Source organism: Hippopotamus amphibius, chromosome 8 (assembly GCF_030028045.1).
Source record: "Hippopotamus amphibius kiboko isolate mHipAmp2 chromosome 8, mHipAmp2.hap2, whole genome shotgun sequence".
Lineage (NCBI taxonomy): Eukaryota > Metazoa > Chordata > Mammalia > Artiodactyla > Hippopotamidae > Hippopotamus > Hippopotamus amphibius.
Genome location: NC_080193.1, coordinates 129,059,903 through 129,204,081, shown reverse-complemented (window position 1 = coordinate 129,204,081; position 144,179 = coordinate 129,059,903). Strand labels below are relative to the sequence as shown.

The window sequence follows — 144,179 nt, the reverse complement described above, 5'->3', positions numbered from 1 at the left end:
TTCCACCCTGCCCGCCCCCTTCTTCTTCTTCTTGCCACACAGCTTGTGGGATCTCATTTCCCTGACCAGGGATTGAACCTGGGCCACGGCAGTGAAGGCCCAGAATCCTAACCTCTAGGCAACTAGGGAACTCCCAGCTTTCCTCTACTTCTTGAGCGTTTCATCTTACCTCTGATTTTTGAAAATTCTGAGTAAACAGCTTATTGGCACGTGCAATAAATAGTAAAGATCCACCTGCACATATAGAGTTTGCTGCTTTAATTAAATAAATTTACAACCCAATTAATCCTATACATGTTCCATGATAAAAAATGATTTTGTGTTCCACTGGAGACAATGAACACTTCCCATAAATGAAGATATTTTTAAATAGCCAGGTCAATGTTTTAGATGTTATTTTCTCCTTCTGTTTATCTAGGACGTATAATATCTCTACTGCCTATCTTCTCTGTGATACTTTGTATGTTTTAATGAAAACCTGCTCACATTCTTTCTCATACACCTTCATACAGAGGCCCCAGGTCTCTTATTCAAAGCTAAAAGCTCCAGTGTCCTGCCCAAGTCCCACTCCCCAGAATCGGTGTGCCTTGGGACTCCCACCTGTATTTCTAGTACAACTTCTCAAACTTGAAGGTCCAGCAGTTGCTTCTAACCCCCCGTACCAAACAGAGTCCTTCCATTGTTGTTGTTGGTTGTTTGTTTGTTTGTTTTTTAAATGTGTCCCTGGGATGGTTCCCATTTGTTTGACAAAGAGGGATAAATAGCTCTTGCCTTAAATAAGTTCAAAGATGAGTGAGAGTGAGAGAGAGAGAGGAACCCTTATAATACAGGGTTATGAGTGTATGATGGGGAAGCTCACAGGGTGTGGTGGAGCACAAGGGGGGCCACTAACAGACCCCAGGGAGGTGAGGAGAGTCTCCCACAGGAGGTGATGTCTCAGCTGAGTCTTGGAGAATAAATGAGAATAAGCCTAACAAAGAAGGATGGGAAAGGTATTCCAGATGCAAAGGCACATGCAAAGGCAGGAGCTGATGGAGAGCATGGCAGGTTCAAGGGACCACAAGTGGTACAGTGTAGATGACTGGCACAGGGTTAAGGAGAGAATGGACGGAAATGAGGCTGAGGCCTCGTTCTGGGGGACGTCTATGTCATTGTGAGGAGTCAGGACTTTGTACCATGGAAAGCCACTGAAGAAGTTTAGGCAGGGGAGTGACATGGTCAGATTTGGTTTTAGAGAGATCATTGTGGACAAGCTAGAGAATGGCTAGGATGCAGTCAATGTCTGAAGCAAGATAATAGCAGAGGAAACAGAGAAGGGGAAGGGTTCTGGAGATATTCTGCAGATAGAATTAACAGGACAGTGCATCTTGTTGGATACAGGCCATGAGGGCAAGAGAAGAGGTAAGTTTCCAGCTTGGATGATAGGGTGGACTTCTGAATTTAGGAGGAGAAGGAAAGGTTTTTGGGGAAGATGCTAAGGTCCATTTGGGATATGTGGACATGAAATGCTTGTGGGAACGTATCTGGAGACGTCCAGCAGGAAGTGGGACCTTTGAGTAGGGACCACGGGGAGGTCTGGGCTGGAGGGGTGGATGGGCTCGCTCAGGGAGGAAGTGGGCGTGAAAAGGGAAGGAGGCAAAACCTCTGGAACTGCTAGGTCCCTCTCTCATTATCACCGCGAAGGCCTCAAGGGCACTCTGGGGCCTCTCTTGCTAATACTGGCCTGCTCTGGACTCCCTGCCTCTGGTTCCTCCTGGCCTTTGATATGCTCATAGGGGTGAAATTCCAGAATGTGGGAAAGGGAAATCCACTTGTGATTCCTTAGCCTGGCCGTTCCCTTTGTCTGGAAAGCTCCTTACCCAGATACCCCTGTAGCTCAGTCCCTCAAGTCAAGCTTTAGCTCAGAAGTGAAGTTTTCAATGAGGCTGAGGTTAAATGGGGTTAGAAAGCCATGCAGTTGTCAGGAGTTGTAAGTGACTTTGTTTATACAGTAGCTTGCAAGTCACTTGGCTCTTCCGGCCCCAGTTAATGTACTTTGTTGGCATGTGAAGTGTTTTTGCAGATAGAGTTGTCTGAGAGGGCTTGGTGAGGGAATTCTGTGAGGTCTATGCATCTGTTTCATCATAACTCAAGAGATAGAAGTCTAGACCACCATGTAATAACCAGGTGCTCAGCTGGCAGCTGCTTGGGTCATCATAACACCCCCTCCCTGAGCTTCCCACCTTGATAAACATGTGCCAGGGGCTTGGGGCGTGGAGGTTAATGGATGAGGGCAGGGTAGACGTGTAACCCTACCCTGAAAGTAAGGTCTGGTCCATTTTTACAGTGAAGTATTTCTGCTCCAGAAGAGAAGATGGTTGTCTGCTGTCTCCCTTTCCACACCAGCAGGAAGGGTTTAGATGGTTGAAGACAGGTTGGAATCCTGACTCATAGCCAGATGTGCTCATCCACTCCTGACCCTCTCCCTGTTCCCTAATTGGGAGCTTCATGGGGGGTTGTCTTTGTAGTTTTATGTACCAGGTGACATCTTGGTGGGAGTGGATTAGTAAAGAGGGAGAAATTGTATCTTTCACAGTATTCACTGCAGGAATGCCTCCTTAAGATATAGCCACGTGGACATATTCAGGGGCCCCCTTTCATTGTTATTTCCTTATCTAATTCTTTTTCCAGGGGTGACACTCGCCTGCCTTATTTACAGATATCAGGGGCATCTCTGTTTACAGCTCTCTCCCACACTACCTTACAGAGGCAAGGATGGGCTCATCTACTGTCTGTTTTCTCCAGCAGATACATAGGAGAGGGACTGTGAGTTATCATGGCACTTTCCCTTCTGTGAAGCTCATGAAGGGGTTGGCAGACTGATCCTAGACCACCAGGAGGGATTTTGGTTAGAAGGAGGGATACATTCTCAGTCAGGGTTGATAATCCTGAGGCAGCCGTGGACTGCTTTTTCTCTAGGCCTTGATAGATAAAGTATCTTCTTCTTAGTTAGGAGTGTGTACTCCTGTCTGAAAGCTGGAAGAAGGCTTGAAGGACCTCCCTGTGGAGTCTGCTCCCCTGTGTCTCTTTTTCGTTTTTGTTTTTTAACTTGAGGGAGCCAATGTTGAAAAAAGGCTGAGGGAGCAGAAGAATCTATTTATAGAGCTTATGTTGTGAAAAACAGAGTCAGGAAAAGAGCAGATTTTCTCTTCTGGGATGGCAGTTTTCAAGGCTATACGTTGTGAAATAGCCTAAAGAGGGAAGTGGGTTTGGTCTGATTCACATCTGACCCCTCTTTCCATGTTCATGAAAGATGGTGAGGGTCAGGGCCAAGGATGACTTTTGACTTGATGGCTCAATTGTCAAATATTTTATGCAGGTTGCAGGGTGTGCCTGGTGCAGCTCTCAAAGTTTCCTGACCCTCCCAATTCCATTCCTCACTCTTGCTAAACAGTCTCAGAGAAAACACTGGCGTATGAAAATGATAAACCACAGGAAGGCACACACTGCCCAGGAGTGAAGCACTGATATGGATTGAGTCATCAACTAATATTATTTAGAGAGTTTTTTTAAGTATCCCCAGAGTAAACTATTTTTCTTTATGAAACTTTGGAGATTATTCTAGCTCTTATCAATTTTTCTCATGAATTTCTATTAGCTCTTGCTTAAAAATTTAAATCTGTGTTTATGTTAGAAAACTAAACGTTTGCCGTGAAGCGTTAAACCAAGAGAATAAGGAGCAAAAGCCTGCACTTTGTCATTCATTCTCTCTCCTGGGGCCATGCTGTTCCATGGACTGTTACCCAATGCATTGCCCCACAGGAAGGGCCAGATCAGTGGTGTGCGATGAGTTAGCAGAGAGGTTTGAAATCATCTGAGCCTGGGGTAGTCTGATCAGGGACAGGAGGGATTCGAGCAGGGCCTTAATGGGGCAAGATTTAGTTGGGAAGACGTAAATGGGGGAGGGCCTTGCAGAGAATGTCATAAGCAAAAACGTGGAGGTGGAAGATCACGGGGTTGGTTGAAGCAGTGATGAGTGGCTGACAGTGGTGAAAGATGAGCCTGGAAAATTGGTTCAGGCAGAGGGTCTCAAAGGCCAGGAATCTGGTGTTCAGCACTCCTGCCATGACAGCTAATTAGAGGTTTCTGAGTAGGACTGCCTCTGAGGTGCCCAGACATTCCTGTGGTGGATAGTCTTCCCTGCCTGGACACACGTGTTCTTCTTCTTCCTCAAGAGGTGGAGTCTACCCCTTTCCCCTTAAATCTGGGTTGGCCTTAGTGACTTGGTTAACCAAGAATGTTGTAGAAATGACACTCTGGGACTTCTAAGCCTAGGTCATAAGAAGCCTTGCAGCTTCCTCCTAGGTCCCTTTGAATATTCAATGTTGGGATGCTCCCTATATCTGGAGAAAAGTGATTTGGAAAGATACATGCACCCCAGTGTTCACAACCGTGCTATTTATGATAGCCAAGACAAGGAAGCAACCTAAATGTCCATTGACAGATGAATGGATGAGGAAGATGTGGTACATACATACATATGTACACAATGGAATACTACTCAGCTATAAAAAAGAATGAAGTAATGCCATTTGCAACAACATGGGTGGACCTAGAGATTATCATACTAAGTGAAATAAGTCAGACACAGAAAGACAGATACCATATGATACCGCTTATATGTGGAATCTAAAATATGATACAAATGAAGTTATTTACAAAACAGAAACAGACTCACAGACAGAAAAGAAACTTATGGTTACCCAAGGGGAAAGGTGGGAAGGGACATATTAGGAGTTTGGGATCAGCAGATATAAACTACTATATATAAAATAGATAAACAATAAGGTCTTACTGTATAGTACAGTGAACTGTATTCAATATCTTGTAATAAACCATAATGGAAAAGACTATGAAAAATAATGTATATATGTATAACTGAATCACTTTGCTATACACCAGAAACTAACACAACATTGTAAATCAACTATACTTCAATAAAAAAAATCTTGGGATTCTCCCTCTTGGGACCCAGCTACCGTGTGAAAAGTCCAAGGCACATGGAGAGGCCACGTGTTTGGGCTTTGACTGTCAGCCCCAGCTGACTCCTCCACAGGATCAGAGCAGAAAGAAGGACAGAACCTGGATCCCTGATGATGCAGTTACGTCACTGAATCTGATCCAACCCTGACTTCAGTTACAGGAACCAATAAATCAGTTTTATTGTTTTTAGCCAGTTTTCTTATTTTTCTGTTTCTTACCATGAAATGCATTCTAAATGATTCAGAGGAGTGCTGGATACGTACTAGTTACAGTTCTCTTAACTCTGTGATCAGGTGCAGTGTCTCATTTCTGCATCTTTAAGGGATGCTTTATGTGGCTGGTCTTCCTAAAGTATCCCATATTTTTGCTTCAGATAAAAGCATAGCTCTCTCCTGGACCTTGTTCCATGCACATTGAGAAATTCCTCTCCCGTCAATTACTTTTACATTTTAGAACCACCTCCTGTTTGCTCCATGCATTAAAGCCACTCCACCCTTAATTTCACATATAACCCTTGTCATAACATTCTTAAATGTCTGCCTTTTTTCAATAATGCCATTCTCACTAAAGAACCCCTATATAGAGGAGGGGTGTCCTGGTTGGAACATGCAAGTGTTGAATCCTAGGAAAGGTTTTACTCAGTTTAATTCAATAAATTAGCTCTTAATTAAAAATCAGTGCTGACAGAGTTTGGATAAAATGAATAGTTTCCCCTTGGGTCTAATTACCTATGGTTAAGCTGACTTTTGAGGTTTGAACTTGCAGCTCTGGAACAACCCCCCAGTCTGTGAAACCCAGCCCAGATGGTACCCAAAGAGACCTTAGTCTTATTCAGGCTAACCTTCCTCCTTAACTTACTGGACTCCCTGTCTCCAGGGATTTTGAAGGAAATATCCTTCTGTTCTTAACTCTGTTCTCAACCATAACTCAAATTGTGTGGTGGTCTGGGTCTTCTGAAATAAAACAAATCTCATGTCCAAAAAAGTTGAAATTACTAACCTAGAATAAATATTGTCTTAAGGCTCTGAGAAGTACTGCAGTTGTCACCCTTTTTAGTCCTAGCTGGAGGGATAGAAACCTTCATTTTCTCCTTCTCACTGGCTTTGTGAAGGTGAGGGTGGGGATGTCAAAGCCGTGGTTAGGAAGCTCTAGTTTAGAGACATAAGCCTTACAAATACAGATGTCAACCTCAGGCACACACGTGCATTCCCGTCCTGCTGCATCCATGCCCATTCTTCTGTATTCTACCCTCATGTTAAGGGAATCAGAATTATACCCTTTTTGGCATTTGACTCCTGGAAATACATTCCAGCCCAGTCTCAGAGCACTCAGGAGCAGGAGACCTGAGTTCCAGGGTATCTTTGAATTTATTAGACCTTTGACCTTGGGAAGGTCATTAGAAGACATAGTCTGTATGCATATGTTGGGTTGGCCAAAAAGTTTGTTCATGGTTTTCTGTTAGCATTGTACGAAAACCCCCAATGAACTTTTTAGCCAACCCAATAAAATAAGTGTCACCTCAGGGCTATGAGATGAGACTAACAAGGCTATGAAATATCACTTTGAAAACTGTGAAGTGCTAGGTCTGTGCACCTTGCCCGCTTTGTTCTCTGTTCTCTCTCACAGGTGAGCATTTCTGGTCTAATGCTTGAAACTGTTAGAAGTGAATACCACTTACAACAAAAGCCAGGTTTAGAACATTGCAAACAAATCCTCTGTAAATCATAGGCCTGGGGGCCTAACTTCTTTCATTAGCCCAAGTAACTTGGGAAGGGAAAAGAACAGAAGGGTAAGTGGTGAGATATGGAAGAGAGAGAAGGAGCAAAAGGAGAAGCCCTAGTGGATGCTTTGCAGCTTGTCTGCACATCATGTTGGAGACTCGGCTATTATTTGGTTAATTTGATGGTTGTAGACAGACATGAGATAATTACAGGCGAAACATTAGCTTTGGGACATGATTTGCCCAGATTGACTGTCTTGAGTGATCTAATTATCGAGCTCACCAGCAAATCTTCATTTCACTTGAGGCTATAGAGAGTTATAGCTAGTTTTATATCATTGAGAACAATGCTTAGAAATATATATTTCTGGTTTACATCAATGCTTCTTAATATCTTCCCCTAATTAAAAAAAATCAGTGGATGGAACTATATGCTTTCTAAGGCTGAAAGTACTATAATTATCTTAACTTCACCTTTTCCATCTGAATATTTCAGCTGTGAAACATCTTTCATTGCTAACCATATGGAATCATTTTATTATTGAATTGTTAATTTGTCATTAGGGATATTTAGGTAGTAGGCACACTGTTTCCACAATCATCTCTGATCTACTGGAATAAAATAGACATAGGTATTATTACATATTGTATTTTTAGAATTTTCCTTGTCCAAAATCTCATTTTATTTGCAAAAAATATTCTTCTCTGTCTCCCTCTCTCTCTTTCTCCCTCCCCCTCCCTTTATATATATACGGGCAGTTCCAAATCACCGCAATAAGGTAAATATTGCAATAAAGCCAGTCGCACACACACAAAAGAAATATATATTTTTGGTTTAGTGCTAGAGGAGATTTTTTTTTTTTCTAGGAGATTTTTAAAAAGAGTTTTCCTTAGGGAGGTTGTATTTAGAAAAAACCCTTACATCAAATTTCTAGGCCGTCATTTTATTTCCATCTGAGATGTATATTTTTGATGTTGCCCATGCATTTAGTTATGGGTTATTTAACACTACCACTTATTTTAAACTCCCCCTTCCCTTTATTTCATTAATGACGAGAAGATTACAGCCTACAATCATAGCCTTCATAAAAAGGAAAAAGGAAATTGGTTGGTTCTTCTCTTATTTATTCATCTCCAACTTCCTAAATTCCCCAAATTACCTTCTGGGTTGTGTGCCGCCAGGGTGGTTAGCATTCTATTGATGTGGGAGTCCATTTCCTGCTCACTGGCCTTCTAACTGGAGTGCCACATTGCTTTTTAAAAATTAAACCCCTTAGAGCAGTCCAGCACAGAGTTGGACTAACAGTACTCACGAGCCTGACTTGTATTTCACTTAGATTCACTGCAGCCGCAGGGTCTCTGATGTTAAAATGGTGGCCTGTTATCCTAAGGACTGGAGAAAGCACAGTGGAGAGCAGCGACGGAAAGTAACTCTGCAGTGCATTGTTCTCAGGGCAAAAGGGTTTCAAATCTAACAGCACAACAAAAGAGTGAAGAGAAAGTGCTTTTTGTCACCCTGGAGAATTCTTTGCCAAAACTCCCCTCTACTTGGGAAGGATGAAGAGCTTTAAAAGAGCAAGGAAATATGGCTCCATTCCCATGTCGGGACCTGCTATTTCTTGGTGGGTACAGAAGGGCACTTGTGCAGGTTCACTCAATTATAGGAGAGAAGCATTTACCAGCAAAAGCATGGCATGCTTGGCAAAGGCATATAGCTTTCCTTTCCCCCCAAAACATACAATGACAGTCTGGTGGAGGGGAATTTGTTCATTTTGACGGGACAATAGCAGCGGTGTTCTAATTTCCATTGTCTTCTTGCTTGAAATTACCCTCCCTTAACAATAAAGCCTTCCCAGTACAGTGAGCACTGAATAAAATAGGTGTTAGGAAGACTGTAGCTTTCAGGTTGTGAGGAGACCTGGGATTTAAATTCAGATTCAGGTCGTTAGAAAAATGACCAATAAGATGCGATATGTTTCACTGAATCAGTCTGGGATTTGTTTTTTTGTGTGTTTTTCTAGCACAGTGGTTCTCAGGCCTTACCTACATCAGAATCACCTGGAGGGCTTGTTAAAACACAGCTTGCTGAGCCCCACCCTCCATGGTTTCTGTTGTAGGAGGGCTGGGTGAGGCCTGAAATTTTGCATTTCTCACAAGTTAGATGATGCTGACACCGCTCATTTGGGAACCACACTTGGAGAACCACCGGTAGAGCAGGGCTGGTTGAATGTCTAACATCGTGCTCTGAGTTGGATCAAATCTGGTACGAAGCAAAAAGTTGAGCTTTTGGCCAACTGCTTTCTAGTTGGACTTAACAAGAAGCCTGGTATGGGCTGGTCAAGCTGATGGAGTCAGTTCACATCTGGGTTTCAAATGTTAAAAGACAATCTCAGGACTTCCTAGGTGGCACCGTGGTTGAGAATCCACCCGCCAACCCGTGCAGGGGACACGGGTTCGAGCCCTGCTCTGGGAAGATTCCCACACGCCAAGGAGCAGCTAAGCCTGTGCTCCACAACTGTTGAGCCTGTGCTCTAGAGTCTGTGAGCCACAACTGTTGAGCCCATGTGCCACAACTATTGAAGCCCACACACCTTGTGCTCTGCAACAAGAGAAGCCACGGCAATGAGGAGCCTGCGCACCACAATGAAGAGTAGCTCCTGCTCACATCAACTAGAGAAAGCCTGTGTGCAGCAATGAAGACCCAACACGGCCAATAAATTAAACAAATAAATAAATAAAATTTATTTAAAAAAAAGGACAATGTCAGAAGAATGGTTCTTTTATACATCCCAGGGAAGAAATATGAAGGGAAAAAGTACAAGGGTTTTGAGGATGGTAAAAGATATAAATTGGCACAAAAGTTCATTGTAGGCCTTGTGCAATGGAATAATTTTTCTTGCCCTCATTTTCTCTTCATAATGCTGAATTATTTTAATTTACAAATCTACAGGTTATTTATAAGGAGGGTTGATTTGAGAATATTATGCTCTGTGCTGCTCCTAGGATAAGCCTTGGGGTCCTTTGTTCTTTTTTTCATTAATTTATTTATTTACTTATTTATTTTGGCTGTACCTGGTCTTAGATGTGGCATGTGAGATCTTTGTTACAGCACACAGGATCTTGAGTTGTGGCACTCGGGATCTTTTTTTTTAGTTGTGGCATGCGTGCAGGATCTAGTTCTCTAACCAGGGATAGAACCCAGGCCCCCTGCATTGGGAGCATGGAGTCTCACCCACTGGACCACCAGAGAAGTCCCAGGGTCCTTTGTTCTGAAATGCCTGTCCTATAACAGAAAACCACTCTTGGCACCAGGTCTCAGGAATTACCTCTGGCTAAATGTAACAAAGGCAGGCAGGGAATATGCCACGATCTAGCCTTACACAAATGAAAACCGTGGTAGTGCCAAATGACTACAACAATGTAGTAGTGAGTTTTCTGTCCTTTACTCAAGGGAAACCAATCCATAGGTTGGGGGAGTACAGTGTCTCACAAGCAGTGGAGCACTCTTCCGGAGGGATTTTGGGCAAGAGCGAGTTTTATAGTACATTAGAAGAGGCAACACGGAAACAGCACATGATTGGCTAGGAGGTTAGTCCTTTCTTATAAGGCCAGCGGGTCCTGTTTTCTAGGGTAAGGGGAGCTAGCTAAAGCTGAGTTGGAGGATTGTGATTGGTGTTACACAAGGTTCCTTGACAGGTGCTTCCTTTAAGTGCAGGTCGGCTTTGGTTTATATTTGTGATGTGGGCGGGGCTGCGGGGGTGGCCTCCATTCTGTGGGTCCCCGTGTAGGAATTAACTTTATCAGTAGTGTTGTAGGATGATGGGGTGGAAGGGGACTTTGAGGTCATCTGTTTCAGTCTCCTTCTGATCAGCAGACCTAGCCAGGGCGTCTGGAGGGGACGCCCCTGCGGCGCGCTGCACAAGCTCACGTGGCTACTGCTGTTGGGGCTGGGCGAGGGAGAGCTTCAGGATAAGGGGCAGCACGTTCTGTTGTCTTGCTTGTGTTGACGCCACACATGATGTGTGGCCATGCCCCTGTGCTCTGGAGTGTGGATGCAGGACGTCATTGGATCTGGCAGCTAAAGACACCACCATCCATCCGGTTTCACAGAGTCTATAGTTTCATTGGGAGGCCAGCCAACTTGCTGTCTGCTGTTGAGTGTGGGCGAGGAAGTGGGAGGAAAGAACCGGGTGATGAGAGAGCAGGAGGACAAAGAAGCCGTGAGGAGTGGAAAATTTGTTGAAGGGGGTGAGGAAAAGGCGAGTAGGACACAACAGCCCCAATTTAAAATACACAACGTAAAGGACTTTGCCACATGTAGCGGACCAGGGACTTTCCATGTGTTGTCACGTAACCCTTGCAGTCCTGTGTGCTGGCTCCGGGACTGCTGGCCCTCAGACGGAGCCCCTGATCTGTGCCACAGGACAGCCAGCTCCAGGGTGTGTTTCCTAGGCTGCATCTGGATGGTGTGTCCAGCGGAAGGCGTTGGTAGGACTGAAAGGTGAGGGGGTGGGGGAAGCCAGGGAGGCCTCCTCCCTGCCCCAGCTCTGCCTCAGGGGGCTGCCCCGCAGCTGCTGCAGACAAGCCCTCAGAGAACCAGCTTCCTCAGCCGACCCTGGACTTCCATAACTTCATCTCCTCTCTTTGTCCTCCACCCCAGGGTCAGTAGCGGCTTCCTCCCTATGTCAGCTCCCCCTTTGTCTGTGGAAATAATTCCCTGCATTGAGCTCTTTCTATTGTTAAAATTTTAAAGTAGTTTCTGATTTATTGGTTAGATCCTGAGACAGGTTCGATTATTATTCCTAGTGAACAGATAAGTAAACGGAGGCCTATATAGGTTGAATAACTGTCCGAGCTCATCACCACTAGCAAATGATGAAATTGGTATTCAAAATGTAAGATTGCAGAGCTCACACTCTTAATACACTACTGTGTGGACTCTCAGAATGAGTTCAAAGAAATTAAGAAAAAGGAAGAAGAATCTTTTCATGTATGACATGGTAATGGCGTGAAAACGTTGCTTTTACGGTAAGAAGTTAGGTAATCTCTGTGGTAGAGTAAGTGTGTGTGCCCAGTGTTTCATAGTCCTAAATCTTGGTAAATTAATTCAACTCAGGCACTGGTGCTAGTCTTTTATTATTCCTCGTTTTCTTGGTTGATCACAAGGGGTTACTTATTTCCACTCATCTATTCCATTTCAGTTTGTGAAAATGTGGCCTGAGCCTCGCTTTGGAACTCAGGTTGCTATAGAAACCTTTGACTGGAGGTGGATGGATCATGAAGGTTTATTAATGAGAATTTCCTCCTTCTACCTCTGGGCTCAGTTTGTGTGAAAATCCAAGAACAGCTCATTCGTTTTTTGTATTAGTCAGGGTTCTCCAGAGAAACAGGCCCAATAGGATGTATACAGATAGAGAAAGAGATTTATTTTAAGAAACTGGGTCACACGGTGACAGAGGCTGACATGTCAGCAAGCTGGAGACCCAGGAGAGAGATGATGTAGTTCCAGTCCAAATGCTGGCAGGCTTGAGACCTAGAAAGAGTGAATGTTTCTGTTTGAGTCCAAAGGCAGAAAAAAAAAAGGATGTCCCAGCGGAAGGCAGTCAGGCAGTTCTTTACTAATGGGAGGGTCAGCCTTTTTGTTCTTTTCAGGCCTTCAGCCGATTGGGTGAGGCCCACCCATGTTAGGAAGAGCAGCGTGTTTTTTTTTTTCCAATCAAGAGCTTTTAATTATTTTTTATTTTTTATTTTTTAAGAACTTTTATTGAGATACACTTAACAGACAATAAACAGCATATATTTAGAGTGTACAATTTGGTATCCCAATCTCCCAATTCACCCCCACCCCAACCCTCCCCGCTTTCCCCACTTGGTGTCCATGTGTTTGTTCTCTACATCTGTGTCTCTATTTCTGCCTTGCATTTCCTCTTTCATAGTTGTTAGCATTTGCCTTATGTATTGAGGGGCGCCTATATTTGGTGCATATATATTTATAACTGTTATCTCCTCTTCTTGGATGGATCCCTTGATCTTTATGTAATATCCTTTCTTATCTCTTGTAACATTTTTTATTTTAAAGTCTATTTTATCTGATATGACTATTGCTACTCCAGCTTTCTTTTGATTTTCATTTGCATGGATTATCTTTTTCCATCCCCTCACTTTCCGTCTGTATGTGTCCCTAGGTCTGAAGTGGGTCTCTTGTAGACAGCATATATACGGGTCTTGTTTGTGTATCCATTCAGCCAGTCTGGGTCTTTTGGTTGGTGCATTTAGTCCATTTACATTCAAGGTAATTATTGATATGTATGTTCCTATTAGCATTTTCTTAATTGTTTTGTTTTTGTTTTTGTAGTCCTTTTCTTCTCTTATGTTTCCCACTTAGAGAAGTTCCTTTAGCATTTGTTGTAGGGCTGGTTTTGTGGTGCTGAATTCTCTTAGCTGTTGCTTGTCTGTCAAGCTTTCGATTTCTATGTCGAATCTGAATGAGATCCTTGCTGGGCAGATTATTCTTGGTTGTAGGTTCTTCCCTTTCATCACTTTAAATATATCATGCCACTCCCTTCTGGCTTGCAGAGTTTCTGCTGAGAAATCAGCTGTTACCCTTATGGGAATTCCCTTGTATGTTATTTGTCGTTTTTCCCTTGTTACTTTTAATGACATTTCTCTGTCGTTAATTTTTGTCAATTTGACTACTATATGTCTTGGCATGTTTCTCCTTGGGTTTATCCTGCCTGGGACTCTTTGTGCTTCCTGGACTTGGGTAGCTATTTCCTTTCCCGTGTTAGGGAAGTTTTCAACTATAATCTCTTCCAGTATTTTCTCGGGTCCTTTCTCTTTCTCGTCTCCTTCTGGGACCCCTATAACGCAAATGTTGGTGCGTTTAACATAGTCCCAGAGGTCTCTTAGGCTGTCTTCAGCTCTTTTCATTCTTTTTTCCTTATTCTTTTCCACATCGGTGATTTTCACCATTCTGTCTTCCAGGTCACTTATTTGCCCTTCTGCCTCAGTTAATATGTTATCGGTTCCTTCTAGTGTATGTTCATTTCAGTTATTGTGTTGCAGATCTCTGTTTGTTTGCTCTGTAATTCTTCTAGGTCTTTGGTAAACTTTTCGATCTTTGCATCCAGTCTTTTTTCAAAGTCCTGGATCATCTTCACCATCATTATTCTGAATTCTTTTTCTGTAAGGGTGCCTATCTCCTCTTCATTTAGTTGTTTTTCTGGGTTTTTATCCTGTCCCTTCACCTGGTACAAAGTCCTCTGCTTTTTCATTTTCTCTATCTTTCTGTGGCTGTGGTTTTCAGTTCCACAAGACGAAATACTGCTGATACTGCTTGATACTGCTGTCCGCCCTCTTGTGGAGGAAGCTCGAGCAACATGTTTTAATTGGTCTACTGATTTAAATGTTAATGTCATCCAAAAACACCCTCACAGACACACCGGGAATAATGCTCAACCAAATGTCTGGGCACCCTGTGGCCCAGTCAAGTTGCTCATAAAATTAACTATCACAGTTCTCATTACTGAAGGCTAACTTTTCAGCCTGTTTGGGGATCAAAGCTGATGGTTCTGTCTCCAGTCAGCCCTAAAGAATGTTGATTTCAGGTATCAGAGGAGAGTGTATGCTTGAATTGACTGCTGTCTGGCTCCTTCCATAGAAACCTGTCTTGAATTGATGGCTACCAGAGAGTCACCTAATATTTGAAGGATAGAGGGCAGTGGTCCCCGGAGCATCAGTATCACATAGGTAAGTTTTAGAAATGCAGATTCTCGGGCCTCACCTCAGACGTAACTGAGTTAGAAACTCTGAAGGCAGGGCCCAGCAATCAGCTCTTTCAGGTGACTCTGATGCGTGCTCAAATTTGAAAACCAGTGGTCTAGGCTACAACAGTGTTTCTCAGACTGAGAGCAACGGAACTTCTATTGGTCAGCAAATGCATTCTTGGGGATGTTGACTGAAAAAAGTGTACAATGTGAAAGTTGTGAGTTAAGTTTTATTTAGGGACCTTATGAGGACGATAGCCTGGGAAACAGCCTCTCAATAGCTCTGAGGGGACTGCTTGGAAACGGTAGGGGAGGAGCCAGTACATATGTGAATTTTTTGACTGGGCAATACATGTAGTCAAGCATAAAAAGATTACACTCAACACAAAGAATAGATATCTCAAGTTAACGATTTTAGTACTTTTCTACATATGGGAAGATGCAACAAACTGGGGCCAGTGAAATTCTTCCTTAGATACAAATTGTGACTATCTAGAGGCCTTATATCTTAGAGCTTTATGAGATTTTGCTAAGAGAATAAAAAATGTGTTTTATTTTGAAAAAAAATCCAAAAAACACAATATAAATATATTCTAAGTAGCCTAAACGATCAGTTTGTAAACAAATACTACTGTAGTATTTCTTTGTCCATAATTTGTGTCTGTGTTAGTTTTTGAGTTGGTGTAGAGTAGAATTCCTTTGCCACAGGTTAATGAGATGCATTTGTGCTAAGTGTAGACTGGGTGAATAGTTTAGGAGTTTGAACCTAGAAAAGTGATGGAGAATTGAAGTGTGATGAGGCGTGACACTGCATGCCTGCATGTCAGACTTGAGGCCCTTGCAGTCAGTGCCTGTTCAGTTGTGATTTTTGTTTCAGCAAACAGTGTCCTCTCCCACCTGATTTAGTGCTGGTAACTTGAATTTTATTGATTTTGTAGTTTGGTACGTGTTTAACTTATAAGCTTGTTTTGGCTTTATCGTTGTGTGTGTGTATAAGCCCAAGGACCTTAAACTGAAATTTATATTTGCATATATCTAAGTAACATAATAATGAAAATAATTTATATTAACTTTGGGTCTATATAAATTTGTTCCTTTTCAAAAGAATTTGTGTTTTTGTGTCAACAAGGATAGCTGAACCTGTACAACATTATTTTAAAAAATTAAGTTAGTCATTAACTCAACAGAAATTTAGGGGGTTTTGCTAATTGAGGTCACTCAGGGACCCAGGCTGACTGAGGCTTTGAGGCTAAGTGACTAAGGTCACTTATTCTTTTAAATGTTTTTTAAATTGAGATACAATTCACACTTTTAAAAGAATACAATCTTGTGGCTTTTAGTATATTCATGAGCTGTGCAACCATCACCACTACCTAATTCCAGAACATTTTCATCCCCTGTAAAAGAAACTGTACCCATTAGCAGTCACTTCCCATTTTCCCTGCCCATCAGTCCCTGGCAGCCACTAATCTGCTTTCTGTGTCTATGGATTTACCTAATTTGGACATTTCCTATAAATGGAATCACACAGTATATGGCCTCTGTGTTTGACTTCTTTCACTTGGTATAATGTTTCCTTTCATATTGTAGCATGTATCAGAACTTCATTTCTTTTTATTGCTGAATAATATTCCATTGGATGAATAAACGACATTTTGTTTACCTATTCATCAATTGATGGACATTGGATTATTTCCACCTTTTAGCTATTGTGAATAATGCTGTGAACACTGATGTATAAATTTTGGATTAACACATGTCATTACTTTTCTTGGGTATATACCTAGGAGTGAAATTGCTGGGTCATAAGATAGGTAACTCTATTTTAATCTTTTGAGGAACTGCCAAACTGTTTGCCACAGTGGCTCCACTGCATTACATTCCTACCAGCTAGTGTACAAAGATTCCAATTTCTCCAAATCCTCCTTAATACTTGTTATTGTCTATCTTTTTGATTATAGCCATCCTACCAGGTATGAAGCAGTTTTGATTTGCATTTCCCTGATGACTAATGATGTTGAGCATCTTTTCATGTACTTATTGGCCATTTATGTATGTCTTTTGGAGAAATGTCTATTCAAATCCTCTATTTTTCTTAAAATGCTCTCTTGGTTTCTTCTTTTTAAAATAAATAAATAAATAAATTTATGGTGTTTATTTATTGGCTGAGTTGGGTCTTGTTGTGTGAAGGCTTTCTCTGGTCATGGCGAGTGGGGGCTACTCTTCGTTACAGTGCGTGGGCTTCTCATTGTGGTGGCTTCTCTTGTTGTGGAGCACAAGCTCTAGGCGTGCGGGCTGCAGTAGTTGCAGCACATAGGCTCAGCAGTTGTGGTGCACAGGCTTAGTTGTTTTGCAGCGTGTGGGATCTTCCCGAACCAGGGCTCAAACCCATGTCCCCTGCATTGGCAGGCAGATTCTTAACCACTGCGCCACCAGGGAAATCCAAATCCTTTATTTTTGACTGGGTTATTTGTCTTTTTATTGTTGAGTTGTAAGAGTTCTTTATATATATAGACCTTTGTCAAGATATATGTTTTGCAAACATTTCTTCTCATTTTGTCAGTTGTCTTATCACTTTGATAGTATTCTTTGATGAACAAAAGTTTTAAATTTTTATGAAGTTCAATTTATCTGTTTTTACTTTGGTTGCTTATACTTTGGGTATCATATCTAAGAATCTGTTGTTGAATATCCTAATGACCAAAACAGTATAAATGTTGTGGCAAAATGTGCCCTGGCATTTAAAGCTTCTGGGAGTTCCATATATTACTGATGCCCACATTTCATGGCCACAGAGTGTCACATGGTTTTACTTAACTTAAGGGGGCAGAGATATGCAGTCTTACCATGTGTCTGAAAATGGAAAAACTAGAAATATTTGGTAAACAGCACTAAGGACCACCACAGTTTAACTCATACTTGAGAGACACCAAACAACAACGTATGTGGTATAAGTTAGAACCAAAAGATCTGTCTTCACTGAAATACAACCAGGCTTTATGTTCTTGCCTTTTTTCAAGGATCTATATGAGAAATGGTCACATGAAAAAGTTTTAACATCTTCAGCAAATTTGGGCCAAACTGTATTGTTTGTTATGTTACTTGGTAGCTTTTACATAAGGAAATGCATGGTAATTCTTTTTAGAATTTAGCAACAGGAAGACATTTATTTCTAGATAAACTTAATGTGCTTCCCTTTTATTTTGGAGTGGAAAATATGTTTCTATTTTTACTTTTGTTGCTAGGAAGCTCAGAGCTGAAATTCATGACCATCTCATATCTTTCCCTTTATTTTTCAAATAGTAAGATTTTTTCCCCCTATATTTTAGCTATCTTGTATCATGCTTTTTTCCCTGAACTGCCTCATTTTTTTGCCAGGCAGTTAGGATATAAATAATAAATAAGTTATAGATATTATTATCTTTTTCAAATGCAGTTCTTAGGCAATGTTATGCTTAATTTTCAAATTTTGCAGATCACTCTACCATTCTCATGCCTTATAACTGCAATCATGAACTTAAGACATAAAATTGGTGCAACGTGAGTAAGGGGTGGAGAAAATGGGTGGAGGCACCTTTTAAGAGTAGATACTTTGGTAATTGCATGATACTCTCAATTTACACTTTTGTGGGAGGGTAGTATGGTAATCATATCACAAGCCTCAAAATTATGATACTGTTAAACTCAAAATTGAATTTCTAGGTATTTATCCTAAGAAAATAACTTAGGAAATGGGCAAAAGTTGATCGTGATATAGTACCTAATGCTTTTAAAGCTCATAGTTAGTGCCTCATGTTATTTAAAAGATAGGTACCACTATTACCCCCATTTAACAGATGGGGAATCTGAGGCCCAGAGAGTTTAAGTGGCTTTCCTGAGGTCTCTCGCTGCTAATGAGACCAGTGTCTGGGACTCAAACCAAAGCAGTCTAACTCCAGAGTCCAGAATTTTAATTATTATTCCCAGTGCAGATATGAGAGCAAAATCTGGAAACAATAAAAATATTCAACAATAGGAATTTATTAAAAGAATTAAGCCATGCACTGGGATACCATGCTACCACTTAAAGTGCTGCAAAATGATTTATTGAGATGGGAATCTGTTCACTATATACTGCTGAGTGAAAAAAGCAGGAAATAAAAAGGCATGCTAGGTGTGATATAAACATGTGTGTGTTTGCATGTATAGGTCTGTGTTTGTGAGGGGACTGACAGTTTGAAGAGGGCCTAGAGCTGTGAGTTCCCAGCTTTCCCGGAGTCTTAGAATCCCTGGAGGAAACTTTAAAAAATACTAATGCCAGACCAATAAGATCATACCAGACCAATGAAATAAATCAAACTTCTCCAGACCAGTGAAATCAGAATCTCTGGGGGGTGTGTCCCAGGCTTCACTATTTTAAAATAGCTTTCCAGGTTATTCTAATATGTTGCCAAGGTTGAAGACCATGGGTAGAGTGGGAAGTCCATCTAGGTATTGAGTGGTTGTCCCCGAATAGAATGGGAGTTGGCTCTTTTCTTTTTTTCCCCTCCTTTCTGTGTACTTTTTTCTATAATGAGGATATTACTTGTAATTAGAAAATTTTTAAATCAAAATAAATATGATTCAGAGCATAGGAAATGAAATGCTTTGTTCCTTTTACTTTCCCTTACTTTTATAAACCTTATAACTTACTCTTATTTTCTAGCATGTAAATCTATTTATAGCAAAGATATATAGTGTGTATGTGTATGTCTGTATGTCTCTGTCTGTGTGTTCGTGTGCCTTGAGTTCTTCATGGTACCTGCCAGAGAAGGAAGGGGGAGAGTTGAGTGTACTCCCTCAGGGAGCCAAACCATGGTGCACGGGCCTGGGGGACCAAGCCAGGTGCAACAGTCCTGGTTCTTGGACTGCCTGGGGTGGTGCAGCCTTGACCTGCTCAGTTCCCTCCAGGAACCACTCCCGCAGTTTCCTCTGTGTCTGCTAGGGTGACCAGTCATCCCAGTTTGCGTGGGATTCTTCTGCTTTTAACATTGAGTGTCTCGAGTATTGAGAAACATTTCAGTCTTGGGCAAACAGGACAGTTGGTCACCCTGTCCTTGCTCCTCTGGGCACTGTCATCCTTTGATCTTGACTCCATCTCTCGCTGAGCCTCAGCCCTGACATCCCTCCAGGTGGCAACTCTTCGTAACTCCCTAACCCAACATAGGGAGGCAGGGATGAAGCAAACTACATTGGTATTTGCTCCAAGACTTTAGTACAAATAAAAAATGTATTTTTCTTTTTTTTTAATCTGTCTTTTTTTTTTTTTTTTTGAAGGAGGATATCTCTAAGTACCAGGATTTACTCTTTTTTTATTTTGCTCTGGGCTGTCCTCAATGGCCTTGGACATGCTTAATTTTCTAATCTATAGGAGAGGTACCGTATTCTTGCTGAGTAGTACCTTTTAAAAATATTCCTGAATCATAATACATTTCTCTAGGGTATGTTAGAGGTTTGCCAGCCAGCCCTTCATTGTGACTTATCTTAGGTAGGTTTTTGTAAAACGCTGGCCTGGATTTTGCTTGGGTAACTGTAGGAATGGAATCAAAACAATGCGTTTCTCCCTCTCTCTTTTCCTAAATTGCTATTTGATCTTGTCATTTTCTGCTAAATCTTGGCACCTGTTTCAAATTGCACATCACTCTTTTTACATGGTTTGACTGATACAACAAACCTTTTTTGAAATGCACACAGTATGTCAAACCCTTTTGGTTACTTATAATATTTGCAATATAACAGCACTGCATATATATCACTTCTTTCCTTAAACTTGGTGCATCAAAAATTTCCCCATTCATTTGCACATATATCATCTTTACCATCAATTCCCACTGAATAATGGCTCACAGCTGACCCAAATCAGTTAAATGGAAGTGTTTTTGATGTATTAAAAAATATAAGAACCAAAGCTCTAGTCTCAAACTGTAGTAAGATCTAACTTAGAGCTGAAGATTTGAGGCCGAGGTCGTATTAGGGATGGTAAGGTTGTATGATCTCTTTACAAAAATGGAGACTGGACTCATTATTGACCAGAAGTGGGTGAAGCATTTACTCTCCTTCTGCTGTAGCTGCTCACTTAGGAAAAACTTATTTTACTAGGCAAAATTTCCCCCAGACCCCTTACTCAATTCACATAGCTTTGGTACATTACAAAATTATTCTTTTTACAAGAGACTAAATAGCTAGTTGTCTAACAGTTGTAACATCTTCAAAATGTGAATAAAAGATAACACCCTCCGCCCGTACCCCGCTTATTGAGCTAGCATATTGGTAAATATAGGGGCAATGGCTTTTCTCTCTTTCTGTAAACATCTGGCTGGTTATAGACAAATAGGAAGAAAACTAGGTAAACAGAACTTTTTCCCATCCATCAGATCATGGCAGGGGCCATTCCCTACCCCCTCCAACTGTGAAGACACGTTTTCCTTCCAGAAAGGTTTGTGGGGTAGAGGAGCTGGTATCCAATGTCTCTCTTTTAGAAACCTCTGGACTTTGGCTACCTTGCATATTTTTCTCCTGTGCCCTTAAGAAACCCTTCTGTTCTATTTCCATTTCTTTTTTGGTGAAATGTCATGTTTTAATACTAGTAACTCAGCAAATGTTAGCTCCCTTCCTTAGTTATGGATGCTTTTATTCCTTTTAATTTCTAACATGGTTTCCCAAAGCCTTCCTCCCCTAACCCCCATGGCAGGGGTAGCTACATTTAGGGGAAACATCGAGCACTTTCTAAAAAAAAGTGCCCAGTACTGTACTTCTAAAACCCTCACTGGCAGAGGACTTGTCTTCCACTTACTGAGACGGATACCACCTGACCTAATTCCCCTCTTCCTACCCACTTCAACATCTCTGTGTTTTCACCCATCCTTTCTTCCTTCTTCATATCACAGAAGCAGAAGTGTCCATAGTTGATACTTTCCCATTGCATCTTATATCCCCTCCCCTCCTGCCTTTTCTGGAACCTTGTAGGGTCCCTTTTCTATTGTATCATTAGTCTGGTGTTCATTCTGTTCTTTTCCACTGAATCTTTCTCAGCCTCCAAACGTACTTTAGCTTCTTCCTTCTAAAGAAGTGACCTACTCTATTTCACTGCCCTTTCACTGCCCTACTCTCCTCCTTTTCATTGCTGAGCTTCTCCCTGCCTTATCTCAAAAATGCAAAGCTTACCCTCCTTCAAGACCCTGCTCAGATGCTTGATAACCTCCAGGTGGGAAGGACCTTTCTGCCCTGCCCTCTGCTCCCCAAATTTCTATCCTTCCACAGGAAAGACCCTCATTCTCAGGATAACCTTCCTCTGTCCCCTGGTTTCCACAACAGGGTGCTAAACCAGAGGCATGAAACTCAAGATCAAGCTTTCCCTGAATATAGCCACCATTGAGAACAGTAGTCAGCTTGGTCCCTGCATTGGTTGACCTGTTAAATTTAAGCGTCTTCCAAGGACAGACATTAAATGGGAAAGAGCTGGTGAATGATTAAGTTGGAAATTGTATTAAGAAAAGAAAATATTTCCTCCTTTAGCAAGGAGCCTAGCTCTGTTTTGGGAAGTTACTGGGTTTCTATTATTATGTGGCTTAGCATTTAGTTTCTATCCATTTAGTTTCTATCTTTGCCTGGTTAAGGGGAATCTACCAGTATCAAAGAGGAGCCATATCAATCTTTAATGGATCTTTTTTTACTCAGAGAAGGGCTCTGGCATTCCATCAAACCTTAAGGCTCTTTCTGTTTCATTTAGTTTAGTGTTTCTCATGGAGCATCCTTTAGGTATTTCATCCAGGACATTTATTCTTTGACTACTATATGGTATTAAGCATCTTTGCTTCCCTCTATGTTCTAATGACCCCGTGGGTTGAGTGCACTGTCAACAATGGTTGAAAACACAGTATTTTTACATAAATGCATGCATATTGTGGCAGGCAGAATTCTAAGATGACCTCCCAATGACCCACACAATTAATCTTCTCTTCGTGAATGTGGGCAGAACCTGTGAATATGATGAGATACCATGGTTACGCTACATGATATGACAAAAGGGAGATTAGCCTATTGGACTTGACCTAATCCAGTGGGCCATTTAAAAGCAGAGCATTTTCTCCGGCTGGTTCCAGAGGAGAAAGTCAGAGATTCAAAGCAAAAGGATTCTACGTGCCATTGCTGGCTTGAAGGTGGAGGCCACGTGGCAAGGAAGGGAGGCAGCCTTTAGGAACTGGGAGCAACCTGGCGGACAGTCATGGAGGAGATGGGGATCTCAGTCTCATAACTGCAAGGAAGAGAATTTTTCTGCCCACAGCTTGAATGAGCTTGGAAGAGGACCCTCAGCCCCAGAAGAGAAGCTCAGCCCACATCGATTTCAGCCCAGTGAGATCCCAACATAGAACCCAGCCACTCTGTGCCTGGACTTCTAACATACAAAACTGTGAGAGAATCAGCTTGTGGTAATTTGTGAACACAGCAATATAAAATTAATACACATGTATTTATCTTTGAAAAGTATATAGCTTTCCCAGATTAATTATAGTGCTCTTAATTACAAGAATGGCACCTGCTTCATCCTGGATCTATCACCATGCCTCATTATGGCAGAACTCAATTAATGCCAGTCTCGTGAATGAATGACATTTTATGTTTAAGGTGGTGGGTAGGGAGAGAGAAGTACTCATTCCCTATAAAGTTGTCCCAGTTTCAACAGAATGACATTGCTGTAGTATCTGCTGTGTTCAAGGCACTAACAAATGCTGTGACATACTGATTTCTTTCAGTGGCTGATGATGTTTAGCCAAGCTTGGTTTTTCCCTGGACTTTCCTGAAGATTTTCTTCCTTGGCAAGGAAAGAGCAGCCAGGGCTACATATGATTTTATTAGTTTTGTCCTACTGACACTCTGAAGCATATGTACAGTCTACCAGGTTGCTGGAAATGGCAAGGTAATAACTAATTTTATAGTTGTTTTTCCTAATCTTCAGTGTAGTCTCAGGTCCCTGAAGCAGGGCAGAAAGCCAGTGGTGTCTGAGGTGATGGCTAAACATGAGCTGGTCCTTGGATATGGTGTGGAGTGATGGTGAGGGTTTACTTCGGTGAGGCATTGGGATTCAAGCTGCAGCCCTGCCCCTTACTGGGATGTGCCTCTGTCTCCCTACTTGGCTGAGGGGCTGATGATAGGTAGTACTGTCTCATGGAATGGCTGGGGAGTAAACCAAATAATGCATGTAAAATGCTCAGCATAATGTCTGGTGTTAGGCTGCTCTCAAATATTAGCTGTTGTTACTACAAAATGTGAAAGACTGATTCTTGTAAATGTTTGCACTTTCTGTAGTTTGTGTTGCAAAAATAATACAGAGTTTTCCAATATAAAATGGCAAACTATTAATTTTGCTTTTTTGGAATAAAACATTTTCCTGGATAGTCTCATGTACGCTTCTCTTGAGGGGTAAGTTCCCCGTCCCCCAGGAATCATGGGTCCTAGACCCAGAGAAGCGTAACTGAAACCGCCCCAAGGTTAGCCAAGGTCACAAGTCACCCTGATCTACCCCCAGGCCTGGAGCTCACACACACTGAACCAGGCTGTTAGGAAACTGGAAGGCACTGCCTGTCACAGATGTGGGTAGCCTGGGGGAGGGGGAGGGGATTGGGCTTGTCCAGAGGAAGCCGCATTCAGGCTGTTGGTCCTTAGTTCTTGCAAAACCAGGTGTCACCTTTTGTGGGTGTGTGGTGCAGACGACTTAGGGATAAGAGCCAGGTAGGAAAGGCCATACGGAAAAAATCATTTCAGAACCACAACAGGAACTTGGGGAGGCCACTCTCCTGGTCGGCTGAGCCCTGGATTTCTCGGGGAGAACAGACTAGGCTTTCCATAGGAGGTGATGTGGAAACACTGAGGTTTATTTCGCTTTAGAGCAGGAAAGAAGGGAAAGAATTCGATGCCAGCGAAACCCCCTTGCTGCTCTTTAAGAATTTCGTTTTGAAATGGCATCTAGATTTCAACAACATGCTTGCACTTGAGAAATGAAAACGTTGGACAGAACTGGTGGTTACAAGTGTGAACTCGCTCTGGCATCCAGTGTAATTTTTTTTGGCTACGTAATTGCCATTCTTTCCATCTGTTCTTCCAAGCAAATCTTTGTGAAAGAGAAGTTTCAGCTGGAGAGATCTTAGCTGCTTTGTTAAAAATGTGCTGGCGTGGGAGAGGGAAGGGGTTTCCCTGTCTCTAGCAGAGGAGACTGTTACATGGACATTTAACCCTGAAGAGGAATTGAGGAAAAAGGAGCTGTGTATTTGCACCCAAAGAGATCAATGTACTATTAACTCATCTACCTTTTGGGGGGTATTTAGGGATCCAACCGCTTAGCTTAGGCCTTTCCTGGCAGGAAGATACTCTCATCAAGCCCCAAGGGAGGGCTCTGGGGGTGGGTGCAGTAAGGATTCCCTGGGTCTTAATTCAGGGTCTAGCTGGCTTGGTTAAGTCCCAATTACTCTCTGTGTGATAGTTTCTGACTTTATTGGCACGCTTATTTTTTCAGAGAGAGTAGTGCTATATTGGGAGCCCATGTGAAATACAGGTAAAATACAAGACCCTGGTTAAATCTGAATTTCAGGTAAGCAACAAATAATTTTTTAGAATAAGTATGCACAAATGTTACATGTGACATACACTAAAAAATACCTGAGCTGGAGTGAGGTAGCAAATGCCAGGAAGGTAGTGGGGTTCATTTCCTAGAGATTTTTTTGTGGTGGCTTGTGATGACAAAGTGACACCAAGGAGTTCCCTCCCCAAGAGGTCTGCTAAGTAGTAGAAAGCTGTTTGGAACCAGAAAGGAGCGGATCTCCTGATTAAGAGTACTTCTGCATTCTTTCCTTATTGGGCAATGAAAATATCCCCTTCTCCAACCGGCCTTTCCTTTTCAGAACACAGCCTCCACTGGCTTTGACCAGTTCTCTGACAGCCTGGTACCAGGTCATCTCTTGGTGCAGTGAGCTGTTTATCCTACATTCCTAACCTGGGAAACGTCTCTCATACTTCTTGCTGAGGGCTGGCACCCACATATCTTGTTGTTGTGAGGGCTGATAACAGGGAGTGAAGTCAGAAATCCCGTGTGAAGAGAATGTAATTGGGAGATACGGCAGGCTGCAGCAACAGGGGAAATCTATAGTCAGAACTGGGTTCAAAGTCTGGGATCCCTGCTGGCTCACTGTTGCATCTTGGGACTGGGACTCAGTTTCCTCATCTCTAAAATGGGGTGAATAGTGATATTTACCTCCCAGGGTTGTGGTAAGGGTTAAATGAGATAGTGCCGTCAAGGCTTTCTTGATAGTGTGTATGATTTGGTAAATGCTAAATTCATGGCAGTGCGTATTGCCACAACCATACAGCAGTTCAGTCTACCCCGTGCCAACATATTTGTCAGAATGATCTCACTTAAATCTTGCCACGTGCCAGGGAAATGGGCTGTCTTACCTGCCTCCATTTTGACAGCAGAAAGATGGTCGGCTGGCCTCTGGAGCTCCTTCTGGAAAGGCCATGGGGTATCTTGGCACCATAATCAATGGCTACACTTGGGCGGTCAAGCTGCAGCTCCAGGGGGGCAGGGGTGGGTTTTCGGGCTCCTCATGATTTCACGAGCTCCAGCTCTAAACATGCACATCCACGTCAAATCTAAGTGAACAGAGTGCTTGGGCCACAGAGCCGGCTTCAGACGGGTCCCCGTTCCCCCGGTCAGACTGCAGCCCCAAGCCCCAGTGTAAAGACCTCAGGGGCCACTAACTGGCCCCAGACAATGAGATGTGCCCCACCGAGTGTGAGCAGCCTCTTCCTGCAGAGAGGCCTCCTAAGTTCTTGGAGCACTGACTCTGTAAGAACACACAGAACACACTGCAGAAGACATTCTAAAGTTTCAGCATTTGGAGGACAGCTTCTCTGTTGATAGCCTGTAGATAGCTATGTGCCTGCTGGAAGGTGTGGTTGTATGTGTTCTGTAGAGGAAACATGGGTAGATTAAAGGGAGGCTTTAGTGGGACAGATAGGCTTTTAGAAAGGGCATTAAGACAAAGTTCCAGTGACATTTTAATGTAGCTGATTACACATGACGATGGGAGAGGCTTTTTTTGGAACCTGGAGCATAGACCATGGGCCATGGAGGCTGAGGCTGACTGGGGATTTGGGCTCCAGGAGTGGGCAGAACCAATGCAGTGGCTTATTCTCCTGGAACTGGCAGCTGGGGCCAGCCTTGCTGCTCGGCCCTCCGTGGCCCCCAGAGAGTCAGCCTGCTGGTGGGTTGGCTGACAGGGCTGGTGTGTGCTGAATCCCTTTCCGAGGAGGAGGAGGAGATGCCAGCTATTCCATACATCATCCTTTCCACCTGCCAAGGAGGCGAGATACTGCTGAGGAGAAAACAGCTTTTACTCATTCCTTCATATTTGGGGCTGAATAAGAGCCAGAAGCAGTGGGGTTTGTTTCATAAATCAGTTGCATATCATGCTGATGGGAGTTCTATAGTCTGGAACATCAGGGTTGGGGACTGTGTGATTGAGTGTTGAGAATCTTAGGGTGTTATCCTCCCTAATGTTCCACTTTTGGAGCTGCAATCATGTCGTCATGGCTGGTTTGAGCAGTTGTGATAGGGAGGGACAGGCAAGGGTCAGGGTGGCAAACATCTGTGATGTGATCGTTGTGGGGTTAGCAGAGAGCAAGCCGTTGCCCTGATCTATGAGTAGTGAAGATGGAGGGCAGAGGCATTTTGCTTTATGCACAAAGGGAAAAGAGCAGACCCAGGTGCCACCCCCAAACACAATCGGATGTGTCTAGGTTGGGTTTCCTTTGGTGTTAGCTCTCAAGATTTCCAAATTAGATATCATACTCAGAGAAAGGATCCACCATGTTTAGCGAAAATTCTTTTAGTCCTGAAGACGCTGTGGTTTGGCACTGTTTCTCCTCCATCTAAACTGTGGTGTGTCCTGGTACTCAGTTCTCACTTTGGCTCAGGTCTGAGTTTTATACTATTGCTCTCAACTGTCCCTTCTAGAGATCCTGTTATACTCCGCAATGCTGTTCACATCTTCCTCCAGTTGGTAATATGCGGTACTAATGGGATTTGGTTTCATCAGTGATGTCGGGGGCTTTGCTGAACTCAGAAGAACTCCCCACAGCAGAACGGCTCATGGAGAAGTGTGCACAGGTTATCAGAATGTTATTTGCTGGTTTAAATGAGCCATCTTCACAAAAATAGGGGCTACCACTTTTCCACTAACTATTGTCCAAATGCCTTTCATCTCCCACCTTGCCCCAAACACATACCTGTACCCCTCATTGGCCGTCTTCTTCCCTCTTCAGATGACTAGTAAGTTTATGAGTTAATTATACTTGAAAAGGCCTTAGTATTTTCTTAAGCAATCGTGGTGAACTAGCTTCTCCATACCGCCTGCCTTCCTGAGTCATTGCCCAGCCCAGCTGCCAGTGAGAGTTGGGAAGAGGAGGGAAGGGTGACTAATAACATGGGAGAATCTGTAGCCTGGAGAGCAATTTCCCTACTTTATTTACACCAAGCCATTCTGTGGAAGGAGTGAGTGAGTGTGTCTGTGTGTGTACTTGCTGGTGCCTTGTCCAAAAGCAAGTGCTTTCTCAGCATCACTTGGGGCCTTGCTGTGGGAGGGTACTCTGAGGTCATGAGTCCAACATTAGCTTTGTTGTTTCACCCAGATGAGGAAACAGACCCTGTGGAAGTCATTTTATTTATTTATTTTTTGGGGGGCACACGGGCTTAGTTGCTTCGCGGCATGTGGGATCTTCCTGGAGCAGGGATTGAACTCATGTCCTCTGCATTGAGCAGGCGGATTCCCAACCACTGCGCCACCTAGGAAGCCCCTTGGAAGTCATTTAAAAAATGTTCATTGAATGTTCTTGAGTTTACGGATCCTACCACTTTCCTTGGATAGATCAAGGGTGAGCACCTTCACACTGGTTTTTTTCTCTTCTTTCAAGTTTCTGTTTTTCCAAAACTGTGAAAATGAGCATATACTCCTTCAAATGGAAATCCCTCCATAAACGATTCTACTGAAAAAGAAAATTAAATCCTTCAGTAAACTTGCTTCCTGGGCCCCCAGAGAAGGGATTGGTTTGGGAGACGGGGATCATGTACTCAAACATTACAGCTCCATCCACCCTGAAAAGAGGATCTGTGCCTTCATTTATAATGTATTTACCCAGGTCGTGGCCATTGAAGAAGTCTGTTTAATGAAATGCAGGACTTGTATTTACATGGGCCTGTTGGAAATCATGAGTAAACATGTGTAGAGATTTATTTTCCTCCCCCTAGAGGTCTCTCGGAGGTCCCTCGAAGATAAATATTTGCCCAGAGTCCAGTTCGTATTTCCCGACTCTAATGTGGTGCTGATCCAAGTGGATTGCCTTCTTCCACAGAGCTTGTTAACGTGCACAGAACTGCTCTCCTCCCCGGGGGGCTGTGACATCTAACCCTGCCCTGGAGACAGTGTCTGGGCGCCAGCCACTTACCCAGCCTAGAACATTGGTGCAGGCACAGGCTTGTTGCTGTTTGAGGCCACCCCGCGCCACCTGCCGAGGACTGGACCACTTTGAATCAGATGAGTTCTGCCTTGTGTCCAGGAAGCCCCGTTCCCTCTGCTGTGTGAGTCTGCCTTGCTGCCTCGGTGGTATGGAATTCAAGGGCGGTGGACATAACTCCACAGTCCATCGAAATGGAAATCTCTTGAATCTTAGTGTTCTCTCTGGGAAGCTGATTTCAGCTTTCTTTCAGAAAATTTCTTTTTCCTTTAGACCCTTGATAATATTCCCCCCCCAAACCAGGTATATTATCTAAGATCAGAATTTAAAAAAAATTCTTTGTGATTGGTCTTTGTCTCTTGGGTAAAAGTGAAGGGAGAAGGAATTAAAGAGTATTTTATGCTTTTAACATACATTTAAAAAATTTAACTACAAATTAGGAAAGTCGGCTTGAGGTTACTCTGTAAAGGACATGACTGGTCATTTTAGAGTGCATTATCATTAGCATAAAATGGGGTTAAGAAGAGGTCTGGGACTACTCAATCCATTTTATAGCTCCATACTTGAGAATGGCAGAGGTCTTAGAAATTGGTGTCCGAAGAAATTTAGGAAATATTTTCAGTTCAGACTCAAAATATTCTTTACCGTAAGGTACTATAGTACCATAACCTAAGAAATACTACATGCTCATGTCTGTAATCTTGCAATGGGTACATAAGTGCATGGACAGGCTTGAGGAAGACTGAAGTCACCTGTCAGGGACTTGGAAAAGGCTAGACGGTTTGAATTTCGCCTGTAAAATATGTCAGTCTCAGCATAGATTGCCCAGCAAGTGTGGCTGCTGCATCCTACAAGATTCAGCCATCGATGTGTTTAAGATCATTGTTGGAAGTTCAGGGTCGAAAGCTATTATGAAATCCTGCTCCTTGAGTAGCTAGCCATCCACTCGATGTGAATTGTCCAGACATGAGAAAACGGAGTGCTGGAGGCCAGTGAACTTTCTGAGAAACTGGCAGCCCAGCAGACATGCTGACGCCAGCAGGACACCAGCGGGAACTGAAGGTCTTTGTGGCAGGAAGAAAACAGTGCTTCTTCCCCGAAGGAGAGGAAGCCCTGGCACTGGAAGGCCATTGGCACTACCCCCTGGGTAGTGAAGCTTGGGGGAAGGGCCCAAGGATAGGATAGTTGCTGTGTGTATAATACGGGGAAAGGAATTTGGAGCTCTCGGGGTTGAAACATAAGGGATGTCGCCATGGGAAGGGGGTGGGGAGAGTGGCTGAGAGTGTCCTTCAAGAAGTGTCCCTCCTCTTGTGGAAACCCCCTCCTTGTTTTCAGCGAAACCTCTCGGGAATTGCTTCCTGCCAGCAGATTTCTTTTGGGAACCAGTGGAAGGGCTGCACTTCGCTTTAGGGTACATGGAGGAACTAAGGAATAGCGCGCAGATTCAGGCGGCAGGAGGACATCAGACCCCATGGGAATTAGCAGGACTCTGAGGGAGGTCTTTGGACCTCCCTCAACTGTAGAATCCGTGGGTTCAGGACACTTTCGTACAGATGTTACAGGGCAGGGAGATCTGCACCCGACTTGTGGGTCACACATTTAAAATAAACGCCGGCATGAATATGTATTAAATTCATGTCCTATCAGGCTGGCTGAACAACTCCTTTCGTGGATTCTGTTTTCATGCCCTGATGAGGCCGGAGTGGGAAGGGAGGATCCGGAGGAGCGAGCTCTGGAGCCCGGGCCAGCCCACCCCGAGGAGGGCCGAGACCGCGGCCAGGCGGCCGGGCGTGCTTGCGGGTGGAGCCGGGCCTCCGGGCACCTCGCGCCGGGCGGCGGCGGGCGGCGGCGCGGGGAGGGCCGGGGGCGCCGTCGGCGGGGGGCGGCGCCGGGCGCAGCGCGCTCCGGGACAGCTGGCGGCTCCGCGGCAGCGCGGCGCGCGGTGACAGGTTCCGCAAATAACAGCTGTGGAGTCATCCGCGTGTTTGGACCACGTGGGAAGGGCCATTGTTCACAAATTGGTCTCTTCAGCAACACCTGCATGCACAGATAATAATCCGCTGTCGCTCCCAGGCTTTCAGAGACAAAAGACAGCCGTGGAGGGAGGAGCGAGCAGTTACTGGAGATAGTGGGACAACTTTTGAACCGAGGAGAGTGCAAACGAGGACTCCGGGTTCTGTTCCCGCATCCGGCAGGACTGTAATTCACCACGGGGCTCTCTTTCATTTGCTGGTAGGGAGCGCCACCTCTTTTATCCCTGCAGGCCGCCGCGGCAATCATCATTTCCTATGCAGAGCGCGCTCCCCTGCAAGCAGCGATCAATATGGTAGAGCGGCCCTCGGATAGGAAAGGTCACACGCGTATATAAACCTCGAAAGGTTTACGAGGCGCAGGTGGTTTACGCTCCTCGGAGATTGCAGTATTAGCATGTCAAAGCTAGACTGCAACCAAGGTATACATGCAGAGTCTCTTCCTGCGGCTCTGGGAAGGCCTGAGCGTGACCCTCTTGATCCTGCAGTTTAAAATCCCTTGGTGGTGCCAGATGCGCCCACCACATTGCTAATGCATCCGGTACCTTCCATTTGCACACTGCTCTTCAGTTTAAGGTTAGTCTTCCTACTTGCATTTCTCATTTGAGCCTCACGAGACAGTGTGAAGTCTGTAGTGAGTCAAAGTCCCATTTTAACAGAAGAGGAACCAAAGGACCAAGTCTGGTGTTCTGTCCACTCTACCACTTGGCACAGCTACAGTGTACATTGGGTTATTTGGATTCTTTTTTAATTTCATTTTTTTTCCCTTTATTGAACAGCTACTACCAGGTCCAAGATGAGGTAATAGGCACACAGAGACATAGGAAGTACACTTCCTACCCTGGATGCTCTGTCCACTGTGGTGCCCCTAGCCACAGGTGGCTATTAAAATTTAAATCTTAGTTAATTAAAATTAAATAAAATGTAAAATTCAGTTCCTCATTTGTACCAGCCCTATTTAAAGAGCTCAATAGACATATATGACTCGTGGCTACTGTATTGAACAGGGCAGAAAGTTCTACGGGTCAGCTCTGTGTGTAGAGGCTAACAACCTAGTGAAGTTTAGGAAAATCTCCCTCTTTTCTGTCCCATTTGCTAGGTTCTGGAAGTTCCGTTGTTTCTCAGTGCATACATGCTTCTTGCTTTCTAAAAGCCCGAGCAGTTTCAGTTTCTCAATAAAGAGGTAAAATGTACACACAGTAGATGCATTCGTTTTCATGCTTAATTTAGTGACTTTGACTAATGTAAACAGCATTGTAGTCACCACCATTATCAAGGCACAGAACTTTTTATATCTTTCCAGAATGTTCCCTTGTGCCCCTTCACAGTTATTCTTCTGTCTTGGTGTAGGCAAACATTGATCTGCTTTCTATCATTATATATTAAATTTGTAGTTCCTAGAGTTTTATATAAATGGAATCATATAATATTCATTCTTTCATCTGCCTTCTTTTGCTCCATTTGAAACTCATCCATGAGAGTCATCCATGTTGCTGCATGTATTACTAGTTAGTTCCTTTCAATCGCTGAGTAGTGTTTTAGGGATATATCACAATTTGTTTATCTACACACCTGTTGGTGGACATTTGGGTTGTTTCCAGTTTTGTCTGTAATGAACATTTGCATACCTATCTTTGTGAGGACATGTTTCCATTTCCTAAAAGTGGAACATCTAGGTCATATGGTAAGTGTATGTTTAACTCTGTAAGAAACTGCCAGACTGTTTCCAAAGTGACTATATCATTTTGCATCCTGTTTAGCAAGGTTGCAGGATACAAGCTCAATGTATAAAAATCAACTGTATTTCTGTATGATAGCTATATACAATTAGAACTGAAAGTTTAAAAGCACCATAAATAATAGCATAAAGTATGAAATATTTAGGGTCAAATTTAGCAAACTATGTGTATGACCTAAGCACTGAAAATAACAGAGTACTGCTGAGAGAAATTTAAAAAGACCTAAGTAAATGGAGAGAAATATACTGTGTGTGTGGATTGGAAACATGACCTTAACATATCATTTCTCCCCAGATTTTTTTTCTTGGTAGAAAGTGACAAACTGAAAATGGAAATCTAAGGGATCTAGAATAGTCAAAACAATATTGAAAAGAATAACAAAGTTAGAAGATTTACATGACAATTTCAAGACATTTTAAAGTTACAGTAATCAGGATGGCATGGTTCCGGTATAAAGAGAGTCTAGATAGAAGGTACTGAAGTACTGGAGCAGGAAAAGATATAGGAAAAGCTTTATGGGAAAGGGTCAAAATAAATTTGCAGTTTTGAGTTTATAAAGAGAGGCTTATAAAGAGGAATTTGTGGGGAGAGCAGAAAAAATCGGATGGGGATTTTATTAATTTGTAATATGCCTTCTGGCATATGATGTAATTCTTCCTCAGTGACAACCTTAAATCTCAAGTAAAGTTCTTAAGAAAATTTTCATAGAGATCCACAGAGGGTAGAACCAAGATGGCAGACTCAGATGAAGGAGAGTATTTGGGGGGCATAAAATATCAAGAGGACGTAGTAAGGAGGATTCGGCGTTCCAACCCAGCGGGAAAATGCGGCCTCTGACTGAAGAGGAGACCTGCGTAATGTTTGAGAAGATAGCAAAATACATCGGGGAGAATCTTCAGCTGCTGGTCGACAGGCCCGACGGCACCTACTGTTTCAGGCTGCACAACGACCGGGTGTACTACGTGAGCGAGAAGATTTTGAAGTTGGCCGCCAATATCTCCAGTGACAAGCTGGTGTCGCTGGGGACGTGCTTCAGAAAATTCACTAAGACCCACAAGTTTCGGTTGCACATCACCGCTCTGGATTACTTAGCACCCTATGCCAAGTATAAAGTGTGGATAAAACCAGGAGCAGAGCAATCCTTTCTGTATGGGAACCATGTGCTGAAATCTGGACTTGGTCGAATCACTGAAAATACTTCTCAGTACCAGGGAGTTGTGGTGTACTCCATGGCAGACATCCCTTTGGGTTTTGGGGTGGCAGCAAAGTCTACACAAGACTGCAGGAAAGTAGACCCCATGGCGATTGTGGTATTTCATCAAGCAGACATTGGGGAATATGTGCGGCATGAAGAGACATTGACTTAAAACGAAATCATCACGAGGACTTGTGGCTGTGTGGAAGGGCCTAGCTTTGTTTCCTGTGTCTGTGTAGGCTCCACCATCATGTTGAATTTTGTCAACACTGTGACCTCTTCAGGGACGTCTTAGTTTAATATTCTCTCTACTATGGACAAATGCAGGCTGGATTCTTATTATGCAGAAATGGCTCAAAAATGGGGTTTCGGATCTTTGATTGTGACTAAATAGAATATTGTGTTTTATATTTGAATCAGAGGGCTTCTTGTTTTGAGTAACAGGTTCTAAATTGTTGGAACTGAGGATAAGAGTAGCTTATTGTTATCTGTGATAACACTTTTCCAAGCACATGATAAGAAGGTAATGAATTTTCTTATTTATTAATACTATGAAAGATAGATATTGCGATATCAGAATAGTAGGTCATGTCTGGGATTTTACAAATGAAATTTGGATAAAATAGAGCAGTTTATTCTGCTGATTTTCTATACGGTAGGTGCTGTGTGGTGTGGAAGAAAAACTTGGATTCAAACACCAGTTCTAACATCTATCAGCTGTATGGCCTTAGATGAGTCATTAAACTTTAATCTTCATTTCCTTCTTCTGTTTCAAAAAACAGCTTAGCTGTCTTCTTAAGAATAGTTTTTAGAATTAGAAATCATAATTGTAAAGCACCTAGCACAGTGCCTGGCAAATGATAAGTGTTGAATAAATGGTAAGAATTACTTTTGTAATGCTTATACTGAGTATTTCTGTTACTAAGAGTAGGATCTTATGAATATCATTTGATTATATTATCTTGGCTTTTACAAGCGGTTTTCTCGATCTTTTTCTTGAATGGTATGATCCCAGGCTGGATATTATTTTTATCACCTTGATTTCTAAAACAATTTCTTTTATAAGTATTTTTTTAATTAAAAAATTTTTTTTATTGAAGTATATAGTTGATGTACAATATTGTGTTAGTTTCAGGTGTACAGCAGAGTGATTCATTTATATATATATTCTTATAAATCTTTAATTACCTGACTGGACTGGACAAAAAGCACTAATCAGAGATCCTGAAGTAATAATTCAGCTCCTCCATCTTTCCCCAATGCCTTCCAAAGTTATTTTTAGAATTAAAATTTTTTTAGTAAAAAACATATCACAGACAAAAAAATTTTTAACTACCTGTATTGTAAAGCAATTTTTATGGTGCATATACTGCATATTTTAAATTCCAAAAGTGACATCTCTAAAAATAAAGCATTTTTCAAGTACAGGAAAAAAAAAAAAAGAGGACGTAGTAAGATCCAGAAGTAAGTAAGTAGAATATAGTCCATAAATGTTTGAAGTAAGAGCAAGTATTTTACAAAAGTATGGGGAAGGCTTTAGAATGTTCCAAGCTGTGGAAGTAGGGTTCAGACCATAGTCAGTCAGATTGTTTATGTCCAGGTAAAGACTTGTCTTATGTAAAGAGAATTCCTGAATCCAGCGCTGGTATATTGTACAACTCTAGGGGGCACTGTTTTCCTGTTATCTGAATTCTCATTGAAAGCTAGTTCTGGAGTTGTACAACCCAACTAGAAGCCCTCATCAGCTGAGTTTAAAAATCAGCATTTTTAAAAAGGCTAGGGGAGTGTGAGGTTTGCAATAATTATATATCAATAATTATATATCAATAGTCTCTCTTTTGTGTTCTTCACTTGTGTCCCTAAAGTATGTTCCTTACATCCCAAACTTCTCAGATAAACACTCAGTAGAAAAGACAGGCAAGGGAAACAGGGAAACCACAATATCAAATGGGACCCCCAAAAGGAATTCTTTGTTTTCTTCCTTCAGTCTTCTCTGATTTAGGGAGTCAGAAAAAGGGAGGAAATCTCTTACGCAGCCTAGATTAAACTTTCAATTTCATATTTCAGACCATTTATAAAGTCCTTTCTTTTTGGATATTCCAAATAATTAGGCATGTCTGAAACAGAAAGTAAAGCACTTTTACTGCTTTTTAATATCAGACATCCATTTCCCCTTCTGTAGTAGTGGTACCCTGCTTTACCTCTGGGGAGTCACCCTCACCCCTGATCTGGGTAGAGCTGACAGTTCTCCCAGTACAGAGCAGCTCTGTTCAAGACAACCAGGGCTTTTATGATTGGTTCTCAGGTGGGGCATGTGACTTAAGTTGGGTCAATCAAAGTGAAGCTTATAACTTTGTGGAAAAGGCTTCCTTCTAAGCTATACTGAAAGTTGGAAGTGTTGTCAATAACTCCTCTATCCCCCTTTAAATTAGTTTAGGTCAGGTTTTATATTACCTCAAAGCAAAACATCCCTAAATGAAACATTGAATTTATTATCTCATCCTCTAAGCCCATCTCAACCTCTCTTGGTTGTTAAAACTGCAGGAGTATTGTTTCAGTCTCAGGATAAGTTAATTGCAATAACAAATGGCTCCAGAGTGTCAGTGGCTTACCACAGTGAGCCATGTGAAGCCCAAGTGGTGTTCCTATCTGGCAGGCAGACTTTCACGTAGGCCTCCTTCAGTCTTGTGGATCTGACATCCTCTTCAGCCTCAGATCCCTCTTCATTCATGGGGAGGATGGGAAGGAGAGTGGAGAAACACATGTGGGAGGTTTTTGTGGACCAGACCTGGATGGGGAACACATCACTTCTGTTCACATTCTTTCCTCAGAGCTCGATTACATGGTACACCCAACTGCAAGGGAGGCTGCGAAAGGCGGTCTACCTGTGGCCCCAAGAGGAAGAGGAAGAGACACTCAAGCTCCAGGATTAGCAAGTGGGGTTGTTTGTTATTTACTCCTCTCCTTGAGTTACTTTATTTAGCTAGCCACCAAGTCCTGTTAATTTTTACTTTGCAATGTCTTGCATTTCTTCCTTCTTCCCCCTTTTCCCTGCCCCCATTTTTCTTTCTTAATCCAGCCCCAACTCTTGCTCTCGTGTGTTTCAACCCATTCTGCATTCCCCTCTGCCAGGCTCCTCACGGGCAGCTGCTGCCTTCCCAGCGTTGTATTCTCAGTGCCTGCAGACATCTTATAAACATCAAGAAATGTCTGCTTTGTGAAAACCTGACAGACTAATCTTCCTCATGCACCAATTTCCGCATGTCATTCCCTTGCTCAGAAATCTTCAGGAGAACTTGTAGCTTACTTTGTCAACCTTGTATGTATCTGCTTGCCTTCAAGCACTCATACCCTTCTTTTTATCCTACTCCACAGCCCTCTCCTCTGCTCCAGCCCAAGTGCCTCCTGTCTTCTGGGCACTATGCCTTCCCTGAAATGCTCTCTTCGTTTACCTCTTCCCTCTGTCTTTCCAAGTACAGATCTTCCTTGACTTTTGATGGGGTTCCATCCTGATAAACCCATTGTATGTTGAAAATATTGTTAGTTGAAAATGCATTTAATACACCTAACCTACCAAGCATCATAGCCTAGCCTATCCTACCGTAAATGTGCTCAGAAAACTTACATGAGCCTACAGTTGGGCAAAATCATCTAACAGAAAGCCTATTTTATAAAGGTGTTGAATACCTCATGTAACTTATTGAACACTGCAGTGAAGGTGAAAAATAGGATGGTTGTCTGGGTACAGAATGGCCATAAGTGTATTGGTTGTTTGCCCTGTGATCGCATGGCTGACTGGGAGCTGCAGCTTGCTGCCGCTGTCCAGCATTGGGAGAGGGTATCGTACTGCCTATTGCTTGCCCAGGAAAGGATCAAAATTCAACATTTGAAGTACGGTTTCTACTGAATGTGTATCACTTTCATACCATTGTAAAGTCAAAAAATTGTGAGTTGAACTGTTGTAGGTCGGGGACCTTCTGTACCATCTTCCCTCAAGGTCCATCCAAGCCCTGGCTCCTGCGTGAACCTTTCCCACTCTCTCCTGCCTTCCTTGACCTCCCCCTTCTTTGAACCATGGCTGCCTGTATTGTTGATAACCAGGGTGACCCTACGTCCTTGCTTTTCTGAGAGAGCCCTGAATGCACATGATCTGTTGTTGTCAGACACATCGGCATAAAAATTAGACAAAGCTGGAGCTGCTCTGATTGCAGGGAAGTGGGCAGAGGTCAGTGCTATAGCACCATACCTCCTGCCCCAGCATCTTCTTGCAGCCTTTTGAGGAGTAGAGTTTAAAAGCCATGGATCATTGGGATTGCCATACATACATTACTAATGAGAAAAAAAATATCAAATTGTACGCTTTAAATATATGCAGTGTATTGTATGTCAACTGTATCTCAATAAAAGTTCTTAAAGAAAAAAAATGTAAAACACTATTACAAAAACAAAAAACCATTGATCAAGTTCCATCCCTTCATTTTACAAATGAGAAAATGGAGGCAACCAGAGAGGTAGACTTGTCTAAGGTCATAGCTGATTGAAATAATCGGAGGCCACAACGCCTGGTTCCTAATGCTGGCGTTCCTGCCTAGCAGCTGCCTCCTGCATAGTCTGTCCTGCTTTTGTCTCTGGAAAATACACCCATGTAGGAGATTCTGAACTCTACAGGGCAACACCTGCCTGGTAGCCTTTCCCATGGTTGCGATTTAAATAATAGTAAATGCTCAATTCATACTTACTGATTTGAATTCCATTTCATATCAGAGGTTTTGAAATATAGTAAACTTAGCCAGGATCTGCGACTAAAACTATGAACCCATATTATGTATGTGTGGCAGAGATTAGAGGGGAACACAGAAAAATAAGAGTAATTTAATTTGATGGCTGGTAGGATTATGGGTGAGTTTCTTTTATTTGTGCCAGGTGTGAGGATGACAATCTAATAAAATTAACTGGGGTCCAGATAACTTCAATGCTACTTTCAATGAAGTTGAAAAGTCTTATTTTTTCCTCTCTTTTTTTTTTTCTAATTTTCTCTTTTTTCTAATTTCAGAGTTTGCTAATTATCTTCTTTGAAGTTCCCTCTAATCTCTTTTTCATTCAAAAACACCCCAGGCATTTGAGAGTGTAATTCACAGAAATTTATTATGAATAATATCAGTGAAATGAATCCTGTAATTATTTACACCATAATTTTAAACATGGTGGAGCACTTGCAGAAGCACGGACCTTGCCTGCACACTACACGTCGATATGCAGCATGAATGAATCCGTTTAGATAAGATGACTATTGGATCTCAAGGATAGAGAAGTCTCAATTATGTTCAATAATAATATACATCAGTTTTTCATAAAGAGACTATCCGCAAAGGACAGAGAACAAAGGCAGGAAAGAAGCTGCTTTGAAGAAAGGCTTGAACGAGATATGGGGTGGGCATGGCATGTGGCTGGGAGCAGGCCAGGCTAAAGCCAGAGTATGAAGTTGCTGGCATCTCAGACCTGCAGTCCTTTGAAAGGGAGGATTCTGTGGCCTTTCTTCGCTAGAATCAGGGACAAGGACCAAGAGCTGCATGTGTGTGAGAGAGATTGGTCGAATGTTTTTATTTCTCAACTCTTAAGATCTGGGGGCCAGTTTTGAAGAGCTGTCTTTAGCAAAATTTGTCATATCACAATCTGGTACAAAGAGAGGAAATGAAATGCTGTTTTAAAATATTTTAAATCACAAGGAAATTGAAGAGTCATCTACAAGTACCTCTTATGGGCCTTGTTAGGAATCTTGTGTAGATCTTGTTGGATTGGGGCCAGAGCTGCCCCATAAAGTTGAGCAGTTTGTGTATTGCACAAAGCCCAGGCTGAGGTGGTGAATCAATCTTGGCTCTACTTATTGAGCTCTGTACTGGCATAAGGCTGCCTTAGCCCAAAGGAATGGTACTTTTTTTCTAATTTACCCAAAGCTGGCTTGCCACACGAAGTGCCCAGAGGGTGTGCACTTTTCTAACTTGCACAAAGACACTGAATAGGTTCATAGTGGCCTGGGAAAGGGAGTAGGGGAGGCTGGAAAGAGAGGGTAACAGTAGAGGAAGAAGATAACAGGGAGAATTTAATTAAGTTGGGAAGAGAAATATTCGGAAAATGTTATAAGATGCCGTGTAATCTATTGTACCATTACTGCCGGGATTCCATTCTCCTGTGTCTTCTACTCGGCTTCCTACCTTCCATCCTCTTTGATTTTCTCCAAGCCCATGGCTTTTCCCTCCATGTAGATGCACAAGACTCCTAAATTTCTATCTCTAGCTCTGGCCTCTTTCCTTAACTTCAGAACTGTCTGTCCAAAAACATATTGGAAATAACTACCTGGGTGGCCCTGATGCATCTTAAATGCCACATGTACCAAACCATATTCATTATCTCCCCTTACCCTAAACTTGTTCTACGTTCTTGACCTTGCAAATCCACATTCACCTCTTTATATTTCCTCTGCCAATGCCTGGGTTCAAGTCTAACAGCATCATAACTGATCGGCCTGCCTCTAACCTCTCCTCAATATACTATGTCTTCCACATTTCTGCCACAGTGATTTTCCTAAAAGGAAAATCTTTCATACTTCTCTCCTCCTTAAAACTCTACTGGTTCTTTTTTGAGTTATAAGATTTCCATGATCGGATCCCTGTATACCTCTCTCCAGCCTTAATTCCTACTTCTGCTCCCTTTGTATTTTATAGCAGCTCTGACCTGGAGCATCCTACCCTTCACCTCTTCGTATCTTTCTCCCTGGTGATCCCTCTGCCTGGGGTCCCTTGCCCTCCTTGTCTACCAGTTAAACTTGTAGACAGCTTTGCTTCCACGAGGAAGCTTTCCCTTAGAGAATTATCCATTTTTCCTTTTGTGCTACCCAATACCTTGTACTGTTTTGGAACATATTTTTTAACATGTCAATCTTTCCTGCTAGATGGAGCTCTGTGATGGTGAATTTTATGTGTCAGCTTGACTGGGCTAAGGGATGCTCACATAGCTTGTAAAACATCATTTTTTGGATGTGTCTGTGAGGATATTTCCAGAAGATATTAGCATTAGCATTTGAATCAGTAAACTGGTAAAGATGATTGCTGTCACCAATGTGGGTGGACATCATCCACTCCATTGAAGGCTTGGATAGAACAGAAAAGCAGAGAAAGGGCAAATCTGCTTTTTTGCTTAAGCTGAGGCATTGATCTTCTCCTGCTCTTAGATACTGGCATTTCTGCTTCTTGGGCCTTCAGACTCAGATTAAGACTTATTTCATTGGCTTCCCTAGTTCTTAGGCTTTTGTGGTAGGACTGAATTACACCACAGGCTTTCCTGGTTGTCCAGTTTGCAGACGGCAGGTGGTGGGACTTCTTGGCCTCCGTAATCATGTGAGCCAATTCCTATTATAAATCTCCTCTTATCTCTGTCTCTCTCTATATCCTACTCATTCTATCTTCCTGGAGAACCCTGAATAATACAGGCTCCATGACATCCAGGGTGAAGTCTTGGTCATTTATGTGTAATCCATGTGTGTAATTTTCTGGCCTTGTCAGCCTGTGCCTACTCCAAACAGTCATGTAATGTGTGTTATATCTTACACCCAAATGGTAATGGAACAAGTCTTCTCCTGTCCACGTGCCAGAAATCGGCTTTCTTTCCAATGAGGCTTCTGGGTAAATTTCCACTCTTACTCCAACTGTGGTTTTAGACTGAAGAAGACCCATGCAAGCACTAGCCTACAGTTGCTACCAAAAATAACCGTCTTTGGAAGTGAAAGGTCACACATAGTCTCAGAGTCCCCATCAAATCTCTGCTGGGCCTCTCCGTGAAGAATCTCTCAGCATCTCCAAGCTGGTGATGGGCCACTTAACCTAAGATCAGCCAAGACGTTGCCTGGCTGTGACCTGCATAGTCTAGCCCCCAGAGTTGAACTGGGCAGATCAGGTGTTCTTACTTGGAAATTTGAAATTCAAAACGCTGAAACACATTGTCAGTTGGTAGGAGGGTAAAGAGATGAAAGGTTGCTGAGCGGTAGTTCTGGGACCCTAGCCAGCCAAATCTTGGATAAATTGCTGCAGCGTGAAGCCAGCAAAACTGTGAGTGAGCAGGGGGAAGCCAGCTGGTGGAGACGGAGAAAGGAGCAAACACATGAGGGTACCAGCTTTGTTACTGATGAGGCACCAGCACAAGTAGCTTGAGATTTTCTGCTGCTAATGTCTATAAAGATACCGCAAATCCAGAACACCCTGAAGCTTTAGTTCCCATGAGAACTGGCTGTACCATGGCTCAGTATCCTGACATCCCTGTGTCTTCCCTTACCTCTTACTTATTCTTAGAGTCATCTGCCCCCGCCCCCGCCACCACCCACCACCACCCCACCAGTGAATTAGGTCTCATAGTTCTCTGTTCCTTCCACCTTGACAGCAGGGATGTGATGAACACTTGTTGAGTTATACCATATGAATTTAAGAAAGAACAAGAGGATGTAAGTTGCTGTGGTCAAGCAAGGCTTTCTGGAAGAACTAGGACTCTCGTGGGAGAATGGTAGAGGGAGAGATATCCCAGGCCTGAGACAGAGCACAGTACATGATCCCAGGTCATGCCAAGGAAAAGGCTAGTTAGAGAGCAGTAATTTGTAATTATGTGGGGACAGTGAAGGCGTGAGCGTCCTCGCGTGGTTTTTCAGACTGCCAGCAGCCCTCAGTTCCATTTCCCCAAGTCATCATTTGGATTTGTCTGACCCCAAAAACTTGGGAAAGACAAAGAATAACTATTAAAGAAATCATACTACGCCATGGAAGATGGAAAGGTAAAATTGTGCTGTAATAATCCCGCAGACAGAATAAATGTTGTAGTGGATTATTATGTTGTCTAAAGACAGTCTTTGTGAATGGTGAATGACACTTGTGAAATTTCCAGCTATTTACTTTGCAGTGCTTCCATTTCCATTCTATTTGGAGTGATGGTTTCTCCTCTCCGATGCCTCCCCCTTTCCTTCATCTTGGCAGTGGGAAATAACCTGACAAGGTGCTTTCAGGAACTCTCTCAAGGTTCAGCACTCAAAGTTCTCCAGAATTCAGGAAAGTTCCTCTTTTCAATCGTGTAACTGTATGTGTGTGTGTATGTGTGTGAGGGTGTGTGGGGCAGGGCGGGGCGGGGGGAGGGAGGGAGGGAGTGAGAGAGAAGAGAGAGAGAAAACTGCAAAAAAGAACAGGCAGCACTGGCCAGCTGCCATGGACACAGACATCCATGAAGAGGCATTTGGGCAGAAACAGCCCAAGGGTTGGGGAAATACTTCAGGATAAAGCAAAACTCTTCAACATGCTTGAGCTTTGTAGAACAAACCTAAATGTGGCTTATGCACCCTTCTAAATCTAAACTTTTCCAGCATTTTAAATTAATGTTTAATATTTCATGTACTTTAAAAAACTAGGTAATACATCTATGGCACAACATTTAATATTTGCATGAAAGTTTATAGTGAAAATCAAATCACTTTCCCACTCCTGTGCCCAAGTCTATCAGGATCTTTCTTTGGAGACACCTTTTTTTTTTTGTAACATGACTTTTCTTTTTATTTATTTATTTTAAAGTTTTATTTATTTATTTATTTATTGGCTGAGTTGGGTCTTCGTTGCTGTGCACAGGCTTTCTCAAGTTGCGAGGAGCGGGGGCTACTCTTTGTTGCGATGTGCGGACTTATTGCTGTGGCTTCTCTTGTTGGGGAGCACAGGCTCTAGGCACATGGGCTTCAGTAGTTGTGGCACATGGGCTCAACAGTTGTGGCTTGCGGGCTCTAGAGCACAGGCTCAGTAGTTGTGGTGCACAGGCTTAGTTGCCCCGCAGCATGTGGGATCTTCCCAGACCAGGGATCGAACCTGTGTCCCCTGCATTGGCAGGCAGATTCTCAACCACTGCACCACCAGGGAAGCCCTTAACATGACTTTTAAGACAGTCAAGGCATTAACCAGCGTATGTGTATATATCTTTTTTCTCCTCCTTTTAAATGCACATTACAGCATACTATGCACACTGTTTTATACTTAAATTTTTCATTACTTAGTATATATCTTGGAGATAATTCCAGAACATATAATGTCAGGACTTAGATGCTGCTGTAATTTTTAACGGCTACGTGGTATTCATTCTATTGTATAAATGTGCCATCACTTGTTTGACAAGCTTTTTCTTGGTAGTGTGGGCTGACTTGTGTCCTCCCAAAATTAATAAGCTGAAGTCCTAACTCCCAGTACAGACATTTTCATTTATTTTTTTAATTGAAGTATAGTTGATTTACAATGTCGTGTTAATTTCTGCTGTACAGCAAAGTGACTCAGTTATACATATATATACATTCTTCTTTATATTCTCTTCCATTATGGTTTATCCCAGAATATTGAATATAGTTCCCTGTGACAATTACTTTTCGAGGTCAGTAGTTTTCCTGTGCCCAGGTGAGGAAGCTAAAGCCCAGAGGGGTGAGGTAACTTGCTAAGGTTGCCCAGAAAGTTTGTGGCAGAACCAGGCTTTCTGATTCCTAGCCTAGTGCTTCTTCCTGAGATGAGTAGCTTTCCAGCTGTCTCTTTTTTTAAGCCCCAAATATCTTTCTTCTAATGAAATCATTCAAGATGTCCAACATGTGAAGCATGTATGGCTGGAACTGCTCCAGATGAAAATGGGGTAAATGTGGGGGTTTCTATAGCTCAGCTACCCCTTCCCCAAGCACAGCTGGGCCCTGAACTTTGTCTGAGGAGGGACGCCCAAAACACAGCTCCCAGAGCACCTAGTCTCACACAGAACACAGACAAGCTCCCTGTTCCATCAAAAAAGGACATTTCCCACTTAGAAGGGATGCAAATTCATTTTTATTTAATTTAAAATTTTCTTTATTTATTTGGCTGTGCTGGGTAGTTGCAGCATGCAGGATCTTTAGCTGCGGCATGCGAACTCTTAGTTGTGGCATGTGGATCTAGTTCCCTGGCCAGGGATGGAACCTGGGGCCCCCTGCATGGGGAGTGTGGAGTCTTAGCCACTGGACCAGCAGGGAAGTCCCCAGGTTCATTTTTATACAGGCCAGCCATAAGCACAATTTTATCTGGTGGTGATTTATTCTTTCTCTCCCACCCCCTGCCATTTCTCTTGAGTCACATCTCCAGCGCTCTGTGTGCTTAATCTCTCACTTATCCCTTCTGCCCTGCTAGCTCCTTGAGCTGAGATGCTTTCATCCTGGCAGGTGAACGCCACAAGCCTTTAAGGAGGGGTAAAATGAGATGGAGAAGTAATCAGAGGCCCCAAGGCTGCTTTAGGTGATGTTTGTTCAATTTCACCCCCTCTCCTGCTGAGCTTCAGGTTTTCCATTCAGGCTCATGAATGCCACGCCTGGGGCGTTCCAGCTGAGCTGTCTGTAGCTGAGCCAGAGTTTGTAGATGGCTGGAAAAACAATGTGCTGAAGAAGCAAGACCTCCATGCTGTCCTCCTGTTGGGACTCACCCCAGTAGCCTCAGCCAGGCCTCACACAACCAGGTGCTGAGATGGTCTGCCCTGCGCGGTGTGGGGAGAGAGCAGCACCCAAAGCCCTCTCTCCCTCCCTCCCTGGGCTGGGAATGACTGAAGGGTGAGCCGGCGTCAAGGATGCAGGGTAGACTTGCCAAAGTGAGAGGGGTGTGTATGAGCCATTGAGAATGACTCATGAGCGTTCCACCTGATGCAGGAATGTCGGCCCTTCCAGGATATGCTGTAGGAGATGCTCAGTGCTAGAAAACCCTCCCCAGTGCCACACCTGTACACTCCACACTGTTCCTGTTTTCCAGATGGGGAAAAACAAGACTATAAAAGGGAAGCTGGATTCCAAAATGACACTCAGAGACACTTCCATTTTTCAGGTGAGGATTTTGGTTTAAAGTGGCTATTGACACTGGGGAGACTGTTCCAAGAGTGTGAGTCTTCCTGAAACTGCACATTCCATGACGGATGGCTGTTCCCATGGCCCCTGTCCAGATGGCAGCTCTGCGTCTGATGCGTAACCATAACTTACATTTCCATAGCAGTTTGTAGTACCAGGAGCTCTTTCCCATATACATCAAACAGCGTTCAGTGCAGGTAACAGAAACCGCTTTAGTAGTTTAAGCAGAAGGGGGTTTAATATAGAGAATCAGGTGCTTGAACAGGCTTCAGGCTGTGCTTCCGTGAATGATTCCTAGAGCTGGATCCCAGAGCTGGCCTAACCAGAGAGCATCTACTTCTGCCACAATCAGGAAGCCAGTCCCAGAAATGCTGGCTCTAAGAGTATAATTCTTTGTAATTTGGAGATCAGAACTATTATTGGTTCCAGCTCCAATGTTGATCTGTGCTAGCAGAATGCATACCTCATGCCTTAACTTTCTAAATTCAAGTCCTTTGCAAAGACATCGCCGCAAGGGAGTCTGGAAACTAGGTTTTAGCCCTGCAGCCTCTGCAGTATAGGAAGGCACACTAGAAAATTGGATAGATACATCTGTTCTGTATCTGCCATCTCATATTACTTCTCACTTAGTATTCACAGGAAATCTGAAAGGGACAAGAAAAGTGGTGGTCTCATTTAGCACATGAGGAAAGGGGGTGTGATGGCGGGGCTGGAGAGAGAATAACAGGGAGATGCAAGGGTCAGGGACTGTCGCTCTGAGCGAGTAAGTTTGTGTTGAGGTCTAGAGAATGCTAGGGGTTTGACTAGATGAAGGGCTGAGCAGGAACAGTATTCTAGGCAGGAATAGCATGCATAAAAGTTCTGAGTCTAGAGGGAGCGTGATCCAGCTGCAGTACTGAAAGAGAGGAGGGTGTGCCTGTGGGCCAGGGAGAGAAGGACCTGGAATGAGGCTGCAGAGGTACCAGATGCTGACAGGCAAGCCCTGTACGCACCATTGAGGAGTTTTGCCTTTGTCCTAAGAACAATGGGAAGCCATTCAAGCATTTTATGGGAGGGGGTGTTGGAAGTGTGTGTGGGACATGATCATGTTTAATTTTGAAAAGGTGACTGGTGGTGGTGTGTGTCCTAATACCATGCCTGTATTCAGTTAACCTCGGTCTGCAATTTGCCACCAAATTCTCACTCTCCTGTATTACTAAGGGGGTTTATTTTTGCGTCATCCCCATTCTTTCATTCCAAGCAACAGGAGAAAAACAACAGCAAGAAGAGGTCTACAAATCTTGGAGGGTATTTGGAGGGGTTTTACGTTCGTATAGATAAAAAGCCTCTGGGAGAAACCATTAATTTCCTTTGTAGCTACTTTAGGATGTTGGGGGTGGGGGTGGCTTCAGTGTGAGCTGCTGAAATGTTTCTGCATATTGTTCTGCGGGTGGAGCTCAACAAGGTGTGGAAATGAATCAGCAGGCGAGGCCTCTGATGGTGCCTCTGAGCCTCTAGACATTGGCCGTGTTGGGCGGCCTTGGCCCCGCTCGGGGATAGGTTGGTGGAGGCTGGGTCTCCTCTCACTGACCAGCAACTCAGGGGCTTGGCAGCACATAGCCAAAGCCTGTTTCAAAGAGATCACAAAGGTCATCAATTTAAAAACCAGACATGACTGTACTCCAGAAAGACCACATGTTTTAAAAGAACTGACTCCTGAGAGTCATGGGACTCAACTTCCTCCAGAAACCTTTCTCCCCAGAGGAACCCAGCTTCTTAGCACCTTCCTCCAAGTAGGATTCGGCAACCGGTAGTCTCACCTGAGATGGAGTCTCACCTCCGAGTCTCTTAACCAGGTGTGAGCTTCTTAAAGGAAGGGATTACACCTTCCATACGTCTTTGTATACCTTACAACATTCATCGTGGTTGGTTTATGGTCTGAGTTGAAAATATTCACACATCCCAAGATTCTTGACTCTCTTTGAGTCATGGTGGCCGTGGGGTGGGGTGTTTTTGGACCCCATGTTAGCAATCTTTGTTTAAACTAAAACTTCCACAGGACTTTTTGGAAGTGAACCTCTTTCTGGTTCTCCCAAGCCTATACCCTGGGGGGTTGTCCACGCTGGCCCTGAGACCAGTGACCAGGCATAGGAAGTGTGCTTCGTGAGGTCCCCCTGGGACAGCGAGTGGAAGCAGCTGCAGTCCTTGTGGGCACGGCCTCCCCCTTCCTGCAGAGGTGTGCAGAGTCAGAGCTAGCCTGCAGATGCATTGTGAGACGAGTACTAACAACCATTTAACTGTGTGGGCCAGAGACATCTATGCTCACTGCTTGCTCTGCTTTTCTTTTATTGCTTTTCCCAGAAAAATTGCTAAGGTAGGGAGCCCTGTGTGGCTCACATGCGGATGTGGCTCACATTGCTGGCTGCTTTTCACAGCCACTGCTGCCCACCTGGGGCAAGCACCGGATCGAGGCATTTTGGCGTCTCTTTGTATGAGCAGTCAGAATGTGTTGGATTTGGTGCTCTGAAGCGCACTTCTTTGCTCAGTTGAAAACATCATCTCTGCTTTTCCATCCTCTGCTACCAGATTCGAATGGAAACTCAGGAGACTCATTTCTATTTATCTTTAGGGAATTCTTAAAGACATAGACACCAAGAAGCCAAAGCATTACCCATTTTTTTCTATTAAAAATGGTAACAATGAAGTTGATAAATGATTCATGAAGTAGAACATTTCGGGCAGATAGTGTAGTCAAATTCATAGAGGCTGAAGGTAAATCGGGGGCTGCTAGGGCTGGGGGAGGGGAGAATGGGGAGTTATTGCTCACTGGGTACAGAGGTTCACTTCGGGGAGATGAAAAAGTTCTGGAGATGGATGCTTGTCCAACAACGTGAATGCACTTAATGCCATTGAACTGTACACTTAGAAATGGTTAGAATGGTAAGTTTTATGTATATTTTGCCACATTTAAGAAAACTATCGTGGACAGAATTACCTCAGCAGAGAGACACTAAACGTGTTGAGTTTTAGCTTGGGGGCTGTGTGTGTGTATATTTATATTAAAAGTAACCAGTTTCCTGAAAACATATAACCTGCTCCCGGCCAAGAGGCTCTTTTCCTGTGCTTTTGTGCATCCTGAAGCTGTCTCCACAGTGTGTTGGTCAGGAAGTGGGTGACTCATGGGGCGTTTATGACAGATCCCTGAGTCACACACACACACACACACACACACACACACACACACGTCGCCTCCCCCACAGGCTCCTAAGACAGGCAGTGATTTGGATGCTGCCAGAGAAATGTGCCTGTGTGCTGTTGCCAGGCACGTTCCTGAGCAGCCTCTCCTGTGGTTTAGTAAGAAACGGAAGCTGTGGCCACAGCTCCCAACCCCAGGCCCAGCGTTATGTCTTTCTGGGTCTCTCTTTAAGGTCAGCCTGAATGGCGGTGGCAGTGAGAGCAGTTGGTACCGGAAGAGCCCGGTGCCCACTGGCCTCTGTGGGCCGCACCTGTTTCAGGGGCCTGTTCACACCTCGATGGGAATGGTGCTGGAGGTAGGCACACAAGACGGCAGGTGTAGTCCGGTCAATCACAGGGCTGGTCTGACATCTTCCTCGTGGTCATAAATTGGTTTGGGAGCTACTCAGTTACGTAAAGAAATGTAGGGCTGTGCTGGACATTAGGAGACCCGGCTTAGACTTGGCTCTGCCACTAGCTCCTTTGGTTACCATGGTAAATCACTTAAACGTTCTGGCCTCGGTTTCCTTCTAGATCAGAACTGGCTGGCACACAGCTCACATGCCACCTACCCCGCCTGAGTCCACAGCAGACACCACTCCCGCTCACAGTCCTTCCCATACAGCCCTCTTGTACCTCTTTCAAAGAATTTGAGTTAGCATTTCAGGTGACACCTCTTTGCCTCCTAAGGTTGGTTCTCAGTTCTAACTTAGAATCACTGAAGAGTGTTTACAAAATACAGATGTCTGAACCCTACCCATATGGGTTCTGATTTGATTGGTCTGGAATGTGCCCCAGGCATTGATATATTTGAAAAACTTTCCAGGTGATTCTATTGTGTAGTCAGGATTGAGGACCACTGGTTAGATGGTCACTAAGAGCTCATATCCAATCACTCTATGAACAGATGTTGGCAATAAGATGGCAGTTAGGCCATGCTCTGGTGGCAAGAACAAGAGGTTGGGAACCAGGAGACCTGGGTCTTATAGTGTTCCCTTATAATTCACTGTGATCTTGACTGAGTTATTTATTCTTTTTGAGCTTTAGACTCCACATGTATAAATTGGGAATAATAATCTCTTGAGCTGCCTCTTTCACCATATTTTAGGAGGATAAAATGGTAAAAGATAAACGAGAAAAGTGCTACATCGTGTTACATAAATTATTCCATTTCAATAACCCAGGTGCCCCCAAATACTTTTAAAAATTTTTAAATAAAAAATTGAATTCAATCCCTTAAGAGGATTTGATGAAGATCAAGTGAGATAAAATACACAGCAGCACCCAGCACGATGCCTGGCCAGTGTGCGATAAATGCTTGTTTGAACGTTTTGGTGGCAATTACTGCAACAGTTAATCACACATGGAGTTTTATGTGCCTTAAAGGAAGGATAAACTCATTTCTGTGGTTGCCTTGTTAGAACTGGTTCTTCATTTTATTTTTCTAAGGTAAAAAATTGTGACGTTAGTACTTAAAATAGCCTCCTTATAAAATATGCAAATGATAGAGAAGTAAAAAGAGCAAAATACGAGTCTTCCTTATCTTCCCCACCCGCTACTCCCTCTCCGGAAATAATCACCAACAGTGATTGAAGTGTATTCGTCTAGGCTGGCCTTTTTCTATGCATTTACATCACACATACACACACATGAAAGGTTTTTTTTCTCATAGAAATGGGATCTAGTATAATATTCTACAGCTTACTTAACAGTGTGTGTTAGGGGTCATTCTGTGACTTCTGGCAAGTTATTTAACTCTCCTTGCCTAGTTTCATCGTCTGCAAGGGGGTAATAATAAGACCATTATAAGGTTTGAATTAGTTAATATTTGCAAAGTGCTGACAGTAGTGTCTAGCACTTTTCTGTGGTTAAGCTCACAGTCAATCTTAGAGAAATAAAGATCTCCCTAAATGTTTATTATGTAATGGTCTAAAAATAAAAAAACACTATCTTCATTTGTGCTGAACTTAGAGATAATTGTAAAAAATACTGCTCCCCCCTGCCCCCGCAAACCCCACAAGAGGCTGTTTTGAAAGTATGTACCTCCCTTACCAACCTTTCATACTTCACACAATGAATGATGGGCACTGGGACCCAAGCTTGGGGACTTCAGTGATTTTATCCTAATGGATGTCCTGATCTCAGCCTTTTTAGTCCACTTGTGCACCTCGGTTTCTCTACTGGAAAGCTAGGTACAATATTATCCATGAGGCAAGGGACTCGAAGTGGTTACAGCTCATGGTAGTTCATGACGTCCCAAAGTGTTCACCAGCACGGCTGAGGAGCAGTGGGTCATGACCTTGTCTTTAATTTCTCTTTGGGTTTTGTTAGGGAAGGTACTGGAGAGGAGAAGATATTGGCATTTTGCCTCAGGAAGAATTTTGATCAAGGATAAACATATTCCAAGATGCCATGAAGCTGAAGTCACATGAATGCTAAGTGATTTCTTGGCATCAAAAATCAGTCTCTTTTATGTCAGTCCTAAAAAAAAAAAATAAACACTTTTACCTTCTTCAGTACCGGGAATAGCCAGGTTGGCTTCAGCTATTACAGCAAAAGCTTTTAAAATAATTACTTCTAGAATATGATAATATTAATGATTAGCTTTGTGTTAAAATTGAAGAGATAAGTAGTTAAATACTAGGAATAATAAACCTTGGAAGTGTCATTGTGTAATAAGTTTGCCCTTTACAAGTATCATTTTTCAAAGATTTTACTCATAGTAAATTGTTCAGGAAAAATTAAATCCCTCACTAAGTAACCCCTTTTCTACAATTTAGGTGACTTCTTAAAATGATCTTTGATTTTCATACATTAGAGTCAGACCCTTCAAAACAACAGATTTTTTAAGAAGTAATGACACTCATTTATGGAGTGCTTTCTATGTGCTGGGCACTTGCACGCGCAATCTTATTAACTCTGCAAACACCCCTATGGAGTCATAGTGATTATTATCACCCCGTTTTAGGGATGGAAAAACTGAGGCTTAGAGAGATTACGTAATTGATCAAATGAACACAGCGTGTAAATAGCATGTGCACTGCATTCATTGTCAGATCTCTTTAGCTTCCTTTCAACTGGAACAATTCCTCAGCATCCCCTCCAACCCCCTCACCCCCCGTTCTTTATGTCACTGACATTTTTAAAGTGTCCAAGTAAGTTGTTTTGCAGAATATCTCTCAATTTGGATTCAATTCACTGTTTTCTAACGGTTACATTTACAAGACCTGTTTTATAGAGTCAAGTGACTCAGCTGGTATTTTTAATATTATATTTATGTATTACCTATGTTTACATGCAAATATAAACATAGAAATATATATATTATGAAAGTCATATAATTACGTGACTGGAGAATTTAAATGGCTTTAGAAAACCCACAATAACAAATGAAGTTCTCCTGGTTTCCCTAAGGGAATACTGTTGACCACTTTCTGTTTCTATCCCGGAAAACATTTATATGTACGCTGCCAGGCCCATATCCATGCTTTCACGTGCCTTTTTATTTACGCCAAAGGAGTCGTGCAATCAAAGACTCAGATCCTTGAACCACCTTTGCGTTTCAGTGAAGGAAAATTCCCAGTGTGAAATGAATCTCTCGGTTGTTTCCTGGTTTGAAGAAAATCTCTGCGCGACTGAGTTCTATCTCCTGTGTGAGAAGCTGTTGGGGGGCTTGCACTGAGACAGCGGTGTTTGGGTGATTAAGACAGACCAAGGTCGGTGTGCATGTAGTTGTCTGGAGCTGGCCTACCTAATCAAATCGTTCCCTTTTGGGGCTGATTGGGAAAAATTGGTGGTTGATTAACTCAGGAAAGCTTTTTTTTTTTTTTTTTTTTTTTTTTATTTTTTTTATTTTTTTTGGGGGTACACCAGGTTCAATCAATTGTTTTTTTTACACATATCCCCATATTCCCTCCCTTCCTTGACGCCCCCCCCCTCGATTCCCCCCCACCCTCCCTGCCCCAGTCCTCTAAGGCATCTTCCATCCTCGAGTTGGACTCCCTTTGTTATACAACAACTTCCCACTGACTATTTTACAGGTGGTAGTATATATATGTCTGTACTACTCTCCCGCTTCTTCTCAGTTTCCCCTTCACCCCCCGCCCCCTCCCATACCTCGAGTTCTCCAGTCCATTCTCTGTATCTGCTTCCCTGTTCTTGTCACTGAGTTCATCAGTACCATTTTTATATTCCGTATATGTGAGTTAGCATACAATATTTGTCTTTCTCTTTCTGACTTACTTCACTCTGTATGACAGATTGTAGTTCTATCCACCTCATTACATATAGCTCCATCTCATCCCTTTTTATAGCTGAGTAATATTCCATTGTATATATATGTCACATCTTCTGTATCCATTCATTTGTTGATGGGCATTTAGGTTGCTTCCATGTCCTGGCTATTGTAAAGAGTGCTGCAATAAACATGATGGTACAAGTTTCTTTTGGGATTATGGTTTTCTTTGGGTATATGCCCAGGAGTGGGATGACTGGATCATATGGTAGTTCTATTTGTAGTTTTTTAAGGAACCTCCAAATTGTTTTCCATAGTGGCTGTACCAACTTACAGTCCCACCAACAGTGCAGGAGAGTTCCCTTTTCTCCACACCCTCTCCAACATTTGTTGTTTCCAGACTTTGTGATGATGGCCATTCTGATTGGTGTGAGGTGATACCTCATTGTGGCTTTGACTTGCATTTCTCTGATGATGAGTGATGTTGAGCATCTTTTCATGTGTTTGTTGGCCATCTGTATGTCTTCTTTGGAGAAATGTCTATTTAGGTCTTCTGCCCATTTGTGGATTGGGTTATTTGCTTTTTTGGTATGAAGCTGCATGAGCTGCTTGTATATTTTGGAGGTTAATCCTTTGTCCGTTGTTTCATAGGCAATTATTTTTTCCCATTCTGAGGGTTGCCTTTTAGTCTTGTTTATGGTTTCTTTTGCTGTGCAAAAGCTTTTAAGTTTCATGAGGTCCCATTCGTTTATTCTTGATTTTATTTCCATGATTCTAGGAGGTGGGTCAAAAAGGATGTTGCTTTGATGTATGTCAAAGAGTGTTCTGCCTATGTTTTCCTCTAGGAGTTTGATAGTGTCTGGCCTTACATGTAGGTCTTTAATCCATTTGGAGTTTATTTTTGTGTATGGTGTTAGGAAGTGTTCTAATTTCATTCTTTTACATGTTGCTGTCCAATTTTCCCAGCACCACTTATTGAAGAGGCTGTCTTTTTTCCATTGTATACTCGTGCCTCCTTTGTCAAAGATAAGGTGCCCATATGTGTTTGGGCTTACTTCTGAGTTCTCTATTCTGTTCCATTGATCTTCCTTTCTATTTTTGTGCCAGTACCATACTGTCTTGATCACTATGGCCTTGTAGTATAGTTTGAAGTCAGGAAGCCTGATTCCACCCACTCCATTTTTCCTTCTCAAGATTGCTTTGGCTATTCGGGGTCTTTTGCGTTTCCATACAAATCGTAAGATTTCTTGCTCTAGTTCTGTGAAAAATGCCATTGGTAATCTGATCGGGATTGCATTAAATCTGTAAATTGCTTTGGGTAGTACAGTCATTTTCACGATGTTGATTCTTCCAATCCAGGAACATGGTATATCCCTCCATCTGTTTATGTCATCTTTGATTTCTTTCATCAATGTCTTAAAGTTTTCTGCATACAGATCTTTTGCCTCCTTAGGCAGGTTTATTCCTAGGTATTTTATTCTTTTGGTTGCAATGGTGAATGGGAGAGTTTCCTTAATTTCTTTTTCTGCTCTTCCGTTGTTCGTGTATAGGAATGCAAGAGATTTCTGTGCATTAATTTTGTATCCTGCTACTTTACTAAACTCATCAATGAGTGCTAGCAGTTTTCTGGTAGAGTCTTTAGGGTTTTCTATATATAGTATCATGTCATCTGCAAAGAGTGATAATTTTACTTCTTCTTTTCCAATTTGGATTCCTTTAATTTCTTTTTCTTCTCTGATTGCTGTGGCTAACACTTCCAAAACTATGTTGAATAACAGTGGTGAGAGTGGACACCCTTGTCTTGTTCCTGTTCTTAGAGGGAATTCTTCCAGTTTTTCTCCATTGAGAACAATGTTGGCTTTTGGTTTGTCATATATGGCTTTTATGATGTTGAGGTAATTTCCTTCTATGCCCATTTTCTGGAGAGCTTTTATCATAAATGGATGTTGAACTTTGTCAAAAGCTTTTTCTGCATCTATTGAAATGATCATATGGTTTTTATCCTTCAATTTGTTGATATGATGTATCACGTTGATTGATTTGCGTATATTGAAGAATCCTTGCATCCCAGGGATAAACCCCACTTGATCGTGGTGTATGATTTTTTTAATGTGCTGTTGCAGTCTGTTAGCTAGTATTTTGTTGAGGATTTTTGCATCTATATTCATCAGTGATATTGGTCTGTAGTTTTCTTTTTTTGTGACATCTTTGCCTGGTTTTGGTATCAGGGTGATGGTAGCCTCATAGAATGAGTTTGGGAGTGCTCCGCCTTCTGCAATATTTTGGAAGAGTTTGAGAAGGATAGGTGTTAACTCTTCTCGAAATGTTTGATAGAATTCGCCTGTGAATCCATCTGGTCCTGGGCTTTTGTGTGTTGGGAGATTTTTAATCACTGCCTCAATTTCTGTACTTGTGATTGGTCTGTTCATGGTTTCTATTTCTTCCTGGTTCAGTCTTGGAAGATTGTATTTTTCTAAGAATGTATCCATTTCTTCCAGGTTATCCAATTGATTGGCATATAGTTGCTTGTAGTAGTCTCTCATGATGTTTTGTATTTCTGAGGTGTCCGTTGTGACTTCTCCTTTTTCATTTCTAATTCTGTTGATTTGCATCTTCTCCCTTTTTTTCTTGATGAGTCTGGCTAATGGTTTATCAATTTTGTTAATCTTCTCAAAGAACCAGCTTTTAGTTTTATTGATTTTTCTTATGGTTTCTTTCCTTTCTTTTTCATTTATTTCTGCTCTGATCTTTATGATTTCTTTCCTTCTGCTCATTTTGGGGTTTCTTTGTTCTTCTTTCTCTAGTTGTTTGAGGTGTAAGGTTAGGTTGTTTATTCGATCATTTTCTTGTTTCTTAAGGTAGGACTGTATTGCTATAAACTTCCCTCTTAGAACTGCTTTTGCTGCGTCCCATAGGTTTTGGGTTGTTGTGTTTTCGTTGTCATTTGTTTCTAGATACTTTTTGATTTCCTCTTTGATTTCTGTAGTGATTCCTTGGTTGTTTAATAGTGAATTGTTTAGCCTCCATGTGTTTGTATTTTTTGCAGTTTTTGTCCTGTAATTGATATCTAGTCTCATGGCATTGTGGTCTGAGAAGATGCTTGATATGATTTCAATTTTCTTGAATTTGCTGAGGTTTGATTTGTGACCCAGGATGTGATCTATCCTGGAAAATGTTCCGTGTGCACTTGAGAAGAAAGTGTAGTCTGTCGTTTTTGGATGGAATGTCCTATAAATATCAATTAAGTCGAGATGGTCTAATGTGTCATTTAAAGCTTGTGTGTCTTTATTTATTTTCTGTTTGGATGATCTGTCCATTGATGTAAGTGGGGTGTTCAAGTCTCCCACTATAATTGTGTTACTGTCGATGTCCCCTTTTATAGCTGTTAGCATTTGCCTTATGTATTGAGGTGCTCCTATATTGGGGGCATAGATATTTACCATTGTGATATGTTCTTCTTGGATGGATCCCTTGATCATTATGTAGTGCCCTTCCTTGTCTCTTTTAATAGTCTTTACTTTCAAGTCTAATTTGTCTGATATGAGTATTGCTACTCCAGCTTTCTTTTGACTTCCATTTGCATGGAATATCTTTTTCCATCCCTTCACTTTCAGTCTATATGTATCCCTTGGTCTGAAGTGGGTTTCTTGTAGGCAGCATATAGAAGGGTCTTGTTTTTGTATCCATTCAGCCAGTCTGTGTCTTTTGGTTGGAGCATTTAATCCATTTACATTTAAAGTGATTATTGACATGTGTGTTCCAATTACCATTTTCTTAATTGTTTTGGGTTTGTATTTGTAGGTGTTTTCCTTTTCTTGTGTTTCCTACTTAGAGAAGTTCCTTTAGCACTTGTTGTAAGGCTGGTTTGGTGGTGCTGAATTCTCTTAACTTTTGCTTGTCTGGAAAGCTTTTGATTTCTCCCTCAAATCTGAATGAGATTCTTGCTGGGTAAAGTATTCTTGGCTGTAGGTTTCTCTCTTTCAGGACTTTCAGTATATCCTGCCATTCCCTTCTGGCCTGCAGAGTTTCTGTAGAAAGGTCAGCTGTTATCCTGATGGGTTTTCCCTTATATGTTGTTTGTTGCTTTTCTCTTGCTGCTTTTAATATTTTTTCTTTGTGTTGAATTGTCGTTAGTTTGATTAATATGTGTCTTGGTGTATTTCTCCTTGGGTTTATTCTGTATGGGACTCTCTGTGCTTCTTGGACTTGGTGAATTATTTCCTTTCCCATGTTGGGGAAGTTTTCCACTAGAACCTCTTCAAATATTTTCACAGACCCTTTCTTGTTTTCTTCTTCTTCTGGGATGCCTATAATTCGAATGTTGGTACGTTTAAGGTTATCACTGAGGTCTCTGAGGCTGTCTTCTAGTCTTTTTATTTTTTTATCTTTTTCCTGCTCTGTGGCGTTTATTTCTTCCATTCTATCTTCCAACTCACTTATTCGTTCTTCTGCCTCAGTCATTCTGCTGGTTAGAGCATCTAGAGTATTTTTAATTTCAGTTATTTTGTTATCCATTGCTGTTTGTTTTTCTGAGTTCTTATGAACTGTTTCTTGTACTTTCTCTAATTTGTTATCGAGATTTTGTATCATTTTTACTATCATTACTCTAAATTCTTTTTCAGGCATTTTTCCTATTTCCTCCTCATTTATTTGGTCTTGTGGGTTTTTTTCCTGCTCCTTTGCCTGCATGGTGTTTCTTTGTTTCCTCATGGTTGTCCAAGCTTTTGGGGTTGCTTGTCCTGGTGATAGAGGTGTTTATAGAAGACTGTCCAAGCCTCAGACTAATGTCCAAGTATTGGATTAGACGAATATTCAGTCTAGGAAACACATACATGTATAAGACACACAATTATTGAATCCGTTAGGACATAATGCTCTAGAAAGACCTGACAGAACCCCAGTGTGCTATCAGATATTCAGAGAGAAACCCAGCAGAAATTGACAACTGCAACAGAACGAATCAGAGACAAAAGCAAAAGCAAACAAACAACAAATAACACCCTACACATACAGACATCAATCCAGGGAGATTTTGTAAGCTAGGATCAAATATAGAAAAGAGCTGGAGTACCACCAGAGAGAATGGAGATTCTCAGAATGTAATTAGACAACTGTACTAAGAACTAAGATAAAGACAAAAGCCTAATATTAATACCAAGGCAGTGCATCATCTGGAGAATAGAGCAAGGAGTTTGAGCAGACCGATAGTGTTGCTTATAAGTATGTTAAGATAAAATACACTTAAAATGGCTGGAAGAAAGGGGAACAGAAGAGCGTAATGTGGTTGGAAATATGCAAAGAAAAAGAAAGGAATAGAAGTGTATAAAAGAAAGGGATGAAAGGAAAGTATGAAAGATATTTTGTCCGTACTACCAAAAACTTAGCTAGATATAGAAGTATTTTAAAAGGCAAAAAAAAAAAAAAAAAAAAAAAAAAAAAAAAAAAAAAAATGAGTGAAAAATATCCTTATAAAATTATGTTGTAAAACTTGTAGATCCCTTAGGGCTAGGATCGTATTTAATAAATCAAAAAAAAAAAAAAAAAAAAAAAAAAAGAGAGAAAGGAAAAAAAAAAAAAAAGAAAAAAAAAATCCAGAACTGATCCCCGAATGGACCAGTTCAATAGGTATTGATACTACTATTTCTGTTTCCTTAGCGTCTCAGCTGTAAGTGTCCTTTTCCTTGCCTTGGGTTTTTTTTTTTTTTTTTTGCGTTATTCTGTGACCAGCAGAGGTTCCTTTATTGTTCGTCTGTAAGCCTCGGTGTGTGGGGAGGGAGAGGGTGCAATAGTGGCTCCTTCTCCTGGGAGTGAGTGAGCAGTGGCGCACTGTTGCTTCAGTCAGGCTTGGAGGTGCCTGTTGCAGAGGGCGCTGGTGGCTCAGGCGTACACAGAAAGTCTTAGAGTTGGGCCTCTCTCGGGGTTTTTTCTTTTTGATGCTGGTTTGTTTTTTTTTTTTTTCTCTCGGCAGCCTCCCTGCTGCTGGCGTTGCAAGGAGTTTTAATCTAGCCCCGCCCGAGCGCCTGAGGGTACTTGTTATCCCTGAGCGCCTTATGTGGCCCCGCAGGGCGTCTCTCCGCTGCCTGTTGCAGAGGCGCAGAAAGAGAGGGAGAGGCTATGCGCGCGGCTCCTCCCCGCCGCCCGGGAGCCTGCAGCCTCCAGCCGCCATCATGGCCGGGCAGCTCTCAGGGATCGGCACTCCTCTCCGCGGACCTCCTCCCTCCTGTCCTCTCGGTCCGTCACCCTACCGGCAACAATGTTTCTCCCCCTGAACCAGCTCTCCGGTTCCCACGCTCCCGCTCCTGGACCCTCCGTTCAGCCGCGGATCGATGTCTCGGTCCGGGAACGCTGAGCTGCGCTGCGGACCCTCCGTATGTTTCTCACTCCCTCCCGTCTGCCACAGCTCCGCCGCTTCACCCTCTTTGAGCCCTCGTAGATGCCTCCCTACCGGCTATGTCAGGTTCTCCGCAGCCCTTTCCGGTGTCCGAGGCCGTCTGCTGGTGTTCAGCTGGTTCTCTGTGGGAATGACTGCCTCCTTCCATGCATTCCCAATGCATCTGTGGAGAGGGATGCACTCCACGTCTCTCTACTTCGCCGCCATCTGGATGGAGCCCTCAGGAAAGCTTTTAACAAGGCTGAATGCAAGAGTAGTAAGGCCTTCACTAAAGATGGTGGGTAGTATGGCTTCTTTTCTTCCAAGGGTTCAGATATGCTCCCTGGAAGGGTGTTTGTTTGTATGTATGTATTTTCCAGTTTTATTGAGCTATAATTGAGGTACAGCACTGTTTAAGGTGTATAACACAATGATTCAACTTACATGCATCATGAAATAATCACCACAATAAATTTAGTGAGCATCTATCATTTCATATAGATACAAAATTAAAGAAATAGAAAAAAATTTTTTCCTTGTGGTGAGAACTCTTAGGATTTACTCGCAACAACTTTCATATATAGCATACAGTGATCATTATATTTACCATGTTGTACATTACATCCCTGGTGCTTATAACTAGAAGTTTATACCTTTGATCACCTTCATCCAATTCTCCCTCCCCCCGTCCCCTGCCTCCGGTAACCACAAATCAGATCTCTTTTTCTATGGGTTTATTTGTTTGTTTTGATATATAACTGACCTACAGCAGTTAGTTCCTGGTGCACAGCATAGTGATTTGATATTTCTATACGAAATGATCACCACAATAAGTCTAATTACCATCTGTCACCAATATGGCTTCTTTTTTGTTTGTTTAACTCAGGCTCTTTGTAAAAAAAAACAGGTGGTAAAATACACATAACATAAAATTTACCGTTAATAATATTTATTATATTCACGATGTAGTGCAACCATCAGTATCATCTAGTTCAAAAACATTTTCACCACCCCAAAGGAAACCCTGTATGCATTAGCATTCACTCATTTTCCTCTCTCCCTCATCCCTGGTAACCATGAATCTGCTCTCTGTCTCTGTGGATGTGCCTATTTTGGACATTTCATATAGATGGAATCAAACAATAGATGGCCTTTTGTGGCTTCTTTCACTTAGCATGATGTTTCCAAGCTTCATCCATGTTGTTGCATGTATCACTTCTTCATTCCTTTCTATGACTAACACATTGTATGGATGACCATATTTTAAAAATCCATTTATCAGTTGATGGCCCATTTTTATTTATTTTATTTTATATATTAAAAATGTTTTATTTTATTGAAGTGTAGTTGATTTACAATATTGTGTTAGTTTCTGCTGTACAGCAAAGGGATTCAGTTATACACATATATTTTCATATTTTTTCCTTTATTATTTATTACAGGATATTGAATATAGTTCCCTGTGCTATAGAGTAGGACCTTGTTGTTTATCCATTCTCTATATATAACAGTTTGTATCTGCTAATCCCAAACTCCCAATCCATCCCTTCCCACCCCCCCACCCCCAGTTGGGAACCACAGGTCTGTTCTGTATGTCTGTGAGTCTGTTTTTGTTTCATGGAAGTTCATTTATGCCATGTTTTAGATTCCACATATAAGTGATATCATATAACATTTGTCTTTCTGTGTGTGACTTACTTCACTTAGTATGTCACTCTCTAGTTCCGTCCATATTGTTGCAAATGGCATTATTTCATTCTTTGTTATGGCTGAGTAATATTCCATTGCATATATGTACCACATCTTCTGTATATGTTCATCTGTAGATGGACATTTATGTTGCTTCCAAGTCTGGGCTATTATCCATAGTGCTGCTGTGAACATAGGGGTGCATGTAGCTTTTTGAATTACAGTTTTGTTCTGATGTATTGATTACCTGTTTTTAAATGTCTCTGCAAACCTTGGATCGAAGAGGCCCTTCTTGCATGGGACTTTTAAAAACTGTAAAAACCATGAACTATGTCAGTGATCTTTTTAGGTCAAGAGTTTAATATGTGAAACAAATTGTTTTAAAATAATCAGGTCCCTGCCAACTAACAGCTGATAGTCTCTGAAAGGGAGAAGCTAGAGGGACTTCTTGACTAGAAATAGAGCCTCTAAGGTGTGTGATACAATATTTGCCTTTTCCCCTCACCAACCCTTTCATTGCAATCCCTCTTGGATGATGGGCCCCAGGACCTCCAAGCTGCTCACATAAATGCCCCAATCGTGAGTCAGATGGAACAGAACAGTCAGAACAGTCGTTCCTTGAAGGGTGGTTTACGGATGGGGCAGCCACAAGCGCCACAGTTGATGCCAGCTCCTTGGTCCCCATGGACAACCGCTTCCCTTGCTTCTTGTCTGCTCAACACATGAAAACCCCAGGAAACGTCCTCCTCTTTGAACAAAAGATTTCAGAATTTCTACTGTTAATAACATATTGCCTGCTGTTTGCTCAAACCAGAATCTATACTGTGATTGTGTGTGTGTGTGTGTGCGCACGCACACATGCGCGTCTAGTATCACCTAGACAGGAATTAGCAAGAAAAAACTCCTTAGGAATTCATTTGATGGCTAATGATGGAAAATCCCAGGATTTAAAAGGACCAGAAAAAAAAAAAATGCCTGACTTGCTTTTCAGGCAGTTGCAAAATCTCCACCTTCCCTATAATTAAAATCTTGAGACCCACAGAGGGCAGGGAGAGAAGGAAGCACAGGCCCTGAGAGCAGGAAGAAAACATCTAGTTGCTGACCTCTCGGTGGCACTGAGCATTGTTTAAGAGGTGAAATCTGATGAGGAATAGCCGATTTCCCCTCTCCCCCTCCCAGCTTCTCTTAGTCTTTTTCATACTTAACATTTTAAAGACTTTAACGAGAAAGGGCATCCTGCAGGGAGCAAACCCACATCCTGAAGGAAGGCTCCAAGGCCTGCTTTCCATATTTCCTATGGTGTAAATCCTGTCGCTCCACAGAGGTTGTTTCTCCTCACCCAGCCAACTGAGGCCTCCTCCCGTACTCCCATTTCTCTCTTTTTCATCTATCCTCCCCTTTTCTTTTCAAGTCCCTCTCAGAATCCTGACAGTCACATCCCTCCCTGGTTATGGTGTTGCACTAGAAGGTCGGGCTTGCCTTCTTCATGGACCATGGCTGCCCGTGACCAACTGAAACATCAAGCCTCACATCAGCTGTCCTTCCAAGGCCTCTAAGCCACAGTCAGCTAATGCAGCAGGAGGGAAATATTTTCTTGACCACATAACTTCAGCTTTGAAGGTGTTGGTACATTAAAAACAAACAGAACAGGCTTTCCTACAGCATGTTTTTGAGATCCACTTGGGAATTTGGGTGGGGTTGGAAGAAACCTAGTGTCTGGCATATCCCAGGGGATATTAGTCACCCAAATTATGTTTTAGGATTTTAAAAATATTAGACGAGTTCATACATGGTAGTAGCTGTCAGACTGGCCACTCCTTGTTGAAGCTTGAGGTTTTGGAATTCTGATTTGCCTTCTCAAAGAACTTGTTTTTCAAAAGTAAAAAGGCCAATGGAAAAGGACCTTGGGTACTTTCAGAATGTAATTTCCTTAGCAAGGTGTATTAACAGTTAAAAAAAAAAAAGAAGGGGGGACACGAAAAAGGTAGGCATGGTTGAAGCAGGTACAAACCCCAGATGTGCTCTCTGCACTGAACATGTGCCATCTGCAGTGGGACTGCTGAGTGCTGCCCTGGTCCCTGGACAGCAGGAGAGACTGAGGACAACTGCAGAGAAAGGCAGGTGCTGAGACCAAAGGGGCTTCGGGATGTACAAAAGCAACTGTATTATTACCATCTCGGGTTCTTGAAAGATTGGGCCTCCTCATGGAACAGCTCGAAGGCCTCATTGGAACAGCTCGAAGGCTGTGGAGCAAGTCAGAGACATTCCAAAGGCCCAGGAAAGGTTGACAGGCTCTTATTCACCAAATTCCAAAGACTCAAACAAGGAAGTCCTGATGGGATTAGCTTTAGCCAGTTTAAAAGAAGTTTCTGCATAAGAGACTCCTAAAATGTAAAGGAATTATCCCAAATAATTTTCAGGTTGAAAAAGGAAGAGATCCAAGCCAGGGATGATAGACGCCTATCCTCTAAGGATGAGAGTATAAGGAAAAAGTAGCTGCTATTTAAAAACCAAAAGAAAGCTTACATCCTCTGAAGTTAGCTCTGAGAGGTGACATCGACCCCTTCCCTAGAGCTAACCTGTACATTCCTCTGGAGATGTCTAGTATGGAAGCCACTGGCCACATGTGGCTGTTGAGCACTTGAAATTTATATTTGTCAATTATTCCTAATTATTCCTCAAGGAACTTAAAAAAATGTAGGTAGTTCAAATAGAAATATATATATATGTGTATATATATATACACACATATATATAAAATATACACTGGAATTCAAAGACAACATGAAAAAAAGAATGTAAAATATCTCATCAATAATTTTTTCATATGGATATATTAAGGTGATAACATTTTAGATGTATTGGGCTAAATGAAATACATTAAGATTAACTTCACGTTTTACTTATTTTAATGTGGCTACTAGAAAATGTAAACACTGTGTACGTGGCCTACATTTGTGGCTCACATTCTGTTTTCGTTGGAGAGCGTTGCTTTAGAGTCCGTTGCTAGTAATCGTGGCCACAGTCGTGCTTAATGGGGACGCTCCTCCTTTGTTCACACTGGCCAAAGCACGTACAGCACTGACCTGTGGTATGGCTGGAACGTCCAAAAGTCAACGTCAGGGGCACAGCACCAGGGCAGAAACACAGGGAATCTTATTGATGAAACAAGGTTTTAAAACCTGCTGTTCTGAAGCTGCTTTAATTGAGACCTGACCTGAGATCTTCTGGTAATGGTAGGTATCTAATAGTAGTGTTGGGTTTGTTTGTTTACGGCACTTAGAAGAGTTCCCACAGAAAATGCTTGAAAACGTTTGTTGTTATCCACCCTTTTCTTGTGTGAAAATGAACCTCTTTAAATAAACAGGTTTCCCTGACACTACTAACATTCCTTTGTGTTTGTGCCCTTTTTTTAGTGTGGGGAATGGTGGCCCCTGCTTTGCCCATCTACCAGCTATTAGGGGATGCCGTTAATCGGGTGCGTCCAACTGGGACTTGAACCAATGGTGGAATGTAGACCCTCTTTCTAGTTGGTAAGGTTTGGATATGGTCTGTGGTACCCTGTGCCACTCTCTTGGTGTCTGGGGTGGATTTTATTTCTGGGGCATTTACTTAAGTACTAGATGTAGTTTCCCTGCCTTCCTTCTCTAATGTCATACCTGGGCTCCTTGTCCGTTTTTGCTTGGGACATCTTAGTCCTGGTGTCTGTCATGCATGGGACCTGCCTTTAGCTGAAAGTGCCCCCACCCTGCCATATAGCCCCTGCTCATGAAATGTGGTCACAGTTAATGACCATTATTTACAAATGATAAAGAAATTTGGTTTTGAGCTTGCCACTGGTAACTAGGTAATGTGGATCTCAAGCTGTTCAGCTACTGTTAAGAACATCTAGGTTAGCGGCTCTGCACAAGGGGAAAACTTCAAAATTGCTTGAGAACATTTTCAAAGGATATATTCTTGGGGCCTATTCTCAGAAATTCTCACTTAGTGGGTTTGAGGTGTGGCCTTGGCATTTGTGCTTCTAAAAAGCTCCAAAGTGATTCAAGTGAATACACTTGATTGAGACCCACTAGCTAGGCGATGATAGGAACAGACATTTTCCTACTATCAGTTTCAGTGTTGACCAATTAATTTATTTGATGTCGAGATTAGATGGCTAATGTTTTAGTTCAGATTTCACAGGTGGACATGTGTGTGTGTGTGTGTGTGTGTGTGTGCTTTTTGCATAGAACATTCTCAGGGTAATTGCCTGGCACATAGCGAGCTCTGACTAAATGATTGCTGCATTGATGACTATGCACATTGAATACCTATTTGTAGAGAAAATATCTTTAAAATGTATTTCTTGAAATGTCTTTTTGAGGTATCTTTAAAATATCTTTTAAAACATGTTGAAGGTTTCCATCAAATTTTGTGTGTTTTTAAAAAAAAAGAGAAATGTGCTTCAAAAGATTCTGGCAGGTGGCCATGTGGAGAAGGCTGACTTCAGAGCTGTCTCTGCACAGAGGACTTGGAAAGAGTAACTCATTTGTTTTCAAACACACAGGAGGGGTGCAGCCTCAGGAGTGGCCACCCAGCTCCACTCTGCGCAGTTACTTGCTGCTTCCTCTCTAAAGGAGGCAGTACAATAGAGGAAGAGTGCCTGCTGTTTGTACCTCCATGGGCAGTGTTGAAGGTGGTGGAAATTCAAGAAGGAAAGTCAACACCTGGTTGGCCAGTGGGAGCCTGGTGTGTGGTTCATAGTTAGCTCCAGGAATGATGCTCACAGAGCCGCTGACCTCAAGGGGCTGCCCTGGGCAGGGCTGCACCTGCAACTGCAAATACAGCTGTTGACCTCTTCAGTGACACTTCCCCTGACCTGGGGACCTCCAACTCCGGATGTTCCTTGGTGGTTAGATCTGATGTTTCCGCAGGCCTCTCTGTGCTACCCCTGCACCCCACCCAGCCTCCTATTTCTTAGATTTTTAGAGAAGAAACAACCCACAAACCTATCTAAAAACAATTCAACTGGTGTGGAATTCTAACAATGACTGAAGAATAATATTTAGGGGGTCTGAGCCTGTGTCCATAGTAGTGCTTTCAAGGGCCCTGTGGGAAATCCACGCCCATGTGGTTGGCTAGTTGCATCTTTTCACCCACATTAGATGGTGATTTTAGTTTGTTTTTAATTTAGCAATACTTTTTCCAGTGACATTCCACTCTCACCAGCCCTTTGTCAGAGAAGGAAGAAGGGCCCCAGTCTCAAGTTGTCGGTCCCGCTCACCCTTTGATAAAATTCCTGTTGTCCTGTTCCCTTTCTTCCCTGCTCAGGCATGACCCCCCTCCACGCCCTAAGCCCCCAGGAGCCTTTGTAACTGCAGGGAAAGGAGGAGCTCAAATTAGTTTGAGTGAGAGGGCAGCAGAGACAGAAAGAGAGAGGACCTGGGGTGCTCAGACGTTCCACAGGCGACGTTGCATGGCCTGAGCTGCACCTCGCTCCACGCAGGCTTCACTGTCAGTGATGGCAGGTCAGTGCAAACAATCCCAGAAACCACAGGCTGCTCCAGGGGCTGCTGCCACCTCTGGCACAACCAAAAGTGAGTCTCCGCCGGGGATGGGCGATCCTCGAGGTTGGGTGAACACAGCTGGTCTCAGGGTCCGAATTTGAGGAGGAGCAGGGGAGGGAGTCTTCACAGATACAGGCACATCGGGAACCTGAACTTATGGATGGGACATGGGGGCTTTCTGCCTAGTTAGTGCTGAGGGCTGTCACGGTGCGAGGGACAACTGTTCAGTCAACACATATTTCTGGGTATCTGCTATGTGTCAGGCACTGTGCTGGCTGCGGGGGGTACACTGATGGGCAGGAGTCCTGTTTTCACAGAGCTGAGAGCAGTGGTCTCCAAAGTTCACTCATTGCAAGTCTCTCTAGGAAAAAAACTGAGCCTATCTTTGCTGTTTTTATTTATTTATACATTATGTAATGTATTGCTCATTATGTATATCATAAAATATATTATGTACACTGTACAATGGACATATAAGATAAAATAATTAGGGTGAGATAATTAAATATACACATATTTATAGAGATAGATACAGCCTCATAATTTTTCCTACCCTCCAATGGCTTATCTTGTACAACTTCTGCGGGGGCAGGCACCCACTTATGGAGATCACAGATGGGATTAAGAGTGTGATCTGGAGTCAGATTTCCTGGCCTCATATTCTCCATTTGTAAAATGGGTGTTATAATAACATGTTTCCCAGGGTTGCAGTAAGATTAAATGAAATAATCCATGTCAAGTGCTTCGAAGGCTTCCTAGTATTTAGAAAGAGCTCAATAAATGTTAGTTAATATAATTTATACAGTCTGTTTGGGAAGAAAAACACTAATTAACCAAATAAGTACTTAATTTCAATTGTGATAAGGACCATGAAGGCAACTGTGAGATGCTAAGAGGCTGTGTGTGAGGGGGACTTAACCTCATCAGTTTTGAGATGCTTTTTGAGTTTTGGAGGGAGCCAGAGTTAAAGCAAGGACAGAGCATTCCCAGCTGAGGGGACAGCTGGCATGGAGGCCTGAGGCAGGAAGGCACTTAACCCATTGGAGGAGGGGACAAAGGCCCCGTGAGAAGGGGGAATGCTGCCAGATGGAACGGGAGAAGCAGGTTGCCTGGAAACCAGGTAGGGCTCCATGGGCATTGTGTCTCAAGGATCTTTGTTGCTGACAACAGAACCCACTCACCATAGTTTAAGCAGAAAACGACTTTATTAAAGGATATTAAGACACTCTCAAAATCTCCAGGCGGGTCAGAGAGTCAGGCTTGGAGGTCAGGAAGCCAGAACAATGCTTAGACCAGCCATGCCTTGGGTTGAATCAGCAAAGGGCTTCTGCTGCTGCCTCCAGGTCTAGACTCCACAGCACAACTCATGCTGCTGTTGCCTATGAGAGCTAGACACCCACTACCACCTTTTCTAGGAAATGCATTCTGCACAGTTGGCCTCCTCCTGTGGCTCCTTTTCAAATGAAGACTTGTGTAAGAACATCTGACTAGCAGAGTTTGGATCACGTGGATGAGGCCTTAGCTGCAAGAGTAGCAGGGAAAGTGAGTTTTTTGGCATCTACTGAGAGGAGGTGAGCACTTCTAAGGTGGGACATTCACCAGGTGTAGGAATGATGTCAAGGATTTTGGATTTATCTGCTCTCACATCACCAGATGTTTGCTTTGCTGTGGTCAGTAGGATTGGAGAAGGGCAGAGAGATTCAGTGCTCTTCTTTGCAGAAATGGAGGAAAAAAACAAATAACCAAACTCCAAAGCCAACAATTTAAGAAGTGAAAAAACCTGCTACCTCCTTTATTTGTAGTAAGTTTAACAAACCCTTTTGAAGGGGTGGCATTGAAGGAGATAACATATGACTTTGGATGTACGTGTGACCAGTGCTGAACAACCATCCCTGTTTGAAGGGTATGTCATCCCAGTTTACAGTTTTTCTCAAGCCAATTGTAGGTCTTTTCTCTCAATTACAAATGGGAAAGGCCTGATTCAGAATCCAAAATTAGGGTGGGGTGATGGGACAAGGACTGGAAGGGTCTGCAGGGACAGCAGTACGAGATGAAAGCATTTTGTACGTCAGAGGAAGATGGATCAAGGAAGCAAGACAAAGGTCAAACAAGATAAGCTAGTTTCCTAAGAAAGCTGCTTTCTTCTTCTTAAGTAACCCTTAATGATATCACCATTTTTGTTGATTCAGGAAGCTGGCTGAGTTGGCAGAACTTTTTTATATTAACAGAAACAAGTTACTGCTTGAGTTCAAGTAATAAATAATGTATTTCTAAACACAATAAATATATTAAAAAATAGCTACAGAGAAGAAGGTCAAAATGAAACTGGGGTAGGGTGATTTCTATACCGCTCAATATTTTCTGTTTAGTAGTCTGACTTATGGCCAAAAATAGAATTCTTGCTAAGTTGTATTATGCAAAATAAAATGGTCCAGTACTTTAAAAGTGAAAGGTTGATAACTCTTCTAGTATTATAATACAAACCATTCTAAAGAAGTAAATCTTAAGTCATTATTTTAATGATTTAATAATAATCAGAAATTCTTAACTGATTATTTAACAAGTTAAAAACATTATAAACCAGTTAAATGTAATAACCTTTTCTGTATCATGTACATACACATGCATCTTCTTTTTTAAAAAAAGAATGCTCTTGTGGTCAAAAAAAAAAAAAGGTTGACTATGTTTTTCGTGTGAGCATCTCCCTGAGACCTGTACTAACTTTTGTCTCAGTGCTTGTCTCCTGAAATAGTGGTTCTTAATCGTTTGGCGAGTGGGATTATAGATCCCTGTAGCATCTGATGAAAGCTATGGACTCTTTCCCTGAAGAAATGCAGTCTCACCTTACGCCTGCAACGGCTTGGTGTGTAATTTCAAGGAAGCTCAAGGACCCTACACTAAACTCCTTCTGTAAACCTTGGCTTCCCATAAATCATGGAGAAGGGAGACAGGAAGCTCAGGCCAGTGGTCAGTGATGATGTCCTTGATGATGGACAGTCCCAAATGTGGCAATGGCAGCAGGCCTGCTTGTATGTCGTCCCTTGAAGCACTGGACTTGGTGGTGCTGGCTTAATGGCCAAGAGGAGCTTTGCACCAGGAACTAATCAATTGGTTTTATTAACTGCAACAGGCTAGGTAGAACGGAAGTGAAAAGGACCACAGCATTGCTGCCCCTGGCTATTCAGGACCTCACCTCCGTAAACAAAGTCTGCCAGGACCAACACTCTGCCTTCCTCCCAGGAATCCTTCGGTGTTAGTACTTTTGAATAATATGTTTTTGTTAACTTAATAAGGAAGAATAGCTTCCTTGTTGAGTTTCTACTTCCAGGTAGATGTGCAATTTGAAAGGAAAGGGACTTTAATGTCTTAACCCAAAGGGATGTCTTGTCTGGCTGTGGGGACAGGGGTTAGGAATGGAGTTTGTGGGGACAGATCCTTTGCTGAATTCCTAAAACTTCTGAACAGAAGACTTTTTTTTTTTTTTTTGAGAGAAGATAGCATTTATTATTTGCAGCAAGTAAGGAGAACACAGGGAAGACAAGACAATAATTGCATAATTACACATGAAAGTAAAATGAAATATGTCTTTGGAGGGGTAGCAGGAAATATAAATTTCTATAAGAGGAAGTGGTTGATAGCATTTCTTTTCCAAAGAGGCTGAGGTGCAGTGTGGTGGCAAGACTTTGGGATTCAGAGTAAAAAAATCTTGTTCTAATCCTGTCTCTGTGTCTTACTGACTCAGTGGGTATGGGGGGCTTTGAGGCTCCACAAAAAGTGATTCAACCCAAGCATTCACAAGCCTTGTTTTGTGGCTTCAAGGTCTGAAAGTTGCTGGTGAAACCATGACAACAGAATTAACCCTCTTTAGTTTTGGGCAAATTTCTCAGCTTCCTAAGCCCAGTTTCCTCATCTGTGAAATGAGTGTTTTTGTGATAATACCTACCTAACAGCATTGTTATGTGGACTTAAATGAAATAATACACCCTATATACTTCATCAATTCTAAGATACATATTCCTCCCCTCCCTCAAATAAAAAGTTTCCTGAAATTGAGATGGTATCTAGGAGTAGGTCCAAGTTTTATGGGCTGAAACTTATTTGGGGAACTTTAAAAAAAGAGATGTAAAACGATGAATGCAAAATTAGGTAAAATGTGAATATTTGTTTAGACAAGAAAGGAATCACAACCAATTATAAATTTTAAAATGCTGAAATAAATCACAAACACCATAAAATCCACAAAACACTGCAATATTTATTAATTAACTGCCTGGCACCCTTCTATAATACTTCTCTGTCCTCCATTTTTTGGCTGTGTAACAGTGATTTTGTTATGTCATTTTCTGTAGAGAGAGTAGGTGGGCAATTAGGTCTTCCTTCTCTGTGGTAGTGCAGCGTTGGTGGTATAGTGGTGAGCTGCTGCCTTCCTTCTCTGTGGTTGATGGAGAATTAATTTTTACTATAGATAATTAGAGAAGTGTTTTCCAGCTTCACCATTTATTTTAGGTAATGTCAAATAAATGTTTAGGATTGTTGTCAAATTTGGGAAAACCTCCTGAAGTTTATTTCTTTTTTTTTTTAAATTTATCTCACAGTCAATTTGAAGTTTCTTTTATATGGGCGCTATAACAGAAGAATTTTCCACAGGCTAATTTTTAGCTTTATATACGTCAAACCTTGTTTTTTTCCACTGCTCATGCCATATACCTCTGGTGAGCATGGTGGGACGTGCTGATATTCGGTACTACCTGGAGCTCTGTACCTGAGGGTCTCGCTGAAGGAGTGCTCGTGGGGTGGAGGATGGAAGAGGCGGACACCATTGCTGTCCCAGAATGAACAGCCATGACTTGACTGCACAAATGTGACTGCAATCACATATACACATCCCACTGAACCCAGACCAAATGTATCCCCAAATCAGCTCCCCCTTTACGGAGATCCCCAAATCGCCCCTAGCCACTCCAGGGCTACCCAACACAAGGGGAAGTGTGAAAGCAGGAAGTCTGAGTGCAAAAAGACAGTGGTCTGATCGCAGCTAAAATATCTTTTGCAAATTTTACAAAAGTTTGTGGCCATGTGAACACTGCTGGGGCCCCTCTGGGAACCTTGGCAGGTTCTGTGCAGGTGCGGGGCCTTGAGACTTATTAAGTTTCCTTAGTTTCACAATAAATACACCTTGGATGGCATCCTTCAATTAATTGGTAGTGATTTTGCTTTCCTGGTGGCACATAAAATAATGGGTATGTTAAAGTTGCTGGCGACTTAGATTCCACGTGATACATGTAAAGCATCCCACACAGTGCCTGGCGCACACCAGGAGCTCCGTAAGTGTTCCTTCCCCCTTTCCCTTAGTGAAAACCCAAAAAACAGGGCTCCATCAAGGGAGGAGGCTATGCCCTTCAAGTGCATTATTGAAGAATCAGCTTTGTATGAGCTGATATACCATTAGTTTGCCTATAAAATTTTAAGTTGCAGTTTTTGAATTCATGGATCTTAGTTCAGAGTCAATAAAAAGTGATTGATGGGTAACCAGCGAGTGCCCGGGAATAGAAGATGTCCTATTGCTCTGTCAGTGGTCAATAATAGTGTACTCACCTACAGCCAATCGCTAACAAGGCAAGCCCATTGCTAAGAAACAGGAAAAAAATGGCTACAATGTATTAAAGACACTTGACTTGTGCAGAGTAGAGGAGAATTTTCCCTGGTTTCAGCTCTGACTGCTGCCCCTCCATCTTCTTAAGGGCAGATGTGAGGCAATCTGAGCTCAAGCCCAGAGGCAGGACACAATGAAATCCTTTGTGGTTTATTATCCTTTCCACTCCCTTCTTCATCTTCTCTTTCACTTTTTCTTTTCCTCCATCTTGCCCACATTTTCTAGGTTGTTTTCTTGTTGTCACTTCCTGCAAAAAGAAAAAGATTCCACTTTTCATTGTGTGTCAGTGCCCTTGGGCATCCTATCTGACTTTCTACCCCGCAGAGTTATTTATATACAAAGGGTTAAGACGTGGAGCACTGACACAGAAGGGGCCTGGGAAGCCTGTTTCTGAGTCAGTTAAAAGGCATATGTATTTTCTTTCTCTGGCAGCAATTTAAATTTGCCATAATTCTGAGGCTGCCTACACATTTCATGTGCGACTGTGTGTTAATGCACCTCATTTGCCCCACACCGTGGGTCAAGCTGTATTTCAGGGTTGGTATAATTATAATGATGTTATTTCATGAACTGTAGGGATTGTGAATAATTAAGATTCATTCTAGAATGAGCAAGGAATGTACTGGAATAAAGGGTTGTAATAAAAAAGCAAGCCTCTTCCAATTTCTAACAAGGAGCTTGGTGTGTTTGTAATCTGATTTCATAACAATAGTTTTCCTTAAGATAATTTGGATGCTACATTAGTTCTAATTATTATGATTTCCTGTTTAGAACCCAGATACCTTCTTGATATGTCCCCCACAGTGTATTTCTGGAAATGACTTCAACCAATTACATTAGCTCTTATTCCCTTGGTTTCAATGTGGTTCACCAGACAGGAACCAGGCTGCTTGAGTGTGCAGCCCAGATAGCGAGAGGCAGTGGGTAGAAATTTAAAATCACCCGAAGATGCTGTGTGGTCTGAAGGGAGCCTAAGTGGAGGAATGTGACACAGCTGAGGGCTCTGATGGCCGGGGGTGGGGCCGTTTTGACGTCTGAAATGTCTGACCAACTGTTCTCTTAGGGGTGATGTTGATGGCTGTTTCATCTGGTACCAAGTCTACTTTCAGTGTTTGACGAAGGAAGGTGACATTGATGACAACAATAACGAAATTTACCCTCAAAAAATTTCCCCTTAAATTAGAACCTATTGATTCTGTTCTTTTTGATACTAACTTGAGAATTTCCGAGTTGAGGCTTTGAATCTTTAAAATACATGGCTGATAACATGGATGGACCTAGAGATTGTCATACTGAGTGAAGTAAGTCAGACAGAGAAACAGAAATATCGTATGATATCCCTTATATGCAGAATCTAAAAAGAAATGATACGAATGAACTTTACAAAACAGAAACAGACTCAGACTTAGAGAACAAACTTATGGTTACAGGGGCTGGGTGACGGGAAGGATGGGGGGAAGGGGTAGTTAGGGAGTCTGGGATTGACATGTGCACACTGCTATATTTTAAACAGGTACCAACAAGGACCTACTGTATAGCACAGGGAACTCTGTTCAATGTTATGTGGCAGCCTGGATGGGAGGGGGGTTTGGGGGAGAATGGATACCTGTCTACGTACAGCTGAGTCCCTTTGCTGTGCACCTGAAACTATCACAAACATTGTTAATCGGCTATACTCCAATATCAAATAAAAAGTTAAAAAACTTTCCCCTTAAATGTCGTAGATGTAGCACCTTAGGACAAATCAGAGACGAGTCCTTATGGTCTTCTTAATGTCACTACTTTTATGAATAATAATGCTTTATCATTTTCAAAGACCTTTCCACATTGGGTGGCAGATATCATTGCTCCCATTTTATAGATGTTTAAACTGAGGTACAGAAAAGTCCAGGCATGTATTCAGTGTTGCTTAGAGCAAGGAGGGGAGATGGGACTTGAACCCCAGTTGCCTATTCCCACTTCTCCCCTAGTGGTGTCATACCCCATGCAGCAGTGGTGGCAAGGGTTCACGGGAAGTTGACAGGGGTCTTCAGACCCCTCTGGGTACCTTCTGCACTCTGTGAATCTGCCGGGGGAGCCACACACTCCAAACCGTCCCTAAGGGGCATGTGCCCTCTCCGTGTACACACACGGGCTGTCAGAGGACTAAGGGATTCTGCATGAGAGGGATTTTTATAATATCTACATTGATCTGCTCAAAGATCCAGAAGCATAGTCCAGCTACACAGGACTAGCTGGGATTTAAGGCACTTAGCATGGAGAAAACACATTCTTGTCCAGAGTCATTTTCAGCTATTATCCATATGTCTAAGTTTAAAACAGAGAGAAAAAGAGGGCAAACCTACCGTGGGCCAAATAAAGGTGTTCGTGTGTGCATGTGTTTCTCCTTTCTGCTTCGGAAGTCAAATTTCATGGCGCATTTGGCAATTTACCGCTGGAAAGCTAAAGGCAATGACAGAAACTGAAGACAGGAGACGCTATTCTGTGCTGTCTTGTCCTGATATAGTGAAGAAATACACAGAAGAAAGGCGCCGTGGGACTCTTGCAAAAAGATTCAGCCTACCAGAGTGCAGAGCGACTGGGAACGAGACACTCAGAAAGCAGAGAACTTTTAAACCTCATCTGGTAAAACCAAAGCTTCAGCTACTCCTCCACCCCTTCTCAGTGGAGGGACACAAGACCTGGGCGAAATTTCACCAAGAAAGAAGTGGTTGTTCACAGCACAGACAATAGGCCAGCAGGTTTAATTTCCCCTGAGTTTTATAAGCGCATGTAACTTGAAGCCAGTTTAATGAAATAACTCCTGGATTTCAATGGCTGATGACTCTGGGCCAGAAAGCCCAGAACTGTGGAGTGTGGAGCCTTTGAGAAGCTCAGCGGGGGCTCCCACAGGTCACAGCTTTTGTGTTTGGGGCTGTGCTCGACTCTGGAGTCCCATCGACCTGCGCTGTGGATTGGTTGGCATGACCTGTTCGACAGTGCCTCCCTGGGGCAGGGCTGCTGGGGAGGCAGAAGGAATCCTTTGGGATTTGAAGTCCAATAGTGTTGGATGAGGCATGGCTATGAGGTCTCTGGATATAGTCATCAAGTTCGAGGTGTTCACATGTGGGCAAGAAGTTCTCACTCTAGGTGAGCAGAACCTGTGCTGTGCCTCTCCCCCGCCTTTCCAGTGGGCTGCAAAGGGTTGTTGACACAACACGCCGATGGTGGTGGCTGAGGTCAAGGAGTGTGGAGTCAGATCAGCCTACTTTCCTATCCTGCCAGCCCCCTCCCCCCTTCTTCTGTGACCTCAGCAGATTAACATTTTTTGAACTATAATTTCTTCAACTGGAAAATGGGAGTAATAATAACAAACTTTGTAGAATTGCTGGGAAAACTAAATGAAATAAGTATGCCAGATGCCCATCTCATACCTGGCCAAGGTAGCCACTTGACCATTTTGGCCGTGCTCAGCTGGCTGAAGTTTGTCAGAAGACACCTTGATAACATTAATCTTTTCGAGAGAAAATTAGCAGAGTGTCAATCTCAAATTTTCCATCAATTCAGTTCATCTGATAGATGAGTATATTTAAAGTGTTTTATATGCCAGGCACTGAGGACCCAGGAATGAATATGGTAGAGCTCTGCCCTTAGTAAAAGCACCTCTTTTTGTTTGTTTTTGTTTTTGGCCTCACTGCTTGTGGGATCTTAGTTCTCTGACCAGGGATTGAACCCACGTCCCCTGCAGTGGAAGCATGGAGTCCTAACCACTGGACCACCAGAGAATTCCCTAAAAGCACCTCCTGGTGCTGTGGGTTTGTTGGGTTTTTTTTTTTTTCAGATCTTTATTGGAATATATTTGCTTTACAATGTTGTGTTAGTTTCTGCTGTACAACAAAGTGAATCAGCTGTATGTATACATATATCCCATATCCCCTCCCTCCTGTGACTCCCTCCCACCCTCCCTATCCCACCCCTCTAGGTCATCACCAAGCCTCGAGTTGATCTCCCTGCAGTGGGTTTTAGCCTTTTGACTATGACCCGTGGTAGGAAGTATCACAATACAGTACACACTTACACACAGTATTTATGTAAAAACTGGAGCAAACTTTTCTTGAAATTTTTCTTGCCTTTGCCTTTTTTATGCTATTTTATTGCATTAAAAAAATGCTGATGATGACGCACTAAACTGATTTTACACTGCTTATGGATCACAACCTTTAGTTTGAAAAACACTGACTCTGATGTTCGCTATGACCAGGGCTGGTATGACTGCTGGTGAAAACTGTGTGGGAGTCTAGGGAGGTGACCACTCAGAGGGGGCAGGAATGGGTCTGGGTCTTGATTATTCTAAGCCAGTCCTGAATTCCATCCCTTTTACCTTTGATTATTAGTATAGAGATGGACGTGTGACACAATTCTAGCCAATAAGACAAGAAAGGACATCTTCAGTGGGGCTCCTGGGCATGGTTTTCTCTGCTCTAAGAAAGGGGCCTGGGGAAGGGGCATTCCTTTTCCTGCCCCAGACACTGCTGTCTACCTGTGCTGCCTGGACCTGGGGCAGGACTGTAGTTAAACACGGCAACACAATATGTGAGCCCCAAACCTGGGCATCACAGAGTGCGATGGAAGGGAAGAACCTGGGTTCCTGGTGACGTTTTGGAGCCACTGAATTAACCGACTTTGGAATTGCTCTTCTTCTGGACTAGTTACATGAGATAATACATTTTTCTTATTGTTGAAGCTTCTTATCATTGGAGGTCTCTTATTTGCATCCTGAATGATAAACTGGCCTACCTGTCTCTCTTTTTTTAAATTGAAGGATAGTTGCTTTACAGTATTACATAAGTTTCAGGTGTACAACATAGTTTCACAACTTTTAAAGGTTATACTCCCTGTAGAGTTATTATGAAATATTGGCTGTATTCTCTGTGCTGTACAATGTGTCCTTGTAGCTTACTTATTTTAAACATCATAGTTTGTGTCTCGTAATTCCCTACCCCTGTCTTGCTCCTCCCTCACCCCTCTTCCCCACTGGTAACCACTAGTTTGTTCTTTATATCTGTGAGTCTGTTTCTTTTCAAATTATATTCAATAGTTTGTTTTATTTTTTAGATTCCACATATAAGTGAAAGCACCCAGTATTTGTCTTTTTTTGTCTGACATTTCATTAGGCGCAATACCCTCCAAGTCCATCCATGTTGTTGCAAATGGCAAAATTACTTCCTTCTTTATGACTGAATAGTATTCCATTGTAAATACGGGGGCAAGTCAAAAATTATCCACACTCTGGCTGTAGGATTTATAGAAGTTTTAATATAACGAGAGTGCCAGTAATTTTTGACTCACCCTTGTATACATCACATCTTCTTTATCCATTCATCTATTGATGGACACTTAGGTTGCTTCTATACCTTGGCAATTGTAAATAATGCTGCTATGAACATTGGGGTGCTGTGTATCTTTTTGAATTAGTGTTTTTGTTTTATTCAGACATATACCCAGGAGTGGAATTGCTGGATCATATGGTTGTTCTGCTTTTAGTTTTTTGAGGAACTTCCATACTGTTTTCCACAATGGCTGCACCAATTTACGAGGGTGAGTCAAAAATTATCCGCACTCTGGCTGTTGAATTTACAGAAGTTTTAATATAACTGGGGTGTGGATAATTTTTGACTCACCCTCGTACATTCCCACCAACAGAGTACAAGTGTTCCCTTTTCTCTACATCCTTGACAAGATTTGTTTATTTGTGGTCTTTCTGATGATATCCATTCTGACAGGTGTGAGGTGATATCTCATTGTGGTTTGGATTTGCATTTCTCTGATGATTAATGATGTCAAGCATCTTTCCTTGTACCTGTTGGCCATCTGTATGTCTTCTTTGGAAAAATGTCTGTTTAGGTGTTCTGCCCATTTAAAAAAATTTTTTTTTTGTTTTTATTTTTTTGGTACATATTTATTGGAGTATAATTGCTTTACAAGGTTGTGTTAGTTTCTGCTGTACAACAAAGTGAATTAGCTGTATTTATACATATACCCCCATATCCCCTCCCTCTTGAGCCTCCCTCTCACCCTCCCCATCTCACCCCCTATGTCATCACAGAGCAGCAAGCGGATCTCCCTGTGCTACACAGCTGCTTCCCACTAGCTACTTATTTTACAATTGGTAGTGTATATATATCAATTATACTCTCTATGTCCTAGCTCCTCTTCCCCACCATGTCCTCAAGTCCATTCTCTACGTCTGCATCTTTATTCCTGCCCTATCACTAGGTTCATCAGCACCTTTTTTCTAGATTCCATATATATGCGTTAGCATACGGTATTTGTTTTTCTCTGACTTACTTCACTCTGTATGACAGACTCTAGGTCCATCCACCTCACTACAAATTGTTTCTTTTTATGGCTGAGTAATATTCCATTGTATATGTGTGCCACATCTTCTTTATCCATTCATCTGTCGATGGACATTTAGGTTGCTTCCATGTCCTGGCTATTGTAAATAGTGCTGCAGTGAATATTATGGTACATGTATCTTTTTGAATTATGGTTTTCTCAGGGTATATGCCCAGTAGTGGGATTGCTGGGTCATATGGTAGTTCTATTTTTAGTTTTATAAGGAATCTCCATACTGTTTTCCATAGTGGCTGTACCAATTTACATTCCCACCAACAGTGCAGGAGGGGGTTCCTTTTTCTCCACACCGTCTCCGGCATTTATTGTTTCTAGATTTTTTGATAATGGCCATTCTGACTGGTGTGAGGTGATACCTCGTGGTTTTGATTTGCATTTCTCTAATAAATTGAGTGATGTTGAACATCTTTTCATGTGCCTCTTGTTCTGCCCATTTTTAAAATTGGGTTGTTTGGGGTTTTTTTGATGTTGAGTTGTGTGAGCTGTTTACGTATTTTGAATATTAATCCCTTATCAGTCATGTCATTTGCAAATATCTTCTCTCATTCAGTAGGTTGTCAATGATTTCCTCTGCTGTGCAAAAGCTTTTAAGTCCCATTTGTTTATTTTTGCTTTTGTTTCCATTGCCTTAGGAGACAGGTCCAAAAAAATATTGCTATAATTTATGTCAAAGAGTTTTCCACCTATATTTTTTTCTAGGAGTTTTATGGTTTCCAGTCTTACATTTAGGTCTTTAATCCATTTTGAGTTTTATTTTTGTAGATGGTGTTAGAGAATGTTCTAATTTCATTCTTTTACATGTAACTGTCCACTTTTCCCAGCTACCTGTCTCTGGTATCTGGAGCATGTATTATGAATTTTTAACTTTGAATCACTTGGGAACCAGTAAAATCAGATTAAGGCCACTTAATTGCCCCCTTAAATATGCTGTTTAATTAGGTTCACGTTACGCACATGGACACCTTCTAATAGTAAACTGTGGAATGACTAAAGGGTTAGCAATCCGAGGCTCTAGATTTAGATCCAGGCTCTACTGTGTGATGGCTATTAAAACCTCATAGGTTACATCATTCTCTGTGTACAAGGCTGCCTTGGATACTCTATTCTCTGTGAGCATCTGTTTCCCCTTCCATAAAATGGAGATAGTCCGTACCTTATCTGTTGACTTTTCAAGGGGGTGTGAGAATCGAATGAAGGAATATCGATAAAAGCAAAGCACTTGGTCAGCCATGAATGTGTTATGCAAAAGATGCTGCTGTCTTGGTGATGTAAACCATAGTGTTTATTTAGCTGGTGAAATTCTGTGCTGTTTCCAACCAATTCTCAGAAACTACATAGATCCCAGTTTTATGCCAGAGAAATAACCATGCCCCTTGGCTGTGCCCTCAGGCTTTACTTCCTCCCTAGTTTCTAAAGAACTGTGTATGGCTTAACAGTGGGCACAGTCCCCTGATTTTGTTCCATGACTTTTCTCACTTGCTAATAAATAACTTCCATTGTTTCTAAAATAACAGAACTGAGCAAATGACTTGAAGGGTGCAGAGGTGAGTTTTGAGTTGAGTGTAGACCTGCCTGGAGTTGACTTTCTCTTAGAAGAACCCACACTTTCGTTCTAATACAGTATTGGCTCAGAAATCAGAACACTTAGTGGCCCTTGGTAGGCAAGTCAATGAGTTAAGCATAAATAAACAAACATGTTGATTTGTTGTCCCCTGACAATGTGCTCTGGTTGCAAAATAGAAGAGGGATATTAACATTCCAAACTAACTGTGAGGAGTCAAGCTCTTCCTGCCTTTTTTTCTCCAATGTGAAATTCTACGGGTCCTACTCATTCTTGTTGGTGATCTAATCTGAGTACCAATAGATTAAATGATATCCCTAGCCGGTGAGTGTCTCTCGCAAAACCCGTCATTGGAGCTGGGGCCTCATGCCTGGACTCTGCTCCTAATGAGCATCCCGTTTGTCTCTATAAATAGACCATTATCAGATGCTTTTTATCGAGTTTGGATTGGACAACAACCATGACTCTTAATGTCCCTTCCTTCCCTCTCATCTGATTTTAAATTATCTCTGACAGTCAGGATGTGATAAGTCTGCTGTGTTCAGAGTTCAGAGTTCTGAACACAATTTTCCAACATAAGGCAGGCTAGAAATACATATTTTAGACAAAACGTGGAAATCCTACCAATTGGTGGTAAATTCCCTCTGAGTTTCTCTCTCCCCTTTCAGGAAACGTGGCTCGGGTCTCCTGTCCTTGTTAACACCAGCTTCTCCAGTCTGGTGCTAAATCATCACCCTGGCAACACTTCCCATGATCCACAAAGCTTTGGACAACCAGTCTCTGTTTTGCTTTTGTCTCCCATTCTTTGACCGGTAGGGTACAGAAGCCCGTGACCCTGCTCATCCAAGCTTTGTTTTGTCCAAACTCTTTTGTGCAAAGGGGAAAACCAGGATTTTGAAGCATGCCCTGGGCTGGGCTGGCACGGTGCACTGCAAAATAAGCCACAACTCCTGTCTGTATTTTAGAGCAGCTGGACATTAACACTTTTAACGTACAGGAGAGTCTGGCCACACAGGACTGGGATGAATGGGGTCATCCTTTCAGAAAGCTGATTTTGGGGGGAGAACGCCTCTGTCCTGTTTTTATACATCATGAGTCCCCTTCCCCTCCAGGCAGCTGCTGAAATGAAGGAGTTCCTGTAGCAAGAATCCTACTTACAACTGCATGCTGACTGCACAGACTGGGCACAGTCTCTATCTTTCAAGTCTGCATGCACACAAGTCATTAACCCTTCAGAAGTCAGGAAAAGAGGTTTAATTTAGTAAAATGAATTAAAATGTAAACACAACATACGTTAATAAGCAACAGTTTCATCTTCAGCCTTCACAAGGCTATACCAACTGGTTGCAAAGGGAAAAAGGGCTAACATTTACCGAGCGCCCACTGTGTGCTAGGCTCATTAAATTCTCACAACAACCCTATGAAGCAGATACTGTTTTGGCTCCATCCCCACCCCTTTGGAGGTTATGCCAAGCGGTGGTGGTGGTAGTGGCTATTGACACTGGCAAGCAGCAAGAAAGAGGTTTGAAAAGCAATGCCTAAGCTGCCTGCCTTTTCATTTTCCTGGGAGACATCCCTGGATAAGTATGTAGAACCAACAGAATTTTGATGGCCAAAGGTTCCAGCGTGACTTTCCGTAAGCACTTGGGGAAACACACTGCATAAGCCCATCAAATTATGTTGAACTAAACTGCATGCATAGGTTGTAGGATAAGGTTGGTTCAGTCACCCATGTCCCATACCCAGTGATTTTTAAGACCTGTACCTCAGTTAGTTTGGGCAGCTATAACAGAATACCATAGACGGGTGGCTTAAACAACAAACACGTATTTCTTACAGTTATGGAGGATGGGAAGTCCAAGAATAAGGTGGTAGCAGATCCAGTATCCATGAGGATATTCTTCTTGGTTTCCGTGATCCTATCCTCACATGGCCAAGAGAAAAATCATCTCTCTTGTGTTTCTTCTTATAATGGTATAAGCCCATTCACAAGGGCTCCATCTCTCAGGGCCCCATCTCCTAATACCATTACATTGGGGGTTAGGATTTCAACACAAAAATTTGGGGAAACACAGAATTTAATCCATGACAGTGTGGTTTCAATGTTTCTGAAGGTATCGGATTCATCAAAGGGGCTTGAATACTTGAGTATGGATGCACCTGTATGATCTGATGCTTCATTTGTTCTAGCAAGTGACAGATTAGGAGCTGGGGTAGGAGAAGGAGTCTTAAAGTTCTGCTCCCAAGAGGCAGTAGGGTATAGTGGTTATAAGTACAGATTTGGGGTCCAGAGTTTGGATTTAGAGTGAGGTTTATCATCCAAATACTCCTACTTGTTTCATGTGTGACATCAGGCAAGTTACTGAACCTCTCGATGCCTCGGTTTCTTCATCTATAAAATAGTGATGATAAACATGACGCTTGCCTCCCACAGAAGTTGTGAAGATTAAATGAGTTCATATGTGTAGCATTAAAAGCCGTGACTGCAGGGAGATCAACTCAATGCTTGGTGATGACCTAGAGGCATGGGATAGGGAGGGTGGGAGGGAGGCTTAAGAGGGAGGGGGTATGGAGATATATGTATAAATAGAGCTGATTCACTTTGTTGTACAGCGGAAACTGGCACAACAGTGTAAAACAATTATACTCCAATAAAGTTCTGAAGAAAAAAAAAAGCAGTGCCTGGCATTTAACAAACCCTTTACAAGTATTTGCTGTTATTGTTGTTATGGTGCTTGTATTTGTTTGCCAGGACTGCCGTAACAAAGTACCACAGACTGGTTGGCTTAAACAATAGAAATCTATTTTCTCACAGTTCCGAAGGCTAGAAGTCCGAGATCCAGTTTAGATATCTTCTAAGGGCCTTGAGGGAAGGATCTGTTCCAGGCCTCTCTGCTTGGCTTGGAGTGGCCATCTTCTCTGTGTGTTTGCAGATGATCTTCTTTCTGCGTGTGTGTCTGTATCCAGATTTCCTCTTCTTATTTATTTATCTACTTCTTTATTTATTTATTATTTATTTATTTATTTATGGCTGTGTTGGGTCTTGGTTGCTGTGCACGGGCTTTCTCTAGTTGCGGTGAGCAGGGGCTACTCTTCATTGCGGCACACGGACTTCTCATTGCAGTGGCTTCTCTTGTTGCAGAGCATGGGCTGTAGATGCTCAGTTTTCAGTACTTATGGCTCCAGGGCTTAGTTGCTCCTCGACATGTGGGATCTTCCCGGACTGGGGATTGAACCTATGTCCCCTGCATTGGCAGGTGGATTCTTAACCACTGCACCACCAGGGAAGTCCCAGATTTCCTCTTCTTATAAGGACTTCAGCCATACATGTTTTGGGCCCACCCTAATGACCTTATTTTAACTGACTTACCTCTTTAAAGACCCTATTTCCAAATAAGGTCATATTCTGAGGTACTCAGGGTTTGGAATTCAACATATGAATTTTTTTTAACATATGAATTTTTGAAAGAAAGACACAAGCCCACAACAGTGCCTAAACAAGGTTTCGGTGAAAATCACTTTGAGTAAATTTTATTCTTACAAAGTTGACTGATTTTTCCTTCCTTTTTTGAGTAATTAATGTACATTTTCTGCCTTTCTCATATTATCTCCTACTTACAGACTACTTTTAAAAAACTCACATGAGTATTGGGTTGGCCAAAACGTTCGTTCGCAGAAAAAACCCGAACGAACGTTTTGGCCAACCCAATATCTTGGTCAAAGTTCTGTGGATGCTGGACAGGGTGGATTCAATGGTCCCCTCCCCCAAGGAAAAATCCATGGAATTGTAGGTCAAGCAATAACTCAATACCTAAACTTAGGGCAGGATCATTATAATACGTGAGCTTTTTGGGGGTACATGCAGCTTGATTATTTTATTATTGATAACTAACCATGAGCAATCACTTTTTTCAGCACATTGTTATTAGTTAGGAAATACCGTGTCGGTCAAGTCCCAAAATGCTGATGGCTGGCATGAAGAGGTGGCTCTGAGTGTAAGCTGAGATGGAGGCAAGGCTGAGTACTGGTGGAATTCACTTGGGGTTTGACTGTCTACATACAGCCTTCTCACACAGGCTAGGCATGTTAAGTAAGATTCTTTGGGTGGCAAATGTCAGAAATCAACTCCAGCTAGCTTAAGCAGAAAAAGGCTATACTTGGAGGATACTAGGAAAACTCACCGAGTCCCAGAAATCACTGAATTCCCAGGACTCAGGGGGACTGGGGACCAGGGCAGGAATTCTAGGCCTGTGCTAGATCTTTTCCATTTGTCTCTCCATGGAGTCCACTTTCTACCCTTCCCACCCTGCTCTGTGCTTCTATGGACTATGTATTGGGCTCTAGGGGCTGTATCAATGGGCTCCTGTTCCCTTGACTTCTGGTTGGGTTTAGCCAGGGGTGTATCCTGCCAAGAGATCAGAGGAAGGAAGGAGAGTGAGATCAAGATGTTTGTTCCCCTGGCTCCTACCTTGGGGAATGCCTTGGGTTGGCCAATCTCTTGGCCAGCAGTCATAGGTCATCTTAAGTCTACCTTATCAACACGACCCTCTCCTTCCAAGTTCTAGCAACCCCTCTTGCCTTCACCTCTTTGGCCTTAGTTGTGACAGCTCCATTTTTGCCATCCCCAGGGAACTGCACTACCCCTCGTTGTTTCCCTGTACCCTGGCTAGTACTGTGCTGGGCCACATTGGAGCGTGAAGCAAAAGGAAATAGCAGTAGTACTGATCCTGACGTTATTTAGAATATTGGCATTCTGTTCATCATAGATTTTTTTTCCATTAATTTTGATTTTTTAAACTATTGCATTAACATGTAATTAAATGTAAATAATAAAAATATAATTAATCTCACTGAGATTTTTGGTGCACCTGAGGCCTCACTCACTTCACCCTACTCCCATTACATTTTTTTTGAACATCTGTATTTATTTATTTATGTTTGTATTTTATCTTGGAGTGTAGTTGATTAACAATGTTGTTCTAGTTGCAGGTGTACAGCAGAGTGATTCAGTTATACATATACGTGTTATCTACTCTTTTTCAAATTCTTTTCCCATTAGGTTAGTACAGAGCAGCGTTGAGCACTGTTCCCCATGCTATATAGTAGGTCCTTGTTGGTTATCTGTTTTGAATATAGCAGTATGTACATGTCAATCCCAAACTCCCAGTCTATCCCTCCCCCGCCCCAACCCTTCCCCTCTCGTAACCATAAGTTTGTTCTCTAAGTCTGTGGGTCTGTTTCTGTTTGGTAAATAAGTTCTTTTGTATCATTTTTTTAAATTCCACATATAAGTGATATCATATAATATTTGTCTTTTCCTGTTTGACTTACTTCACTTAGTATGATAATCTCCAGGTCCATCCATGTTGCTGCAAATGGCATTATTTCATCCTTTCTAGCGGCTGAGTAATATTACATTGCATATATGCACCATATCTTCTTTATCCATTCATCTGTCGATGGACATTTAGGTTGCTTCCATGTCTTGGCTATTGTAAACAGTGCTGCAGTGAGCACTGGGGTGCATGTATCCTTTCAAACCATGTATTCCTCCAGTTATATGCCCAGTAGTGGGATTGCTGGATCATATGATAGATCTATTTTTAGTTTCTTAAGGAACTTTCATACTGTCCTCCACAGTGGCTGTACCAATTTACACTCCCTAGGAGGGTTCCCTTTTTTCTACACCCTCTCCAGCATTTATTGTTTGTAGACTTTGAAAAATATTAATTAATTTATTTTATTAATTTTTATTGGAGTATAGTTGCTTTACAATGTTGTGTTAGTTTCTGCTGTACAGCAAAGTGAGTCAGCTATACGTATACATATACCCCCTCTTTGTTGGATTTCCTTCCCATTTAGGTCACCACAGAGCACTGAGTAGAGCTCCCTGTGCTGTACAGTAGGTTCTCTTTGGTTATCTATTTTATTTGTAATATCGACATTGTGCATATGTCAGTCTCCATCTCCCAGTTCATCCCACCCCTCCTTCCCCCTTGGTATCCATGTATTTGTTTTCTACGTCTGTCTCTATTTCTGCTTTGCAAATAAGATCATCTATACTATTTTTCTAGACTCCACATATGTGCTTTAATATACGATCTTTGTCTTTCTCTTTCTGACTCACTTCACTCTGTATGACAGTCTCTAGGTCCATCTGTGTCTCTGCAAATGACCCAATTTCCTTCCTTTTTATGGCTAACACTTCACTGTCTATATGTACCACATCTTCTTAATCCATTCCTTTGTTGATGGACATTTAGGTTGCTTCTATGTCCTGGCTATTGTAAATAGTGATGCAATGAACATTGGGGTGCATGTGTCTTTTTTTGAGGGGGGATGCATATGTCTTTTTGAATTATGGTTTTCGCTGGGTATATGCCCAGTAGTGGGATTGCTGGGTCATATGGTAGTTCTATTTTTAGTTTTTTAAGGAACCTCCATACTGTTCTCCATGATGCTGTACCAATTTACATTCCCACCAACAGTGTAAGAGGGTTCCCTTTTCTTCACACCCTCCCCCACATTTATTGTTTCCAGATTTTTTGATGATGGCCATTCTGACCAGTGTGAATTGATACCTAACTGTAGTTTTGATTTGCATTTCTCTGATAATTAGTGATGTTGACCATCTTTTCATGTGTTTGTTGCCCATCTGTATGTCTTCTTTGGAGAAATGTCTGTTTAGGTCTTCTGCACATTTTTTGATTGGGTTGGTTTTTTTTTTTTGATATTGAGCCACATGAGCTGTTTGTAAATTTTGGAGATTAATCCCTTGTTGGTTGCTTCATTTGCATATTTTCATCCATTCTGTAGGTTATTGTTTTGTTGTTTATGGTTTCCTTTGCTATGCAAAAGCTTTTGAATTTAATTAGGTCCCATTTGTTTATTTTTGTCTTTATTTACGTTACTCTAGGAGATGGATCAAAAAAGATATTGCTGTGATTTCACGTTACATTTTTATCAGTTGTCCCATTACAAAACGCTCCTCTCTGAGCAAGCATTTTGTCTCCTGATAGGACCCTGACTGATATAGATACCTTCTTTCAAAAGCACAGATTGTGAATCAATGGCTCTCAGGAAGTAGTTTACCAAAGACATGATTTATTTGACCAAAATTTAGTTTTGAAATGTAGCTGACACCTTACAAAAATTGGAAGACCAATCTAGATTTCTGGTTTCTCTTGAAAAAAAAAAAATCAAGCAAATTGGCAACACTAGGCCCCTCTCCCAAGTGGCACCTGTTGCATGGAGCTTAGCAGCTGCCCCTTTAGACCAGGCATGTCTCTTCTGTTGGCCATAGTCCCCACCACTCCCTGTGATCCCCCAAAACACAGACTTAGTGTTAGTTGCCATTTATTATCATAGTGGCACTGCTATTTTTATTATACTTGGCCTACTTGCTCAGCTGATCCGTGTAAGGTACTGATTTTGAGATAGCTGCTCTAGACCTGTGTTGTTGTCAGATTCTGCTCCCAACCTCTGTGACTTTCAGTTCAAGGATGACATTTCCAGGGGATGGATCAGATTGGCTCAACTTGAGGCAGGTAGCCACCTCAGCACCAAGCAACTATGACCAGAGGACAAGATCTTGTGGTCGAGCACCTGCCGGGGGCCCATCCCTGAAAATGGAGACGGGGGATTTTTTGAGATGAGAAAGTGCTTCCAGAGTAATATTGTACAGATTTTATATTTTACTTATGCTTTAACTGTTCAGAGTAAATACCCCATTCAGTGAATTCTGCTGATTAAATGCTTTCAAAGGCAAAAGTGGCAAAAATGAAGGCAATTTGAAATTGATTCTTTATGTAAACAGTGTCTGTGAGCAGGGAGTAGAGATGTGTTTACAAGTCACAGGCTGGTTCTCCAAAATTCCTCTAAGACACAGATCTGTGGTGAACTAGTTTGAGGCTGATGGTCTAACATAGCTCTTGCACATCTGAAATCCAGGCTAAGGATGGCAAATGTGGGAACCTGCCCATGGCAATGCTAATGCACTGTGGAATTCCTTACTGCTAAGCTTCAGAATCCTTCTCAACACAGCTGTCCAGGGAACCAGTACTAACTAAGCAGGTGGCACATGAAAAAAACCCATTTGTCACTTCTGCCCAAGAGGCTTTCTGGGTGACTTATTGTGGAGCCTCCTTGAGCTACTGGAGCCAGCATTTTATTGGTGTGTGTGAATGTTTGGATGCAGATTGCTGTTCTGAGCAGATTAGAAGCAGGATGCTCTCATTCATCAAGGTAACTCTGCCATCTGTGGTCTTGCTACAGACCCAAGGAAACCAGTCTAAGTCCTGCCTCTGAGGAGCATCAAATAGACTAAGGCTACTTGTTGAGTTTAAGACAGGTAAGTGATTCTGTTGGGTCACAGCTGGGAAGATGAGTGAGTGAGCAGTCACAGGCCTCTGGTGTCAGATAGCCCCTAAGGGGACTCTTTAGAGCATCCAGGAAGCGTTTCTTCCTAGGTCCTGGGCAGGGGCCAGCCAAGAGAAAGCTGTCGGAGAAGCCTGCTTCCTTCACTGCCAGTGTCTCAGGCCCCCGTCCACAGCGGTGCAGCAGTTGATGGACCTGGCAGGCTTCCAGACACAAACACTGTGCAGTCCATTAGGAAGCCAAACCTGATCTCCTTATTCATTCTCTCCTACCCCACCCCCTGTTTCCTGATCGTTAAGTAAATAATCAAATGTAGATGGATTTTGTTTGAATGAAAGCCTCAGAATTAAACATTTAGTCCCTCTCAGGACATTTGTGTATCCTATTATTTAGGGGTCACCTTGTGACTTTATTAATTCTCTCTTGTGTCAGCCACTTCTCAGCTTTGAGGAAGGCTCTGAAACACATGGATGTGAGGAGATGTGGGCTGCCTCTGTCAGGCTGGGTGTCCCGTTCAAGGGACCCTGCATCTCTGGGCTTTAGTCATCCCATCGTTAAAATTTGGGGCTCAAGTTGGTGACTGGGTTCCCTTTCGGCTCTCACAGCTATCAAGCTAGCTCTGAGTGGTCATTCTAAGCTCTGACGCTTTCAATCAGTTAATAATAATAGTGAACAATTATTGAGACTTACTGTGTGCTTGGAATTGCTCTAAGAACTTTATGTACATTCTCTCATTTAGTTCTCACAAAAACTGGTTGAGGTAGTTACTAATCAGTTAATATTCAATTCAGCTGCTTATACAGAAATGTCCTAAATAATAATGGCTTAAATAAGATAGAAGTTAATTTTTCTCCCATGTAAAAAAAAATAAAACAAAACATTTAGAAGTAGGCCAGGCCACTGTTGATATGGTGGCTCCATGGTGTCACTCAAGATATCTGTCTATCAGGACTTCCCTGGTGGTCCAGTGGTTAAGACTCCATGCTTCCACTGCAGAGGGTGTGGGTTTGATCCCTCATCAGAGAACAAAGATTCTGTATGTTGTGTGGTGTGCCCCCCCAAAAAAATAAATAAAATAAAAAAATAAAAATCTATCTTTCTGTTCTACCATCCTCAGCATATAGCTTCAGGGTTACTTCAAGGTCGAAGATGGCTGCAATAGCTCCAGTCATCACATCTCTGTTTCAAGCAGTAAGGAGAAGGAAGAGAGGGGGAAAGGGTACTTTTTCTTTGTTTAATCCTAGAAATTCAAACAATACTTCTGCTTACATTTCATTGGTTAGAACTTAGTTACACATTTATACTGAGCTGCAGGGAAGGCTGGGAAATATTGTCTTATATTGTTTCCCAGTCAGCAGTGTAAATACTTGATTTCTGTTATAAGGAAGAAGATGAGAGTGGATATCAGAGTAAATTCTAAGTTCCTTCACATCATGTTAAACCAGCAAGGAAGCAAAGCCCTAAGACATATAGTTGGTCAGTGACTGGGGCAGGATTTGAATCCAGCCCGTCTGCATCCAGAGCCTGTGCTCTCACATGCTGCACCATCAGATCCTCCCTAGAGTTCCCTTGCTGCTTCTTTTTCTTCTTATCAGAAGCTTCATGCAATCTCCAGCTCTAAGCTATAGTTCTCTTTCTGTATCAGGAAAGCCCCTTACTGAGGCTACATGTTCAACCACCTTCAAAATGCAGGAAAGTTGGGCAGGGCTTTGAGCCCAAGGCCAGACTGCCCTTCATCAGGGGTCCTCCTGTCACTGGTGGAAGGCACAGTACACCTGTGGAGTCTCTTCTGGTCTCCAGGTCCAGCCCTCACTCCATCGTCCCTGGTCGCTCCCCATTTCTGCATCCCTTAACTGCCCCACTCGTGTTCCCAATACCCCACAGTACCTGCAACGCCTGTCCTCACCAAAACCTGGGATAAACTGTTCTCTCTCTTCTTGGAGTGTTTATATTTAAGAAGATGAAGGAGTAACTTTCTTACTACAAAATTTCAGGTGGCAGGGGTTTTTTTGTTTGTTTTGTTTTTTTCCTTTTTGCAGGTGGGAGGTCCTTTCCAAGCAAAGCCCTTAAAACCATGATACAAAGGCACAACTTCTGCTGACTTCTAGTCAGGTTGGTTTGTGACCAAAGCTTCTGCTCTTCTTGTCCATTCAGTGTGGTCTAACAGCTGGACACTCAAAGTGAATTAGGGGACCAGTAGCATCAGTATCACCTAGGAATTGTTAGAAATGCAGGACCTCGGGGCCCCAGCCCAGACCTACTGAATCAGAATCAGATTTACCAAGGCCCAGGGAATTCTTGTACATGTCACAGGCTGCCCAATCTCTGACCTAGGACATCTGAGATGTAGAGTTTCTAATGAGTGATTATAAACGGAAGAAATTCACCTGAGTAAGAGTTCATTTATTGAATACATTGTTTGTTTTAGAAGAACCTGGACTGAGAAAAAGAGAGCAAGTAGAAGTCAGGCACTGACATAAATAATTGCCATTTTTGGCACAGCCGTGGACCTCGTACCTACCCAGTGCATCACGCAGATGTCAACAGTTCATTGACTGACTGATACGTTAGAATGGGGAACCAGACAAGAGCAGATAAGAAGTCTCGTGCTTAGATTTCTTCTTAAGATTCTCTTGAAAAGTTACTCAAATCAGTGCACTTAAGTCTGCAAATGGGTTTTGCAAACTAGATAAGCTTAGTGTTTTGGGTTCACGTAATTGGCCAGTTTTGCTGAGACTGCCAAAAGCGCCGTTGTTGTCTAAAAAACTATTTTAGTTTTAGGATACAGTCTAGGTTTAAAAGCCAACATGTAACTCACTTTAAGATTGTTAAAAGCTCAGAGGAGAGAGCTGTTGTACTATCAATCTCCTTTTTATATGCTGTAGTAGTTCAGACACCTGGAAGAATAACAGAGCTATTTCTTCCTATGAGTTCAGGATTAAATTGTGGAGAGCCCCAAAGAATTTCATATTTGGTACTTTTAAAATGCTTTCCCCCTCTCTGGGTTCTTCCTGAACAGAGAGGTTCATGAAGAGATTTTTTCCTTAAGGAGGCAACATGATGTAATAGTTCAAAGTGTGGGCTGCAGGGCCTGACCACCTCGTTTCAAACATAACCTTTACCAGCTCTGGATGAGGGGAAAATAACCTCCTACCTTTACAGGACTGCCATGATTGCTGAGTTAATATGAGTGAAGGCACAGAAGAATGGCTGACATGCCGTAAGTGCAGGGTACGCACGTGCTGTTACTGTGTACCTGCAGTACCTAGGCATCCGGCTCACCCTCTTAATCTTACATGAGGACATGGGGACCTAGAGAGGTTCAGGGTCTGTCTGCTGCATGGCCTGAGCTAGGGAGCCTTCCTGGCCCTCCCTGCTCTTCTGGGGGCAGCTCTGTGCTGGGTCAGCCCCAACCCTCTGGATTTCACGCAGATGCTCTCGGGGACTCAGGTGAGGGTCAATGGTGAGAAGAGAATCTGAGATTGATTCAGGTCCTGAGGTTTCTTTGTACATTGATATCTCCCCTCACCCCTCACTCCCAAAGTTAGTTTCACCTTTTCATCCCTGGCCAGGCATGTGTAGTTTAGAGTGTTGCTGGAAACCAAGACAGTCTGTGACATCTGAGAGACCAGAGCCACTACCTGAGCTGCTGTTCACAGCACAACAGTTTGAAGTGACTATGCTCAAAGCTACTCCTTCCCCAGGGTTTTGATAATTCCTCCTGCCAATTATAGCACTTTGCTAAGATTAACTAATTAATCCTCACCATATACCCCAGAGACGAATTTAAAGCTCATTCTTTCACACGTGTAAAGCAACTTTTATCGCAGGATTACTAACACTGATGCATTTGTCTCCCGTGATGACATTGCAGGTTTCAGGGAGGACAAAGAAAATATTACCATTTCAAGAACTGGGGACAAAGAAAACTCCCCCTCTAGGACACAGAGTGGGGGGTCCGTGGTAACAGGATGAACACCGGAGGACACCTGCATCCCTGGAGTCCAAATGGGAATTTCCAAGTGGGGTTGTAACCCCTCTGGTCCCCTCTCTTCGCAGTGGTCACGGTTCCCCAGGGATCACGTCTGAGATGAGGAGTGAGAGGTGGTTCCACAGGGCTGTTCAAGCCTATGGTTGGCTTCCTAAGGAATCTCCCACGTCTACTCTACCTGTCTCCAGAACACTGGTTCCTCCTCACCTCTATTTGCCAGCATTCTATTTGTGATTGAGATGAAATGGAGCCAGTGAGGAGGAGAGAACCTGAAAAAGACATTACAAGCGGAGGACCTCAAAGGGGAGGGGAGGTAAGCGGGTGGGACACAGAGGTCAGTCAGCCTGCCAGGGCTCTGGAAACAGCATTTGGAGTAAAAGAAGGGAAAAGCAGTCTGCACCACGTGACCTAATGAAAGGTTTGCTACGATTTCTTTCTTTTTTTTAAATTATGTATTTATTTTGGCTGCGTTTGGTCTTCATTGCTGCGCATGGGCTTTCTCTAGTCCTGGAGAGTGGGGCTACTCTTCATCTCGGTGCGCGAGCTTCTCATTGCGGTGGCCTCTCTTGTTGCAGAGCACCGGCTCTAGGCACGCGGGCTTCAGCAGTTGTGGCCTGCGGGCTCTAGAGCGCAGGCTCAATAGTTGTGGCGCAGGGACTTAGTTGCTCCGTGGCATGTGGGATCTTCCCGGACCAGGGATAGAACCCATGTCCCCTGCATTGCCAGGCAGGTTCTTAACCACGGCACCACCAGGGAAGCCCCTGCTATGATTTCTTTGTAATTCCTTTGGCAATGGATTCCTTTTACTTGACTTGGCAGCACAGACGACCGAGGCTGAGCTGCAGCCGGGCTGGGAACTGTACCGTCCTGCGTTACACATGGGTGCTCCATACACAGGGGTCTCAGGGACGAGGAGGGGGACACAAATGATCACTTCAGAGACACCCCTCTCATAAAGGCCAAGCAATTGCATTTCTTCTAAGCCTCAGAGTATTGATTCAGACAACACTCCTGAAAGCAATTTTCTGCTTTCCCTTCCCGATGACAGCTGTGACTCGAGCTCAGAGCCCTGGACCTGCAGGATCTAGTACCCCTGAAGTTGCTGCAGCTCCCTCCAGACCTCTGAGGAGCAGGGGTGTCAGAAGGAAAGGCTCTTGGTTACTTCTAAATCCAGGGAAGAGATGGTGAGCAAGAACTTTACATTTACAGGGATTTGAAAGGAACTCTCGTAGGTGCATGACCTTATTTAAGCCTTATGACAAGCATACATAAGGCTAGACAGTGAATGGACATCTCTTATTTTGCCAGCCCAGCATCGCTTTCTTTGGGAAACTGACTTTTCTCTAATCATTGCCTTCTGGTGGGGCTGCCCCCCAGGACCGCCCCACCTTTCCAATCCCTTTTGTCCCCCACCGCCAGTGTTGGGCACCTGGCTCTAGCTAGGCCACTGGACTCTTCGTGCTGGATATTTGAATCTCCTCTTCCTGGAGAGTCCCTGGGGGAGGACGATGTTGGAGCTCTGTAAAGAAAAGGCTGGTGGATTCTCACGGTCCCCAGGATGACTCAAAGCCTGGCTGTTCAGCTCTCCCTTCCATCCTGTGAGTTATTTTAGTTTCCTTTCAGTAGAGTTTTCTTTAGATTATGTTAGGTGGAGTCTACAAAACAAGCTCAGGTTATAACACCCCACCCCCTGCCACCAGTGGGTCTTCTCAGCCCAGGTCAGTGACTTTTTATCACACCAAGTAAATGCAAAGTTGCACAGCAACTTTAAGGAAGGACAGAGAACTGAGAAGGGAGCAGAGCTGGTAGTGAAGCTTTTTTGGAAGCCTGACAGGCTGTGCATCTTTCCCGGTAGCATCACATCAGCATCCTTCCCTGGGAATGCACTTCAAGTGTACCTGCAGTCGTGGAGCTGACACATGCCTGCGTTTGCCCACAGCTGGCCTCTCTTAAATTTTGCTCTTGTTATATTTTCGTGGGGTGTGTCTTTGCTGGTAGTCTGATTCTTGAGCCTATTTGGCTATGGGTCTATCTTTGTGTTTTCTAGACCCTGTGGATCTGGCAAACAATCAGAAGTAGCTGGTATAGTTCAAATGGAGAAGGACTGAGGTTGGTGGGTGTGGTTAGTGAACATTTAGTAGCTAGTAAACTTTTGGCAGGTGGGAGAAATCTTTCCAGGATAGTATATATGCTAAAACATATGATCCAGCATTTGACTACTGTATACCAAATACAGTTCCAGAATCTATACTTATGGAAACATATAATCCCATGGTAAAGCACAAGACCCTCTCCCTCTGGAGGCTGTTCTTATACTTTCTGCAATGGCATTAAATTAAGGATGGAGGATCTCTTTCATGAGCTGAATCTCTTCTAGGTAAAACTAAGAACTACTAAACTTGTGAATTATTAACTGTTTAGAGTGTTTCTAGCCCAGGACTGGATCCCAAAGGGAGTCAGAGGTGATCCTAAGACTTTTGAAGTTTCTTCTACACAGTAGTTGAGTGAATGGATGAATGGAGTTTGGGATGGGAGAAATCCAAGAAGCCTAGACCTGAAGGAACCTGGTGATCGCTCAGTACAACCCTGCAGTCGTTAAGACTGCATAACACAGATTACTCCAAACCATAGTGCCTTAAGGCAAGAGTCATTTATTTGTTCTCATAGTTTCTGTGTGTCAGGAGTTCAGAGCAGGCTGGCTGGGTGCTCCTGGCTTAGGGTTTCTGGTACGGCCACAGTCAGATATCACCTGGGCTGCAGTCCTTGTCTGGGGCTGGAAGATCAGATCCCCGGGTGGCTCACTCACGTGGCTGGCAAGTTGGTGCGAGCTGTTGGTGGGAAGTTCCTCTCCCGACAGGCAGCTTCACAGAGCCACACAAGTGTCCTCCAGCATGGCAGAGGGCTTCCCTTAGAACAAGAGATGCAGGAAAACGAGGCAGGAACTCCAATGCCTGTTATGACCTAGCATCAGAAGTCACACACCATCACTTAAGGGAGGCCACTGCACAAAGCCATGAATACCAGGAGGCCAGGATCTTTGGGACTGTCTTGGGTCCTGATGACCACAAAGCCCTTCTCTTAAAACACAGGTTTAAAATTTAATCATGAAATATTTTCAGACATATAAAAAGGATTAAAAAAATAAAATGGAAACTTATGTGCCTACCACCCAGTTCAAGAAATGAAATATTATCAATTCAATTGACATCCCCTATGCACTCACCCTGACTATATCTTCCCCCTTTCCTGTCCCACTGCCCGTAGGAAACTAGCATCCTGAATTTCATTTACCCTTCCATACATTCTTGTATATTTCCACCACAGCTATGTGTATCCTGAACAGTATGTGCAGCTGTTTGTCATATTCCCAAACTTTATGTGTGACATCATCCTGTATGATTCTTTTGCAACCTCCTCTTTGTGTTCGGAGTTACATTTGTGAGACCCGTCTATGTTAATCTGCATGGCTCTAATTCATTTGTTTTAGTGACTTATAAAGCATTCTGCTGTGTTAATATGTCACAGTTTGTTTATTCATTCTCCAGTTGATGGACATTCAGGTTGCTGGTAATATTGTTATTTTGCTATTATGCACAATGTTGTTATGAGTGTCCTTGCACACGCTCCTTGTGCCCAGGTGCAAGCATTTTTCTCAAATACCAATCTAAAGGTGGAATGGAGAGGTCATATGATATGTGCTTTTCGACTTTTCTCAATAGTGTCAAATTCTCTAAAACAGTTGCGTTAATTTATACAACTTCCAATGGCGATTGAGTTCCCTTGCTCTTTATTCTAGTATTGTCAGATTAAAAATTTCATGCAAAGCTGATGGATGTGAAATGGTATCTATTTATGGTTTTAATTTGCCTTTCCTCAGTTATTCATGAGGCTGATTTTTTTTTCACGTGTATTGGCCATTTGGGTTTCTTCTGAGTACTTCTTGTTTACATCTTTTGCCCATTTTTTGATTAGTTCTCTTTTTCTTATTGATTTGAAAGAGTTCTTCATAGATTCTAGATACTAATTTTTGTCAACTATATATGTTGCTAACATTTTCTTTCTGTCTAATGCTTACCTTTTTGTTGTCTTTGTTGAATAGATTTTTTAAGTTAATGTAATTAACTGTATCATTCACTTCCTTTATGGTTTGACTGCCAGCTGTCCATTAACATCTGCATCTCCTTTCTTTTCTAGTGATGCAGTTGTGGCTGGTTGCGCTCTGAAGTGCATCTAGAAGGGATATATGCAACATGGACCTCACTTGCTTCAGGGGAAATCTTTGCTTCTGTGTCCACTCTGTCCACCCTGCAGCAGATTGCAGTATCATTATTATCCCAGTTTCACCTATGAGAAAACCAAGGCTACACTGCCAAGGTGAGCCCATTGTCTCCATGCCGCGGCTCCTCCCGCGGTGCCCCTTTGCTCTGTTACCATGCCACGAGAGAGAAAATTTAGCCTAATCAAATCCAACCAATATGTATTAAGCCCCTCCCACATGCAAAGCTCTGCACTAAGGGCACATCAAGATGAGTAAGACATAGAAACACAGCCTCTGGTCTGAGGAGCTTGCAGTCTGATTTGGAGGCAGGTAGACTCATGCAACTGTCTGGGTGTGTGTATGTGAACACTCTCCCCTCAGGGGATCAGGAACATCCACATGATATTTGAGATTTCATCAGACAGCCTGGAGCAAGGGCTTTCAGCAGAATTTCTTAGCCCTCTCTGAGTTTTTCCACCAACTCATGCTTATACGCTGCTTAATGTGACTCGTCGTCTCCAAACACACTTCAGGGGTGGAGCCCCTGTCGCCTTCACTGTTATGTCCCAAGCCTGGCCCTGTACCAGGCACAGGGCAGATGCCCCATGGACATTTGGGGGGATGAGTAAGCAGCTGTTGGGAGAGAACGAGAGAATGCATTCCCGAAAGCTGTGCACAGGGGCTATTGCAGCACCACTGAGCTCTGGACAGCCAAGACAAGTGACTTCACACGTGGCCAGAAAGTGTTACTGAGATTCTGGATGAACTAAGGTACGATCCCAGCTGCTGTCACAGAGAGCCAGCTTATACACAATAGAGGATTATTTCTCTTGCATGTGAAAGCCTAAGGCAGTATGTGCTCAGTGCTATAGAGTCGTCAGAGACCCAGGATTTTTCTGCTCTTCGCTCCATCTTCCCCGGAGTGCTGACCCCCCCATTTCACCCACATTCTAGGCAGAAGGAAGGGGGAGAGGAGGAAGGGAAGGGTGTGCTCCTTCTGTTTAAGGGCACCACTCGAAAGCTGCACACATCCCTCTGCTCACATCCCATTAGCGAGAACCTAGTCCCCTGGCCACACCTTGCTGCAAAGGAAGATGGGACATGTGCAGTCTTGTTCGGACTGTCGGTACCAAGTTAATTATCATCTGATACTCTAGGAAGGGAGACTAGATATTAGTGAACAACTTGCCATTTGTGCCACAAGGTGTTTTCACAAAGTGCAGCACAAATGTGAGACACGATGGCAGACAGACAAACCTGGTGATCCACAAAGAGAAAGGATTTATTTTGAATAAATGTGTCCGTGTTGGTGCTGAAAGCCACAGCCTGCACGTACGTGAGTACAGCACCAAAAGTAGCCTTGTCGTCACGTGCAAAGAACAGTGGCATGTTCTCATGAGTTTGGTTTGGTTGTTACAAATCTTCCATCTTCTTCCGAGAGGAGAGGCAGTGGTCAGTCAGATGTGCCGCTGCATCACAACCGTAAGAGGGACAGCGAGGTGGAGGGTGGGGGGAGACAGGCGCACCAGACTTGGTCACTTGTGACTGGACACACCCCTTTTTAAGTGATCAGCCTCTCTTGTCACATTTTCTGCTGGCGGGGGCACATCATGGCTGGTATCTGCAGTCGTCCCCCATGTTTGTCTTCCCCGTCTTCCTGGGTACAGGACTAGACTATTTTCCCACCCCTCCTTGCACGTCGGTGTGGTGGTGTGATCAGGTTCTTTCCAATGGAATCTGAGCACTGTGTGTCGTTCCCAGGCATAGACCTAAGGCTGTGGGTGCCCCTCCAATACTTTTTCTCTCTTCGCCCCATTTGCACTGTTGACTTAGAGGCAATCTAGCCTTGACCAAATAGACAACAGTGATGCCCTACAGGGTGGCAGAGTGATAACCTGAAAGGAACATGGGTCCATGATTGAGCGTGTAGACCAGAGCTGCCCACCAGCCTGGTATGCTCACCTCTGACTGTCACAGACAGCAATGATCTTCTTTGTTCTCTGCTCCACTGTGTTGTCAGGTCTTTTGGTTATAGCAGCCTGGCCTTTAAGTTTGACTAATACACACTACACACATGATCTTTTCTCCCTCCCAAGTGTAGGACCATGGATAGGAAATTATCCATCAGGACTGCATGCTCTAATTCCATCAGCACAGGAATGAGCTTGCTCTTCATGATGTACCTCACACACACTTCTGTCCAGCTTTTTCAATTGCATGCTTAAAAAAAAATTCTACAAAAAATAATTCACAAGAGCAATAAAAAGTTAGAGACCGTGGAATAAGCATTTTAAAAGAAATGTACAAAATCGATGAAGAAAATGGTAATAGTTTTTTTTAAAGCTCTTTGTTAGAATATAATTGCTTTACACTGTTGTGCCAATTTTTGAGGTACACCAAAGTGAATCAGCTGTATTTATACACATATCCCCATGTCCCTACCTCCTGCGACTCCCTCCCCTCCCCCTGTCCTGGCCCTCTAAGGCATCACCCATCATCGAGTTTATCTCCCTATGTTATGCAGGAACTTCTCACTAGCTATCTATTTTACATTTGGTAGTGTATATATGTCTATGCTACTCTCTCACTTCGTCCCAGCTTCCCCTTGGCTACCCCCCTGCTCCTGTGTCCTCAAGTCTGCTCTCTACATCTGCATCTTTATTCTTGCCCTGTCACTGGGTTCATCAGTACCATTTTTTTTTTTAGATTCCATATATATGAGTTAGCATACGGTATTTGTTTTTCTCTTTCTGGCTTACTTCACTCTGTATAGTAGACTCTAGGTCCATCCACCTCACTACAAATAACTCAATTTCATTCCTTTTTATGGCTGAGTAATAGTCCATTGTATATGTGTGCCACATCTTCCTTATCCATTCATCTGTTGATGGGCATTTAGGTTGCTTCCATGTCCTGGCTATTGTAAATAGTGCTGCAATAAACATTATGGTACATGTTTCTTTTTGGATTATGGTTTTCTCAGGGTATATGCCCAGTAGTGGGATTGCTGGGTCATATGGTAGTTCTAATTTTAGTTTTTTAAGGAACCTGCAAACTGTTTTCCATAGTGGCTGTACCAGCTTACATTCCCACCAACAGTGCAGGAGAGTTCCCTTTTCTCCACACCCTCTCCAGCATTTATTGTTTCTAGTTTTTTTGATGATGGCCATTCTGACTAGTGTGAGGTGATGCCTCATTGTGGCTTTGACTTGCATTTCTCTAATGATTAGTGATGAGGAGCACCTTTTCACGTGTTTGTTAGCCATCTGCATGTCTTTAGAGAAATGTCTATTTAGGTCTTCTGCCCATTTGTGGATTGGGTTATTTGCTTTTTTGGTATGAAGCTGCATGAGCTGCTTGTATATTTTGGAGATTAATCCTTTGTCAGTTGCTTCGTTAGCAGATATTTTCTCCCGAAAATGGTAATAGTTTTTGAGGTACATAAGAGATCTGACTAAACTTAGAGACATACCATGCTATGAAAGACTCAATTGTGAAGAACTACATTCTGTGCAAATTAATTTGTAAGTGTTGTCATTCTATTAAAATTACTATGAGATTGTTTAGGGACTGTGATAACAATAACTTAAGGTTATAGGAAGAATAAATGAAAGAAAATAACCAAGCAAATATAGAAAAATAAGAATTTTAGGGAACGCTTTTCCTGCCAAACATCAAAATTATTAAAGCACTACAATATAAAGCACTTTTTTTTTTAAATTATAGCTAGCATTTTTTTTTTAATATATCTATTTATTTATTGGCCGTGTTGGATCTTTGTTTCTGCACACGGGCTTTGTCTAGTTGTGGCAAGCAGGGCTACTCTTCGTTGCAGAGTGTGGGTTCCTCATTGCCATGGCTTCTCTTGTTGCAGAGCACGGGCTCTAGGTGCATGGGCTTCAGTAGCTGTGGCATACAGGCTCAGTAGTTGTGGCACACAGGCTTAGCTGGTCCACAGCATGTGGGATCTTCCTGGGGCAGGGATCTAACCTGTGTCCCCTGCATTGGCAGGCGGATTCTTAACCACTGTGCCACCAGGGAAGTCCTATAAAGCTCTTTTAAATCAATCTGCTATTGTTTCAAGAACAGACTTACAAATTAATAGGTATAAGATAGAAGATCTGGTAATTGTATAAACATGCACACACGTATATATGAATTTTGTACATTATAAATGTATGCTTTATAAATATAAAGCATAAGAAAAGGTTACACTGCTCAATTCATAATCATAGGATGATAATTAGTTGGCTAAGTAGAAAAAAACGTATATATTTATTCCATAAACTATAGGACTGACTTTTTAAAGGAAACTTTTTGTTTTGGCTGCATTGGGTCTTCGTTGCTGCGTGCAGGCTAGTTGCGGCAAGTGGGCGGCAACTCTTCATTGCGAGGCACCAGCTTCTCACTGCGGTGGCTTCCCTTGTTGTGGAACTTGGGCTCTAGGACTCTTGGGCTTCAGTAGTTGTGGCTCACGAGGTTAGGTGCTCTGCAGCATGTGAGGTCTTCCTGGACCAGGGATCAAGCCCATGTCCCGTGCATTGCCAGGCAGATTCTCAACCACTGCACCACCAAGGAAGTCCAAGGAAACTTTTTAAAATAAAGAAAATACAGGTGAATATTGATAAGATCTTGCAGTGAGAAAGCAAAGGAAGAAATCATAAAAGAAATGCTGATAGATTTGACTACCTAATAATTTAAAATTTTAAGTTAAAAAAAAATAAGAACACGTAAAAGATAGTTAAGAACTTTGGGGAAAAAACCAGCAAATAAATAAAGAGCCTTTATATACAAGAGCTCTTCAAATCAATAAGAAAAAACCTCCTTAATAAAAAATGGACAGGGCTTCCCAGGTGGTGAAGTGGTTAAGAATCCGCCTGCCAATACAGAGGACACGGGTTCGATCCCTGCTCCAGGAAGATCCCACATGCTGCGGAGCAACTAAGCCTGTGCGCCAAAGACAAAAACAAACAAACAAAAAATGGACAAAGGACCTGATCAGACAATTTGTAATAGCAAATAAATGTATGAAAACTCCAACTTCAGTAATGCTCAAGTAAAGGGTAATTAAAGTAACAATGTATATAGGCCTTCATTGATCACATTGCCAAAGATTTTAAAAGTTATCATATCCAGCAGTGAAATGGAAATTCTTACACATACAGAGTTGTAATTTATCAGGCCCTTTCTGGGCAAATTTGGCAATGTGTGTAAAAACCTTTTACATATTTATATTCTTTGATTCATTACACTTCTAGGAATTTATTGTATGGACATGACCAGAGGTCTCCTAAGATTTATGTGTTAATCATCATACTATTAATAAAAGAGAAAAATAGTCAAAAAGAACCACAAAAGATATTGTTTAAATACATTATGATTGGTGCACATGGTGCAATTTTATTGTCATTACAGAGTTATGTTTTTGAAAAAAATATAATGAAGTCGGGGAATTCACCCACTACCACAATAAGTCAAACAAAACAGGATGTACAGTGGCCTACAGGCCTTGCGTAATCTGATCCCCCCCACTCAACTCCTGTTCTGACCCATCTGCTGCACTCTGCCCCTCACCCACTCTGCTCCAGCTACCCTGAGCCCTGAGTGTCCTTCCAGCACGCCCAGTGGTTGTGGCCCCAGGACCCTGCACTTGCTCTTCACTCTGCCTGAAATACTTGCACAGCTGCTTCTTCACAGCACAGCTGCCTCTGGTTGAATCTTATCTTGTCAGCCACGTCATCCCTGCCTTTTCCATATGAAAATAGTACCCACTCCTCAGCCCACCCACTGCCACCCCATCCTTTCTGTCCCCTATCCTGCCTTATTTTTCTCTATGGCACTTATAGCTTCCTGGTACATGACATATTTTCATATTTATTTATTTCTTGTCTGTTTTTCCGTGAGAAGTGCCAGCTCCATGAAGACCAGGAACTTGTCTGTTTTGCTCATTGCGGTATCCCCAGCACGTGGTTGTACACATCAATAAATAGTTGTGAGAGAATAAAGTATCTAACTATATCAACAATATTATATGACTTTTATACAAAAATCTTAGGCGATAGGCAGATATAGTTCAAAAGGATAAGAAAGTGGTACACCAAATATTAACTGTGGTTTTCTTGGGTGGCCAGCTTCCTGATTATTTTGATTATTGCCTCATACTCTCTGTGTTTTTGCAACTTTTTGCCATAAGCATGTATCATAATAAGTGAGAAACCCACATATTGTAGTTAATTTAAAATCCCATGATTTGCAAAAATCAACTAATACCTGAGCTGACCAAACATTCCAAAGTGTAGAACAATTCCGGTTTTTAGAAGTTCTCACTTTTTCCATTTTACAAATCTGGTGACTCTGCCACAAGGGTCTATCTTGTCAGCCACTGCCTCCTGGTATGTCCTTCCTCTGCCTTTCCCACGTCAACAAGCACCTTGGTGGTGTGGAATTTCTCTGGGGGCACTTCTCAGTTAACAAAAGGAACGTACTACTCTCTACAGCCACTGTCCTCAGGCCAGCGCCAGCTCAGGGATTGCCAAGACTTCTTCCTCCTCCTCCTCCTCCCAGCGCAGCCTCTTCCTTGAGTTCCTGCATTGCCAGGTGCCTGGAGGCCTGGGGGAGTGGCCTTTCACAGGGCCCCTAGCCTCCAAGGGGAAAGGAAGGTTACTTGAGGGTAATCATTGAAAACTGAGGAGCCTGATTTGGGATGACTGGCTTGTGATCCTCTTAAGAGACCTCACGCCAGTGCCTACCTCCAGAATCCCTCCTGCGTAGGGATGGGCAGTCGCCCTCTGGGAAGCCGTGTCCCCGCAGTCATGTTGACCAGCAGGGGGCTGAGCTGTAAGATTCTTTCCTTAGAAGGAGGGCGACTCGGTCTCGGTCCCAAACCTTAGAGCTCTCTTTACTTGTATTCTCATGTGTCGCTCTGGCCTGGAGTATCTAGCTGCACACGGTGAATGAAAGGTCCTCACCCACATGAACAGGCACTATTGTTTCACTTCTCACAGCGCCTCACTTACTTAAAAATAATTATCCAAGTACAAAGCGCAGCCGTGCTTGGAAACCGGAAGCACACCCTTGATGACTAATGGGTGCACAGGCCTGGGCTTGAAGGAAGGAGTCATCAGGGCATGCCTGCTCCTCCCCAGGACCCCAGTGGTGGTGAGCATTTTTAAGGTGACCTGGATGACGTTCAGTTATTATTTGTAGACTCAGTGGGGAGGGCTCGTGGGCCATGGGAAGCCCTCGGCAGGCAGGGACAGCACTGGCTTTGTGTGAGCAAACATGACTGTGTGCTGGATGGTGGGAGAGAGCGCCCCGCCCCGGGACTCCACGTAGGCCAGCAGCTCCGGCCGCCTGTCTAGGAGGAGGGCCTTCTCCTGCTGGCGCCTTAAATATGGGTTACAAGAGTGGTAGTCGTACCTTCTTAGAACGTGCAGCAATGGGCTTAGCAGTCCTTGGTATTTCTGGACCACCGCTGCCCTGGAAAGAACCTAAAACCGCATCGATTGTCCTAGGTCGGTCTCTACTGTCATTTAAAAATCCCCAAGCCCCCGAATTGGTCCCACCCTCTGTGCTTTCTGAACATGCTGGGCTCAGAAACATATCACTCCCCGTACATGAGTTATCTAGTCCCGTGTCTGTTTCCCCTCCCAGACACCGTGTCGTACGTGTGTCAGTCCAGTATGTGGCACACAGGAGGTGCTCAGTCAGTATCTCACACACCTATTTTTGGAGTCTGTCTTTGAAAGTTCTTTTTAAAACATTCCACAAAATGCTGATTCCTTGGAAATTTTTTCATCTATGGCAAGACTCGTGAGGATACTTCTTGGGTTTTGTCTATTTCTGAGCCTTCAAATGCTGAATGGGGGTGGGGTGGGTCTCTAGGGTATCAGGGACACTCAGTGCCTCAAAAGGGATTTGTTACTATTATTTGATAGAATGATTGTCACAATGAAAATCTCTTACACGTGTCTGACGTGTCAGGATTTAAAGCCCTTTCAATTTCCTTATCACCTATGACGATTTCTGATTTCTAAGGCATGATCTAAGGCATATTTAAAAATCTTATAAAAATCAGATACCTTTGTGATTTATCTGGAAGCCTTATTTTTAGAATCAAGCACCATTCTGCATTCATTCGACGCATGTTTACTGCATATCCATTACGTGCCGGGCATTGTATAAGGCACCGAAGATACGGAGGTGGAAGGCCACAGATTCCTGCTCAGATTAGAGGCATTGATACGAAGTGACGAGGGCTGTAATAAAGACATCATTAAAGGCTGTGGGTAGTCACGGGAAGGAGTGCTTGATTCTGACTGGAGAGAAGTGGGGGGACGAGGACGAGGACGAGAGTGCTACTGTGAGCAATATACAGCGCCTGCCGTGTGCCCGGCTTTGTTCTGGGTGCTTTGCACACATGCACTCCCTTGATCCTCACAACCACCTTATGAGGTCGGGGCCCTTATCACGTTCATTTTACAGATGAGAAAACTGAGGCAGGCAGAGATTAGGTAAATTGCTCAATATTGTACCAGTACGTAAGTGGTGGGGATTCTCTCCTGTTTCTTGGGTTTCTGGACCGAATAGCAACGATACCACTGGCAAAGGACAGGGTCTTCTGTTCTTGCCAAAACCCGTTTTCCTCGGCCCCCCCTCCTGAGATGCAGCCCACGTATTTCTTGAGCCAGCCCTTGAGCTTGGCAGTACATCGAGGGCCTTCCTGTCCAGGTGGTGAGCCTGGTTTGCGGCCCTGGCCCCAGTACCAGCCCACAATGGATAAAGACATCCCTGGGCTAGGCCTCTGATCTTGTCCGTCCTCGGTGATCGACCTCTGAGCCTAAGGTTTCCCACCTGTGCAGTGGTGGGGGGACAGCTGGATCCGTGCCTCTGTGGCTCACACGCTGGCTCCTTCTTGCTCAGCCACCCCTCATCCAAGAGGAGGCCTTCGAACCACACAAATGCTGAAAACGAGCCAACCTGGAAGCCTGTGGAGTTCCCCGGCATGATTGGAGTCTTTGTTTTGCTGCCGGGGGGCGGGGGGCGGGGGCCCCTTGGCAGGGAGGGGCCCGGGGCTTCAGTGCCCCGAGCAGACGTCTGCCTTGGAGATTTCCTCCGCCGTGCTGTCAGCTTTTCCTTCCGAGGCTGACGCGAATGGAGTTGGAAGCAGCCGCTTCACGGGAACAGCAGTTGGGATGGGCTGGAGGACTGGCAGGAGGACTGGACGTGGGCTTCGCCCCGGGCTGCGTCCCTGGGGTACCCCTCCGAGAAACCTCCGGGCCCACAGCACGCTCTCTGTTTACTCAGGGCTTTCCTCCCTGAACCCGCTGAGGAAACAGCTTTGTAAGGAAAGGGAAAACGTACGGGTTTAGGCAAGGCACTCATTGGGCCTGACGGAGTCCAAGTGGCTGCCTACAAATTGCCTCCCACCTCAGGGCCAAGAGCGGCACAGAGCGCAGCGCGGTTCCTGCCCCGCCTGGGCTTAGGGCCAGCTGTGGGCTCCGCCGCTCCGGAGTGTCCGCTGCCGCCTGGGCACACCTGCTGCCGTGTAGGGAGGGCCACTCAGTCTTCCACGCCTTCCGGGCCCCTTAAGTCGTGTCTCAGAGGAAGAAATTTGCCTTTTTTATGGAAGAACCATCAGTCTCTTCACTCTCTTTACTCCACCTCACCCTTATCCTTGGTGGAAGGGGTTTTTAAAGCATCAAATACATCGAAATTATACTGCGTGAGGTTATAATAGTAGCAAGAGAGAGGTTTGTCTAATGAGGGCTCCACTTGGAAAAAGAATTCATGCAGCTCTTTCAGAATGAAGGGCAGGCTCCAGAGGCCTCATGGCTCCAGGCTTTGGTGGAGCTGGTGATGGGGTGAGTGGACAGGTACAGGCAGAGGGTAGAAGGAAGGAGGGAGGGAAATTGAGGAAGCAGGAACTTAGTCACAGTCAGAGTGTGACTCTGCAGGGTCTGAAGGGTGACTCACTTGGAAGTAGATGATTTTATCATCCTCTGGACTCTCAGCTACAAGAAACATCAGAGTCTCTGGAACTGGATTGTGGGAGGATAAAATCGCCTGGCCTGCTTTGATGCAATGGCCAAATATCTCCTGTGCGCCAGCACCACGCTTCCCGCTGTAGAGGGACCTGGGGGTGCTGAGTGGGTAGCGATCGATCCAAGAACGAGAAATAGCCTCTTGTGGGTGGTGAGCGGGGAGGGGGCATCACGGGGGAGGCAGGGCTTCCCATCCTTGCGAGGTGGCAGGACAGAAACGGAACGGGACTGGGCGCGGGGCCAGGACACAGCATTCCAGAGCCGGCTTTTCAACCCGGCTGTAGTAAGGTCTCTGAGGGAAAACCTTTCCCTGCCTTGAGATCCTCCTTCCTACCAGGGATTACTGGCCCCCGATCAGTCAGCACCCAGGGCTCCAGGCTACACTGAAGGGCCTGGTCAGTCTGGGTTTGAGGGCTCAGGGACTTCTCTGGGCTCTGGGCTCTTTGGCATCTTGGCAAAGACGCACCTGTTATACGCATACACTGAGTAGTAAGGGAAACTGAGGGAGACCCAGACCCTTTGCTGGAGAGAGTTCCAGCTGAGCAGAGGGCAAGTGGCTGCAGAGCACACAGGTGCTAGGCGGGGCTCAAGCGTGTGGCCCCGCTCTGAGGGGTGCGGTGCGTGTCCACATGGCTTCAGAATGCCTGGTAAACCACCCCAGCTCTGATGTCCAGGTCTGCAAATTTCCTGGTCCCTCCTCCAGGGACTTCCACTATATACAACATCATATGACCTGGACTGTTTTACCCAAGACTAACCCCCACCCCACCCTATCTTGTTTATTTGACCCTCTTTCCCATGGGCACATTAAACCTCCTAAGAATGTGTTTGCTTTTTTCTCCCCCACCTTTGTAAGTATTTAAAAAATGTTCTCCTTTTTGTTTTCTCCTTCAAGAATTTTATAGGAAAGAAAGATGGTAGGATGGTTGGTAGAGATGCTGCGAAAAGCAGGACTGGCTGGGCAGTGGTAATGTCAGGGGATTTAGAGGAAGAAATGCTTCTCTTCCCTCATCATTGCACCCAGGAGAGAAATAGTTTTCGCCATCCTGAGAAGTGTTGGACCTCAGCAGCAAAATGCATTCATACGCAGTTATATTCACAAGAAGATTTTAAACATAATCAAGAATTACACACAGGCATTTTGAAACCAGGGAAAGGTGTCAGGGGTTGATCTTAGACAATTGCAGCAGCATTTGGCATGGGGCCTACTGTGTCCAAGGCATCTGGATGTCAGCTGCCGTCGACAGCATCCAAGGGGAGGACCCACAGGGGAAGAGCTTTTCTCAGGTTGAACAGTGGTCCTTAGGAGTCACTGCTTTATTCTGCTTTAGCAAGACCAGTATTGTCATATTCTCTCACGCTGTAGACTGTTTAGAATTTACAAAATGCACTTTTAGAATGTCACTTAATGTGTGCTCTGATAATACATTATTCCATTTCTAGGTTTGCTTGTTTTTGAGATCTGGGCATGTTTAACTCAAATTCTCTGTGTAGAGCCTGTGTTAAGGCCTTTGGTACTTAGCATATTTGTTTATTTATTTATTTATTTGTAATTTATTAATTTTTAAAATAAATTTATTTATTTATTTTATTGGCTGTGTTGGGTCTTTTTTTGCTGTGCGCGGGCTTTCTTTTTAGTTGCGGTGAGTGGGGGCTACTCTTCGTTGTGGTGCACAGGCGCCTCATTGCCGTGGCTTCTCTTGTTGCGGAGCACAGGCTCTAGGCATGTGGGCTTCAGTAGTTGCAGCACATGGGCTCAATAGTTGTGGCTCACGGGCTCTAAAGCTCAGGCTCAATCGTTGTGGCACGTGGGCTTAGCTGCTCCGCGGCATGTGGGATCTTCCTGGAGCAGGGCTCGAACCCGTGTCCCCTGCCTTGGCAGGCGGATTCTCAACCACTGCGCCAGCTAGGAAGCCCAGCATATTTATTTTTTATTTCCAACTGGAAAAGTCTTAATAATGGAATCCTTTCCCTTCTTTCCTTTCCTTCCCTTCCCTTCCTTCCCCTCCCCTCCCCTCCCCTCCCTTTCCTTTCCTTTCCTTTCCTTTCCTTTCCTTTCCTTTCCTTTCCTTTCCTCTTTCCCACCCTTTCACCATCCCCTCCCTCCCTCCCTTCCTTCCTTCTTTTTTTCCATCCTTTCTATATTCTTTTTGTCAAAAAGAAGCCTTCTCAGTGTTAAATTTTCAGCACAATAGTTACATTTTCCATTGCCACGTTGTACTTGGAAGATGTATACCTTGATCCTGCCCCTACTTTCAAACACACTTGGCAGCAACCATAGCTCAAGTCCTTATCATCGCTCCCTTTTATTACTGTAATTATATAACTGCTTTTCTTATCTCCACTCTTATTCCCCTTCTTACCCATCAACCATACAAGTTGTCAAACAGAACTTTGAAAGGACAGGTCTAAGAAAGTTGACAACACACAGGCCAGGGTATGTGGAAGTGAGCCATCTCAGATATGCTGTGGGTGTGAATGGGTGCCCCCTTTGAAGGGCAGGATGGTTATGTCTATCAGAGCTACAAGAACAGACACACTTTGATTCAAAGTTCCACTTCCAGGAATTTATCCTATAAACATCCTTGTACATGCAAGGATATATGTGTGAGGATGTCAATTACGGCATTGTTTACAACAATAAGATGTTGGAAACAAGCTGAAAGACCATTGGTAGGCGCTATTGAAATGAATGATGGTAACTGCATGATGGCGTTTGTAAGGACCATTTGCTGATTGCTATTCTAGAATCCATTCCCTTTTGTCCCTTCTAATGATGGGCTGCTGTTGATCCCAGCCCCATCTCTAGGGGTGGACCCAACTGGTGGAAGCCAGTCAGTCCATCATGTTTCCCTGGTCTCAGGACTGTTTCATGGGAAATAAAATCGTGTCCAATCAGAATGAATCGGAATGAATATGAGGCTTGGAACAGCTGCAGCTGAGGGGCAAACCTGGAGCTCCCAGGAGACCTGATACTGGACCCGGAGGCAGGAGCTAACCCAGGGGAGTGTGACTGGCGGGTGGAGCCTACCAAAGTCCAGCAGGGTGACATGCTGAAGCTGGGTGAGTGCCCTTTCGATTTTGGTTTTATTTCAGCTGGTTAGAGGTAAGTTGTCTTTCACGTGCAACCACAAGGATCGTAGGCGCTAAAGAGTGCCAAATAGCCAGGAAAGAAAATGAGGTAGATAGATCTATTTTTGTCCAAGTGGAATTATCTCTGTGATGCTTTGTAAAACGAAGGTGTTGTTCAATGAATATAGAATGTATTTCCTTCCACATAAATAAAAGACTGTGAGAATGAATGAGTGCGTGTGTGTGTGTGTGTGTGTGTGTGTGTGATGTGTATAAATGGTCACGCAGTATCTTTGAACAAATTAGGAGGGGGTGCCTCCTCTGGTATATGCAGCCCCATGTGGGGGAACAACGCGGCAAGCAAGTGTGCGGTGGGCTCATCCCCTGGGCTGGATGGCTCCCCGCGGTATACGACCTGCACAGCCATATGCTCTGACCCTTTGTATATATGCTTGTATCTGATATTTCTGGTATAAGATACACGCAAAACTAGAGAGAGAGGTTGTTTCTGGGAAAGGAAGACTCAGAGTTTGGTGATAGTGGGTAGAAAGGAGGCCGCTCCTTCTGTATTGCTCTTGGAGAGTATTTGAATTTTGCTACCGTGTTCACAAATTACTTTTCAAAACTAATTCATTTAAAGAAACAAATAAGGAAGCAAAGAAGACATGGGTTTGATCTTAGGTACTGACTTGCTTGGAAAAAAAAAATCTTCAACGAATCCTCCTGGAGAAATTGCAGATCCTTTAGCACATAATGCAAAGGTTACAGTCAGCCTCAGCGGCCTCCTAGCCTTGCCCCTGGCCACACCCTTCCTGCACCCCGCGCTCCAGCCAGGGTGTGATGGTGCTTCATCTCACCCAGCGTGCTCGGTGGCGCCCTGGCCTTTGCACGTGCTCCCCTCTCTGCTCTTCCTCGTGCTCCACTCAGGGCACTACTGTCATCCTCTGGGGCCTTCCTTCTTGGGTACGCCCACAGGGCTTGGTGGTGCCTTTCCCTTTCTTGCTACCGATCACCTTTTATTGTAATTATTTGTTTACACTTATACTACCTGCTATTCTGTGCGTGAGCTCTTTGAGGGACCCGTGTCTGCCTGGACCTAGGACAGTCACTGCTTGTGACATGATGGGAAGAGGCACCCCGTAGCTGTCCCATGAACAAAAAGAGGTGGGTTCAGGTTCCAGCTGTCTTTTTACTGAACTCTTCAGTCCCTTTCAGAGTTCTTTTCTCTTGTGGCTGTAAATTCTTATCTGCTCTTTGTCTCCCTGCTCTGTAGCAATTAGCCAGGTTATAGCAGAGCTAGAGTTCCCAGCCCAGCCTAGATTGCATTTCCTCACTCTTAGCAGCTGGGAGGATTCCTCTTTCACTTCACCCAAGATGCATTTGAGATTCACAGCAGATTCCGATGACCTGCTCTTTGTCTGCCTTGACAGGCACAGTCTGTCATAAAGTGTTCATCCAGTTCAGAAAAATTTAAAAGCTGGGGGAGAACTGAAGAGTGAAAAGGGAATTTGTAGAAATATAGTCGGTCACTTGGGCACCTGTCCCATTCAGCAGTCTGCTCTCTCGGGAAGCCAGGTCACCTGGAGACGTGTACAGGAGCTATTTCCATGGAGCCAACACTCCTGTTAAATACTCCCCAAGCCCAGGAGAAATCTGCCATCTGCACATAAAATCAGCGAGGCAGAGTCTTTCCAGGAAAGAGACGCAGTGGGGCAATGGTGTGTTCCTCCTTCGTGCAGAGACGCTGGCGGGGCTCGCCCCCGGGGAGCTGCTGGCCCACCCCTGGCCCTGGCCCTGCTGGGGCATCACTGGGGCCCAGGAAGGACCTGGCTGGCTGCTGGCTGCTGGCTGCTAGTGAGGCACAAGGAAACTGGTGAGCCACCAGCTCTATTTCTGGTTTCCACCTTCAAGAGCAATGACTGGTTGAGGGTGTCAGCCGCTGGGGTCTGGGGAGGATGCAGTATCTGAGGTGTCGGACAACAGATTCTGGGCTGTTGCTAGCCTGTGTTGTGTCTTTGCATGAATCAGAAAAAAATGCCCTCTCTGGGCTGACCCAGTTTCACACTAGGGCAGAAGGCTTGCATTTGGAGGCACGTCTGTCCAAAGAAAGAGTGCTCGTTACTCTGGGTGGTCACGGCCCCCTGCCAGGCACCTAGATCTCAACATCCACTTGCCTTTTCATCTGGGAGCCATTAGGCAGCACAGGAACCACATGGCCATACTTGTGGCCTAGAAGGTATAGCTCTGGGGGTGTTTAGAAAGGAGAGGTGAGAGAAAAGTGAATTGATTATTCAGGGTTGCTTTTTCAAAGTGTGGAACTCCCTATCAGAATCTCCTAGGCACTTGACAAGAGTGCATATTCCTGGGACCTGCCTCAGAACAACTGAATTAAACTCTCTGAAGGGTGGGGCCCAGCAGTCTGGATATTTAACCAGCCCCATAGAAGATTCTAATGCCCCCAAAACTTAAGAACTGCTGGTTTAGCAACGGTTGTGTCAGCGGTCCTTGGGAACTGTGTGTTTGGGAATGCAGAACTCTCTGACTGGACAGAAACAGAGTGTGCATTCTCAGCTCTGCAGTGTCATCTCCTCGTGTGTCCTTGAGGTCCTGAAGGCTGCTCCTCTGAGGTTTGGGGCTGATGTCATTGTTTTTCTTGGCACCACTGCTTGGTTGTTTCCAAAAAAACACTTTTGAAAGTATCAGCTTTTAGGATAAAAACTCTAGGAATCTTGAAACAAAGAGTGGGTAGAACTCAAATAATCCCACACTTGTCCTTTCTCCTTGGCCTCAGGCTTTTTTCCTGCCTTTTGGTCCTGTGGCAGAGAACGTTTCTGGCTGAGTCATTTCAAGGAAGTCTCCTGGAGACACTGCGTTTCCATTTTAGTTTCAATCTTATATGAAGGTTAAATTACATTGTCCTAAATTCCAAGGGGCTGATCAGTTTGCTTTGTTGAACTGGTGTTTCTGTCATTTGAGTAATCCTTGAAGTATGATGCGATTGGCCCGTAATCTGGCCACCTTTCTTTCATTTAGGGAGTTTCACTGGAACAGAATTTTAGCTGAGCCCACACGTGCTTACTTGCACCTTATGTTATAGACACCCATTGCTTTGGGACACGGGGAGGCACTCATACACCCAGCGGCCCTCCTTGGGGGATGAAGTCGTTCGTAGACACAGTTCACTGCTATTGATGGAATTTGTTTGTGTCCCCTCAAAATTCATCACCCTAATCCCTAGTGTGATGGCATTAGGAGGTGGGGCCTTTGGGAGGTGATTAGGTCGTGAGTGTAGAGCCCTCATTAATCGGATAAAAGACACCCAGAGGACTCCTTTAACCCTTCTGCCGCGTGAGGATATAGTGAAAAGATGCCTATGGATGAACCAGGAAGCAGGCAATCACTGGAGACTGAATCTGCCAGTGTCTTGATCTTGGACTTCGCAGCCTCCAGAACTGTGAGAAGTAAATGTTTGTTGTTTAAGCCACCTAGCCTTACCCAGTGATATTTTTGTTATAGCAGCCTGAATGGACTAAGGCATTCACATTGTTGCCCTTGTGCTGAGCACAGTGCAAGATGCACTAGTGTGTGGGATTGAGACCATGCCCTGCCTTCAAGGAGTTTAATCTAGACTCCCACAGTGCCATAGAGTAGCCACCAGCCTCCTGTGGCTCTTGAGCACTTGAAATGTGCAAATGGAGATGTGCTGTAAGTGTAAAATACACACCAGATTTCAAAGCTTTGTAGGAAAAGAAGTGCATATGAAGTATCTCATTAACAACTGTTTTATATTGGTTACATGATGAAATCATATTTTGGATATATTAGATTAAATAAAACTTATTAACATTAACTTCACCTATCTGTTTTTACTTTTTTAATGAGGCTGCTAGAAAATTAAAAATTACACATATGGCTTGCATTATATGATTATTGGACGGTGCTCTCTAGAGGGCGAGAAAAACAAGTATAATTGACGATCATGAGGAAATATAATTATTGTTGGGATAGGAGAAGGACAGGGCAAGCTAGGAACAGTTTGAAAGAGCCGTAACTTAGCCTTGGGAGCTAGGGGAGGTCTTCTAGGAGGAGGTGATATCTAATTAAGACTCAAAAGCTGAGTAAGAGTGAGGTGCACATTTGAGATGGTGATGGGTGTTGGAGGTGTATTCTGGGAGCTGTAAGCAGTTCATCAAGGCGGTAGCTGAGTTGGGGGGGGAGTGGGCAGAGATAGGCTAGAGAGGGAGGGCGGGGTCAGGATGTTGGGGGGGACACTCTGCTTCTTTCTGCGAGGGAGAGCTGTGACCTCCTTTTCCTGGAAATGGGGTTAGAGGTGTTAGAGATGAATGTGTATTGGGTTTCCTTTCCACCTGGGGTGGGCAGTGGAGTGAGAGGAGACACTCAGCGGTATGGGGGGGGGGTAGGAGAAAAGTGCTTTAATTTTTGTCCCTTTGCCAAGTGTGGAACTGTTGAGTTAGAGCCACGCTTATCAATGAGATTCTGTGTACAAAAAGACTTTGTGTGTATAATGCCCCTGCATAAACATTAGTTTATTTGTTATGTTTAATTGGACCTTGATCTTACCATCAGAATATTGAAATTATAAATTCTATCTTTGGGAAAGTTGGAATATTTGCTTCAGATTTTAGCCTGTTTTGTTTTTAAGGGGAGGTGATTCTCAACAACAACAATCTTAATATGGGTAATAATAATGATAATCCTTTTTAAAGCAAAAGGATCTGAAGAGAGTAACAGTTCTGACATGGAAGGTTCAGAATTTTATAGGCGTGGGACAGCCCAGGTCATAAACCAAGGATGTTGCACCATTTTCCCCTCTCTCAGGATGCCATGCCTCCAGAAGTGAAAGGCTGAAGATTTATACATAAAAGGATCGTCAGAATCCCTCTGTTCTTGCACAGTGCATCTTTACCCAGATGCCTAGTATTGTCCTCAAAATTCCAGCAGAGCAGTCAACTAAATGCTTGGTGGGGGATGTTCAGGAAGTTTCCCTTCTGTGTGTGGCTTGGCTTTGCTCTTAACACACAATAAAATTGTTAGCATCTGAGAGTACACTTATCGTGAAGCGGTGAGTTTGCATATTGTCTTCTTTGCCTTGGGCTTTCTCCAAGGATGGCGGAAAGGCAAAATTTGTCTGGAGCAGTTTTCCACAGATAAGTGTCCTTTGGCCCCTACAAGGCTCAGAACTGGATGATGTCCTCCTAAGAAAAGAGATTCTCCAAGGAAAGGGGATGATTCTGGACATTTGTTCATTCATTCTTTCCATTTATTGAGCACCTACTATGTGCCAGGGGCTGTACTAGTCATGCACGGGGAATAGATGAATACAAAAGGAGCCCTTACTTGGACTGAGCTCAGAATCAGAGAGGTGTACATATAATCAATAAGTCAGCTCCGATGTGCTCTCATGTTACGCTAAAGGGGGGTCCACACAGCTATGAAGGCCTATGAAGGGAGGGAGGCACTCAAGTTCTGTCTGGATGGAGTAGGAAAGGCAGCAGAGCCCTCACCTAGGAGGTAACGTTGAAGCTGGGCCTTGAAGCATCAGCAGCAGAAGGTAGAGGATATTTGGGGGCTGTGAAAGTGCATGGCCTGCTTGGGGAGTGGTGGGCTGGTGAGTGAGGCCATGAAGAAGAGAGTGTTGAGGTAGGACAGGTGGGTGCAGGAAGAACCTGGTATTGCACCCATAGGGTGTGGACTTCCAGGAGAGTGTCTAGCTGGAGAGAGACACGCTCTAGTCTGTGGTAGAAAGAACTCCAGCAGTGCTGAAGCCTAGATTGGAGGGGGAAGGACCACTCAGCTGCCCAGTGTCTGGTAATTTGGAAAACTATAACTGTCTGCAATTCCTTTCCTTCTCTCTGGAAAATGTCCAGCCGGCCCCCAGACCTCCAGGCCAAGGTGGGTCTTGTCTAACAGCAGAAGCAGCCCCGGGCTCCTTACACAGGGAGCCCACGGTGTACGTGTCACGGGGATGCAGACAGAGCACCACTTGCCTGCTCCTGATGGATGTCCCCCTTGGCCCACACTCCTGGCTTAGAAAGAACCTTAGTCCCCAGGTGGGGCTGGCTCAGTCTCAGGGCCGGCCCACTGTGGCAGGGGTTGGCTGGCTGGCGGTTTGAGGGCCCGGCTCTGGCACGGTGCCTGTCTCTCTGGGGCTGGCCGGGAGGCTGGACTCTCTCCACTGGGCAATGCAGGACCATTGCAGAGTGGCAGGAACCTTGGTGAAACGTGAAATTTCCGTTGGCCGCCGGCCAGTGTTCCCACTGTATACTGACACTCCACCCAGAGGCAGGATGCCCTGCCCTGCGGAGCGGTTGGGAGTGATAAATACATTTGTTTTTGAATCAGAACCTTTCCTGGCACTGGGGGGAAATGCAGCTGAGGCTGCCTGGCCTCGCTGCTCCCCAAGCCTCCACACAGCCTGCTCTCTGGCATAATCTGGAGCCGGAGATAATGATTACATTGGCTTACCCGAGCCCAAACCTCCAAGGACGGGGCACTGAGACGAAGGGCCCTCAGATGGATTATCAACATCAAAGGTACCCTAATCACACCACTCCAGGTAATTAAAGCCCAGCGCAGCCTTTCCCGTCGTTTCCCCTTTTGTGGCAATGCACTCTGTTTTTTTCAACCCTGTGAATGAAGGTCAGGTCGCCCTGAGTCACCTCAAGGATGGAGGCTGACTTACCCAGGTTGTGAAGAAGCATTTATTTCACTCTTCACCTGCTTAACGAAGTTGAGCAATCGGGTGCATGCAAAAAAAAATGCTCCAGAGGCTTCCGTCAACTCCAAACCCCAGATACAGCCCTGATAGTAGAACTGCCCTTGGCAGGAGCAGGCTGGCCGGCAGAGAGACACTGGGTGAAATAGGGGCCGGGGATCCTCGGGCTGCTCGGTGGGGCAGCTGGCCCCTGCGTGGTGGACGTCCTTGTGCAACACGCCCATAGACAGATACTACCTGCTGGGCACCTGTGTGTGCCAAGCACTGTGCTGATTGTGTGAGCTGGAAACGGCAGTTTTCACGTATGCTGCAGTGTGTGGTAACAGCCAGGAATTCGTCCTGATAGCCAGTTCTCCTTGGCTGATATGTTTTGACTAATTTCTTAGGAGAGAGAAATTAAGGTATTGAAAGTCATTTTGCTCTTTATTGCCCCAAGCTGATAATATATATCTTGATAAAAAACAACACCTGAAAGTCAGCCGTTCTTTTCCTAAGTTGTGGTTGTTCTGTTTAAGCATAACTCAAAGAGGGCCGGAGGGCCATGGATTTGCTGAATCAACAAACAGTATAATATTGCAGTTAAGAACATTCAGTCAGAAGACACACCCACTAGGTCAGATCCTCCCCAAGCTGTGTGATCCCAGGCAAGTTACCCTGTCTTTTTAAGTTCAATTTCTTCATCCATAAAAGGGAGACACAAATGCTACCTACTTCATAAGGCCGTTGTGAGAATTAAAAGGAAACCCAGGTAAAGGTACTGAATAAGTATTCAGTAATATTGTTAAGTGCTGACTCTGTGCCAGGTGAGTAGGATATAGATATCCATATTCTAGATGAGTAGAATATGGCCCTTACCAACGAGAGTTCCAAGACTAGTGTGGAAAGCAGGTATTGACACATATAGTAAGCATGGAAATACAGGCACGTACAACGTGCTGCTCAACTCAGGAGTATTCATTGGGTAATTAGGGAAGGCTTCACAGAAGAGGCAACCTTTAGCTGAGTATTGAAGGATGATTAGGAGTTCACCAGGTAGGCAAAGATGGGGAAGAACATTCTGGACAGTGCCAGCAGCTTGTACAAAGAGAGGCAGGAAAGAGCGTGACCCAATCAGAGAACCATAGGAATTATTAAACGATATAAAAATTTAAAAGGATAAAATTGTGACTCTCATAGAATTATAAATTGAGCATCTGTCAAAGGTTTTATTGAACTCATTAATTAATGAGAAAACCAGTAAGATTTTATAAATGATTCAAAGGAGAATTCAAAGAACATTCATCTGTAAGTGATCAGAAATGATGAAGAGAACTTAAGAACAGATGCAGAACTGGTCAGTGTTCACAGGGCAATAATCTAGTGCCTCTCCAGGGACACTTCTGTGGCCGAGACTCATTTGCATCACTTTCACTAGTGTGCAACTTACAGAAATTAAATATAAAATAGTCTACAACTCACAGAAATAAAATAGCTCAAAACCAAGGGAAGATCAAGATAACCCAGTAGAGTGCATCAGACAGGACACCCAGTGATCTATTTTTCTCCCCTTTCAAATTTTTTCTCATTTTTCCTTACAGAGTGGATTAGTTTATTGGAGAACCATAGGCGAGGGTGGGGCATGGATGAGAGGGAGATGAGGCCTGAAGTATAGGCAGAGACCAGACCACAAAGAGCCTAGACCATCATGCCAGGGAGTCTGAATTATGCTCTGCAGCCCACAGCGTCCAGGGTGGACTGTGGGAGACTAAGGCTGGAAGACTGGACCCAGTGGGGTGGGTGGGAGGAAAAGTGAGGGGGTCCTGAAACAACGTGACGAGAATAGAAATGGAGAGGTGGGATTGAACTGGATACAGAATGAAAGGACATCTGGGGTGACTCAGGTTTCAGGAGGACAGAGGGGTGTGATGAAATAATTTGAAGAGGCTTTGCGTGTGCACCCAAAGGTGATGTTTCCTCAGGAGGCCTTCATTGTGTCTGTTGAAATGTAGACCTTCGACTCTGACCTGACGTATCCGTTAAAGAGGAGACATTTGCAAACAGATATCTTTCTTGGGAGAGAACACACACCTTGATTTTCCTCTGGATTTTCTAAATGCGTTGATTCCCAAGCTACAGTTTGGAAAATTCTTATAAATCAACTTCTCTCCCTAACCTATTTGGATCCCTTGAGTCTGTCATGTAAACAGATGTTCATTTTGCTCGTTTCCCTCTGATCGCCCCATAACCTCACCCTACCCCCCTCTCCACTCTCCCCTCTTCTCTGCCCCGTCCTGGGGGACAGCTGACTTCCCCAGATTGTATCAGCTGGCTTCCCTGTCCTCCACCTTCTGCTTGGCTTTTGTATCTGGAGAGCGGGATGAGAGAGTGGGCAGAATATTCATTTCTCTGGCCCCCTCCCTGCTTTGGCAGGTTCTGGCTCTGCTCTGTCCCTCACAACAACACCATTCCAGGGCTTCAGCTCTCAACCAGGGGCTCCAGCACCTGTCCTTCCTTTGCCTTTTCAGGCCTAGGAGAGTGTTGGGGGTGAATTTTGTCACTCCAAAATTCCTTTTCCCCCCACAAATATAGGCAAATAATATTTTATTATAGAACTCTAAATGCCATTATGTGTATAGATTTTTTATAGATAATTAAAAATCTTTTATTGGAGTATAGTTGATTTACAATGTTGTGTTAGTTTCAGGTGTACAGCAAAGTGAATGTGTTGAAATCCTAACCCCCAGAACCTCAGAACATAACCTTACTTGGAATAGAGATCGTTGCAGCTGTGATTAGTTAAGACAAGGTCATACTGGAGTAGCATGGGCCCCTAATCCAATATGACTGGGTGTCCTTATCGAAAGGGGAGATTTGGACACAGCCATGCACACAGGGAGAATGCCTTGTGAAGACTGGACTCACGCTAACGGGGAGATTTGGACACAGCCATGCACACAGGGAGAATGCCTTGTGAAGACTGGACTCATGCTGCCACAAGCCAAGGAACTGTAGAATCTAGGAGAGGGGCTGGAACAGATTTTTTTGCTAAAGCCTTCAGAGGAAGCGTGAGCCTGCTAACACCTTGATTTCAGTCATCTGGACTCCAGAGCTGTGAGATAAGAAACTGTGGTTATTAAACCACCCAGTTGGAGGGAACCTGTGTTGGCAGCTCTAGCAAACAAATACAGGGTGGTGGCAGTTTTCTGCTGTGGCTTGTTCCTTAACCCCACCCACACCTCCAAAGAAACTATCCCTTCATTAAAAAGTCTCTTCCGAATTCCCGGTTGAGTGAGCCATCTGTTTCTGGCCAGGACATCACTTTTGATTCACTGTTGTGTGATGGTGTACCTCCCCTTTCCATTTTTGCCTTCCCTCTGAGAAATGTTACATTCCTGGTCTTTTATGTTCTTCTGAGTTGTTTTGCATTGGAGTCATTGTTTTCAGTTAACCCTGGGGTGTTATTGTGGAGAACAGGCTGCATTTTATTAGCCCACTACTTCTGCAAAGGGCAGCGCGCAGAGGAAAAGGTGGTGGCAGGAAACACGCACAGCCATCTCCTTGTTTTCCACGACAGCCGAACTCTTGAATGTTGATGCCGACAAGCTGGCTGACTGGCTTGGCATTTTAGGCCCTCATGCTTCCATTTCCATATTGGGATCGCATCCATGTAGGGGTCTTCACCTTCAACTCCAGGAAAAGCAATATTAGACCCAAATAGATACACTTGTTTGTGTCAAGCGTCGGCGCATTAGAAGGCTTGTTGCGTGCTGTGGAGCGTGGCATCCCGTCTGCCTCTGCACACTGCAAACACAAGCGTCTCTTTATCCCGTCAGCCCTTTCCCCTCTTCTCCATGAGAGTCTCTGAACAAAGGTTAGCCTGTATTCTTTGGCGCAGTGTCCAGATTTCTTCTCTTACCAGCACAATGAAAAGATCTCTTTTTAGCCCAGTAGTCTTATTTATTTTCTCCAGTCAAGACAAGACACATCACCAGTTATTATCAGGGGTGAAAAAGTGACACTTAAGCAAGGTCATACAGATGGCAGATGTCCATACTGTTAATTTTCTCAGACTTGAAATACCAGCATCTGTTCTTTTAAATGTGAGTGGCACTTAAGTATTTAAAAGCCTGTCCGACTTATCGCATTCTGGAATTTTATCTCTACAGAATGTTGCGCCAAACAGGTAGATCTGTGGTGGTCTGAGAATTCTCACAGCAGTACAGTAATAAAGTCTACAATAATAAACTTCTTCGTACTGTTACTTAATATTTTCCAGTAGCTTTCAAAAGTAGTTCTATTCACAAAAATTATCTAGCCTATTAGAGTAGCGTGGATCCTGCTCCAGTTTACCAATCAACTTTTTCTCTGGCCAGTGTGTTCCCTGGTATACAGAGAGTAAACAGGTAAATATTTATATTTTAATACTTTTACTTTTTATTCTTGGCGAGTGATTCTGGCTCTCCATTTTGGGGAGTGTTATAAAACTGCTTTTTAAAAAGCACAAGTGGGGACTTCCCTGGCGGTCCAGTGGTTAAGACTTTGCCTTCCAATGCAGGGGGTTCGGGTTCAGTCCTTGGTAGGAGAGCTAAAAAACCACATGTCTCGGGGCCAAAAGAACCAAAAAGGTAAAACAGAAGCTATATTGTAACAAATTCAATAAAGACTTTAAATAATTTTTTTAAAAAAGCATAAGTGATATGTTAATTTGACAAACATTTCAAAGATGGACTGACCGAAAAGTAGAGGAAATCCTGGTTTTTGGAAATACATATGATTCCTCACCCAGCAAATAGATCTGGTTCCTCACGAAGATTTCAGTGTAACCCTAGTAGAAGTGGAATAGAAAGAAAAGTGAGAGGTTTTCCCCTTTGCCCAGCCCTAAAGGATCTTGTGACCTGAACACGTCGGCCAGTCCACATGATTGTGGCTGAACCCCGCATCTCACAGGTGCCTTCAGAGACCCGCTTTGGTTGGGGCACAGTCAGGTTAGCCTCCACAGAACCAGGAGCGTGACTGGGGAGGGACTTGCTTGGTCTGTAAAGACACCCTCCCAAATGAGCCCGACCTCATTTACACAGGGGCGAAGAGAGTACTAGGCTACCCCAGGCTCCTTTTAGGGACGTCACATAGTCACATGGTGTATTAGTTCCCTAGAGCTGCTATAACAAATTGCCACACACTTGGTGGCTTAAAAACAACAGGTATTTATTCTCTCCAGTTCTGGAGGCCAGAAGTCTGAACTTCAGATTGTTGGCCGGGCTGGTTCCTTCTGTGAGTGGTAAAGGGGAAACCACCTGTGCCTCTCTCCTGGCTTCTGGTGTTTGCTGGCAGTCCTTGGCATTCCTCAGCTTGCAGATGCATCACGCCAGTCTCTGCTCCGCCTTCACTCGGCCTTCTCTTCTGTGTGTTTATCCAAATTTCCCTCTTCCCTTTTGCAGTGGGCGGGGGCACAGTTCTACCCGTACGCGTAGCAACGACAAGCTGCGTACAGCATTTTAGAATCGAAGGAGCGTGGCGTCCCGGCGCTCTGCTGCCTGTGTTAGGTGCTGATGCGTTCAGTCTGCGTTTCCTTATCACCAGGCTGCAAGGATAAGAGCAGTGCCCACCCCCGGAGTCTGTGTGCGGATTAAGTGGGATAATCATGTGAAACACCGAGCCTGGCACAGAGAAAGCCCCAGTAAACGCGACATACCCTTATATAGCCTCCACGTATGTCCAGTCAGCCTCCCATAAACTCGCAAGTGTCCTAAAAGATCCCTGACAATAAAAAATGACACTTTCTGGTCTGGAACATACAAGTAAGCTTTGGGGAATCAAGAGTGCGTGCTTATGTACGGTTACGTTTGGATGTGAAGAATGACCCTTTTGATGGTTATACAACACTGCGGTTTCTTGTATACACTGTCGGAATAGTATCTCCTCTTTGAACAAGGCTTCTCAGTTTTCAAAGTGTTTTCATTTGATTCTCACACAAACCCTAAGAAACTGGCAGGGTAGGTACTGATCATCCCATTTTATAGATGAGGAAACGGAGACAAGGGTTGAGAGATTTGCTTTAGATCAGTGAGTGCAGCAGAGGGGCTGGCTGCCCAACTCCATTGTACTCCCTCCTTTTCCTTGGTCACAAGACCCCTGTATTGTTCAGATAGCAACATGTCCAGTTACTAAAGAACACTGACGCGTAAGCAGCCGCGGGGCGCGGGGGAGCTTCCGGCAGGGGCCCTTTTGCAACCAACAGAGGGTGCGTGTGTGTGTCTTTGTGTGTGTTCATTTGCCTAGAGCTGCTTGGTTTACGTTTGAAGTCCCTCATCAGGAATCCACACCCCAGAGCATGGTAGCTACGTTTGCAGGGTCCTAGTCAGGAGTTCACTCCCCAAAGGTGGCAAAAGACACCTGCATCTTGACTAGAGGGTCTGTTAACCAGCACGAGGATTTGCATGGGCGAGCTGTGGATTGGCTGGAAACATTGTAAAGGCCCCTGTGCCCTTGTATTCATGCGGTATTAGAGTGGGTCCACCTGATGAACACCTGCCCCCCTCAACTCTTGGAGAAACGCTAGGATGGGGGCTTTGTTGCGTTCTGTGCACTGAGGAGTCCCAGAGGATTCCGCCACTAATGCAGCTGGGAGTTGAGCTGATTCTGCAGTAGGACTGCTGTCACCTCTCCCTTCCTTGAGTGAACTTCCCATGTAAGCTATTGTCAGTCGCTACTTCTCCAAGCTTCAGTGAACCAGTGGCCTGATGTTTTGTGCCTGCTTCTGTGTACATGTTTGTATGTGTGACGGAATTCTGAATGAGACCTGCTTTCATTTTGGCACGCTCCTCACAGGGAGGTGCTTGGAAAGGGGGTCTATAGCGCTCACATACCTCTAACCAGCAGGGTTGCCATCAGCTACTGAAAAGAACCTGATGAATGTGACTTAGGCCAAATTGTCTGAGGTCAGTATCAACGCCCAGGCAGCGGTGTTTGAGCGAGTGACTGCCCCGCTGGCTGTGGTTACTTGGAGCAGACAGAGACACTGGCCCAAGCAGTGTCAATCTTTCCTGCAATGTTGGAACTGAGACGGAACCATTCTTGTTTCGGGCTCTATTTATTGCTGAAATCAAGGTAATATAAACCCAGGCATGCTGGGCAGGCCGTGTGGATGGGCAGAGAAGAAAGGAGGTCTGCCAAGAGAAAAGGAGGGGAGCACACCCACACAGAGACGGGACTGAGAGACCACGCGGCCCCACAGCGTGAGGATGGGAAAGAGCAGGACAGCAGGGAGCCTCCTGGGTTCCCACTGACTTGCTAGCTCTGGGTTTCGGCTCCCTGGGAACGTCTGACTGATTTCTTGCCCTGAGGTTCCAGGATCTACCTCTATATCTTTGTAATAAATTACTCTTTAGTATTGCTTTAGTGTTTGAAGTGCTTTCTGTAACTTCAACCAAAAGAACCTTGATGCAATTCAATATCAGGCTGGAATGTATATAAATATCTTCTTAAAAGGTTTGTAAATCTGTGGACTCTATTAATATCCATGCCTTGCACCCCCATTAACAGCATCTTGATAAAAGACACGCGTACACACCGCACTCACGCTCCGTTCAACTACCGGGTTACAACTTCCCACGTGCCTAAATGTCTTAACCACGCATGCCTTTCTCAGTCTCCATAATTCACTGGACTAGGTTTTAGGCAGACTGAATAAACCAATGAATAGAAAAAAATATTGCTAAATTTTTCTTTGAGGTGCATCCCCTTTCTTAGAAATAGAGTCAAGGACGCATTTGCAGCAGACCTCACAGCACAGCTCTTGGGCTGATTCCAATCCTACACCACACAAAGCACAAGAAGTGTAATATGTTAAGGACGGTTATCCCTTCCTTCCACAGGCCTGCCGTGTGCTCTGTTCTGCACCAGATGCCGTGAATGCAAAGGTGCGTGAGATTCAGCCCCCGTGTCAATCATTCCCGTGGCAATTTCCTGCCTCTAAGATGCCACCTTCTTTTCTCAGTTATATTTTCTGGCAACCTAGTTTCCCCATGCCACTGTCACACCACTGTTACAGATTCTGTACCTCCAGGTTCTCACTCTTTCTCTCTAGAAGTTTCGTTTTCTTTTTTCTCTCTGGAATCAGAGAATGACAACTCCCTCTTACTTAGGATTCTTTCCCCAAATATGTCACCCATCAGGAAGTGGTATTACCTCAGACGGGACATATTCTCTCCTGGGGACCTTCACCCTGACTGGGTGTTGGGAAACCTGCCCAGGTATCTCCCGGGCTCATTCCCTCACCTCCTTCAAGGCTTTGTGCAAACGTCACCTCTCCTGACCACCTGTTCAGCACTCCCCACCCCCCTTACCTTGCACTTTTTCTTTTCCCTCATCACTTTCCACCATCCAACATGCTATGTAATTACTTTTTTTGTTTTTGATGCTCATGTTTTAGAATGTAAGCACTCCAAGGGCAGGGGGCTTTGTTTTGCTCATGCTGTCTCCCAAGAGCCCAGAACAGTGCCTGGCATCCAGGAGGCCTGCAATGAATGTTTGCCGTGTGCTGGAGTGGGTGGTGATGTAACCAGCAGGACCGAATGGGGCCTCCCCTGGATCGAGCCCCCCTCGCCCCACTGTGTCCTCTACCTGCCTCTTGTTTGTAGAAAAGGCATAGTCTCTGAAGCCTCCCCTGAGTCACAAAAGCCTGACTCAAGAATTGAATTTTGAAAGGATGTGAACATGTGGTGACAAGGATGGCAGTCAGGCCTGGAGAGCTGGTAACAGTTTGAACAGTGAATCAGCCATGTAGCAGCCACAGAATCTTTAGTTCCTCCCTGAAGGACATGGATAACAGCATCTGAGGCACTTTCCTGAGTTGTTTTGCAGATAGTAAAACCACCACCAGAGAGAAAAAGCTAACTGAATGATGACCAGACTGTAGCCATGACATAAGCTGCTCCATCTTGCACAGTTATAAGAACTGGCCTATGAAATGGGAGCACACCTACCCTGGAACTGCAGATTAACTGCGCTTAAAGCAGTCAAGAAAAGATGCTGACCAGACCACTGCGTGACCAGTTGCAAGATGATTGTTGGAGCTGACTGTGCTGTTCTGCACGTAGCCCTCCCGCCTGTGAACCCCTGAAACTCCCCTTTAAAACCTTTTGTCCCCTAACTGACACCTGGGAGATGGTTTTGGGTTGCTAGGCTGCCATCTTCCCAGGTTGGCGACTTCCTGAATAAAGCATCTTTCTTTTTCCACCAACCCTTGTCTCTCGAACATTGATTTTTCAGTGATGAGCAGCTGAACCAGAATTTGGTCCTGGCTGTAGCCAGTAACAGTGATACAGGGCAAGTCCGTTTGGGTAAGACACAAAAGCAAGCAATCGGAATCTCCTTCAGTCAGGTGTTCGAAACTAAACTCACTCAGGTGACCCTAATGAAGGCAACACTCAGAGAGCATGGAGGTTAGTTGGGGCTAGTTTTGTCAAGTTAAAAAAAGGAAAGACTCTGCAGGTACACAAAGCAGTCAGCATTCAGGGGCATGAAATGTGCAGACCCGTGACATGCTTTATGAGAGAACGCACGATGAAACCATTGATGGAGAGTATTTTTGATTGTGTTACATTTTGGCATGCAGTTATTCATCTAATATTTCATGTCCTAACTTTTCCTTTTGATGTAATTAACTCTTAGGCTTATGTTAAGCGTTATTGTTGTTAAAAGAACAGCTTTTACAAAGAAAAGAGAAAGTTGGGCTATGATGGGGAGATCACAGATAATTAGGCTGTGATGTAGACATGAGATACTTATGAACACCTGTTCTGGGCTGTGTGGTAGAGTGGAGGGCGCTAATTCTAAGTTAGAAGGTCCAGGTCAAGTTTTGGCTTGACCTCTTCCTTGGAGTCTTGGGTAAATAATTTCATTTTGTTTGGGCTTACCTTAGATCATCTGTAAAAGAAGGGGATTAGACCAGGTAAACTTAAGATCTTTTGTAGCTCCTAAGAGCTGCCTTGTGGGATGTGCTAGGCATTGTGTTATCCTCTATGGCCTGTAGAAGAGTGGAGACGATCCCAAGTCCTCATGGGGGTCAGTGTTCAGCAGGTGAAATATGCATCAAATCTTACTTAGGGGCTTCCCTGGTGGCTCAGTGGTTAAGAATCCGCCTGCCAATGCAGGGGACACGGGTTCGATCCCTGGTCCGGGAAGATTCCACATGCCGAGGAGCAACTAAGCCCGTGAGCCACAACTACTGAGTCCATGTGCCGCAACTACTGAAGCCTGAGTGCCTAGAGCCCATGCTCCTCAACAAGAGAAGCCACTGCAATAAGAAGCCTGCGCATCACAACAAAGAATAGCCCCGCTCTCCACAATTACAGAAAGCCTGTGTGCAGCAACAAGACCCAATGCAGCCAATAAATAAAAATAAATTAATTTTTAAAAATCTTAGTTTACAAAGAGGCAAAATACTACAGGAAAACATCCCACTGTTTTGAGTGATTATTGACTTTAAAATGCCTCAGGAAATATGAAGCTATTTTAAGTTGGAAAGTGAGAAGTTGATCATCTAAATAAAGACCTTCTAAAGTAAAGGTAAGGACACATAGGGAACTAGAATGTCCCCTTCTGCAATGGACTGAATGTGTGTGTCCCCCAAATTCATATGTTAAATCTTAACACCCGATATGATGGTATTTGAGGTGGGGCCTTGGGGAGGTGATTGGGTTGTAAGAGTGGCGCCCTCATGAATGGAATTAATAACTCATAAAAGAGACCCCAGAGAACTGAGTGGCTGCAGAGAAAAGACCTGCAGAGAATGCCATTTGGGGTCCCACCCTGAAAAGGCTGGTCACCACCTGGTCTCCATCAATGAAAATTTACCAGCCGACAAGTCCTGCCCACACACCTCAAAGCAAACCCACGAATCAGATTTTTGGGTCTTAGACTTCAATGTGGATGGACATCCAGGAGTCACCCAACTCTGGCAGAAAGCCTCCAGGACAAAAGAGTCCAAAATCATTCCAGAAGGGAAAAGATTTAGAAGGAAACATAAACAATGCAGAGGAACAGAATAAAATTTCTCAAACACCCAAACCATATATTTAATATTCTTTGGGAGATAAGAAGTAGTGCTGCATCCATTAACCAGAAGCAGAATGCTTTAATCCAGGAATGATCAAAGCACAAGAAAGAGAATCTCTCAGAAATTAAAAATAGAAAAGCTAAGTAAAAAAAGAAGATTTGGCAGATAAAGTGGGAAGATCTCCCAGAAAGATGAACCAAAAGATAAAGATGCCCAAGAAGGAAGAAATGATGATAAGAAAAAATAAAGGAATTAGTTTAGGAAGGCCAACCTTCACCCAACAGGAATTCTAGAAAGAGAGAATAAAGAAAATGAGGTGAAAGAATTGGCAAAGAAAAAATACCAGGAAATTTCCCTGTGAATTTGGAAAGATCCACACCATGTTACACCACTTTGAAATTTCATAAGCTGTGGGTAAAGACCCTAGAAGGATAAAAACAGGTTCCATTCAAAGGAATAGGAGTTGCGATGGCCCAGGACTTCTCAATAGCAACACTAAGGAAATCAAACTTCAGTTCATTTCTGTCCTCACTAGCAACAATATCCAATAACGTAAACACAAACTACTGATTTAACCAAAAATTATAATTTATCTATATTGGGAGAGTAGGGGGAGGCAAAACAGGGAGGCAGGTATAAGAGTCTTCTAACAAAATAGGAAGCCAGTAAGTCATGTCCTAAATGGATAAGTCAATAGCAGTATAAACTTATTATTTAGAAATCTGGGGGAAAATATAAGAAAAGGCTGAAAAGGACAGGTCAGAGAGGGCAGCAGGAGACTGTCTTTTTCACTGGTAGACTTGTGTCATTAAACTTTGTAAACTACTTGCATGCACTAGGTGCTAAAATCCATGGGAGAACCTTAAAAAAAGTCCTATTTTCTCTTTACCATTCCCTAATCTAGTTGCTTTGCCTTCTCCGAGGAGGTGCCCGGCCCTGGATATCTTGTAAGCCTTTCGATATTAGAGGATCTGGGTTCCCCTTGCTTGGGGTACAGAGGCTTGTCTCATGGACCAGTCCTTACATAATATAGGAGAAAAAGAAGCTTCCAATATGGCTTTGTGCCTGCGCTCACATGGACATAAAATACATCAGCATTGTTCTTTGTCTTCATGGCGCTATTTATGCAAGGTTCTTTTCCCTCTTGGTGTTTATCTTTTGGCAGAGCTTGTCTGGCCCGGAATGGACTCAGGTGGTGAGTAAGGCTGAGTCTCCTTGTTCCTCCTACTGGTGAGCCCACCCTGAGCCTGAAACCAGCAGCAGCTTTGTGAGCCCGTCTCTTGTCTAATGGGGGTAAAACCAGCCTTGCTTTTGATGTCCTGCAGGTTGGAAGAATTTTCTTTCTTGGCATTAACATGAATTTGGGTTTGCAGACATCAACACAGGACAATTATGTCATGAAGACATGGAAACAAATCCTTGAAAAAGGTAGGGGTGAGAGAAGAAAGCTAGATTAGGCAACACCTCCCTGCCCTTTTAGATTTTAATAGACCCCCTGCTACAGATCAGGGAAAAGAGAGAACTAAAATGTATGCTGTAGATCCTTATCTCTTTGGGGTTTGTGTTCTCACACCTAGGGGTGTCTCCTTCCTATAAATCACACATTCCTGGAGTGCCTTACAGAAGGGGCTCCTTCCTTGGACCTTTTGTCTGGGGGAGGGGAGAGGCTGGACCGGCAGCAGCAGGCACCACTTGTGGGAGGAAAGGAGGATGCTGCCAGAGGATGCTGCCAAAGATCCGTGACCCTCAGGAACGAGCAATGAGTCTGCAGACCTCCCGGCGGCAGCAGGCGGGGCCCTCGGCCAGGACACGGTGCTTTCTTCCCCGTGGGGCTTCCTTCTTCTCCCTTCAGGACCTGAGGTCCATTTTCATGTTACCAGGCGAAGGAGCCAGCACAAATGAATGCCCCAGGACTGCACTGCCCAGAAATGGCCCATCTCCACTCCCCATGCTCCTTTTTCCATTCACTCTCCATCTCTCTCTCTGTTTTCCTTCTTTTTCTTACAGGATCTGACAATTTTTCAGCTAACCGCTGAATCTTCTGGGCCAAATAGACACATGTGTGCTTCTATGCCTTGTTGAGATTAAGGGAGGTGGAGGAATTTATATTTCCTAAATTTGTCCTATTTACAATTCTCCTGATGATTTAAAAGATAAAAACAACAGGCCTGCCCTTGGATGAGGTCCGGGCCGAGTTTAATCAAGCGCATGCTGGTCTAGCTCAGCCTCAAACTAGGATGTGTGGGAGCAGAACTCTTGGTGAGAGCCACAGTTATCTGATTAAGAACATTCATTAACATTTGAAAAGCAGGTCGTGCCTCTGCTCTGCTTCTTGCCTGATTCAAGAAGCTTGTCCAGGTCCTGATTTTCTCTTCCGGAAGATTCCTCCCATGGCTCTGCTCCTGTACGAGCCAATGAAATCAATCACCCTCATCTCTTGTACATCTGACTGTTTAGAAGATTCTAGAAGATGCTAGTGTTTTTGCGGTGTTTACCACAAACAAAATGCTGATGCTGTCAGTGGCTGTCCAGCCAGAGGGGGTTGTGGAGTGAATTTCAACATGTCCATCCTGAATTACCCACCACCCTCCCTCCCTGGCGCTTTCAAGTCTTCTCAGGAGTCGCCTCGGCTTCTGACGTCAAGGAGGGCACTTTACTGGCCCCTCCCATGGGGTAAGTTTGCTTCCTTAAGAAAAAAGGGAAAACGAGCTACTACTTTCTTATCTAACGGGAAAAGAAACAATCAGTTTACAGTTTGGGTAAAATGGTGTGGTATTTAAAAGAAATCTTACACAGTTTTATGTTACATTTCTACAGCATTGACTACAGAACGCAAACGTTTCTTTGTTCTCTATTTTATGTAAAGAAACCAAGAGGAGGCGAAGTTCAGTTCCATTCAGTTCATGTGGTACTGTTTGGTAAGCATAATTGGCATTGGGATAACCTGGGGAACTGATATGATATAGGTTAGCAGGTACCCAGGCAACCTGACTCTATGGGACCACATTTTGAGAAGCCCTGACCCTTAGACTTGGGACTTCAAGTGTCACAGAATTGGACAGGGCGTTAAAGCTCCTAAGTTCCAACCCCTCTATTGACAGAGGGGTTCTCCCAGGCTCCTACAGCTCACATAGCTCGTAAGTCAGAGGCTGAATCAGGCCCAGGTCTTGGTGCTGGGCTCTCTGACTACCCTGTCCTGCTCAGCAGCCCCAGTAACTCTGCAGCCTCATATATTTCCTGCTCTGTCCCTCCCTCAGCATCCCCACGTCCTGCTTCCTCTCTGTCTCTGTTCTAATTCTAACCGGCATCCTTAACTTGGGTGCTTCCTTCTCTCTGATTTTATCCTACCCTTGCCCTCCTAACCACCCTTATTTACTTTCTACGACAAAGTTCTGTGGCACTACACTGATGGAAGGCACCTGTTGCCTCTTTCTGATGAACTCCTACTCATCCTTTAAGACTTAACTCAGCTTTTGTTTTCTTGAAATCCTTCTGAGTCTCCATCAAATTCAGGTAATTTCTCCCATTTCTTAAAATGTTGTGTAAGAATGGTATTTATATAGAAAGTCATCGTCGTATTATGTTTAATTTTTGTTGGCTTGCCTACCTCCTTCACTGGAGTATAAGCTTTTTGAAGGCAGGTACCCTACCTACTAGATTTATCTTTGTATCCTCTGTATGTAGCTATTCTGATTAACTACCGTGAAAAATACTTCAAACTTAATAGGTTAAAATAACAAAAAAAAATGATTTAATTTGCTCACAAATCCGCGACACGGACGGGGTTCAGCAGGACAGCTTGTCCCTGCTCATGCAGTGTCAGCTGGGGTGGCTCCACTAGGGTTCCAGTGAAGTGGTGACTTCCACTGGAGTGGCTTCTTCCAATGCAGTTCACTCACATGGTGGGCACATTGATTAGAACTGTCAGTTCATCTCCACATGGGCTTCTTCACAGGGCAGCTTGGGCCTCCTCACACGATGGTGTCTAGATTCCAAAAACGAGCATCCCAAGAGAACTTGGGGGAAGAAGCTGTGTTACCTCTTATGACCTGGCCTTGGAAGTCAAGTAAATAATGTCACATCTGCTGTGGTCTCAAATCAGGGAGGGAATGTAGACCCACCTCTCTGTGGGAGGAGTGTCAGAATCACACTGTGAGAAGAGCATGTGGGATGGGAAATGTTGGAAAATGCAATGTGTCACGCTAGCACAGGGCCTAGACCTCAAAAGATGATTGGTGGAGGAACAAAGAAATGTATGAGTAAAATAAATGGCTAAGTAAAACCAAAAGTCTCAAACCTTTGTAGCATCAAAAAGAGCAGTGGCTTCTGAGGGGTTCTAATAGGTATTAGGTGGCTTGGATTTTCTCTTTTGGGTAAATATAATTTTTTCAGTTGTTTTGGATGTATGAAAGTCTTCATATAATTGGGAAAGAAAATGAATTCAGAGAATCTCAGGATACATTCCTCTCCGAATTTTAAGTTCTCATGCTGATATACAGGGTGTCTAGGGCATAGGGATGGGAAGAAGACCTGCTTTTAACTCTATCCCCTTTTGAGCATTTTGGATTTTGAACCATGTACAAATCATGTACAAGTATCTATTTTTAAAGTGTTTAAATTCTAAAATGAAATTTAAAATTAAAATGTTTTACCCTCAAATGATTCAGAAAAAAATATATATATACACAAAGATGGAGAGAGAGAGACAGAGAGAAACAATGATAAAGCAAATGGGCAAAATGTTGACAATAGGTGAGTCTGGGTAAAGGGTTTATGAGTGTTCTTAGCATTATTATTCCTGTGCTTGCAATGTTCCTGTAAGTATAACATTTTCCGTTTAAAAAGATTTTGGAAAGGATAATGGATCGAACATGGGCTGCAGCTGCTGGGCTACCAGCAAAATGCCTTGTTTTGGGGAAGGAAGAGTCTTCTTTTCCTTCCTTCCTTCCTTCCTTCCTTCCTTCCTTCCTTCCTTCCTTCCTTCCTTCCTTCCCTCCCTCCCTCCCTCTCTCTCTTTCTTCTCCTTCTCCTAAGTATAGTTGATTTACAATATTACATGTTACAGGGGTATAATATAGTGATTTGCAATTTTTACAGGTTATACTCTATAGTTATAAAATGTTGGCAATGTTCCCCATTTCGTACCATATATCCTCTAAGATTATTTTATGCCTAATAATTTGTACCTCTTAATCCCCTACCTTTATGTTGTCCCTCCCTGCTTACGAGGAAGAGTCTTCACAGCTGTTTTCTTTGTTGCTTGCCTGGTACAAAGTTAAGTTTTCATTCACAGACCTTCTTGTAATCATTTCCTTTGGTGAGTTTAACAGTAACACAACTTAGATAGAAAAGCAATGAAATTTAACGTAAAAATGAGTTCTCTCAAAATAGGTGGCATCAAGTTTAGCAGCTGACGTAACAGAGTGACAGATCTATAAGCTTCATGTGTGTTGAACCTTGTATCTCTAATATTTACATTGAAAATTCCATAAGAGAGAAAGGGGAAAGAAAACTCATAGTTATTTAGCACTTGCTGAGACAGAACCTATGCAAGAAGTTCTAAACGAGTTTACTTCCCTCAAAACCTGAGAAGGCAGGTTGTCCTATCCTTCTTCTGTAACTGAGGAAACTGAGACTCAGCCTGGTGTTGGGTGCATTCTGATGCCCTTGACTTCAAGTAAGGAAACTTCAACTTGACTGGCTGGAACAGCAAGGACATTTGTTAACTCACATGTTAAGAGGCTGGGAGCGAGAAGAAAGGACAGATAATATGCCAGGGATTCTGCTAGCCCTGACAATACGAAGATGAGAAAACTTTAGCCACTGCTCACAGGGAACTCACAGTAGGAGTAACACTGAGAAGGCAGACCCACAGTCTGTGGACTTGTTCAGTGTTGGCCATCAGCAAGTAGTCTGTCTTTATTTTAATAGGCACATGTGATTATTATTAAATGAACACATGGCTTACAGATAGCTATTAAATAGTCATTGCTTTTAAAGAGAAATATTTGTGCCTCAAACTAATGATGTATTTTCTCAACAGGATGAATATTATTTCTGTGTATTCACATATAATTTTATTGGCTTACATTTTGTGTACTCTAACATCATTTTGCTTCTTGGCCTTATTTGCAAAGAGGGCACTTTTCTGGTCTGAAGAATGAGACTTAACTTTCATGTTAAGTCAAAAACAGTTTGAGTGATTTTAACATTTTCATTAGTAAAAATATAAAAAATAAGAATTACATTTTCTTGTGGATAAGTCTTTCCTTTGTCTGGAAACCATTATCGGTGCTATGAAAAATAGATGTATTTCAAACCAGCATTACAACACTTCACTGACATTCTTCAAAATGTCACATCTGACATCCCATTCAAATCTCTGATTTTTTTTTCTCATAGTCTTCTGCAGGCCTCTCTTTATTAGATCATGGCTTCAGTTTCTCTCTATTCCAGTTTTCTTAAACTTGTATTGTGAAAATCACATTGGACTAGTACCCTGGAGACTTCAGTACCAGTTTCAGTTTAGCTATTAATTGTTCTACACTTGGGCCTCAGTTTTATAAAATAAGGGTCAGACATGCAAAATAGATATTATCTCCAGGTCTGACTCTGACTGGTGGTGGCTGCCTGAATCACTTGTGTAATCGATTGGCAATGTCTGCCATGGGCTGGAAGGATGGTGGCCACCCTACCATACATCTTTTCTCAGGCTAGATAATATGTGTGCATTTTATTAGTTCTCTTGATTGAAAAAAAAAAACAGATCAGCTTTATTGAAGTATAATTGACATACAATAAACTGAAAATTAAAGTATAATTTGATGTTTCATCATAAGTATTCTATTAGTCATATTCTCCAGCAACAGAAGCAATTATATATTTTCTCTTTTTCTTTCTTTTTTCTTTCTTCCTTTCTTTTCCTTTCTTCTCTTTTTCTTTTTGTTAGAAATTAGTATAGAGGCTGAGAAGTCCCATGATCTGTCATCTGCAAGTTGGAGACCCAAGAAAGCCAGTGGTGTAATTCAATCTGGAGGCTTAAGAACCTGGGAAGCTAATGGGTTTTGGTATCAGACTAAAATATTTTCTCTTCTTTAATTTTCTGGGAGAATTTGTATAGAATTGATATTATTTCATCTCTAAATGTTTGGTAAAATTCCCAAGTGAAGTCATTTGAGCCTGGTGTTGAGTTTGTGGAAAGGTTTTAAAGTACAAATCCAATTTCTTTAATAGGGCTGTTCACGTTATCTGTTTCTTCTTGAGTAAGCTTTGTGAGGTGGGACTGAGGCAGTGTTTCGTCTAGGGTTAATTTTCCTTACTACCAAGTAGGCTACCCCACACCCTGTGAATTATAGGATTTTTCACTCTAGGTGGTGGGAACAGGCATTATTCCCAGCCGTTTGTGAGCTCTCTGCTCCCTGTCCCGTCTAATCCTTCCAGCTGTCTTTTCTCCAGCCTCAGGCAGTTTCCTCTCATGCAGGCACTGAGCAAGTACACAGCGGAATACTCAAGGGGGAATCCCCTGCCCATCTCCGGAGTCCTCTCCCTGCGCATCTCGCTTCTTTCCAGTCACCTCGGCCCCCCCAGTTTCCTCTACCCAGGGAGACAGCCAGACTCCATCTGGGTTCCCCCTTCTTGTGCTGTGGGCTGGAAATTCAATGCAATAAGCTGGGGCAATCTTAGGGCTCAATTCATGCATTTCTCATTTTTCAGGGATCACGGCCTTTCATTGCCTGATGTCCAGCGTGTTGAGAACTATTGTCATCTGTTTTGCCGGTTTTTTAGTTGTTTTGGGTGGGAAAGTAAATCCAGTTTTTGTTTTTCCATCTTGGTCCACAGAAGTCTCCAGGTTTACAGGGTTATTTAACGTTATGATGCTAGATCTCCAAAAACACCTTCTTAAGGTGCTTTGAAACAGAGTTTGTTTGCTTAAATTTCTATTGTTTGACAGTTTCTTCATTCTAATGTAATGTATCTTATAGACAGGTTTTGACATTCTGATTGGGCAGAATAAGTATACTTCTAAAGGAATAGTAGGAAGTTTCCTATCCACTGATGCCTAAAATTTCACCATTAGCCAGCCATTTCTTTGGGTAAAAAAATCCGTGTCTAGGCTTCTCTTTCATAATCCAGATATCTGTGGGAAAAATAATATGTTAAGTCCTTAAATTCTGATGTTAATTAATGTTATTTTTTTCTCTGATTGATATGAGCAGGTGAGATTCCTAATGTCAGAAAGCAGGGCATAAAAGGTGGGGAAATGGATAAAGAAGTGGAGTTACCTGTGGTTCAGCTTTATGTGCAGACTGAATGCCAACAAGATTAAGGTGTCTTGAATACACCAAAAGACAATTTCATGTGAAGAATGTAGCTCAGTTCTCTGACCCAAGGATCAAGTCACCTTAATTAATTACTAGAATTCTGCTTTTACTTAAATACTCTACCTTGGACATATGTGGTCACAGAAGGGTTATTTATGAAATAGAGTGGATGACTGCCTTCCACCATGACAGAGCGCACACAGAGATAGGTGGAAGTGCTTTGGATTCTTCAGAGGCAAGACGCAAACACAAAATATGTGCAGGATACACTGTCAGCTTTTTGCTCATGGTTGGAACAAGGCTGCGGGTCTACTATTGATTGTTACCTCTCTGTCAATAGAGGAAGAGTCATCTTGGGCACAAGAATAAGATCTCATTTAGTTATCGTGGTATGTTACCCAGCCAAAGGGAGTGGTGCCTTCTGTATTCCTGTGGGCTTCTTTTAAAAATAAAGCTGATGGACAAATATTGTATGCTAACTCACATATACGGAATCTAAAAATGGTACTGATGAACTCAGTGACAAGAATAAGGATGCAGATACAGAGAATGGACTGGAGAACTCGAGGTATGGGGGGGGCGGGGGGTGAAGGGGAAACTGAGGTGAAGTGAGAGAGTAGCACAGACATATATACACTACCAACTGTAAAATAGTCAGTGGGAAGTTGTTGTATAACAAAGGGAGTCCAACTCGAGGATGGAAGATGCCTTAGAGGACTGGGGCGGGGAGGGTGGGGGGACTTGAGGGGGGGGCATCAAGGAAGGGAGGGAATACGGGGACATGTGTATAAAAACAGATGATTGAACCTGGTGTACCCCCCCCCAAAAAAAATAAAAATAAAGCTGAAATGAGTTCTCAGAATCTTCAGGTTCTCTTGGTTTCTAAACAGGTAGAATGGAAGTCAGTGGCTCCAGAGACCTTTGCTACACAAAAAGAAACACCATAGATTTGTGCCCCTAAATGGTCATTAAACTTTGAAATGGATCTTAGGGGTTGGGGGTGGGGAGTAAACATTCTGTATGGTAGGGGGATGAAAGGTTTAAGTATCCTCTGTGGGCAATTATCCTCCTGTTGGGACTTGATAAGGTGAAGTCCGGGAGAAAGAAATTTGCCTCCAAGAAATGATAATCTTGGTCATTAAGTTGACATTTTCAAAGTTCTTTGTACTTTTTTTTCACAGAAGTCTCAGAAGAAAAGACCTGGAGGACTTCGGGAAGGAAACTACCCAGTGCTGCCGGAGGTAACCACAGCGAGTCAGGTAAGTCTTAGCTTTCAGTGCACATCACATTCACCTGGGGGGCTTGTTAATCTGATTTCCAGCCCCTCCTCTGAGAGCGATTCTAATTCAGAAAGCCTGGGATGGAGCCCTGAGCCTTCATTTTTAACAAGCACCCAGTGTTTCTGCCACGGACCTCACTTTTAGAAACATTGACCTAGATCTCTTAAGCTAGTCAGTAATTTAACTGGCTGGTTCAAGTGTTTCCCAGGAAAGAAGCTTTTCAGGATGTGGGAGAGCTGTAATAATTGAGGTACAAAAGAATAATTTAAAAGAGCCAACTGGCAGGGAAATGCAGGAGGGTGATTCTGGAAAGGGAAGCCTGGTGTTGTGACTCGGGACTGCAGCTTCCCCTTCTTCCTTGTGCCCAAGCCTCAGGCCTGGGTCACCCTAGGCCCTAGGTGACAATGCGTCAAGGCAGCACGGGCTTTGAAGACAATCCGGGCAGGAATGCCTGTGTCATCGCAGTGGGATTTGGAATCTGACCCGTGCTTATCAACCCGACAAAGGCAGGACCTGTGACTGAACGCACCAGCAGCCAAGCCGGTGCAGCTGGCCCACAAAGAGAGGTGGCAGCAGGGCCAGCCGGAGAGTCATGGGAGAACCCTGCGGGCAGATAACACGCCGAGTGGGGCCTGGGCTTGGCAAGCTCTCTGCTGGACGTTTGTGAGGCCTGTTGGCAAAACCTCACATGGAAGGGAGCCTGGGCCAGGCTGGCCTGTCCTTTTTGATGGGGAGGCAAAGAAGAGCCTGGCCAAACCTAGGGGCGTCTTTGGACTAAGATAACGTTTCGTCACCGCACCCGGCCTTTGTTTCATCTGGAAAATGAAGGAGCTGTATTGGAGGGGAGCTCCCTGAGGCCTCTCCAAGTCGCCTCGTTTTGTGATTGAATGACGTCATCAACATGGCCAAGTCCTTATAAACTGGGAGCTGTCCCTCGCGGGCACATCTGTAAGGTACCAGACACAATCCTCGGTCCCTGTGGTACCTAACAGGTCCATAAACCCCTTAAGATGTAGCGGTCGGGTAGCGATGAGGGGAACTGTGGGAACATGCGGTAGAATATGTGATACCGTGTGTGGGGGGATGTGGGTGTGGGTGTGGGTGTGAGAGTATGTGAGGGCGTGTGTGTATGTGTTTATAGCCTAATTTTACTCGTCGGGGAGCTGCCAAGAGGAAGAGGAAAGGATTATTTTGCCATAAGGAAAGCTTGGGTTACACAAAGAAATCTCTCAATGCAATTGGATTCTGTTTCCCAGGATACGGGGCCTACCAGGCATTGTAAGGACAGCGCCAGTGTTCCCGCCACCCCCGCCCGGCTCTGCACACTCTTCTCAGCCAGATGAACATTCCGGCTGCTCTGGAATAGTCCTCTTCCCTCTTGTCCCTGCAACAGTTTTTGTTCCTACGGATCTTTAATCAGGTTCCTTTCTACGTGGCTCTTCCATCAAAATTGCTGAACCACGCTGCAAACCTTCGTTAGCCAGGAAGCCAGCCACTCAAGGCTCTTCTTTTGCATGTCTTTTAGGCATTATTTGTTTTATAAATTATCTGAGGTGTGATGGTAAACTTTTTCTAAAAAGAATCCAGTGGTTTTCCTGCCTCCTCTACTATTTTCTTAGGAGGCTTGTTCTGTTCTGCTTGATGCTATCAGGAAGGGCCTTTAAAGGTACCTCCCAAAATGTGAGGTGCTCAGCTGGTCATAACGGTGGCGGCTGTGGGTCTTCAGGGAGCAGATAGGTGGGAGGGGAGGGGAAGAGGTGATGCTTCCTCGTCCTATGAGAACCAGAGAGCAGAGGAGAGCAGAGCCTAGGGCAGGACAAAGGAAACCGACAGGCTTTGCTGGACTCTGCCAATCAGGTTTACATTGCTGTGGGCTTGCACTTTCATTCAAGGGGATATGAATTTCAGCAATTTGAACATACGCATTTCATAATGTCCTCCAGGGCCAAAAATGGCTTTTGGACTATTGGCTGTTTTGGATTATCTGTGTCTCTTTTATTTGGGGAGGGGCATGATAATGATCAAGGCCTGGTCAGGATGGCTTTGGATGTAAGTAGCAGCAGCCTGAGCCAGCCAAGGAGAAAGGGGAAATTTCTCATAGGAAACAAGGATGTTTCAGGAAGATAGGAATGTTGCTGGGGCCCCATGGGGGCTGAGTACTAGAAAGGGGAAAGCTGTTAGTTTCCAAGGCAGCTGTCTTCTCAGTCTCTGGGGGTGGGAGCACACAGGGTCTCAGGCTGCTTCTCTCTGTTCTTTTGTCCTCCCTCCTTCCCCTTCAGAGGTATAGCCACCCTAAATTGTCTGAGTTTACGGGTGCTCCGAGTCACAATTCCAGCTTCCTAGGACAGAGAATTTGGCTCAGTTTGGTCAGGTATCCACCCCTGGTCCAATCAGCTGTGGCTGAGACGGGGGTGAGTGATGGTGTGTAAACATGGCTGTGGATGCAGTATCTGGGGGAGGAGGCACTTCTCAGAGAAAGCTGGTCACCGTGGGCTGGACAGATGTCCCAGACGTGTCTACTATAGCTGTTCATGTTTTGTGTGTAACCTGTGCATCCTTTTCCTTTCTCTCAATATCTGTAGTCATTGTGTCTCCCTTATGTTGGAAGTTCTTGGAGACCGGGGACATAGTCTACCCAGTTCTATAAACCAGCAGGTTGCCTCATACAATGTCCTGCATCTTATGAGGGTTGCAGTCGAGAATACAAGTGGGATATTTAATATTTTCTCAAACTTGCGCTTTACCAAGTTTAGGTATACTTTGTTCTGTTTGAGGACTTAAGAATCAATAAAATTTTAAGAGACTTGTAATGAACACAATGAGACTTACCCCTAATCCAAAGGTAAAATGATATTAAGAAGTTTATTTTTATTAATTTAATAAAATTAAAGAGGGTTCTTTTGATATTAACCTGGGGGGGAAGAGGTAGCTATTAGTAGAAATGACTTTTCAGGATTCCTTCTGGTGGCCAGATCCATGGACCCAAATAAGAACTTATACATGAAGAAATTAAGTCATGGAGTAATTAAGAGACATGCTTTGGGGGCAGTTGTCGGCAGAGCTGAGACACAAACGCTTCCTTTGCCCAGATCCTTGGCTCCAGCCTTAGGTCTGCGCCTGGTGAGTTGGTGATGCACATGTGATTGTGCTGCGTGGTAGACACCGTGTCCTCATAGGTAGGAAAACGACCTTTGGGGCTGCTGACCTTTCCAATTCCATTCACCCAGCAAGCAACTGGAGCTCCATTTTTAGGAAAGAGACAATGCAGATCCCAGCAACTCTCCTTACTGGGTTGTTTGGTGCTTGGCATTAGTAATATTATGTCACTAAAGTTTATTGAAATTATTTGGCCTTTAAATATTTGTTCCCTAAACCCGCTTAAAAGAGTGAGATATGGGAGGGATGAGCTAAGGTCCGTGTAACTGAGAATAAAGTGGTGCTGTTGCTAATGGCTATTTTTTTTTTTTTTTTTGTCATTGCGCAGTCATCTGGCAAGTTGCTTGTATCTTAGAAAACTAGGTTTTGAATTCTAGTTTTTGAATTGTAGGCTTGGCATGTTAACCCTGTTGAAGAGTACGAATACTTCCATGATTCCATGGAAAGTAGATTTAGATTCATTTAGGCTTAGGTCAGATCACATCCCTTGAAGCATAACTAAATATAGCGAAGGCTGACATCAAACCCTTCACTGATAAGGCAGGTATCTGCCCTGTCCCCCAACACCACTCCAGTGTCTGTGACCCCCTAGCACACACCTCTTGGGATCGGACACATCTCACTCCTTGCATTACCCAGCTCACCTGCGTGACCCTGGTGGTGTTTGCCGAGCAGTCATAATGAAGATGCCTGCCCCCACCTGTCCCCGGGGCAGGCCGGGAAGCCACAGATAGGCTTCCAAGCAGCAAGAGGCCACAGGGGAGCATCACTGGGATGTTGTCATCAGCTCCTGGTGTCCTAGGCTCTCCCCGTCCTTGCCCCACTGGTCCAGGCCTAAGCCCTTCACACCGATTCTCGTGTTTGGCCCCATTGATAAGAGCCGGAGGTGTTGCTGTCTACATTCAGGCAATTTTAAAGCCTGTGAAGAGTGATTCAGGCTATTCTCCTTGACAGGAGATAGTGAGAGAGATGGTATGACCTTGGGATGGGGTGTTGTGTGGGGTGCTGACCTTTGGGGGTATCCAGAGTAAGACTGTTGCACAGCCTGTGGGCTCAGGCAGAAGAATGGGAAGATGAAGCAGAGAGGGCACAGCAATTCTCCCTGACCACGTCTCCATCTCTTTTACACCTTATCTTCTTTTTTAAAAATAAATTGATTGATTGATTGATTTATTGGCTGTGTTGGGTCTTTTGTTGCTGCGCAGGCTTTCTCTAGTTGCAGAGAGCCGGGGCTGCTCTTCCTTCCGGTGCACAGGCTTCTCATTGCGGTGGCTTCTCTTGTTGCAGAACACAGGCTCTAGGCGTGCAGGCTTCAGTAGTTGTGGCATGTGGGTTCAATAGTTGTGGCTCCTGGGCCCTAGAGCACGGGCTCAGTAGTTGTGGTGTATGGGCTTAGTTCATTCGAGGTATGTGGAATCTTCCTGGACCAGGGCTCAAATCCATGTCCTCTGCGTTGGCAGGTGGATTCTTAACCACTGTGCCACCAGGGAAGCCCTGTACCCTATCTTCTGAATCTCAAGGAGTTGAGGAAGGCCCTGAAATGTCATAGTCCAGTGACCACCTACCTCCATGCTGTGTCTTATCTGTTTCATCCCTGTGATGGAATATTTCCAAAGGTGGGCACCTCATTACCTTCCAAGGCACACCCTTCTGTCTCTAGAGATGACAGCTAGAAAGTTCTATTAAACTAGAAATAACCTCCATGTTTAGGAGTAGAGGAATGGTTGAATGTGGAATAGCATAAGGATACTATACAACTGCTGAAAATTACATTTTCAAAGAATTTCAAAATGTTATAAAAAGGTACTCAAAATATTAAGTAAATAAAACTGGAAATAAAACTGTTTGCAGTACACCTATGTGAGCGTGTGTGCTTATATAAACATATTTGCAGTAAAAACATTAAGACAATCTACTGGTAATTGATTTACAGTTGATTTTGTTGTGGCAGACACTACTGAGGGCTGCTAAGAAGTCATTCCCTTCTCCGCTGCCAGCCTCCCACTATATAGACCGGAAAAGCTAGGTATTCCTTTTCCAGTCTTCCTTGTGGATAGAATTGTTCATATAACCCAGTGTGGCCAATGAGATACGTATATAAGAAATTATTTCCTTTTCTAAAAAAGAATAGCACCATTAAGGCAAAGATCCTCTTTGCTCCATTGGCTGCCCCCTTATCATCCTCCTCCTCACTTTGAATGCTGATTTGTGTTGTTAGAGCTTCAGCAGCCATTTTGTGACCATGAGGCAACAGTTGGAGGATGAAACCAGAACCCTAAGAATGGTGGGAGAAAAGATTAGAAAAAGCCTGAGGCCTTAACCGTGGGCTACTTCTAGGCTTTTTTTGTTTTTTTAAGTAATGGAATTTTTGTTGTTGTTGTTTAAGCCATTATGAATCAGATTTTTCTGTTACTTCCAGTTAAACAAATCCTACTGGATACATTTCTTTTCTTCATTATACATTATTCCAGTTTCTAGCTGAAAGCAGTCACCCACTGTCCTGATTGCACTCCTCAGAGCCACACAATACAAGCCCAAGCTCTTTCACGTGGCAGCATTTTAGATGCATGAAGAGAATGCTCACTTCTCCCCTGACGCTTCTCTTCTCTGGCTACTAGCACTGTTCCTGTCCTATGTGGTTGGGGTCCCCTGATCACACTGGTCATTCATTTTCTGCATGCACTCCAGTCTGCTTTCTTCTTAATGTACAGCAGGCAGACCTGAAATTGGCCTTCCAGGGCCTGACCAGGAAGAAGGAACCTAATTGCCTGCTCCCTCCTTTGCCTACTGCTTTTCTACTAGAACAGCCTAGATCCCATCTGCTTTTGGGGTACTCTCATCTGAGTCAAACCCCTGACTCTTCCAAGTGCTTTGTGCCAGTAGCGTTCATCTATCTGTTATCTCAACCAGGGCATTCCCTCCATTCTTACTGTTTCCTCTTATTAAATTCAGGCTGGTGTCCCAGCTTGTTGAGACTTGTGGGTTCTAATTATGTATTTGCTGTTCCTTTCAGCTTCCTGTCCTCTACAAATTTGATAAGCATGCCTCCGGTGTCTTCATTTCAACTCCTTGATAACAAGTGTAACCCAGATGTCAGTTGACGTCACCCTGTCCTTTGAGATAGAAATAAAATTAGCTCAAGCCCCCACCACACATCCTGTGGGAACTCAAATGCCCTCCCAAAGATCTTTGCAAACTCCCAGCACTTTTGTGGTCCCTTGTGGTTCCACGTTCCTCCTCCTGCTGGCCTCGGGGTCACCCACGTCCCACCTCTGTGGCTGCTCTGTCCTCTCAGGTTCATGCTGACCAGGTCCTTTCCCTGAATTCTTTAAAGAAACAAGAC

General features: G+C 43.6%; 1 protein-coding gene and 1 long non-coding RNA gene across 2 annotated transcripts; both read left to right on the top strand.

The window, feature by feature from the left end:
* Window positions 1-33,295: 33,295 nt before the first annotated feature.
* On the top strand, window positions 33,296-35,011 carry LOC130859604 (60S ribosome subunit biogenesis protein NIP7 homolog). The gene has a single exon (XM_057747177.1). The coding sequence runs from the start codon at window positions 33,625-33,627 to the stop codon at window positions 34,165-34,167; it is 543 nt and encodes a 180-aa protein (XP_057603160.1). The 5' UTR covers window positions 33,296-33,624; the 3' UTR covers window positions 34,168-35,011.
* A 10,797-nt stretch (window positions 35,012-45,808) lies between these two features.
* On the top strand, window positions 45,809-124,996 carry LOC130859605 (uncharacterized). Its single transcript, XR_009055226.1, has 4 exons — window positions 45,809-45,883; window positions 64,826-64,942; window positions 97,127-97,306; window positions 124,895-124,996. It is a non-coding gene; the product is annotated as an uncharacterized LOC130859605 (long non-coding RNA).
* The last annotated feature ends 19,183 nt before the right edge of the window (window positions 124,997-144,179 follow it).

Coding starts and splice junctions, on each gene's coding strand:
- LOC130859604 (XM_057747177.1), top strand. CDS start 33,625: ATGCGGCCTCTGACTGAAGAGGAGACCTGCGTAATGTTTGAGAAGATA.